Source organism: Pseudochaenichthys georgianus, chromosome 22, assembly GCF_902827115.2.
Source record: "Pseudochaenichthys georgianus chromosome 22, fPseGeo1.2, whole genome shotgun sequence".
Lineage (NCBI taxonomy): Eukaryota > Metazoa > Chordata > Actinopteri > Perciformes > Channichthyidae > Pseudochaenichthys > Pseudochaenichthys georgianus.
In genome coordinates, this window is record NC_047524.1 from 13,307,438 (window position 1) to 13,451,616 (window position 144,179).

The window sequence follows — 144,179 nt, forward strand, 5'->3', positions numbered from 1 at the left end:
AACACAGAGCTTTCTCCACGATCAAGGTGTACCTGGCTGCTATTGCTGCATGCCATGTGGGCTTTGAGGGTAAGACGGCTAGCCAACATCCTTTGGTCTGCCGTTTTATGAAGGGAGCTCGCAGGCTCCTCCCTGTCTCCAGGTCACTGGTGCCCTTATGGGACTTGGCAGTGGTTTTAAATGGGCTCAGAATGACCCCATTTGAACCCCTGGAAGGAGCTGACATGAAACATCTGTCACTCAAGACAGTGCTGTTACTGGCCCTGGCATCCGCCAAGCGGGTCAGTGATATTCATGCACTGTCTGGACATCCTTCATGCACTCAGTTTGCCCCAGGGCAAACGAGAGTGTTATTGAAGCCCAACCCTGCCTTTACACCAAAGGTGGTTGGTTCGTGTACCCCAATTGACATTGAGGCATTTCCTCCGCCGCTGGTTTCCTCCGGGGAGCAGCAGCAGGATCTGTTGTGTCCAGTCCGGGCTTCACACACATATATGGACAGATCAAAGGAGCTTCGTCTTAATGACCAACTCTTCGTGTCCTGGGCTAACCCTCACAAGGGCAAGCATGTTACTAAGCAACGGCTCTCCCACTGGATTGTGGAGGCAATTGCTTTGGCCTATACGAGTCAGAATTTGCAAGTACCTTCGGGTCTGCGGGCTCACTCGACTCGGGGCCTGGCTACATCCTGGGCTTTCTTCAAGGGTGTTTCCATCCAAGACATCTGTGGAGCAGCGAGCTGGTCCTCGCCGCTCACTTTTGTCCGCTTTTATAGGCTAGACGTCTCCGCTCCAAGCGTGGCCCGAGCAGTGCTGGGCACCTTGTTGAGTCGGGACTCTACCTGTTAAATTCTGGTTGATCGGTGATTTTCGAGATAAGCTCGTCTGGTAATACGGGAGCTACAATTTCCCATAGTGAGACATCGGACATGAGAACTATAGGTTACTTACGTAACCCCAGTTCTCAGAGTAACATTAAGTGAGATGTCTCACCAGACGGCCCTCCTTGCTATGGTGAAGCGAGAAGAGGTGCTTATTTTGAATGACGCATGCGTTGTGGCGAAAGCTACTTATTGGGGGTGAATTCCCTGACGCTGACGTCAAGATCACCAGCCAATCAGGATTGGCGTAATGAGATTGATGCTTCTGTTTGCTCCGCGATGAGGCGCATCCCATAGTGAGACATCTCACTTCATGTTACTCTGAGAAACTGGGGTTACGTAAGTAACCTATAGTTTTCCCTGGGCCTCTCCTTCACAGGCCCACACAATAAATCATGAGACTTCCAAATCCTAACAGACCAGTATCACTTTGTGTTGCAAGCCAAATCCATGAAGGGGTTCTACTTGGCCCAATTTAAATACCATAAAGAGAGTATTCACCCAGCTGTTTTGATTTCTTAAAAAAAAAAAAGTCCAGTCTAGTTTCCTTCGTGTTCAGTCTAAGCTACAAATTGTTTCTCATAAACCACACCCACCCACACACACACACACACACACACACACACACACACACACACACACACACACACACACACACACACACACACACACACACACACACACACACACACACACACACACACACACACACACACACACACACACACACACACACACACACACACACACACACACACACACACACACACACACACACACACACACACACACACACACACACACACACACACACACACACACACACACACACACACACACACACACACACACACACACACACACACACACCTTGGATGAGTATTCGCCTTATCCACTTTGTAAATTGTTGCCTTCTTTAGAGTTATTAGTAATTCAAGATAGAATAGCTAAAACGTTGACTTGATGATTTTGTTCACAACATTAGACCTGTCCTCTAATCTCTACTAGAATAAGATACGTGTGCATGTTTGGGTGTTTTAACACTCCTGTACTGTACCTAATCTTGTTATCCTTTTCATTACAGAGCTGGGGAAATGGTGTATTGCTTAGATTCTGATCCGTGCAAGTCCAATTTTAACTGATTTTAGTTCTAATGTTAATGTTAATTTGATTTCAACCCATAGGTAATTATTTAAATTAACTCATTTCACATGATGATGGATTAGTGTTCCACATTTTTCCCACTAATTTGTTTTACAATTAGGCCAATGGTAAAGAGAGACATTGATGATCTTGTGTCCTTTTTGTTAGTACGTGGTTCCATTTTGTCTATGGCCTTGGACGACTTCACTAAGAGTCACCCAGTTCTGCCCTGCTAATGTCCGGCTGTGTGCAGTCACAGAGATGCTATGGCTGCTCTACATGACATTAATGGTCTGGTCCGAGAATGGACACCATTTCCTGCTCCCAGAGAGAATGACGCTCCTCAAACTGAACATTACAGCCGTTGATACTGTCTCACGTGGGTCTGCTCCCCCCCACCGAGCCATGAACTGAAAGCTTGACATCTGCTTTGAACACCTGGAAGCCTCCCTGTCATACCAGCACCAACCCTTGGGTCAGTCAGATGAGACTAACAGCTTCACTTAGGGCATTTGGGTCAGAAATATGACTCTCGTTACCACTAGTGTTAATTTCGTCAGCTATTTTTTAATTTAGTTTTAGTCTTAGTCCTGTGTTAAATTTCCTTTTTAGTTTTTGTCATATTTAGTCACCTTCATCCTGTTTTTATTTAGTCAAGTTTTAGTCGACTAAAAGTCTGAGCATTTTAGTCTTATTTTAGTCGATTAAAACAGTAAACATTTTAGTCAAGATTTAGTCGACTAAAAGTCTGAGCATTTTAGTCTTATTTTAGTCAAAGAAAACTAATTATTTTAGTCTACTTTTTGTCAATGAAAACTGTTGAGTCTTTTTTAGTCATCAGATTATATAGAACATTTCAGTCAAACTAGTCTAGCCAAAACCAATAATTTGTCATTTTAGTATATAAATAAATAAGATTATCTTGTCCTTATTTGATGAAAAAAACAGGTTGAATGATTAAGAAAGCAGCTTTGCAGAGAGTATCTGTTCAGGTTTGTGGTGGTTTTACCAGCTGTGTTATGGCCACATTGCTTCCCTTCTGATAAAACAATGCATTCGCTTTTTTTCTCCGCCTCGTTGTAGCGAAAATGGGCCCAAATATCACATCGTTTCTTTCTCCCAAGCAGTGGTGGCTTTAGACTTTTTCGTTGTCAGTCATTTTGACGGACAGGATTGTAACATTTCCGTCATAATCCATTATTATCCGTCGAATGCACAATGTATCATTCACTCGCGCTGACGGGGGGGTATTCGGTTAACGCGACCACTGCTCCTAAGCCCGGTTGTTGCCATTTTATTTTCTGTTAAATAAGGTTAGTTAGACCATGAGTTAGACCCGAGTCTTCCTGACAGTTCATATTGTGCCGCTGCCCGGTGTAATTCAAATGTACCGCCGCGCGCAGCACAGAAACAGCTGCTGCTCTGCCGCAGCACCGGAAATGGAACTGCTGGGAGAAAAACTGACTATCAGAGATTTAACGTTATCTTTGATAATATTTCGTCTCCTTATTTTTCGTCAACGAAAGTAAAGAGAGATTTTGTCATAGTTTTTATTTAGTAAACTACATTTTCGTCTCGTCACTTTTCGTCAACGATATTGCATGATGATTTCGTTACAGTTATTGTTTACTGCCGTCGGTGCCGTCTCGTCATCGTCTCGTTTTCGTCATGGAAAAAAAGGTCGTTGACGAACATATTTCGTCATAGTTTTAGTCAACGAAATTAACACTAGTTACCACAGAGTGGGTTTTTTTTTTTTTTTTAAGGCTATTCATACTGCTATGCAAAGGATGCCTGTAAGTTGGCAAGCTGTTAAAAGCCCCTATTATTTTTAGTATAGGCATAATGTCAGGGGCCTCTTACTGTCTAATTCTGCATGTATTCACATTATATGGACAATGTTTCCACCTGGTAAAACTAGAGGCTGCACGAAACTCAGGCTACAATACAACCATTCTGTTCTGCTCTGACGATTCAATTTATAGATTCTACATCAAAACAGTTCGTTTTTATTGTTTCCAATGATAACGTCACCTTAAGTGGAGGAATGCAAACCTGTTTTCAAATGTAAGGTTTTGAATTTGTTTGACATTTCTCAGTAATGACACCCTCAGACGCCCACTATCATTCATGCTCTGCCTTCAGTGGTAACTCAGATGTTAAGGGGGTTAAAGCTTTTCCTCCTGCATCGGCTATGCTTTGTTTTTTCAACAAAGGTATGCATTTCCTGCATAATATATGTTTCTCACAATTGTTTTTTGTAAGCTGCGCACAGGTGATACTGAGTCTTCTCGGGTAATGGATTATGATCTATACCATGCTTACATGGACTTGTATGTTTTATTTCATATCTAACATAAGTGAGAGAAGAAAGATATGGGAAAGTGAGAAGAGAAAGAGATGGGGAAATGAGAGAAGAAAGAGATGGGAAAGTGAGAAGAGAAAGAGATGGGGAAGTGAGAGAAGAACGAGATGAAGACGTGAGAAGAGAAAGAGATGGGGAAGTGATAGAATAAAGAGATGGGGAAGTGAGGAAAGAGGGAGATGAGGATGAGAGAGAGATGAGGAAGAGAGAGGGATGAGGAAGAGAGAATAGAGAGAGATGTGGAAGAGAGAATAGAGAGAAGAGGGAAGAGAGGGATAGGAAAGAGAGAAGAGATATTTGCGAGTTGCATACTGATACTGAGTCTTCTCGATTAATAGCTTATAGACAGTACCATGTTTAAATAGACTCCTACGTTGTTATTACATATGTAACATATGTAAGAAAAGGGAGGGGAGAGTCAATTATATTGAGTAATTGATTTTATATTGGAACATTTATTTCTCAAACCTATGTTTTATGGAAGAGGAAATGTATTTCTGATAAACTAATCTTTTACAAATGGTAAATGGTGAATTAATATAACATTTAGAATTATTGAGAAGGGGTTATATCCACAGGGACGAGCTCACCTTTAACTTAAAATAACATTTATCTGCTTTGGACTGATGAGTATATGATTCTTGCATGTTAAATGACTAACACAAACCTTACATTTATGCATGTGCATGTGTCAGGAAGGCTCCCAAATAATTCTGAGGGGCCTATCCTATTTTTGTAATTGAATGATAATGTGCTAATCCATTACCTTGAGTTGTCTTCACTGAGGAAAACATCCCTATCAAGTGTTAACCCAATAACTAGGACAGCTCTGAAGGCCAAGGGTCAGAGAGAGAGGATCACACTCTCCGGCTGCAGAGAGCACCCCAGCCACGGGCAAGGAGGCACAAGGTTGTTCGAGATGAGAGGATTCTAATCTTCAACTTTCTGAGGAGATGGGATGCTTCTTCATCTTTCTGCTCGGTGGGCAACCCTGCAGGACGAGCAAGGGCTTCAGAGGCTTCTATAATACAAGGTTCCATGTTTCTTGGAGGAGCAGATGTCTTCCTAACCTCTCCCATCACGGGGGGGGGGGGGGGGCACCTGGATGGGCCACTTGGAATAGGCAGTTGCACTGCTGTCAAGCAGATAGCAGAAGGAATGCAGGCAGATGAGCCTCCGTTTCACTGGTGGGATCAACTACAGTGCTCACTGAATGAGCCACACAAAAGCAGAGCAATTGGGGGGGTTAAAATATGGCGCTCTGATGAAGAAGAGTTTTGAGCCAATCAGCACCTCAGTGCTAATCTACAGTATCAGGATGCCTTTACACACCACTAACTAACTCTGTGGCATAAAGAGAGGAGGAGAACGAGTCAGGAGGACATGTTCTTCCAGCTCTTGTACAAAGATAACATTTGAATTGAATGACCAGATGTTTACAGATGTACAATTAATGATTGTTTTTATATTTCCGATGAACAGACATGTGTTAAATAGTGGTGATACATATATTTTGTCAGATCAGATTACACTTTCACACTAAACAAAATAAATTAATTGATATTTTCAGATTATAAGGTATTGAATAATAAGATATTTCTAATATTATAACAGATAATGTTACTATCCTTAATTGTCCAGCAATCAGGCTTAACAACACTACTCTTCAACGTATTACCCATGCACAGACAGACCTAAAATGATGGTTCAAGTTTTAAACGTTTAAACCTTCCTTTCCAGGTTTTTACAAAAGTCTAGTTATTTGCCTAACTTTTCCTTTTCAGATTCTTAAACATTTTGAGAATTGTTTAATTTTCCTTTCAGATTTTGAACAATGTACTTGATTAAAATGAATGTATTGATTTCATTAAAACTGAGTGCCTTACTCTTGATTAAAGCGTAAACGTAAAGTAATCCTAAAATTGAGGACACTGTAACTTTGCAGATTACAAATTGATCAAATCACCACTGTGAATTTTATACCTCAGCTGGATCTGTTATGATCCTGATTTTATACCTCACCTGGATCTCTTATGATCCTATGTTTTAAATGCATTTGACTAGTGATTGCCTTAAAGTAAATCTTTAAACTGCAAGCTGGTTTTTATTTTATAGTTTGATAAGTGAGATCAATTAATGGTTACATGTTAAAACATATTATTTAAAAAAAGATGTTTTTGCTATTATGCATCTGTGTTTTATGTGTGTTCATTATTGTGCTTTGACAACAGATGATCCAAACATTGATGAGAAATGATTTTCTATTGTGATTGTCTGTATCAATCATTGTGGTTGAATGTTTCAATCTTATTCTACTCTGTGATGTAATTGATGTTGTGTAAGACCACACTCAAATCTGAAGACGCCTATTGATTTAAGTATTGACCAAATTATTATTAGACTAATGTTTTCAGGTTATCAAATATGATAAAAAGAGAGGAACTGTGAGGGAATAATTTTGTCTTTACTCCTAGATATTTAACCGTATTGCCTGTTGACGTTAATAACCAACCAATATTCTGTTATCTCCTTTAAGGAATGTGCTCCAGCACTTAAGTGTCAGTTTTATGGCCTGATGGGCAGGTTTACGACTGTGAGAATGCTGGCTTCTAAACACCACTGACAAGTGATTGAGTATTTCTAGTTGGGGGATATCTCCTCTAGCTCCACAGATGTTTACGCCTCCCCCAATATGCTGATTAACTCTCTGTAAACTAGTTAAAAGGTCTATCGATAGATAGGCTGGGGAGAATTGACATGAGAACCCACCCGTGCAGTCAGAACCTTTTGCTGCTGTGACTTGTGATATGAATTCTCCGGCCGTTGACTTGTAATAAACTACCAGTGTTTGACATCAAAGCTCCAACTCTCTTCGTGTCTCTCTGAGTCATGACTCTCCATTGTTGCAGAAGTTTCCCTTACAGGTAGTTAAACTTATAATAATATATTATAATGTTTCTTGATTTATAATTTGGAATTAAGAACCTAAATCTGCAAAGTGATAAACTCAATATGTCAAATGTAACATTTAGTGGAGTTAAAAGTACAACATTTGCCTACAAAATGTAGTGGAGTGAAAGCATAATACATAGTGTGAACATACTCATGTAAAGTACAGGTACCTACATTTTTTTACTTGAGTACAGCACTTGAATAAATGTACTCAGTTACATTACACCACTGCATGGATCTCATAGCAGAGGTGTGTTTTGCTGTGCCAGATTCTGCCAGCCAGAGACTCCTAGGCTCTGTCCCTAATGAAATAACCCCTTCTGACAGATGGCAAGTACCACTTTCCCTCTGTTGCATAATTTAAACTGACCTCTCTAATTGGACAATGATTCAAGTTATCAGCCAGTGGGAGAAGGTCAAGCTCGTCTGAGCTGGATTCTGCTTAAAACTGACAAGGATTTGTTTATCTTGGGAACAATATCAAAGTTTCTCATGAATATACAGTGAATTTAAGAATACATTATTTAACTACAAGACCAAGCTACAAGATTTGGCTGTTTTTGTGCATAAATCAAGCTAAAATGGAGCAATGATGTTGCATTAGTGCCAGCTTATTTTAGACCTAATAAAAACAATTAGGATAGAATGTCAAATGTCCTCACTCTGAACTTAAAATCTTTGATTTAGGCTTGACAGAGACCTGATCTGTAACCCTGACCCTAATCCTGAAGGATTTGGGTCAGGGTTACATACCTGAATGCTCAGCTTTGAATATACAAACCTGAGCATTCAGGTGTACAAACAGGGCTCAGCACAATCAACCGTGTTGCTAGATATATATATATATATATAGTTAACTCTAAATTGTCAGTTTAAACTACCTATGAAAGTGAAGTCAGCATGTAAAAAAGCGTTCCTCACAAATGTTGGTGTGGGTGTATTAGGGCTTCTTTCAGAATATACATGGACAATATGAATATAGTTTAGTTTTATAATCTTCTCAGCCACACTGTGACAATCAGTACCTGATACCACCTATTTATGTGTGCCTTTCTAGTCAAGCAGAGATAAAGGAAGTTCTTCTGATTACTTTGGAAATGTCAAGTTCTTTTCGTGCAAAGACAGATATTATCCTTTTAACTGAGATGAATGTCCAAATGAAATGTTTCATTTGCTTTAGCTGACAGCCATTTTTCTTTTAGAGTTTTTGACAACGAGTGGTGCTGTGCATGGACGTCATATTCTACGAACTTCAGAATAGAGTTATCTGACCTCTGACCAACCATCTGAGAAAGGTAAGCAACATGTGTCTCTCAGTAATCGAGCATCACAAATAAAGATATCGAATATGAGAAATATAACGATAGTCTTCAATTCAGTGTTGATCTCTGCTTTAGGATTTTAAAGCTACATTTAAACAGGTCAGCTGTAGTCTTTTTGCTGTAGTCGACAATACCAGGTTTTGCATGCTGTTCTGTGGTCACAACATGTTAATAACGTGTTTGTCGAGACAACTTCTGCCTTCTAGTGGTCAAACAACTGAATAATACTGCTTAGAAAATATGTCACTCCTAATGGCGTACAACAATCAGCTAAGATTACTGTATCAGAAAACAGCCTGGATGGATTAGTTTGCTGTTGAAGAGGCTTATTTACTACAGCAAATTGTTAACAACCAACAAGGGCAGCTAATCCTCCTCCCAGGAAGAGGCAAGGGTGGAGACTAACAATATGGAGCCTTTTCCCCCCTGACACATCATAACAGGAGAGGCCACACATGCCACCACTGTCTCTACCCGTCTCCATCACACAGCCATCAGCTGCAGCATCCCAACCTGCAAAGAGAACTAAGAAACAGAAGTCTTGGCTGAGAAGCTGCTTCTTTTTTTTCTTCTGTGAAGAAACATCAACCTATCGTGGATGGGCAAATATGGAATAATTGAGCATCAAAACAACATGGTTGCTCTATTTCAGAGGAAACAGCGCAGATAGCAGAAGAGGAGGATTCAACTTTTCGTCTTTAACAGCCAACAACAGGAGAAAGGAAGGGTGCATTTTGACACTGCTCTTAACAATGTGAAAACAGGCCTTCACTTGGCAGTGAATGAGGCACATTGTTTGACATGTATCTGGGTTAACAACACAAAAGCTGCCATCCTGACCTCTCTTGGCACCTGAAATTCCTGGCCTAAGAGGTGGATAAAAGCACACAAATGATCTGGGTGTCAGGTATCTACTGTTGGCAGTGGATATCTGTTCTGGGCTGGTTGGCAGATCCCCACGTTTGTTGATCTGACAGATGAGGGTCCAGAAGGTGGCTTACAGGATGAGGCCAGGCGCCCACGTGGCCCATCAGGGATTACAAGCCGCAAGAAGAAGGTAAAGGGATTAGACGCAAAACCCATCCTGCTTTTTTAACCTCGTCACTGTTGTGACACTGACAGAGAAACTCCCGAGCCATAATTCTATCCGTTCAACGTCTCCGTCCTGTCCTCCCTCCCCGGCGGCTCTGCTCATCCACCCATGCAGCCCCCTCGGTTCTCTAGAAACTCACTGCCGCTGAAAAACTGAACTGGAGCACAGATAGGAGTGGACTGGACAACCTCTTTTTGCTACGGGCTAATGAGCTGAATAACTTGTCAGCACAGATGAAGAGACTGATGGACATTATGCTAATGGCCTCAAGATAAAGACACCCTGGATTTTATTTTTGTCTGCAACAAGTCTCTTTACAAATGAAAACTTCGGGCTTGAGAACCACATAAATAAGCGCATCATGCTTTTGAAGTCAGGAATATTCCTCACTCTGTGTCTGTTTACCCTCCAAGCAAGTCGAATCAAAGGTAAGAATCCTATAGGGAGGATTGTTTTCCTGTTAACAATTCCCTTTAGTTATTGCCTTTTTGTTGTGTTTGGAGAAAGACATTTTGTTTATTTTCACACAGGTTTCAGTAGATGCAAGTTTCAACAATCTAACTCTCTAAGGCTCCACTTTTAGCCAGTTTAGAGCTAATTCATTCAACATCCTAGTTAGCCAATAATACATGTCTAAAGGCCTTTTACAAACCAGCTCTTAAGAAGGACCAAACTTTGAAATTGAGAAAAGTCACCATTCAAATTATTGTTTTCAATTAGTTAAAGTGAGATGCACTTCAAGGGCAACATGGTTTTGCAGTTAAAATTGTGCATGACATGATTTATCTTTTTTAAATGTCAAGCAGCCAGCGTGCCATTTTTATGGCCATGACTATTCACTATGAATTATCAAGAAGAGGCATATAATAGATGTTAACGGAGGAAGATAGCATAATTTCGTCAGTGATAACATTTGCCTCTGCACTGGTTGTCTCGTTCAGTGTGATGTGCCCGGGTGAGCTCATTATCCCGAGGGAAACAAAAGCCATTCTGTTCCCAGTGTCGCAGGACGCTAATCTTTTCTGGCTTGTAATTCTGCTTTGAGGCCTTTTTGCGGCTGCACCGAGCATTAAGGCCCGCTCCAACACTCCCTCCCCTCACTCGGGCTCTTGTGTCTCTGCATGTGCAAGTCAGATTTCAAGTTGACCAATTTTCCAAAAATACCCATTAAAATGTTGTCTTACTGCCGTGACTATTAAAGGAAACACACATGATTTGGAAAATGTCAGACCACCTGCTGAAATGTTTGGAAGTGAAGGATTTACCGGGTGAATGGGTCTGCCTGACACTGAACTGGGGGATCATTTTGCACACAAAGCTGCAGGCTGAACTGTCAATGCCCACACATTCTTTGCATGTTCTTGGTGTTCGGCCAAATTAAGATTTGTGGAAAACAATATTGTTCATTGTAGAGGTATTTTTTTTCGTGCAAAACAGTGATTCACCGCTTATTTGTTTTCCTTTCTTGCTCTACCAATTTTTCACAATTCTTATTTTAATGCTTATTACCAAATATTGACTAGTAGCACAGCAGTACACATCCAGACCTAAATGCCTACAATTTGACATGAGTCTTAGACCAAGTCCTTATGAGCAAACCTGTATAAGAGCAGACCTTTTGACAGATAGCTCTAACATGACTCAGATCGTTTATTTTGAATAATAATTTTCATACCCATATTCTTAGATTCATAATGACAGTGTTTTTATTTAGATAATAACGTCCAGGTTATTGTAAATTCACCATTGAAATCTTGCACGTTCAAATAAAGGAGACATTTAAAAAAAAAAAGAAATTGTAAAGAAAAATAACCAAAACTAATTTAACCTTAAGAAATGTGAGAGAAAAAGGTCTACACCCTACTCCAAGATTATAACTTTAAAAGACCAATTAGGCCAGATCATATGTCATTGAATTTGCTTCTGGTTATCACTTCGAATGAATGTGTTTATTCGTCCATGTGGGGAACCTCACACATCAGCCACCAACAGTAATGAAAGTGTGTAAACAGTTTTAGAACAAAATCACACCAGTGACCATGCAAGAACACACCTAACATTTAAGGTCAAGAATGTATGTATTGCCTCAGTGCATGCTGGGATTATTTACAACTCGCCTACCACATGTAACCACAACCACAACAATAGCACTTAGCTAAGAATATGAATGCTACATTTTGCATTTATGCCAAAATAGGATCGCGATTCAACAAACAAATGTATAAACAGTAGTTTACAAAGATGTACCTTAAAAATCTCCCCTCCCTAAACCAGCGTCTTTATCATCCTTTTACAGTTCACCGACTATCAACTAATCAAGCATTGATCAACTAAGCTCATTATTACTGTAATTGTATTATCACTATACATGCATGTTATCCAAATAAGAACTCCATTCTACTCTTATTTCATTATATATATTTTCTTTGCATTCACTCTGTTTCAAATCCAAGTTCACCATTATTTTCTTATCTAATACGATACACCTATTATTTTTATTTGTGTATTAAGGGTGGCAGGGCCCGTGTGTTTCTTTGCATTAGCTAGCTTATTCACTTGTCTAAAATATACACAACGTTGGAGCCTGCATGTACCCCTTATCTTTTTTATCTTCACAACAATGTTCCATCTCCAGCTAAAAGCTCTCTTTTCTCAGTTACCTTTATTATGTCCCCTTATTTAGAGTAAATAGTCAATTAATTAGGTCGATTGACCGCGAGTCTGCGAGATGGGGTGAATAAATGTAGGCTTATTGTCTTATAAAGTCATTCAAGGTCTGCCACCTGGCATCCCAATGAGTACCTTTCTTTCAAAATAGATTTTACCAAGGGGTGACTGTTAGTGATGGTTGAGTGACACACTGGCTTGTGTAATGGAGTGGAATGACCTTACTGTCAGGGCGGTCATGCTAGTTTTCTTTTTTACTAAGATAATCAGAAAATGAGGGCACTCCTCCTCATGTGTGCAGCATTTTAGTAATATAATCCGGCAGTGGCTCAGTCAGTAGGGGCTTGGACTGGGAGCCGTAGGCGTAGGGTCGCTGGTTCAAGTACCCAACCAGACCTAAATATGGAGTGTGGACTGCTACTTGGAGAGGTCTCAGTTCACCTCCTGGGCCGTGGCCGTGGTGCCCTTGAGCAAGGCACCGGACAACCCCCCACCCCCCCACTCCTATTGCTCCCCGGGTGTTGTACAATAGCTGCCCACTGCTCCTAATACTAGACTCCTGGTACTAGGATGGGTTAAATGCAGAGAACACATTTCACTGTGTGAGCTATGTTCTCTGCATGTGTGACCATTAAAGAGGGTTACATCCCTCCCAATATTATAATACATGGACATATTTCTGTCCCTGTCTGCATATGGCTTGAATATTTTGGTAAGATGTGATGTTTTTGTTGACTCCCAAAATCTGCGGGGTATCCACCTGTAACTAATTGTAATCTCTTTGAGATTCACTGTGCACACACGTCCTGCTTCAACTGTAATCCTCATGCATGAGTTTCTGCAAATTCACACCACGTGTGAGGTTTTTCAGCACAACCTCACACTGACACTGTGAGCCACTGAGCAGCTTCAGTAGTGCAACGTGGGTCAAATTGCTCAAGGGCATCTCAACCACTGAACCTGAGGGAGAAGAATGTTACTCATTCACTTTCTCTACACATCTCTGCACTTTCCAAGCATTCAAAATGACAACCTTCCAGTCACAAAGGCCCCAGACATTTTTACACTACAGTGCATTTGAAACCTCAAGTAACTCATTGCACCTTTTTTAGTTGTTACAAAATCCCACATGCAGAGGATTTGTCTTCACTCCATTGTATACAAAATAAACTCTAGGATCCTCTGTGTATAATATACCTTTCACTGCAAAGCCAGATGCTAATTATAGGCAGAGCAAGCAGCAGTTAACTTACAGTAAGAGGGCTGGACAGATGCTATTAAGTAACTTGTTGGATTAGGTGTCTGTCAAGTTTAATTCTACTCTGTGGTTGTTGGCGTTCAATGCCTGGTTCCTGGTTACACACTTAAAGCTAGATATTTAAAGGGAGCTTCAGTGATGTAACTTTACACTTCCATAACAATGTATGCAAAAGAGGCCCCATCAATTCTAAACTGAACCGGTGTAGCCATGGGTCACTGTATAAAATCACAGCATTTAAAAAAAAAATGATACTTGATGATGTGTTTCGTTTTACACCAATGTCTACATAACTAAGTGCACAGGATAAGCTTCCTGTCAATATTCAAAGTCCCAAGCCAATTATGAGATAACCCTTGATGACATCACTGTGACATAACCGTGTGTGTTGCTGTTTTCACATGATGCGTGTTACTCCCTGTGTGGTTGATCATACTTTTCCCCCCTGTTTGGGATATTACATGTTTAGCGTTGTGTTGCCGTGAATAATATTGAGTTTGCCTTTAGAAAAAGGCAACTTGTCTAAAGTGTATGGCTACTTCACATAAAGTGTATGGCTACTTCACAACAAATCTAATATACCCTTAAAGATAAAGGAAGTTGTACATATATATGTCGGACCAAAGCATGTGCTGATGTAAGATCATGGGGATGCATGTTTTCCAATGTCAAATAGACACGCATGCATGACACTGTTACTCACTCCTCCTTCCAATTGTTTGTCTTATCTGTATCTTATAGGTTTGTCATTGTACTGTCAGACAAACGTAACACATGTCATGGTTAATCTATAACAACTTAATGAATAAGATGAGCACCATTTTTTAAATGTACATTATTGACATATCAAGTAATTCAATTGTTATGTTTTGACATTTTCAACTGTAAAAGAAACAAATAAGTGCTTTGGTTAGGTGCTGCCCTCTGTCAGTTGTTAATTATAATAATTAACACAAAAACCAACAAGAAATGTCACACTAGCATGATCAAGGCAAGGCAAGTTTAATTATATAGCAAAGTGCTTTACAAAAATTAAAGACATTAAGAGCATTAAGAAACATATTATAAAATGGTATTTGAAAAACACTCATTTAAAAGCAAAGATAATAAAACATTAGGTACATGAATACAAATTACAGTTCAGTGTAGGGCTGTTCAATTAATCGTATTTTAATCGCAATTACGATTATGGCTTGCAACGATTACGAAAACAACGTAATCTAAATAAAACGATTATTTTTTTATTATTATTATTACTTTTTTTAATACATTTTTTTATTAATGCTTTTTTTGTATTGGTTTTTCAGTTGAATTATACTTAAAGTTCAGGGGAATCAACTGTTAAAAACATACTGTTCACATTTTTTTTCTCCAATAAATTGATGTTTTCAAAGTAAATGGATAATCGTTTTTAATAATCGTGATATCAATTATTGACCCAAATAATCGAGATTATGATTTTTGCCATAATCGAGCAGCCCTAGTCCAGTGTGAGATACACACATCTGAAATGTTTAGGTCTGAATCTCAATCATTGCTAACTTTTTAGTAGAAATTGTTTTCTTTGACCTCAACTTAATTCCAGCTACCTATGTTACTTACTGTACGTCATATGATAACTCAAGCTGAATACTGTAAAGTTATATTTATTTTCTAAACTTACACTTTCTCTTGTAGAAATACATGACCACGGTTTTTCGGGACTCAGGGATGTGAAGTACCGACACTTTCTAGAATCCTCCAGACCGATCAGACACACCACAAATGTCAGAGCGGAGCAGAATGGACATCGGAATAAGAGGTCGCCGCTCCTCACCACAGGGGTCAAAGTGTGTCCGCAGGAGACGATGAAAGCAGTCATCGGCAGCCATCGGGCCTATTACAAACTCAGAGGTAAACTCTTGTGTAAGCTTATACTAAGTTAGGGTTTAATAATGAAGTAAATGTAACTTGATGCATAATTAGGACATCCAATATGAATTCAATAAGCCTTTCATAAAACATTGACTATCAAATGAGAATAAAGCACTTAATCAAACAATTGGGTAAATAGTGTTCCCTTTTGATGTTTCGGTGGTGCAAAGGATGATAGAAAAACTGAATCTAATCCCCTCAAATATGTATGATTCTCTAAATCTTATCAATGGATGGATATGCACATAGTGTAGCACATGATATCATGACGTTATATGCAAATATGCTTTGTCCAAGTGAGATGAATTGTAGATGATTTAAGAGGCAGAGATTGCCACATTTCTTGTTACAATGGAAAAGTAATACGAACTGTTCCACAACAGCCGCTATGGCGTAGGATTTTAAAATGAGGCAGATTAATTTGCTGTATTGGATGTAATCGCTTCGTTCCAGAAATTAGTTTGTCAGAGAATACATTTCCCACAGGCATCACGATATTGGACAATGTGGAGCTTGTTTCAGAGGAAGATAAAACATAGTTTAGCTCCAGGAGGTCTCTGTGCTCATGATTGTAATATTAGTAAAAATGTCATGGACAGACGAAGAGTTAAATATACAGTTTGCCATTTACTGAAACAGGCAGTTTTGCCTTTTTGTTCCGTCCCATTTATATCATGTTAAATATATATTGTGATTTATCAAAAACATTCTGTCGAATGTGAAACTCAGTGAAATGTTTCTGAGGAAACAATAATCTATATATCAAAGCAAACTCTCCAAATACAGACATGCCATCAATTACAAATCCTATTTATCCGTAATCCTTAGATATCTCCATGCTGTAATTTCCATCCTTTCTGCCCTTGTTGCAAATACATGTTATGCCATCTCAAGTCATCACAATATCTTTTTGTCTAAGTTATTATATTGTGTCTCATATTTGCACTTATTCCAGTGTTTGCTCCAATCTTTTCTGAGAGGAGTCAAAAAATAAAAATCCATAAAATTACATGACATCTCTTTAGTTTGCCAGGAAGCAATTTGGGAAGCGTTTCGGATCTTCTTGGACCGATCCCCGAACTCAGAGGAGTACAGAGCTTGGCTCTACACCTGCCAGCATGAAAACCTCTGCATGGACGACCTGGCCCAGAACTTCAGCAGCTCTCAGGAGCATCTGGACCTGGTGGCCCGCGTGAGTACAGCACCAACACAGCTGAAATATCATCACTGACCAGCCTCCTCTCATGGAAATGTGTTCAAACTGTGAGGCAGTTTTAAATCAGCGTTCAGAGTGATTGTGAATAACCGGTAACTTTCTTATTTCTAGAGGGTAGCCGAGCAAGCTGAAGTTGAAGGGTATGTACATTTGTTGTGTACAAGTGTGACTGAACTCAATACAGTTTTAAATCAAAATAAGTACACAGTTGATGTGTTTAACATTGCAAAGTGGTACATTATTTCCAGTGTGATTTCAGGAGAGGCAATGAAAGTGTCAAACCAACTAAACCTTTTTGCTATCCTAGCTAGAAAAAATACATTTGGGATACTAGGCAACAAATACATATTGGTTTTAAGCTTGAGGATTCTTGAATAACTCTCACATTTGATACAGCAAGTATTCAAAGTGGTCTAACTGCATTTGTAACAAACGTTTTTATTTTCAGAGTTTTTGCTGGAACCACAGAGTCAGGAATTGATTGTGAGTTGAACCCTAACACACAATGTTTAATGAAAGCATTTCAATATGTTTATCATCTTAGAAGCTATCTCAACATTTTCACAACACCATTAAATAATTAGTTGTTTTTGGTCTCAGGCACCTGGACACCCCCAATGATTGTGCTACCAACTGAGGATAACGTGAGTGAACCCACAAATGTTTTAACGATCAAAACATTATCAAAATCAGTTGACACTGTCTAACCACAGTCGTTTTCTTTTTTTTGCCAGAACGAGGAAGACCCCAACATGATCAAAGAGAACTTTGAGGAGTATGTTATCCATTTCAGTGTCACCATCTCAGATCCGGCGTTCACCAAGCTGCTCAGTGACCCCCAGGCAGTGGAGTACGGTGAAATCAGACAAGAGCTCACAGAAAAGGTAAGAGCCAAGTGTTCAGACCCAAAGTAAATATTAACTGTCTCTTCCCCTTGCCTTATATACAAACACAGGAACCCACATCCTAGCAGAGCTGTGTTTAAGCAGCTTTTTAAGATGTTACTGAGGGTGAGGAAACTCTGCAGGAAAAGTGAGATATACTGAGGTTTAAACTGGACCTATCATGCTATATTTGAATAATATATTGTAGGGCCATACTTATATAAAACATGTCTGCGAATTTTTTTTTTCAAAATACCAAACAGATCATGTATTTTAGCCATGCCTCATTTCGCTCTATTTGCTATTTTTTAGCCCCGTTTTTGCAAGGGCTGAATCCGTGAGAAGTCTTCTTCGCTGCTTTTGAGGCAGGCTACAGCGCCACGTACAGGCCTGGCATATGTACTACAGCGTCTCCAGCGCTTTCGAACGGCAATGGCCGTGCCTGTCTCCTCCTGATAGGTGGAGAGTTGGCCATATAGGCGGAGCTCCCCGGGTCTGACCTTCAGAACAATTTCAAATCTGTATCAGTCTGTATCAGATCCGTTGCAGCCCCGTTTTTAGAGATTTGGGTATGGAGGAAAAGAGAGAGGGTTGTGTTTTCTGACACTTGGTGAGTTCCCTGACACACCGGGGACACATATTCATGTATAAAAGACGTACAAAAGTGCATTTTGCATGATAGGTCCCCTTTAAATTACAAACTTTCACACACAGGTTTCTCTTTGGTCACCTGTAACCTCTTAATAAAACAAAAAATTCATCTGAATGACTCTGTGACTATTCTTCCCTTCTTTCACTGCAGTGTTCATTATGCAACATTCCTCACAATGGACTCAATGTGATTGCCAGCTTCTCTGGCCTTGTATTGTTAAATGTCAAACTCACCATGATTGATTTAACAGCTTTAAGGTCGCAAACCAGAGGACTTTAGGTAAGACTTCTAAATGACCACAAGCCTGAAATAGTAAGATCTAATCATATAGATTATCTCTGACTAAGAAGGCATTGAAAGAGGCTCTAAACGCAGCTCTTCTACTGATGTTAAATGACCTGGAAGTTGGAATTACACAGTGCAACCACAGAAGAAAGGCAGTTTTGATGTGTTTTTAAAAAAAATATTACCAAAGAAATAAAACACATTTGGGTTCAGGTTCATTCTTAAAATTGTAATGTCAAGCCTGCAAACATGGTGGAAATGTATTATTTTATTATTTTAAATGTTATTGCTGGATAGATAAATCAAGATATCATGGCTGTCTACTAACATCAACATTACTTTCCCTTTTGACATGCCGCAAGCCGCTAATGCTTCCTGTCGTTTCCGAGCCTTTCCCCCCCTTCCTCCTCGGTGTCTTCAGTGTGTCCACCTTTATCTATCACCTGACCTCCACACCCAAATACACACCCGTTCCCAATCCCTCTAATCAGCTCCATTACACTTATACAGGTCACTTCACTTTCTGCTTGTTAGGACCTTAGTGTGTGTCTGCATACCTGTCCACTTTGGATTTTCTGTAAAAGAAAACATATATTAACAAGTCTTTTTTTTTGTTGCATTTTAGGCACAGTACATCTTTAAATATAACCGTCTCTGCCTCTCTACCATGCTTTTAGGTTCAATAATACTGAGAAGTGTGACACAACACATTAGTTATTTTCATTATCATGTTCATGCTATTCTTTTTTCTTTTAGATGCGTCGTGTGTTTGCAGATGTTCCAGGATTCAAAGAGATTCGTGTGCTGGGATATCGGTGGGTGTAGTTTTCGTGATGATTTGTTTTATTGAAGCATTAAAATACTAAAAATATCAGGATAAACTATTACATCACCAAAAATCTCCACTATTGGGTTGCCAGTCATCCATTTCCAGTTAGCTATATCTGTTATGAGAGTTTCTAACATGATTGTTGTGTTGCGCAGCTCAGAGGATGTGTCGGTGCATTACGCTGTGGTCTTCAATGGAGAAACTGAGCTCAACGACGAACCTGATGTTCTTGAGGAGCTTAACATGGACAAGGATACGAATGCTCTTAAACTGAAGCAAATCATCGTAAAGGCCTTGAAGCAAGAGACATCACTACCAGTGGACATAGACACACTCAGCTTTGAGAGTGGTAAGCATGATATCACATTTAACTGAATAAAACATGTATTATCTTGCTCAGAACAGGATTTTAAAACTAAGTCTTTTAACTCATCCTTTTCAGTAACCACAATCTACCCAGTTGCGGAGCTTGGCATGAACCCAGTTGAGGTCGACACCACAAAGCCACCTTCGGAGGACAAATCTCCCACCCGAAGTTTCTTTCCCACTGTGGCAGTGATAGATAACGCCTTGGAAGCTTTTACAGTCAAACCAGAAACACACACCTTCGTGCCTTTCATCCCAAACATCCTCCCAGAAAGCATTCCTGCCATCAATGATGATGAGACTCCCCTAATGTCCGCAGTAGAGGAGGAATCCACAGAAGAGTCTGCAGTGGAGGATCTGGAGGAGCAGCCGCCAACCGAGCACATTAACAGCGGTGAGGCTGAACCTGAGGATCAGGTGACAGACGGTAAGGCTTATTCTACGCTAAGTGTTGTTTTTGAAGTTTAAGTTCAATCAGGAGCAACACATTAAATAATTCAAAGCTTTATTGAGTAGCCAAACTTTAGATTGAGGTTTAGACTACAATTAGATCTATTGACAGAAAACAGGAAGTACCTCAGGATCGAACCACACTTTGCTGTCATGCTCTGGTTCCTTAGTCCTGATTCTGCTGATGGTGGGAAAGGGGAGGGAGGTTGCAGTATTGTCTAGAGACACAAGAGGCTGAAACAGCTGATCGAGCAAATCCCCATGCCAGTAAAAGTAAGAAGTAAAGGTACATTTCAATCTTATTTTAGTGGTGAGAATGATCTAAAAGTGATTGGATAAATAGAAAGGATCTGGAAAGTAACTGACTGGTGATGGGAAATTAAAGAGATAATAAAGTTATGAATAACTAAACTGGTCTAACTAAGGGAACTTAAACTATCCTCCTTAATGTTATTTTATCATTATTTAACAACGCTTTATTCGATTTTTCTAGTATTGATCCACACTTATTGGGTGATGAGAAGTATCTTTTCCTTTTTTATCCAAGTTCACACATTATGTAAGCTCTTATGTAGCTCCAACACTAACAGTTAATTTAACTGGGTATTACATGTTCAACTTAGTTTGAAATGATTACAAGTGTCACAAGAAATCCACATTTTCCACTTTCAAGTGACATATTAAAGTCACTTGATTCTGAATATCAGCACAGCACTGTCCAAATAAAGAGTGATCCATTTTGTTCCTTTCCCATCATATCTGCACAGAACACTCACCTCTCAAAGGAAATGGAACCGGCAGCACAATTAGACTTGATGGTTCAGTTTTGCACATGGAGATTCTCCCTGCTGAGGCAATACATCATATTAAAGCCTATTAACAAGCAGCCGCCTGCTTGTGCTTGAGTCATTACAAACTCATGCTGTGCGGACAAACTTTGTTCAAACCTGCAGAACTCCATTTTCTAGTAGCAAATCTAAAGAAACCATATGTATCAGGCGTGTCAAGCTGAGTTTAATGTATGAAATGATGCACTGGACATCTACTGCATTTCAAATTGATGGATTTGTGGCGCCATTAAAAAGCTTTGCATTAAAATATTGAAGAAAAAAAAGAAAGCGAAGCCTCACATGAAAAACCTGAATAAATATATTTACTGGCAGTTTTAGTTCAACCAATTGCGTAATGACCATGCTTCTGCTTCCAGTCTTAGCGCTACGCTATGTTAGTTGCAACCTGGATCTATTCTTAGTTCAGAAACATGAGTGGTATCAATCTTTTTATCTTACTTTTGGAAGCAAATCTAGCTCCTTAACCTGTAGTCAAATCATCAAAGCAGTGAGATGTAAGTTAGTTAGTGGTTACCAGTGGCGAACCGTGGCTATCAAAACTGGACCTTGTAGACACACCCCCCCCCTCCCTCCGCGGCATTATAATGTCCGTCTTTTCACTGAATTGTCGTCTTGAAAAGGGTACTCACAACAATTCTGCAACAACTTCATCTTCACCTGTTGCACTTGTCATTGCAACGTTAACAACAATAAAACGTCATGAATTGCTATGTCACATTCGTTCGAGATCCTCTGTCTCGAGCCAGTTAACTAGCGGGCCTTCTAGAATACCCTGGAACCGAGGGGAACTCTGAAAGAATACGCCCATTGGCTACAAATCAATATATGATTGGTTGATCAAACTGTCAGTCCAAACGTACGCTCTCATTCAGTGCAACGGCCAGGGCATTCGATCAAAGATGTAGAATACATTGGTTGAAGGATATTCTACCCAGAGACCCAGCACAAGATCTGATTGGTTGCTTTCTTTTCTAACACAAAACCACTGAAATGCGTAGTGCATGGTCCGAGAAGGACAAACAAATCAACGTAACACTGTAATATTACAGATCAACAACACGGATACGATTCTCATTTATTGATTTTATATACCGTACTTTTCGGACTATAAGCCGCGACTTTTTCCCCCATTTCTTTTGTACAGCTAACGGCCACTAGGGAACCTCCTAAATCTATGGATTTTACAGGTAAAATTAACCACCTTTAACGCTATGGGCTCTATGACCGGTCCGCGCCCGCCACCTTTAAGCGGCGGGCTCCAGCAGGAAAAGCTGGAGGCCCGAAAAGAGTGAGACAGGTAGCGCGCCAAAGTAAAAGTGGAACCGAGAGACAGAACGAGAGCAAGACAGACGGATAATTTAACTGCTGCGGCTTATATGCAGGTGCGCTTTATAGTCCGAAAAGTATGGTACATTTTTATTTATTTAATTAAATCGATTTTTTTGTTTGTTTTATCTGAGTGTTCCAGGGTATTCTCTGAATACCTTGAAGGCCCTGACGGTTCGCCACTGGTGGTTACCTATCTGCTGAAACAACTAACATGATGCATGAGTGTCAAGCTTAAATTACACTAACACCTTTGTATAACTACTACAACAATAGCTGGTCTATCTCTATGTTGCTTTTAAACAAAACAACTAATTCTTCAATTAAAACTTGTTTTCTGATGTCTTATTTTACAAGAATCTGAACCAGAAGTTACTGACGAACATCCCTTAGCACCTCCAGACTTCCAACCAGAAGAGACTATGGTCCCAGTGTCAACACCATCATCTCAGGAGGATGTTGTCCAAGGCATTGAACCAGAAACAGAAGAGGAATATTTGCCTTCCCCTTCAGAGAGTGGCGAGGACCGGGCTGAGTCTGGTGGAGACCTGCCTCCGGAGAACTCCAACATTCAAGACGATGTAGGGTCAAGTCAGAACGGGATGGAGGAGAACACGATCTACTCTCTGGAAGACGAGAGCGGCAGTGGATTGTCCTCAGAGTCCGACGAACACCCGTACGGATCCACGGCATCACCTGCCGTGAGGCAAGGCAGCACCCCTCTGATGGCCGCCGTGGACGCGGGCAAAGAGTTAGTGGTTTTCTTTAGCTTGAGGGTCACTAACATGATGTTTTCTGACGACCTGTTCAACAAGAGCTCCTCAGAGTATAAATCACTGGAGCATACCTTTCTTGAGCTGGTAGGTACACACGCTTTTGTGCTAGATATTATGGTTTTGCATGCTTTGTTTTCATATTTGCTTTCATAGCCCAAGCTGAAATGTGTGACAAAAGTATTTGTTTATGTTTAAGAGATAGAAATAGATATTTAACCGTAGCCCCAAATTGGTGCTTACTCTAAATCTGTTTGTCCTGCAAAGGTAAGGATGCACTTTGCAGTGAGCCTTATGCGCAATCTTTTTTTATCATTAAAGGGACAGGTAATTTTATGGTTTTATATTTTTTCTTCAACAAATAATTTTTTTGTATCAAACTGTTATGAGGATTTCTTTTCAGAGGAGCCATTGTGGCAACATTATAAAGAAATAATTCTGTTTCACTCAGACACAGCACTCTGGGTCCAGAAACTCACCAAACCCTGGAGCTCACAGTAAATCTGGGCCTCGGAGACAGAAGATTTTAGCCTCCATACCGGTATTTCTTCCATATTGGAACTACATTTCCAATGCCTCAGAGAGAGCATGACTTTTCTATTTCTTATCTAACCTTTTCAAAATGCAGTATCTAACAATCTGAGAGCACCTCACCTTTCTGAAAACAGTTAACTTTAGTTTTCAGTTTTTCTTTTGACCTTACATTAGACGTTTTACCTTTCTGCTGCAGCTACTCATGTCTGTTATCAAAGCTTGCTTTTGTGTGTTTGCCTTAATTTTGTCGTGCTAACGTTTTGTCTTTATCAGGGAATGTTTTGATTCTGTTTTATATATTTTAGCTTGTCTTTTTGTACGATTTGTGTCCGCAAAGGAAGTGTAAAAAGTTAAAGAGATAAATATACGTTAACAGTCTTAATGATTCATTATGTAGCTGGAGCCATCAGCCAGTTAGCTTAGCATTAACACTGGAAATAAAGCAAATAGCTAGCATGACTCTTTACAAAAGTAACACAATGGTCTCTGATACTGTTGACAGTGACACCCCTGTTGAATCACAAATTAAAATGTTACACAAGGTGGATTTTGTTACATTTGCACAGTCAGGCTAGCTGTTTCCCCTGTTTCAAGTTTTTATGCTAAGCTAACTAACGGTCTGCTGTCTGTAGGTTCATATTTAGTGGACACGGAGTGATGGTGAGAGTGGTATCAATCTTCTTGTCTAACTCTTGGCAACAAAGCAAATAACTTTGTTCCCACAAATGTTTAATTATTTCCTCATACAACATTGTAAGTAATACCACTGATGTCATTTGTTTGTACAGACAAGCTCTCTGCTGTGTGAAGCACACACTTGTTGTCATTATATATCAGCTGTTGGGCTTTATGTTTGTGTTCATGTGTAGAGTTTACATCTGATTGCTGTTTTTGTGTGTCTATCACATGGACCACTTTTTTTTGTTTGTGCATGTTTTGAAGCCTTAAAGATACATTTGTTAAGTGAATTAATTAATGTGGAGCTGAGCAATGTGATCATAGGTTTACTTAAGCTACAAAGAAAATCATGCAGTTTGATGCATTTAATGATGCAAAAATGTTGCTTTGTACATGGTAAAGGGCTAGCCAGGAGTAGTCTGAATCATGAGACTTCTGCCTTAGTCATGTGGGACTGTAGGACGTTTGTGACTTGTGGTAAGAAGCTTTGAGTAATTCTGGTCGGTTCCAGCAGCACACACATTGTGCTATTAATGGTTCCAATCGGCTTAGTGAGACATCAGTCAAGATACATCTGTACGCATGTTGGTCATTTGGTGTTATTGACATAGTATTTGTATGTAATACTATAGGCAACAAGACAATGCAATAAAATAGAACGGTTGAGGTCATTTTGTTTTGGAGCTTTTGTGTGAATGCACATATTGCGAATCAATACTGTAATCTTCCCGTTTGTTTTGGCAAATAGGCCACATTGCTATTTTTCTCTCTGAATAACAGTTTGCATTAGCAGCTGGTAAGTAGGTAGGGATCCTGAACCTTATTAGCGTGCATCAAAGAATGAAGCATCACTTGACATCGTTATTTAGTTTCAAGTCTTACCCCGAGGTTAAATAAGGGGACATATTTTTAGGCTTGTGCAGGGCGATCTGTTATATAAAGACCTTGGCCTCAGACTGAGGAAGTGCCTCGATATAAATTGGATTGTGTGTTTGCTGCGATGCCATGGGGCTGAGGAGATGTGTGCTACTACAGGTGGGCTTAGTTTTCTGATTTATTCTGGGTGGTATGATAGTTTTTTAGTTAAGGAAAATGGTTCATAATGGGTTTTATTTTTTAGAACATCTAAAGGATTTTCTACAGTATACAAGACGGAATGGTTTTATAGATTAATGTTATGAACCATTTTTGTTTTGTATTTGTATCCTAGAACAGAAAGCACTAGTTTCCTATTTGTTTTCATGTCTTGTATATAGGAAGAACAAAATAATGTCTGCACTGGATTAGAGAATACAATGGGTAGTACATATTTGTAGAGGCACATTACACAAAGAGGCAAACATCTGAATCAATAATGAAAACAACACTCCATCTCCAATCTTAATGGTTGCCCAAACTGTGGTTACTTGAGCTTTCCTCATTAATCAACTTGTTAAGCTTCCCGGCAAAACTAATGTGGTCAGACGTTTGAGCTGGTAAGTATTTGCCGTATACTGTCTATTGTCACTTCCCATTAGGAATAGTAAATATTACTTCCTTTTAAATGGGCTATTCACGTAGAGAAGAAACATGTTTGAGATGGTGTATACATCACTGAAAAGCTAGAAAGTGAAAGAAGAAATGTAAAATAATATATAAATATATTCTACAGCCCATTTAAATGGACATAATATAACCATTTATGACACTGTACATCCACTGTCTCATATATGTGTATACATATATATGGACTATTAGCCTGCAGTGGCTTGCAATTCCCAGTGTTTGCCTTGGCCTCCATTACTCCTGTACCTACTGGTTTGTGAAGCAACCAATACAATTGGACATGGAGATTGGAATGACTTTATTTGCCACAGTAAATCATTTTCATGGCAGCTTAATATTTGTTATGACTTTTCTTTTTTTTTCTCAACATGAGAGAAGGGAGGTATCATAGGTTTTTTAAAAACAAGAACCAGTAAATACAGTGGTGTAACGTCAGAGAAGCATGTGATGGTGTCAGAGAGCGAAATGATGGAAGTGTTGGTGTGACGCTGTCTGCGGTGTTGTTCCTCAGTCCACCATATACACTGCACTGAGGTTTGTTGTGTTTGCTTTGACCTTGTGATGAAGGCCACAGAGCTACAGATTGGTATCTAATTTACACTGGATGTGAAGTGGCTGACATTTTGCATTGAGACAAATGGATGGCTTTGCACTGCAGGCTGTTGTCCATTTGTCTGGGCTGTTGGCCCTTCGTGTGCTTTCTTGGAGACTATTAGCTGTAGGGAACTAGCCCCTGTCTGCCAGTGATAAGTGAAGTAACCTGATGAGAGCAGAGCTCCTTAAGACCTCTTATCTCCTGCTCCACAGCCAGGCCAGCTAAAGCAGCGTAATCTCCCGCTCTTACACTGCAGCTGTTTGATGTTGGCCTGGGCCGTAGTGAACGTGAAGTGGCTGGAAGGAGAGCAGCTCAGATCGATGAACATTGATGCGGGTCCATTACCTCAGTTGGTTGACTTCCTTCCCCTCCTAAATATCAGCACAGTCATCAGTCAGAGTCCATAGCCTTTAGAGCTTGTTTTCTCAGTTATCTGAGCTACGTCTTGAGACTTGGAATATCTTTGGTCTGTGTGGAAAACTTAAATGATTAGTGAGAATGTGGATGCATAAACTTGATTTAATCAGAACAGTTCTCATTCATAACACTCCGTTCGATGTCTCATTATGGGATGCGCCTCAACGCGTATGCAAACAGAAGCATCAATCTCATTACGCCAATCCTGATTGGCTGGTGATCTTGACGTCAACGTCAGGGAATCCACCCACCCTTTAAGTAGCTTGCGCTACGACGCAGCGTCATTCAAACACCTTTTCTCGCTTCAGAGCACATCTCGATTTATCAGTAACCGGGCTAGCTTAACGGTCCACAGACTGAACCCAGAGCTAACATTCGGTCAACGGGTGCTTGCCAGTTACTTTTTTGCTTTGCAAGAAGACTGAGCAATATTAACACACCAGTTAATATTGTAATCTGCCTCGCCGTTTCTTTCTGTCGAAATAACGGTAAGGTTTGATTTTTTCTTCAAGCTAGTAACATACCTGTTGCTAGTTTGTTCTTCCCTCCACACCGACACCACGGTAAAGAGGACGTTCTCTTTTCTCTCTCACACCAGAGGAGACAGAGATAAAAAAAAGGTATTAACACACCAGTTCATATTCTTTAAAGAATCAAATCTACACCGTCGCCTTTTTTCCTTTCGGACTAACGGCAAGGTTGGATTTTTTTCTCAGTAACGTACCTGTTACTAGCGTGTCCACTCCACGCCGACACCCCGGCGATCGAAGATGGACCCTTCTCTCCCTCACACCAGAGGAGTCAGGGACTCGGAGGCTCGGCTATGCGGCTGAGGGTTTAAGATTTCAGGCACAGACTCACACCAGGTCTGCTCGTCCTGCCTCAGGCTGGAACACTCCCGGGAGGCTATCGATAACCCCGGCTCGTGCGGGCATTGTACCCGCTTCACCATTAAGAGCCTCCGCTGACGGTTAGCACGCCAAGCTAGCTTGTCGGGACAGAACCCCCTCATGTCCGCAGATTCGCCGGCCGGCAATCAAGACATGGTGGCGTCCGCTGCAGAGATTGAGCCCCGCGCTGTGTCAGACTGGGGCTCAACAACAGCGACAGCCGCTGAACCGGAGCCCCACACCGTTTCAGGATGGGACCCGGTGGCGGCAAGAGCCGCGAGAGCGGAGCCCCGCGCTGTGTCAAGCTGGGGCTCCCAATTGGACCTCACCATGGTTCCACCTGCGGAGGATGTCCTGGAGTTGGACTACATGGAGGACGAAGAGTTCCTCTGAGTTCCTCCTGTATGACTCGGATGAGGATGACATCTTCGTTTCATCGGCTCAGGCTGCAAAGCCGGGAGCGATGTCCGCTCCCCCGGGCGAGAGCACACCAGCTTCGCCCGTCCTCTGCATGGACTTGCAGGCCGTGTGTCAACGCACTGCGTCCAGGCTGGACATCCCATGGCCTGAAGTGGCCAAGGAGACCTCCAGATCTCGCTACGAGGGGAAGAACGTGCCCCAAGCAGCGAGGACGAAGAGGCAGCTCCTTCCAGTCTTTCCGGAGATGCTGGACGAGGTGTTGGTCTCATGGAGAGACCGTCCCTTTAGTAACAAGGCCCCAATCCAGGGTGCCTCCTCCCTGGACTGTGACGGTATGGAGAGGCTCAACGTGCTCCGCATGCCGCCCATGGAACTGCTGGTGGCAGCCCACCTCCAACCGAGGCTGGCTTCGACACCGAGCAGGAACCCCGTGCTACCGGCAAAGGCAGACCGGTTCCAGTAAGCGATGACCGAACGGGCCTATAAAGCAGCAGCTTTGTCCGCCAGGGCACTCAACGTCTCCTTGCTGCTGACCACCTACCAGGCGGAGCTTTGCGAAGACATGTCGAGCAGACCTGAGCCTGCCGTGTGGGACGAGATCGCAGCGATCACGGACATTTGCCTCCGTGTGCAGCGCTGTGCAGTCTAAGCCACGGGCAAAGCACTGGGAATGATGGTGGTACAGGAGAGAGCCAGGTGGCTCAATCTGACCAACCTTCCAGAGCGGGAAAAAGAGGATGTTCTGGACATGCCTATTGTTCCCGAGGGCATATTTGGCTCCGCTCTAGCTTCAATGCAGCTGAGGTGCGAGTCAAAAAGGAAGGGAGACGAGGCTCTCCAGCTCTGTCTCCCCGGAAGGGTCCAGCTGCCACCTCCAATGGTCCCGCGGCAGGCCTTCATCCAAGCTGTCTCACGTCCTGCCCGGTTCAAAATACCGAAGCAGCAGAGACCGCAACCCGTCCCGGGTCACCAGCCCAGGCACGAGGCAAGAGGGAGCTGGCCAAGAAAATCTCCGGAAAATCTCCGCTCAGGCGCAGTCGACCCAGGTTTTCAGCCACCAGGCGAGGAAGAAGAAGCGGGCGGCCTGACAGCCTCCTCTCCTCTCCTCGATGAAGGAGCTGGAAGTTCCCAGTTCCCCAGCTCCAGACCACGTTCCAGTGTTGGATGCTCATGTGTTTTCGGGGTGCCACCATGCCCCCATCTTCCCGCCGCCTCGAGTGATGCCAGAACGTCATCCTCAAGTTCGCGCCATCAGGGAAATGGACTTAACATCAAAGACAGCAAGTTCCGCTGCCTGTTTAGGTCACACAAACACATGTCATCATTGTTGTTTCAAAATAAATCATTTTCCACTGTCGTTTCCAGGCTTGAAGCCAAGAGCGCAGTCAATAAAAATGAAAAGAAAAACAATAAAAACAATAAACAGTCTGTCGTCTGCCCCTCTTTTGAGAGCGGCTACGGCCTCTCTCAAAAGGCGGAAAATAGACGGGATTGTGAAGGCACTACCGCCACGCGCAGTGTCGGCCGGGGTTGTCAACCTGGGGTACCACCGTCTTCACTAGAGGGCCCCATAACACAACAAATAGAGACACTGAGGGCAGACGACAGAGCTGTGATATCTCCGCTCGCTTTGAGAAGCGAAAAGTGGAGGATGCTCACAGATTCTGCTTGGGTTTTCAAGACAGTAACACGGGGCTACAGGCTCCAATTCGCTGTCACCCCCCCTCACTTCTCGGGCATTCTGTATTCACAGGCCCGGGGAGAGTCGGCCCATATTCTAGAGCAAGAGATTTTCTCGCTACTAGAAAAGAAGGCTATATCGATTATACCCGCCGAACAGAGTCAGAGCGGCTTTTATTCCAAGTATTTCCTCGTTCCCAAACGGGGAGGGAACGGTATTCAGCCTATACTAGATTTGAGAGCTCTGAACAAATATCTCAAAAGATACAAATTCAGAATGCTCACTCACACATCTCTGTTGCGTCTCGTGCGCCAAAACGACTGGTTCACATCAGTCGACAGGAAATATCTGAGGTTCGCCTTTCAGGGTGTCTGTTACGAGTACAGAGTACTTCCCTTCGGTCTGTCTCTCAGCCCGCGAGTGTTTGTACGGTGTACGGAAGCCGCGATAGCCCCGTTAAGACAACAGGGTATTCGCCTGGCAAATTATCTGGACGAGTGGCTCCTTCTCGCACAGTCGGAGCAAGAGGCTATTACGCAGACGAATGTCCTCGTAAAACACCTGCTCGACCTGGGTTTTGTAATAAACACAGAAAAGAGCATGTTGTCCCCAGCCCAGACTGTACTCTTCCTGGGCCTACGCCTGAATGTGGTGTCCTTTACAGCCCGCTTGTCAGCGGAGAGAGTGAAAGCCTTCAGGGCTTGCCTCGCTCATTTCCAGCCACGCAAATATGTTCTCTTCAGATCATGTCTGCGGTTACTGGGGCTCATGGCGTCAGCCGTCCTGGTGGTACGACTGGGACGCTTACACATGAGGGAGTTTCAGCGCTGGGTAGCTTCCCTCAGACTGTACCCTGCGCGTCATGGCGCGTGGAGAGTGATGGTCACTATGAAATGCGTAATGGCTCTGCGCCACTGGCTACACCCGACTTTTCTAGTACGGGTGCGGGTATGGGTGCTGTCCTATCGCGGAAGGTGGTCACCACAGACGCATGTCTGACGTGCTGGGGGGGTATATACGAAGGTCGACCTGTGAGGGGTCTCTGGAGCAGAGACCTCCAACGGTCACACATAAATTATCTGGAGCTTTTAGCGGTGTTCCTCACCCTGAAATGCTTTCTGCCTTTTCTCAGAGGACATCATGTCCTCGTGAGGACAGACAACACGACCACAATATCGTATATAAACCGCCAAGGGGGTTTGCGTTCTCTCCAGTTACACATGCTGGCACGCAAACTGATCTTATGGAGCTGCGGACGTCTCCTCTCTCTGAGAGCGACGCACGTACCAGGAGTGATGAACCTCGGGGCAGATCTGCTGTCCAGAGGTGCACCACTCTATGCAGACTGGACTCTACATCCAATGATTGTGAGTCAGCTGTGGGTGCGTTACGGCCGAGCCGCGGTAGATCTGTTCGTATCAAAAGAAAATGCTCAATGTCAGCTGTTCTTTTCAATGCGCGATTTAAACGCACCGTTAGGCGTGGACGCGCTCGCGCACGTTTGGCCTCCGGTCCTTCTGTACGCGTTCCCACTCCTGGCTCTGATACCCCCAACTCTGGCCAGAGTGAGAGAACAACGCCACACACTTATCCTGATAGCTCCGCACTGGCCTGCAATGTACTGGCTGGCGGAGATATATCAGCTGCTGTGCGGGCAGCCGTGGCAGCTCCCACTACGCAGGGACATACTGTCTCAGGCGGGGGGCGATCTTTCACCCACACCCAGAGCGCTTGGCACTATGGGCCTGGAACGTGAATGGTACAATCTGAATACAGTGGGGCTCCCTCAGAAGGTGATAAACCCTATTCAGAGTGCAAGAGCTTCCTCCACCAGGTCTCTCTATGACTGTAAGTGGAGGGTGTTTGAGGAGTGGTGCCTTCAAAAAGGACACATCTCTTTTCAATGTCCTGTCGGGGTGATTTTATCATTTCTACAGGACTTGATCGATAAACACAGAGCTTTCTCTACGATCAAAGTGTACCTGGCTGCTATTGCTGCATGCCATGTGGGCTTTGAGGGAAAGACGGCTAGCCAACATCCTTTGGTCTGCGGTTTTATGAAAGGGGCTCGCAGGCTCCTCCCTGTTTCCAGGTCACTGGTGCCCTTATGGGACTTGGCAGTGGTTTTAGATTGGCTCACTCGACCTCCATTTGAACCCCTGGAAGGAGCTGACATGAAACACCTGTCACTGAAGACAGTGCTGTTACTGGCTCTGGTATCTGCCAAGCGAGTCAGTGACATTCATGCGCTCTCTGTACATCCTTCATGCACTCAGTTTGCCCCGGGGCAAACGAGGGTGTTGCTGAAGCCCAACCCTGCCTTTATACCTAAGGTGGTTGGCTCATGTACCCCCATTGACATTGTGGCATTTCCTCCGCCGCTGTGTTCCTCTGAGGAACAGCGGCCGAATTTGCTGTGTCCAGTTCGTGCTTTACGCATCTATATGGACATGTAAAAAGAGTTTCGTTGTAATGACCAACTCTTTGTATCCTGGGCTAACCCTCATAAGGGCAAGCCCGTTACCAGGCAAAGCGATTGCTCTGGCTTATACGAGTCAGGGTTTGCAGGCACCAACGGGCCTGCATGCTCATTCTACTCGTGGACTGGCTACATCCTGGGCTTTGTTCAAGGGTGTTTCCATCCAAGACATTTGTGCAGCAGCGAGCTGGTCCTCACCGCTCACTTTTGTCCGCTTTTACAGGCTAGATGTCTCTGCTCCAAGTGTGGCCCGCGCAGTGCTGGGTCCCGTGTTGAGATAGAGTTCTACCTGTTAAGTTCTGGTTGTTTTTGGTGATTTTCGAGATAAGCATGTCTAGCAATACGGGAGTTTCAATATCCCATAGTGAGACATCGAACGGAGTGTTATGAATGAGAACTATAGGTTACTTATGTAACCCCAGTACTAAGAGTAACATGAAGTGAGATGTCTCACCAGACGGCCCTCCTTGCTAAGGCGAAGCGAGAAGAGGTGCTTATTTTGAATGACGCTGCGTCGTAGCGCAAGCTACTTAAAGGGTGGGTGGATTCCCTGACGTTGACGTCAAGATCACTAGCCAATCTGGATTGACGTAATGAGATTGATGCTTCTGTTTGCATAGGCGTTGAGGCGCATCCCATAGTGAGACATCGAACGGAGTGTTACTCTGCGGCTGGGGTTACGTAAGTAACCAATCGTTTTATAAGTTGTAAAACTGTATTTCTTCGTCATTATGTCATTTGAAATCAATGGATGTTATTGCTATTCTGCAAAGCTAGGCTAACTTGGTATAACAGTTATTAAAATACTAAAAACTTTGTTGATTTATTGGAAACGGGCAAGCGAAAGTAAAGTGTTTCTAAATGAGCACCATCTACCCTGTGTCACTGCAGTTTTGTTTTTTCTGTTTTGCCCACAACCTTCCACATTTCTTTGGCATTTAAGATCAAGTCTTTGCTTCAGCTTTGTAAGTCAGTGTAGGTGGGATAATGCAGAGATACTTAACCTGACAATGTATTGTGCATGTGTTACTGTAAGTCACTTAAGATAAAAGCCTTCACTAAACATCATGTATTATAGATTTATTTGGAAATTGCGATGCATACAAGTCTTTTTAAGTGTCTCATCTTTTCATCATGTGTTCCCGGGCTCTTTCTCAACTAGAAATAGCACCTTCTATGTTTGTATTTTAATGCCTTTAAACCTAACCCTAATTATGTTCTAGATCTAATTACAAAGTCAGCGCAGTAATGGCAGGATTTCATGCTTGCATCAACATTTAATTATGAACTATTCATAGCATTCACACTGTAAAAATGTGACTTGAATAATTCAATATCAGCAGTGCTACGACAACCTCGGTCCTGTCGATGTCGGAGTTAAACCACAGGTAAATGTGGTCTCTGCTGAACGGGTTGATAACTTCTCTGGGGGGGAAACAGATCTTTACTGATATTAATCTGACATAATTTCATAACCTAAATATCCAAGAGGGACACTTTGTTCTCCTAATTTTAAGAGAATAATTCCCTTTTTACCCTGTAACATGAAATCTTGCTTGAGTGCTGCTTTCAAGGAATATTCCCACTGATAACTAACTACACAAAGACTATACTCTTTTTCAAATGAGGAATAGAGTACATCCTCTGCGAAAAGTAAAGGGAATAGTTCAATAAACAGATTCAATAAAATAAGATAATAATTTGCTTTCTTCTTTCTTACCCGCAGCTTCTGCCTTATCTGCAATCCAATTTGACTGGATTCAAGCAACTGGAAGTTCTAAACTTCAGGAACGGCAGCGTTGTGGTGAACAGCAAGATGAAGCTAGACAAACCGGTACCTTACAACGTCACAGAAGCTGTTCACTGCGTGCTCGAAGACTTCTGCAACGCCGCTTCCAAACGGCTCGACATCAAGATTGACAGTCGCTCCTTGGAAATAGAACCAGGTGAAACGTCGTTGCCTTTTCAGTAGAATCACTGTTGTGTCCTGTGTGATTACAGGATGTAGAACTCAGGCAGAGAAAAGAAAAGATCTGTCCGTCATGTTTATTCATGCTACAAGGTCAGAGCTCCTGTCCACATCACGCTTCCCTCACTCTGCAGTCTGTAGGTGATGCTCAGTAGAAATGGACAATTTCATGACTCTATGTAACCTTATTAAATGCATTATTGGGTTTGCAGACACTATCATTCACAGCCATCAAAATGCTCTTTAATTTCTCGGATTCATTGAGTTATAAACTGCGTTAATTTTAATGAGCCTCCACCTCTCTCTGCACTTTATTTCTTCTAAACCTCTCTCCCCTTCCCCACCTCTTCTCTGCTGGTTTCAGCCGACCAAGCAGAGCCCTGTAAGTTCCTGGCCTGCAACGATTTCTCCCACTGCACGGTGAACCGCTGGACCGGAGAGGCAGAGTGTGTGTGCGTCCCGGGATACTCCATCGTGGACGGCCTGCCGTGTCAGAGCGTCTGTTCTCTGCAGCCCGACTACTGCCTGAACAACGGCCTGTGTGAAATAATCCCAGGGCACGGAGCCACCTGCAGGTACACAGACGCTGACGAATGGAAGGAAACGCAGATCGCAAGACTTCAGTTTTACATTTTGAAGTACAATTTTCCAAAGTATATCATAAGTTTTAAAGGTCACCTATTCTGCAAAATCCACTTTCTCATGTCTTTTCTGCATCACCATGTGTCCCCTCTGTGTAAAGAGATTCTGAACGTTTCAGGAACAAATATTGGCTCACTTTTTGTCCTGATCCATTTCTATAAAAACCTGTCTGAAAATGAGCTGATCAGATGTTGCCCACTTTATGATGTCATAACGAGTTTTTGGCTTGTGTAACCATTAGCCAATCACCAACCAAGTTAACACCCCCCCCCTTATCACCTGAATCTCCTCCTAGAGCACCATTGTGTTCTTTTTAACTAAATATCTCTCAGAGGGGCGTGGGGAGGGGCTCCTTATTTTCATCTAAAGTCACAGACAGAGAATCAGCACTTTTGAAACAGGGCTGAAACAGAGGGCATTATGGGATGCTACAATGCACGATCTGTTTGGTATTTCGAGCCAAACACTTCAGAGACATGTTTTGTATATATCTGAGACCTTCTATATATTGATGAAAAACAGTATAATAGGGGACCTTTAAATTCCTTTGTATTACTTTGCATTCATTTAACTATTTCATTGCATTACTTTTTAAGTAAGAAAGTTTCAGTTCAAGCAGGGACTGTGTTATAAAAACCCTTCTTGATGGTGCATTCAAAGACGTTCAAGATTGGAGAGTTGACTGCTGAGAATTGAGAAACATTGCATTCTAACAAATTGCCTTTTCACCATGTTGAGTACATGTTAATGATGTAAAGAGGATCATGTGGATCCATTAGTTTTCCTCAATGATTATTTCTGTCAAGCAGCCAGCTTATAAATAGTGGATGTCTTAATTCACCAATAAGATCATGAAGAACAACTTGGCTTTAGATGTAAAAGCTGATGATCTAAAGATTTGATATATTCATGTTGAAAACAGGATGTTGTGGCAAATCAAGGCTCATTCAGTTTCATTTGAATTTAAAAGTATAGAATTATCACGAAAACATCTGTAATGTTTTAATTGGTTGTCAGTTTTATGAATGTAGGACTACATCATGATGAATTTATTAAAGTTGCACTACTTCCCAGACGGTAGGAGTGATACTGATGTGCATACTGTTGCGTTGTGCTTACAGGGCGCTTCTCTCTGATCTATGTGCGTTTCTCATCTCTTCCAGATGCCCTGTAGGTAAATACTGGCACTACCACGGAGAGCGCTGCGACGAGCTGGTGTCGGTGCCCCTCGACCCCCCGCTAATTATAACATGCCTCGTGGGAAGCCTCTGCTTTGTTTGTGCCATCATCGGCATTTTGCTATTCATTAACAAGAAATGTATAAGGCCCGTAAAGGCTATCACCTTGGTGTAAGTACGAGTCTTTTTATTCAACATCTTTAGTCTCAGCTTGTTACCTTTGCAGTGATTTTGTGATGTGTTGTATTCTCATTGGTGTCCCCCCATCTCCTTTACATTGTAGGCACAGCCTTGCTCCCTATGCCTTTGAGAATACTTTGAGGGTGAACCCAGTATTTGAGAATGATGATGGTGTCTTAACTCAAGTGTCCACATTGCCATACCCTTCAAGCTCTACCTCCTCCCAATCCCAGCAGTCTGAACAAGAACATTTTCCCTCAATTGAAAACATACATCTGAGTATTGAGGTATACTGTGCTTCCTGTGCACAAATAACTAAACTACTAACCTCAACTCCACTAATATAAACTAATACACTCTAACAAACTCTCTGCAACAAATTGGCTTGTTTTTTTCCTCTCATCCTCCTTACGTTTTATTTTTGTGCATTTAAAGCTTTATATTCACTGCCCTGAACTGCCACAGTCAATCACATTCTCTAACTTTTAGGTATCCCATCCTAAACTTTGAGGACTTTTGATGCAAGTCCAACAGTGGTGGATAGTTTTAACAGTGAGCTCTGGGTAGTTGCTGTAGCTCTAATCTCCAGTGGTAGATCTTTCTCTCCTGCAGATCCCACTACCAGTGATTTTGCAGGCCTTTGTTCACATTGCCTCTGGCTCTATCATATGAATGAAGCATACTGTCTCCTCTTGTTTCCACAGATACCCCGACAACTCTACACCACAAGATCAGAAAAGTTAGTCTCAGAAATAGTGGACTTCCATCACTGTATACCGCACAACGAGGTGAGGACAAGGGGGACATCTGATTGTTGATTTAAAGATACAACATCCTATTGGAAAAGTTAAATGGATAAATTGTGTGTTGTAATGAAACCCACTAAGAAGAAAGTATCTCAGAGCCCTTTTACTACAGACATGTGTTTCTTACAGTGTATATCCAATAACCTTTTTTATATCAAATATTTTACAGCTCTATGATTCGAACAAAGGTAAAACTCCTGTGCGTCATGCAGCCATCGCTGATTCTTCACCGATAAACCGAATCAATGTTGACTTTTTGATCATTTAAATACCGTTTAAAATTACCTTAAAATAAATTATGGGAAATAATCAAATATTAACCTTCAAATGATCTCCATGGTTTGAACTCTTGGTGCTCCTGCAAATGAAAAGAGCCCCTTTTTCGAGTTTAAGTGAATATTTGATTGATTTTATAAAAAGCAGATATCTTGTAGATGTACTTATAACTAAGAGTGTTCTGTAATTTATTATATCATTTAATTATCCTTCTTGTCTCCTCTAGACATGGCGACCCCCAAATGAATACAGGACGTGCTGTATGTTAAAGTCCTCGGATAGCGAATGCTTTGAAGAAACAGTGTGACGGCACCGTGTTCGTTTGAGGAGCGGCCGACACTGTGAGCAAAGACTGAAGCTACTGTTTAACTGTATTATGGGATGTAACTCTGTATAAGTATTGAAATCATCTATTGTTCATAGTGATCGAAACGTCTCGTTAGACAGAGAGCTATGGATGTCAAGGTGAAAGACTTAGGTTGTCTTAAAGTGGAACCTCGTATTTATTCTATATATTGAATGGTAGGAGCATTTCCTGTGTACCCTTTGCAGAGGCGGTTCTTTCCTCACAATGAGGTATTTATTATTTACAGACTGATACACATGGTGGTATCTTAAGGTTAGACTGTAACATGTTGTTTATTTTACTGTTAATGCTTTACTTTGGTTGTTTCCCCCAAAACAGAATGAATGTATAAGCTGTTGATTTGGTTATAACATGTGTTGTTTATAGAACTGTTGGCTGCTAACCTGTATTTATCAGTCTGTCCTTCTCAAAACAACTCTTCCAACTAATCACCTCTGTTTTGAGATCTGGATTTTTTTACACATTTTGCATTTAAAAGCAAACAAATAAAAATAAATTGTGTCTGTTTTTTGACATCTTAAAGATGTCTGAGCCTTATTGTGTCAAATTGAAAAGTTGTTATTGATGAGTTAAAGTATAAAGTCAACCATCTCTGTTTGAGGAAAGTACAACAAGTGTTTGTGTGCAAGTCAAGGACACGTCTACTTTACAATTGTTGCTTCAAATTCAAAGGTGTAGCTCCAACACCTATAATATTAAGAAATCTGCACTGAAGAGGCCCTTAAGTACAAAACATGTTGGCAGTCAAATCAAGGCCCACTTAAGGTTCATACATTTCTTTTTTTCTATATGTTTATAAGAGAAAAATATCAAGTAAATGTCGACAAAAGAGAACCTTAAATCTGTTTTAATCCACTTGATGACTTAATGTGAGTGACCTGAGCTCAGTGACGACATCAGCCTTTGTTGTTTAATTAATCTACACGCTAATCTCTTTAGCTGCTAGATGTTAGATCCATTTCCCTAACCACAGAATTAACTCCTTCTCACTTGTCAGGTATCTATAGTTACTAAGAAAGAAGAAGAAACCAGGAACATGGGGGGCACACATTTATTTTCTACAGTATTCCAGTGCAAAGGCCAACGTGTAACCAGCTCTTGTTTTGAGTTAATCAGTTTTATTAGGCTACTCTCTCTTTCAGTACATACGTGTAAGCCTAAAGGAAGGGTACTGCATGGTTTAACCAATGAGATGTTCCTGGTCTAACTAACAAAGGACTCAAGTAATCAGCTTGCAGAAATATGACATGAACACACATAACCCACACACACAAAATACATTATTGTCTGCAAAACAATCCACAAAACTGCAAACGTAAAGCTAACTTCTACATTTCCCTCTTGCATAACAAAAGAACAACAATACAAAAAAAGAGATTCCCTTTTTCAGGGATTTTAACTGAATTGTAGACGCAGCAGAAAAACAAAGACTAAGATGATATTTAACCACACAGTTCTTTAAACACATTCATCTATCTTTAACACTGCATTTGTTGAATATATGGAGTTAGTGGGCAGTTATTAAAGTTGATCACATGATTGTCCCGTTTCTTTGTCAAAATGTAAGTAGATGGACGATTGAAATATATGAAATACAGTATAAGATAACTATAGAAATATATATGTTGTATGTATATAATATAAATATAGACTATGAATTATGACTTGATAGACTTGTTCACACTTTTAAATTTTTTCTTTCTTCTTGCATCTAATTTATCGTCCCTTTTGCGGACCATTAAGGTTTTTGGGTTAATAGTTAGATAAGCTACACACATGTTAAGACTTCCTGGGTGTAGTGCAGTGATAATTCATTTTAAGGCCTCACAGTGTGATCGTACTAAGACTGACATTCTAATGCTAGACAAATAGGGTGTCACACAGCCAAATGAAGATATAAAAAGTGAACATAAAGAACAAGCAGGACTTTTGAGATGAGTACATACAGTAAGATTCTATAAGGAGCCTCTTTCTCTGTGCTTACTTCTATTTATCCCACAAACCACAGGCACTCTGCCCCTGAATGTGCATGTGTGTGAGTCTGTGTCAGTGTCAGGTTTCTGGACGCTCTCCTCTGCTGCCTCACTTGAGGAGACTCTGCAGCATGGCCGTGGCGTACGTGGGCCGGGCCTGCTTGTTCTCGATGGCTTTCTTGAGGTACTGAATCCCATCGCAGCGCTCCCAGATTTCTTCAAACTGCCGGGGCAGGATCTCCGCGCCCCTCTTCCTGGTCAGACCCGTCTCCTCCAGACTCAGCTCACACATCTCCATGTCGTCTTTCCCTGAGAGGTGGACCAATAAGGATAGGTTTACTGATGTGTGGTGCACAAGTATCATCATCCATTTGTTCACCTACTGTAACTCCTGTGTATAGATCAAGGCTAAAATAATGACTTAATTTACACAATTATTTCAGGGACTTTAAGCATTTTGATGCTTCCTTTGATTGATTAACATAGACATTTTGGACAGTTTCTAAGAGAACAAAAGTGATTGGAAGACATCATTTTCACGATTTTCTCTTATTAAAGTCCAAACCAGAAGTGTTTGACGTGTGGGACCGCTCAAATATAAAAAATAAATGTAAATAAAATACTTCTACTTGCTCTATGTAAACAGTTTGCATTGTTAAACAGTATTTCACGATTTAGGTCTTCAAAAATCTTTAAAACTTAACAATCTGGATCTGTATTTTCATGAAATTGCTTCTAACTCTTATCCAAACGAAGTCTATATGCTGAGATGAGGTCATGAGTAAGTGTTGTTTTATTTGAAAGGGTCTCAAGCCAAACAGGTCAAGAAACACTGGACTAAATAAATTACTGATAATAATTGTGCCCCCCCAAATATAAAGCAACACATACACATGATTTTCTAGAGAGTGATAGTGTTAGGAAAAGTGAAAGCTTCCGACTCACCTGCGACCAACACAATCGGTTGTTTATCAGGGTGCAGCTCCATCTGCCTGGCGATCCAGGGCCCGTCGAAGTGGGCGTACCACCAGCCCTTCTTTTTATTCTGCGGGTCTTTGTACTGGTCTGCGGGTCGGATGAAAGGAATGCGGAAATATCTCTGCTGGCGGTTCATGGCCACTTCCTGGTGCTGGGCCGCCATCGGAGGAGCTGGGTTCTGCTCAGCTGCAGACGCACCGTTAAAATATAAGGTTCAAGGTTCAAGGTCCAAGGTAAGATAAGACTTCTATTTAATGTGAAGAGTGTTGTGTATCTCCATAGAAGCATACACAACAAAGCATCTGTGATTGAACTTAAATAACCAGATAATACTCATTTGCTAACGGCACAGAACAAGGTGAGTGGGGCAGGAACAAAAATCTACAAAAGCTTTCAAAACAAAGATCAAAAAGGATCCAGGAAATGCTCAAGTAGGGGAGAAGGGGGTAAGTTGAGCAGTGGGTAAGATGAACCACCCCCTGTAACCAGGCAACGCCTTATAGTTGTAATCACGTGACCAGAAATTATGCAAGCTCCTCCCATTTCCCATTGCCTGTAAAAGAGAGATGCTCATTGTGGTCTGGTAAGTAAACATTTTTACAAAAAAACGTTTTTTGCTTGTCAAAGTAAATGTTCTAGATGTCAGCTAAATCGGCTGTCATGTCAAAAAAAATGTATCCAGGTTTAAATACATATATTGTATATGTTGATGTGTTGGCAGCGTATTAAACCATGTGAATCATTAAGCTAAAGATGACTCTGAATTTTAATGCTAGGCTATTTTTTCTAAAATGGTGGCTATGAGGAAAAGTGAGGGGTAAGTTGAGCCAGTTTTTCAATGGAGAAATGAATAAAAGTAGGCCAAGTTGATAATAAGAGCTCATTGTAGGCTACATTTAAAGTTGAATTTACCCTGTGTTTGATTGGTAAGATGTATGAAATTGTATCACCAAGTATGATCAAGTGTGATTACTTTTGTTAAAATCAATCAATTGAAATCTCTATAAAAAATATTTGAAAAACTAAACTTGTATTTGGTTTATTATTTATTGTTTAAAGTTACCTTTAAGTAGGTATGCCCAGGTTTGAACAGTGGTTCAATTTACCCCCTGACCTGGATCAACTTACCCCTAACCCGGGGCAAGTTGAGCCACAAGACCACTTTTTTTTAAGAAGTAATATTTTCACTGCCCTTGATCAAATATGAATTCCTATCATTGCCATTGATAGGAGACATCCTGAATTATAGGTGTGCGCTTTCATTTGACTATGTGTCATTTCTCCTTGCTTAGAGGACAGCATAACTAAAAAATTGCTCAACTTACCCCACTCTCCCCTAAATATCACATGGAAAAGCCCCACGAAAGCAGCTTTTAGCCTCTTATGAAATGCCCCTGATAAGACCCCCGCTGCATCAACAGGCCAAAACAGGATCCAATTATAAGACAAACACCGCACATACCGGCATATCAAAGAGAAAGGAGGGTAAATAGTGAAAGAAGAAGCACCAGAGAATCAAAAGTTACCATCAAATGTAATATTTGCTTTAAAGATGAAAAGGAAAGAAATGCAGAGGACCAGTAAGCTCTAAGCTGCTCGATAACATGTGTGTGTGTTTGTGGCACAGACCATGCATGGCTGAGTAGAGAAGGAAATGAGCAGAGCGAGCTGTCAGAGCAGCCTGACGAGGCATGGCTGGCAGTTACTTGCTAATTAGAACAAATATTTCTGACACAGCCAGACAGACGGCAGCTGCATTCCCAGGCCTTAGCGTCTCGTCGGCTAATTGAATGTTAGGAAACACGGGCGGCTTATTTGTGTGCAGGGCATCACTTCCTGTCAATGACAGAGGGGGGCGAAAGTGGAGAAAATCAACATTTGTCACCTGTAACTTCATGTGCCTGGGGCGAGGTGTGCTGTGTGTATATAGATTTCAGCACATATCCACAGGTGATGCGGTGATTAAAGGAGTTGAGCAACTGGATGATGCAGATATTAATGACTCCACAAACCGTAGTCAGTGATAGATTTAGGAGCCCTCTGCTCAGGTCCGTCATCAGTGCGTTTCTTGTTCTTGGACTTCCATGCGTGATAGACCTTCAGACGGCGGTGGAACTCCTCTCTGCAGGCCGCCAGCAGGTCGATGTCTGAACACACAACAACACAACTGTGAGTACTCACATAAATGCAACAAGGAAAGAGTTAAGGAAAGACATGGAGCGTACACATTTGACTTCCCAAGTATTCACTTCCAGCTATGTTGACTCTTCTCAAGACTCTTGTCATTATGGTCTTTAGTAGGGGTCCAGCTTTAAAAATCCTAGATACTATATTTCCCATAATGCTGGCTTGTATCTTAAATGTGGCCCTTTCAACTCTTTTGTTTCCTGACATTTTATTTTCAACCCAAGTGTGTGCTTGGAAAGCAAATACATATATTTCTTAAAATGTCTTAACAAGTTGGTTGCAATGCTGTACATTATGAATTTTCCACTTCTACTTCTAATATTGAATTTGTATGTATAAGGAGAAAATATTGTACTCACTAATTTGAAAGAATGCTTGTAATATTGTATAAGTATAATCGTGGTCTTAGTGATAGTGATTTTAAATCCACTTCATTCCAATCATTTCTAAAGAAACAGACTTGAATAACACATTGATGAAAGCAAAGCAGAGCAAAACAAAACAAATAAAGCTTCACATATTTGAGACGAGAAGTGCAACATTTGCTTTTCGATAATAAAAGAAAACATCCACAGAACACAGTGAACATAAGGCCATAATCAGTTGGATTACAAACACAGTTTCTGGTATCACCACCAAAGCAAATGGGTTCCACAAATGAGCCAGATGTCCTTGGAAACCCACAGGGGGATGTCAGACCCCTCACACTGATCAGTACTGTATACAGTGGCTTTTATAAAGGCAGTGAGGAGTGTGGAAGCAGAGAGGCATCTGCTGTTCATGCTGACTGAGGAGGGGGTTGGCTGGGAATGACTAGAAGGGCAGTAATGGTGATAATTTCCTCTCTCCAATAAAACACATGCTGATAAGTCCCGGCAGCTGTGGGAAACATCCTCAGATCGCTCTTTAGAGTTCTCAGGCTCGTGTCCACACTCTGTACAGCTGCAGCCTCAGCTTTTTACCGGCGTGAGAGGAGAGATACATGACACAGAGCAGTTTACCAAAAGTGCCAACAAGCGGCTGCTGAATGATTTAATGTTGGGGATGAAAACTATAAATGCATTAGGAATTAAGGAGGGAAAATAGATGCTCATCACTAAGAGCTCTACAGTCTTGATGTAACGGCAGGTTCAGAGCACACACACTTCTATAAAGGTTGCATCAGGCTGAATTTATTTAGGGATTTCTCACCACAGGAAGTGTTGATGACATCTCGCAGCTCGGCATACTTCCACTTGCTGAGGTCATACTTTTTCACTCCGGCAGCAGCTTTAGTTGCCTGCACTTGAGGACCCCTGTGAGCGAGGAGCAGATGAACGTGGGTGAGTGTGAGAAAGAGAGAGAGAGGACAGGTGAGAGTGTGACAAAGAGGGAGTAACACAGATTAAGGGTTTGATTTTCAACGCTGAATATATTTCAGGGGACGGGAGTGAGAGAGAAGAGCAGCTCCTCAGGAACACAGTGAGCTACATTTGATGTGTAATCAAACTGGACGGAATCATTGTCAAGGGTAGTGTGATGTTGAATTTCAATGGCGGACAAATACATGAATATTAAAAAGGGAAACAGGATTGATTAAGTTCACCGCCCTTGGTGAGAAATGAAAATGGATGCCTCACTTCTTTCAAGCCCCCCCCTCATTGTCTCAGCCGATTAAATTCACATTAGGGGCCGGTCAGCAGGGGAGCTGAGAGCACAGTTTGTCCATATCATGCAGCCTGCTGTTTCAACTCCACTTAAAATGATGCCAAGCCCCCGCCAGGCTCAGACCTACATTCTCTGGCTTGGTTTTTACCTCTCCTTTAAGTTTGTTTTATCAAGAATATGAGATTGACTGAAAAATAAATGTGAAATTAAACCGAACGAATCAAATTGGTGGAGTGCACTAGAAACAATGCTCCTCCAAAAACAAGTTGAAACAATTATGAAAAAAAGGTCTTTTCACTTGAGTTCACAAATCTGCCAATAGAACAAGTGAAAATGAGCTTGGTAAGAGTTCTTGAAATAAGAAGGGATATTTAGATACATTTCATAATTTTCATCGAGATACAACTCAAAATAAGATGTTTTGACTTAACAAGATGATGTCTAAAAACAAGACCCGATATCTCTCTGCATTGTTACTTCTGAAGTTATTATGTCTTATAGCAAGTGTAAAGACATATTCTGACTAGATATTAGACAAATATATATATATATATATATATTTCGAGTTTTTGTAGTGTGTCAGCTAGTGAAGTGACTGCTGCGGCCATCTGAGCTCATGTTAGCCGAGTTGCCAGCTTCCCTGCTGAGTTGAGGCTGCTAATTCAATAATGAGGAGGATTTACCTCCTCTATTTCCAGTCGGCAGAGCTGCTAATGTCTCAGAGAAGAGGATTACTGATCAACAAATCATCAGCCAGATTACCATGTATAATTCATACTGACTGGGAAGATGATTCGGGATCATCGTCGACCTGCCTGAGACGTGCAAGTGTATGATTGTGACCAAACTAGTATGGCTTTACTTTTGCTGCAGCCAGTGAAACACACAGAAGTAGCAAGGGCTTTGTTTTTGGCAGAAGGTGTACAGGAACATGGATGGTTGCACAGGGGGGAGACTACAAACTACACCAGCCAGAGCGTATACTTCCACTGCACGCAGATTTAATGTGGTTAAGCTCGGAGGTGTGCACATGTGATCCACGTGACCCTTGGATCTTCTTTCCTGCAACAGATCTGCTTTTGGTTTCCAGCGGTCAGCTGACTCACGCTAGGAGACGTGCACTATGACCCATTGATGCCATAGCCAACAGTGACAAGATTACAGGCTTTGGATCAGATATAATTTTGTGCTCGACGGGGCCTGCAGATAAGCCCCATGCTGACTTTAAGAGAACTTCTCCTGGCTTTGAACACAGTGTGGTTAAGGGAATTCACTCCCATTTCTATATTTTGGAGTTCAAATGATAATGAAAGGTCAGAATCACTAACGGGTGGCTACATTGCATTTGGATCGATGGCTGTGTTCGACCATCTTTTTTCAGTCCATATTGCACTTTGTATCCTCCTATGTGTTCTTGTATGGGCGATAGTGAATGAACACAGGGTTATTTAAAACACAGCTAGGTACATTAAACTGAAGGTTACCATGGGAACAGTACTTCGCAATATGTTCCTCAGCACAACTTATTATCGTTTGTAACCTTGCAAACAGTAGAGCACGTCAACACTATAGTGGAAAATATAGAACCATTTGGACGAATATATATAGTTCAAAGAATGTGTAATAGAATTTGAGTCAGGCTTTTCTTATTCACTATTGGTACATATACATAATAAAAAAAAATGCACTAAAAGTTATATATAATAAATAATACATTTTTAGGTAACTCATGTCGTTGTGAGCAGGGATGTGCAGGGTATCCTCAGAGGAATGAGTTAATGTAGTATAGAGAGCATGTCCAAAAGCTCTTTCACACAGGAGACCGTTGTCTGTGTCCCGTGTGAAATCGAAAGTCAACTTTGATTTATTTTAGCGTACATTTATCACGTTCGGGATTTTAAATTTGCTAACAGCTATCTTAATTAGTAGCTAAGACTATAAACACCTGGTAATTAAAATCTAATATCATTAGTGAGATCTAAGATAGATTTACAGAAGAGTTAGCAAATTAAGACTAAAAGACAAAACTTCTAACGTGATTTACAAACAGTAATAAAACCATTCTAAAACTATGAATGTATCCAGAAGACCTACATTTCTAGCATTTAACACATAGACGGTCATGACTGCAAGCACTGCTAGGCACAGAGATAAGCTTTATCCCTTGCAGACTCATGCAGAGCCAATTGAGATCAGAGAAACAAAAAGATCACATGTGGCTCATTCGGATCCGCCTCTCATTTTGATTTGGAGCTCCATCTTCATTTTTGAGAAAGCAGTTATCATACATGATTCATGCCTCGTCAAAATATATCATGCATCCAAACTGGACCGGTGATTTCTTGAATTAAAGGTTATTTTTCATTGGCTTTGCATTGATGGTATTATCCTACATAAGCATTTAAGACATGTATGACTACCACAGAGGATAGGACGGACGGACAGACAGACAGACAGGGAGTGATTATTGCTGGTGTTAGGTTCACTTGGACACGGACAGTTACAGGAACCTGTGCCGATATCTTACATGGATCTGGCTGAGGATGAAGAGATAGGGAGATCTGAAAAAGAACCGTCACTGGGAGAAAACAAAGCAACAGGAGAATTGCAGTTACACACGCATGCTGAGGTGAAAATGACATTTTGTTTAACCTGGGGCTTTTTGTTCATATATCAACATCAATACCTGCGCAGACTAGCATCCAACTGTGCCTCCTCAGTGATGAGCTCGGCCTCGCTCTGGGCGATTCGCATGGCTAACTCTCTGTCTCTGCGCTCCTGCTCCACTATGGTGCTGCGCTGGACCTGCTCCTCTCGCTCCTGAGCCAGCTGAACCTCCAACTCCGCCTGTAAACACACACAATAGCTTTTAACAGGGCCTTATGAAATCTACATGAACCTATTCCTTTCTCAAAACAGGTGCTGTGTGCAAGACCCTTCATAACAGGTAAAGCTCTGCTGCGTGCCTGATTAGACATATTTATCCGGGATGTAGTGCTGCTAATAAAGCGTTACTGGGTATTTGTCTAGACAGGGCAAACAACAGACAAACAATCAGTAGGGACATTTTTTATAACTTTGACACAGAGTCAAAACCCAGGTTTTTCTTCCCTTTTAGAGACAATAAATACCTTTTTTTTTTAATTACATCAAATGTATCCCTAAAGGCACCTAGAGGGCAAATATATAAAGAATAATAGGTACAGTGTATCGGTTTGTGCATATAAAATATATACATATCCTCCCATCTCCTTATATAAAAGCCACTAATGAAGTCTACAATGGATATTTTTTCTCTGAGGAGCTTTAAATATGAATGCCTCTTAAATATATTATTCATACATGGTCCAATCAGCAGCTGGGCTGCATGGCCACTTAAAATTGTGATAGCCTTAGTGTGAAAGTTGAGCTGTTTTATAGCTTGTGCAAGCAGATTTTAAATAAACCCTTGCATTATGCTCAAAATAATTCTGACTACTACTCACATTTTATGCAAAACCCCAATGTCACCGTTGGCTGTCTCCCAGTGAATTTGACAATGTTAAAAAAAAAAAGTTATGGTCACATCATGTGAACAAACTGATTAGTAAAGAGGATATGTTAAAATCACTATCTGGAACTGGTATATTAAGTGTATTTATTTCGGCATACAGAGCTGACAAAGGTCACAAGACTATTTCTAAGTTGTATAAGGGCCTCCAGGAGCTAAGTGGGGTGAACACGTCCTACATAAAGCAAAAGTGGGAACGTGAAGGAAACTTTGTCTTATCAATAGAAGAGTGGGACAACTTCATTGAAAGGCAATGGAAATCAACCAATTCACTAACATGGAGAGAGTTTAACTGGAAAAATCTGGTCAGATACTTTATAACACCAGTGCAGTCAAGGAGGGGGCAGATGGTGTGCTGGAGAGGCTGTGGATCTGTGAGGGCCAATCACCATCATGTGTTTTGGGAATGCCCTGGGATGGTTCACTATTGGGACTCAATAAGAGATGGAATGGAAAGAGTTTTAAAAATTGAGATTGATCTCTGCTTTCAAGTACTGTACCTGGGTAAGATGCCACAACAGCTTCTTGGCTTCTCGACAATGTACATGTTTAAAATAATGCTAGTCACCAGTAAAAAAGCCATAACGAAAAAATGGTTAAGCCAAGTACCACCTACTCTAGCAGACTGGTTTAATGTGATGCACGACATTTTTGTTATGGACAAATTAACATTTGCTCTAAGACTCAAGCCAGACACATTTGACAAGTGTTGGAAGGGATGGATTGAGTTTGTAATGTAACCCCCTGGTTCTCTGCTACACACAATTGTTTTTTTGTTTTTGCTTGTGTCTCTGTCTTTTCATGTTCGTTTGTCTGTATGCGTGATTCACATTATTTGCTTTGTATTATTTCCAAAAAAATGTAAGATGGTCTGTAACTGTTGATTTTTTTTGTGCAAAAAAAAAAAAAAAAAAGCTATGGTCATGATAAAGCGACTAAAGTGCATTAACTCCCTCCCATTTCACAAGAGGATCCTAAAAGAATACATATAGACAGATGTAGAAATGATTTATGTGCACAAATATTCAATTCACTATATTAAATGAAAGTGACATTGGAAGTCTTCAATTGAGTGAGGTCTCCTTTCAGAGAAAGGAAAACTGCAGAGTTGAAGACTGTGGATAAATCGCGTTAGCTTGAAAGACACCATGATACAAAGTCAGAGGGAGCAAGACAGTGCCAGACTAACCTTTGACACAGCACAAAATAGCAAAGAACACAGAGTAAAAAGTCACCACAGTCACAGCTGATACCTTAGGAAGTTTAATGCTGCAGCTTTGAGCCTTAGAGCAGTGGATAAACACACTTTACAGACAGCTCCCTGAGACATATGGCTTATGACAACCTGGTGTCAACTGTCTCACTACTAGAAAAAGGGGGAACAATTACAGCATGCAAATGTCCAACTGGCCTTGGGTGAAAAAAGAATGCTTCAGATGTACAGAAGGTGCGATGTGTGCGTAGCAGATGGATGAATGGATGGTAAAGGTGAGACATGATGGAAAAATTGAAGAGAAACAGTTGTGTGTGTGTAGTGATAAGACCAGAGCCGGAAAATTCACGAAACAAAGGAAAGGAGCAAAAAAGCAATTACACATAAAAAGTGACACATAAAATGTGAGTGAGTGAAACAGGCATGAGATAATAAAAGAAAGGATAGCTAAAACGTATACTTTGTTAGGAGAAAATCTGCAGGAAGTGAAGTCATCAATCAAGAGCCTGAGGGCAACCCACTGGGAATCTGACCAATGTCAGGATCCAGCTGTTGCCGTGGGTGACCAAATGAGTGTTTCCCTCAGTGGGGAGAGCAGGCAGAGTCTGCCCGGAGCCCTTTCTCATTTCTCTAATTTACCCTCCTCGACTCCTCGGTCCTCCGGTAGTGACCCGGAAATGGATTTCAGCACGCCATGTTGAAGGACATGTCATTTCTCTAAATGCACTTCGAGCATCGAGGAGGCTCTCTGGAGGAGCTATAATCGAGGATACACTGATGGGTCCTCCGCGGATGTATTTCCGGCAACAGTGATGTTTAAAAGAGTCGTGACCCACGGCCGGACTTATCTCAGCCAATGAAAGCTCTGCATGCATCCTCTGGATATTATTTTCTTAACTGCTTTCATCGCTGTGCGATGTTTCCAGTGAGAACAGCTGTGAGGTCCGTGCATACAAATTCAAATAATAATCAGCTCCGTTGCAGCCCCGTTTTTAGAGATTTGGGTATGGAGGAAAAGAAAGAGGGTTGTGTTTTCTGACCAGAGCCGGCCCGACCCATTAAGCGACATAAAAGGCCGCTTAGGGCCCCGCAGCCATTAAGGGGCCCCCTAGCAAAAAAATATATATATATATATTAAATACGTTTTGTTTTTTATCTCAGCACCGTCGCCATGATAAGTATGTTTAATTAATTGTGTTAATATGCCTAGATTGCCTACTCTCAAAGTCATGTATTATATTATTGAGTCAATAACCGTGCTTTACCTGAACCTCATTATGACACTAGAGACTTTTGGTCTACCTATGTTGCAAATGTATTATCTTTTCGATTTACACACGGCATCTATTGCACGTCTGTCCGTCCTGGGAGAGGGATCGCTCCTCTGTTGCTCTCCCTGAGGTTTCTCCCATTTTCCCCTTTAAACTGTGGGGTTTTCTCTGGAAGTTTTTCCTTGTACGATGTGAGGGTCAAAGGACAGAGGGTGTCGTATTGTCATACTGATATTCTGTACAAACTGTGAAGACCACTGAGACAAATGTAACATTTGTGATATTGGGCTATATCAATAAACATTGATTGATAGAGAGGACGGCAGGATTGTAATTTCCCGTGTTCAGTGAATGCAACAGAGGCAAGACACCAGACCAACCAGAGAGTTGAATAGAAATAAACATCTGTTTTATTGGCTGACAGGTACCTATCCTGTGAGCTGTGACAATGTTTAAAATAAACAGTCATTTGGACTCAGAGTTTTTGAAGATGGACATAAGAACATTTTTTCTTAAAAAAGACGAAAATTCTCAAGTGGTGGCTCACACAACAACCCCAGAGCCACCACTTCAGCCAGGTAAACAAGGTAAATGTCAGTAAACTTCCAAGTTATGCGAACATGTAAGCAAAGCATAAATTACAGCTACATTGACGTTACTTTGAATCGCGGGGTAAGCTAAACCGTTAGCAAGTAGCTATAGCCAGATATATTAAATAAACACTTTGTCATACAATCTAAATGTAATCTTTTTTAGCGTTACCTGGTGATTTCAAAGAAAGCTCTCTGGGAAATGTTGACTTACTGTTCGACTAAAAGCTACCTTACAGTACACAGTTGATCCGGAGTCCTGTCAGTTAAAGTGTTTCATAGTTAGCTTAGCTAAGCATCAACCTAGCACTGAAATACATGGATGTTATGTGACAGTATTTCTGAGAAAAAGTCAGCTGAAATGGTGGCATAGTTGTTACTGCTTTACGTGTCAACAGCATGTTTGAACGTATTTGCAGCAGTACATGTGGCTGTTTGGCCACTGACGTTGCCATAACACCTGAATTTAAATGTGCAACCTCTCTTTGTGACAGATTTTTGCAAGAAATTATAATTCTTCTGAATGATATTCCTATTGACAGCCAGTTTCTATGTGAACATTATGAGATGGACAGCCAGAGAGAATAAACGAAAAACAGTTATGAAATACTATATGACAAAACAAGAATACAGTTTAAAGGTACATGACCAATGAGGGCACGAGATAAGTTTGTGCACAGATGGAAAGCTGACAGGCAGGTAGGCCATCCAGTTATTTTAGCCGGACCGGACTGCTTTTTACAGTATTACGGCTTCCACAGATGACATTTATGGATTTTTTGTCAAAACACTTAAGATATTCATTGCTATCGGGATGTTAAGAGCATTCCATGGAATATAACAAAAAGTGTATCTCGAGCCGGTTTCTCAAACTTACCTACCCCACCTTTTAAGTGATTTGTAAAATATCCATAAAGAAAAATCTGTTTACAGTTCAGTTTCATATGGGTGTTGAGATATGTGTCCATAGATATCTTAATTTTGCTCTCAAAGTGCACCAGATTGATGCTTTTAACTTCAATATTTAAAAGAAAATCTTCCCGGGGGAGCATGCCCCCGGACCCCCTAGAGGAGGTTAGGTCCACGGTGTTTACATGCTTATTTATACAATATGTGTGCTTATGCTAACATCATAAGACAAAAGTTGGTTCCGTGTTTTGTGTAGTGAGAACGCGCTAGAGTGAGGGGGGCCCCCAAAAGTCTAGGACCGGCCCTGTTTCTGACACTTGATGAGTTCCCTGACACACCGGGGACACATATTCATGTATAAAAGACGTACAAAAGTGCATTTTGCATGATAGGTCCCCTTTAAATTAGTGGTACTGTGTGCTGTGACAAGAAAAGACTGTTTAGAATGGCCGGTGTGTCACACCTTCAAGTAGTAGTAGTAGTAGTCATATATTCAACATTATAGTACACTTATAAAAGTAATAGCGTCAAAATGTAAAGAAAACACAAAGGGTTAAAGTACCTAACCCTGTAAATGTTATTAGAGGCCTACAGGCCTACAGTGCACCACTGCCTATATTCCAGTTCTGTTTGTAACACAGCCGAACAACATTAGTAGAAATTAATTGAATACAATATTCAACACTTGGTTTCATCAAGGTTTTGCAGTGCAGTTACTAGGTTAACATGAGGTCTTGCAGTGTGGTTAAAAAAAATTAACATATATTTTACAGTGTAGTAGGCCTACCCTGAAATTGACAGGAGGTTTTTGCCGTGCATTTTTGCGAGTATGAAGTATGACGTTTTACCGGCTTGTTAGTATTTCATTTATAGAATTAACTTATTAGAAACAGTTGAAAGTTTAGCAGTGATACAGTAGGATAATTGTGAAACGTTTTACCTGAAGAACCCACGGGACATCCGGAAGTGCCTCTTCTCATGCTGGCTAAGCTAGCTTGTTTTGCTAGTGATGCGTTGCTATCACTTTTGTGTTACATGTCAACCCAGTCTCATAGCATTTCGTGTTCACCAACACGATTTTTAATCTATTGATTCGTGTTCACCAACACGATTTTTAATCTATTGATTCGTGTTCACCAACACGATTTGCCTCTTTTTTTCGTGTTGCACAGCACGATTTTAAAAGCAATGAATTTCTACTGGTAATGTGTTTCGTGCCTGCAGGCTGCAGCACGTCTTTTTCTCCGGTCGGGTCGTGGAAGACCGGAAGCTGTGTGGTTCATAAAAACATGTTCTTACTCAATATCAAGCCACAGTTATTGCTTTTATTTTAAATCGTATAATTTCTGACTTTTGTTGCCGTCTGTGAGGAAAATAAATGGGGCTCAGAGCCTCAGGATACTGAAATCTGTATTTTTAAATCTTTTTTTCCCTCTAATTTGTTATTCTTTTCAAAATAACACACTGTTATTTACTCACCAATAACACACAATTATCCTTGCTTTTATTTATTGGTTTAATTCCATAATCTCGGGCTTTTTTGGCGTCCGTCAGGAACTGAATTTCAAAATAAATATAACCGGAAACAGACGTAGGCATTTCGAGCGATTACCCAAGATCCTCAGCTATGGTTTTAAGCTCGCTGATTGGATGTGTTGGCCGCAATGCATGCTGGGATTTGGTGTTTATATTATATGAAATCCGGAAAACATTTTAAAAGAATAAAATAATACTTAATTCCGAGTGCTCTTGCTTTTGTCTTTGAAAGTCATCACATAACGGCATTGTAATACACGGTTCGGCTGCATTACATATTACAGATCTGCCGTAGTTTTTTATTTATAGAGCCCTGATGAGAAGACCTTTGGAAAAACTGGAAGAAATGCCGCCGAAACTGAATACTTGACGTGGATCATAAATATATCAACAATTAAACAACATCTTCAATTTCTCTTCACACAATACGTCTCCTTGCAGTATCAACACTAATTCGGCTGACTTTTACATTTGATCTAATTCATAGATAGGTTATATTTACACCATACCGGTGCACAGCTGATATAAAAAGGACTGTAGTTTTTAAAGATATTACTGATTTTCTTTGAATGTAAGAATGTAAATACTGAGTCTGAAATAGTATTTCAATATGCTGTAAAATTATGTGAAAGCATGCATAAAACTATACATCTTCAGATGTTGTACATACACACTAATAATACAAAGCTATGGCTGTGTGTACCTTGTGTGCACCTCCTAGTGGTTAAAGCACGTTATTGAATTATTGTTTTTATGTGTTATATTTGATTAAAAAAATATTAGGAGTACATACTTTCATAGGGGGAATGTATAAATATAGAAATATAGAATATAAAAAAATCAAGAAGATACTATAAGTGATCTCTACAATAAAACAGTTTAGTGCAGGATGTACAAAGATATTAATAGGAGGAGGTGCAAAACAGAAAAACGGATTAACCTTTATTTAAACATTAAATAACAGATTAAGGTCTTCTTTTAAATAAGAAAAACAACTTTGGGGGTATCTATCTACAGATAAATATTAAGCCTGACAAAGTACTTAACGTCTAATATATTGCTTTCCTGCAATGTTAACTATGTTGAAGCACTTATTTTAACTGATATTATACATATGAATTATACTCTTATGTATGTAGATAGAATAAGAAATGTGCAGAATATGACAGTTTAATGGTGGAGGTACACACATATTGATAGATGTCTTGTAATGCACTATTGAGGAACCTGTGACCCAAGTTTTTAATTCATTGCATAACTACACCGTAGTTGTGTATGATATGTCAATAAACCTTTGAAAATCTTGAAAGGGATGTGCAAAATAGCCATAATATACAGTCTTTAATTAACTATTAGTAGAGAATAACGAGTAATGAATATACTTTATTACTCGTTTCCATTCATGTCAATTGCAGATACATGTTTAGTCTTCTCAAGCACCAACTATCAAATATCTCTCCTGATTGTTGGCACTTGACAATCACCTTAACTGAATTGTACTCAGGTGTAACTAAAGTCTGATTTAAGGGTTGTTTATATTTCACATAATTAATCAGAATCTGCAAAGTAACTCAAATAAATGCAGTGGAGTAAAAATACCAGGTTAACCTCTGAATTGTCGTGGAGTAGAATTATGGACACAAGCGATTTTCACCCATTTATTAATTATATGTTTTACATTTGATAACACCAATGTGTTTAATACTGGCAACTTCTAATTGTGGGAAAAACGAAAATGTTCAGTAGAGACGTCCCATAGAACATTTTGCGAAACACAATAGCCAGCATGTGTAGTTCTGGGGGGGTGTTCGATTCAAGTTTTGGATAGTCTGGCGTGGTTTCGTTCCATTTCACACAGCTGTTTGACGCTCTGCGTAACCTTACGGGGACTGTAGTCCTAAACGATAGCTGGGGATCGCAATGATGCTCGAAATGTCCCTTATAGGCCTACGTCTGTTTCCGGTTATTTTTATTTTGAAATTCAGTTCCTGACGGACACCAAAAAAGCCCGAGATTATGGAATTAAACCAATAAATAAAAGCAAGGATAATTGTGTGTTATTGGTGAGTAAATAACAGTGTGTTATTTTGAAAAGAATAACAAATTAGAAGGAAAAAAATATTTAAAAATACAGATTTCAGTATCCTGAGGCTCTGAGCCCCATTTATTTTCCTCACAGACGGCAACAAAAGTCCGAAATTATACGATTTTAAATAAAAGCAATAATTGTTGCTTGATATTGAGTAAGAACATGTTTTTATGAACCACACAGCTTCCGGTCTTCCATGACCCGACCGGAGAAAAAGACGTGCTGCAGGCACGAAACACATTACCAGTAGAAATACATTGCTTTTAAAATCGTGCTGTGCAACACGAAAAAAAGGGGCAAATCGTGTTGGTGAACATGAATCAATAGATTAAAAATCGTGTTGGTGAACACGAAATGCCGTGAGACTGGGTTGTACATGTAGCAACACATTTATTTCCATGTAACCCCAATCAAGTGGTTATCAAGTGTCTAAATGGAAATGTCATGGTGCATAAAAAAAGGTTGAAAAAACCTCTAATAATGTCGAGTTCTAAAACACGTTTCATGATGTTGACATAGATTATTACAGTCAGTATAGCATAGCACATTTTTCAAGCAATATTTTTCATAACAAATAGTGCGCCTGGAAATGTAGTTTTTCTACTAAAAAAAGGTTGTGTTTACTGGTGAAATACTTTGTTTCTATAGGAAAATACCATCTTTCCTTTACTGAGAGAGTAAGGTGTATATGTTTAATGTGAATGTGTATACTATATGTGTTTACTGCTTAGCAGAAACCGTTTAACCTATTACTGTTTTAATGTCTGATAGTTGTTTTGTGTCAATGTATTAGACTAAGCCTGTTTGTGAATGCAGGTCAGGTGTATTATTGAGTGAGAAGATCCAGTGAAGGAGATCCAACGATTCCAGTAGTTGTCCAACCTGGACACTGTAACAGCCGAATTAACCTTCTGCTCAATGGTAAGAGTAAAGAGTGCACTCTAATGTATGTGACTGACAGATTAGACCCCATCTGATCTGAACTCAAACACAGTTAACCTTTTTCCTATATTGTTCTCAGACACACACTTCGTAGTATCTTTAAACTTGGCAGAAATTCCACAACAAATACACATCCTTATTTAAACTGATCACCAAACCAAGCTCCTTAAAACACATGTTCCTTATTTTTTGATGTCAGTGTGAATGTTGCATTTGTGTTGCTGTTCATTTGTAGGCAAACTAAAGTTGCATTTATCTGAATTCACTTTTCATGCAGTGTTTATTGCTTGACTCTAAAGAGAGGTGTAGTCCTGTACCCAGGAGTTGGTTTCATATTGAAGCTCCTAACGGCCCGTCCACACAGCGGCGTGTGTTGAAAGCTTCACCATTCACTTTGAATGGGGTGACGTCACTTTTCGCCGAACTGCATTGTGAGAAGCGAAGCGGAGCTTTGCTGGTGTGGCTCGCTGCAAAATGTGAGCAATGTTCAACTTTTGAAGCCTCGGCAGAAGCATCAGCCAATCGAATCATATGCCAGTACAAGCTCTAGCCAATCAAACCGCTGCTTGTGTGTCAGGGGCGGGAGATTCATGTGATTGGTTGTTGGTCGAGTTTCAGACACGCCTGCCAGCAAGCTTCAACGCACGCCGCTGTGTGGACAGGCCGTAAATGCCATTTCAAGCTGTTTGAGCTTCTTTTAGCACCATAAACATATCCATTACCATTGTTGTTTTCTATTATTGTCAATTGTTTGAAGAGTGCAAAGTGACATCTTCAAAAATAGCTTGTTTTGTTCGTTTTTGTAATACTTTCGTGACAGGATTTATTCTAACTCAAACAATACTGCACAATATACTGCAGAGACTAAGCCAATGATAGACCAGCTCAATCACAGATTAGGATTATGTCTAGGAAAATATCTTAAATGTGATTATAATAGCAGGGTGTGAGCATTCAGTCGCTGCAGGGGTGTAAGGATCAGTTACCTCATTTGAAGTAAACATTGAGCTTAGAAGAGTCTGCAGGGAACTAAGAGTTCATTCATGTATGCACAGGAACACAAATATACCCACAGCAGAAACGTTAAAAGACATACAGTATAACTTGTACACACTTGATATTGAATCAAATGTTGTTTTCATTTTCCACATAGTCCTCCTAAATGGATCCCGGGCTTCAAACATGTTGTGCTGATGAGTACAACATTAGACCATATTATAAATATATAGCATTTTAAGGTGGTCCAAACCTGTATTGCTCTCTCTTCGGCCTCTCTCTTTTTTCTATCCTCCTCCTCCTGCTTTCTCTTCAGCTCCATCTCTGATTTTCTAAAATGTTTGGGGAAAAGAAAACTTCACTAAAACAGACATACAACTTATAGTTCAAACCTTAACCATGGCATTTAAAAGAACCTGATAATCCTCCACCATCACTTACAGTCTTCTGTCGTCTTCCTCATGTTTGCGTCGTTGCTCGTCCTTCTCCCTTCTCTTCCTTTCTTTTTCCATCTCGTCCTCGATGTGTTTCAGCCTCTCGCTCTCTTCCTCTTCCTGCTTCTTCTTTTGCATTGAAGACAGCAGCTGCTCTGAGCGCTTCACCAGACCCTGGTATTCTGTGTCTATCTCATTCCGGGTCATCAGTGTGGCCTAGGGGTCAAGAGGAAGATCAGAATGTCAGGTCACAAAATGAACAACATACTTTATTTATTCATCCAAGTATCCAATAAATTCTCAACCATTCTCATCAGGTGGTTCAAATCCATGGTTTGCCTCGATTACTTTAATAACTAGTGACGACGAAATTCCCTTAGGAAAGCTATTATGCTGCTCTGAATTCGACAAACATGTTATTTACTGTCAATCAGGTGAGGTAACATCTTTAAAGACTAGTGCGACTTAGCTCACTTGTAGCCTGACTCTGCACGCACTCCTCAGTTACCATGGCACAAGCTTCCCATGTGGCAGGAAGGTAAGACACTGACTGACACTGAGACTGTCACTTCAATCTCAATCTTTATTTATTTATATAGCACATTTAAAACAACCTTCGGCTGACCAAAGTGCTGTACAGGGCAGGCAGTAACTACAATAGTGAATAACCCAATGGGAGTACGATAATAAAAACAATAATTAAAAACATAATAAAAAGCACAATAACTAGAAACATATAAAAAAATAAATAAAAAAAAAACACATACAAATATAAAAATGTAATGCTCAACTAGTATTAAAACTGCAAACTTGCGTGCTGCAGCCACAATGCTCAATTCCCCACTATACTTGTCAGACAATCAGTGGCGGCAGAAGAGGTCACCGCATTGTGAAGATTCATTCAAGTCAGTCTCTAACGGTGACACAGGGAGGGGAGATGACAAGGTCTTGTCCCCTACACATAGAGTTCTGAATGACAGCCATTGGCCTCTCATGCATAATTCATTCAGAGACGCTGTGCCAGGAGCAATTTCTAAGCAATCTGAACTCCATGAGTGCCTACTGTGGGGCTTTTAATACGCAAACAGACGAAGATAGGGTGAGTGAGAGAGGGTGATTGACCCTGAGGAACCTATTATCACTCCAATCATATCTGTAGATTGCTTACAGATAACAACAGAGTACAACATTTAAGAAAGAATAATGATTATTGGTAAGTTGGTGCCCTGATGGCATGAAATACGAATGCGATGATTTGCTATACCTAGAGGGTCTAATAAGACTAGTGCTTATTGCGCAGGGAGAGCTGGGATTTCACTAACTAAGTTTGATCATTTAGCAAAACAGTTACACAATTATATAAGTGGAGAGGAGAGGATTGGATTTCTTCTCCACCAAATGCTTCTTTTTATCCTGAGGTGATGGCAAATATTGATTCTTGGAGGAAGAATGAGAAAAGGGCACGGCACACTTACAGATGTAGCGCTTCATTTCAGATGCCTACCCGTGCGGGTCCGTGATTGGCACGGGGTGGGCCGCTGCTGAAAAGGAAAACCCCCCCGCAGGACTTGAAACGCCCCCTTGATAAATATATTTAATTATAATTAAACCAGCTGCAATGGATCATGGATCCACCAGGGGGAGCCGTGAAAAGCTGCCACACTGGAACTCATGTGAAATAAACAGCTGATCTACAGGTATCTGATATAGCGGATATTTGTTAAGATCCATAGGCCTATGTCACTAAATAAGAGACATGTAATAATTTACTAAACATCACCATGTTTTTATTTAACAAAATAATGTTTAATTCACATTGGCGTAAGTACAAAACCATCGCTATGTTTTTAGATCAGGAAATGCATCCAGGCTCAAACAAACGATTTTCAATCATCATCCTCACGATCATTTAATGTATCATATGTTCGCGAGTTGAAATGAATGTACTAAAATTTAATCCACGTGAGTTTACAACAACAAAAATAATCGCTTTGTTTTTATATCACATCCGACCGGAGGAAAATGCAGCACGGGTCTCACTACCGATCATCCTAATCCCAAGGGCAAACAATAATATGTACAGTGTTAATAGTTTACTGTATTATTAGTGTCTAATATTACTGGGGATTTCGGAATGGTACTGGATTTTGATTTATTGTATCGGCTTCATATCGCAATATATTCCCGAAGTCTGAAATGCAAAAATGTCCCACATTAGGGCAATTCACCCTACATTTAATCATTCAAACAAAATCATATTTCGTTTCTTTTTAACGAAATAAATGTGGTTTAATCCACATAATTTATTGTGTTAATTGTTTACTGTAGTATTGTGCACATTACTTTTCGCTGCTTGTTGCACCTGGTTAGAAGCTAAACTGCATTTCGTTGTCTCAGTAGGCCTACCTGCAATATGTGGAATAACAATAAAGTTGAATCTAATTTTGAGCTGGAACAAATGTATTTAGGCTACTTAGTACATATCTGACAAACGATTAAACACATTTGTGCATTCTTTAAACCGAGTCAAGCCGAGTCCGGAGGTGGCGGCACATTAAAGTGTGCACCTGATTGTTTAACTTGAAGGTGCCTGATGACATTTAATCATTCAAACAAAATCATATTTAGTTTATTTTTAACGAAATAAATGTGGTTTAATCCACATAATTTAGGCTTACTGTGTTAATTGTTTACTGTAGTATTGTTTAACTTGAAGGTGCCTGATGCAGAGTCCTGCACGGGTCTGATTTTCAAGACCCGCTCCCACCCCGCGACGTGCAATACCGAACCCACCCCGCTACCCGCACATATTGCCAATTAGTTCCGCGACCCGACCCGTCGGCACAAGATCCGCAACCCGACCCGAACCCGCATAGCCTAGCCTATATACGAGTAGTGAAAACGTGCAATTATTAACACATGCAGTTGCATATTTGTCTCAAAAAGCGTGGGATGTTGTTTATTTTCTCCATCTAGGATGACACCAAAAGCCTCCAAGACGTTGGATTTCGCTCTTGAGGAAGTGTTATTGAAAATGCTGTATTCTCCACTAGAGAGCTTCACCTTAGCCATTTCGAATGTGGCGCACACAGCAGCAGATTGATGCGCTGCAGAGGTTATGATTATGCACGGTCCCGCGGGGGAGAAGTCTGAGGATTTAAACATTAAACTAAATTATTATTATTTTAATATATTTATTATGCAATATCCGCGACCCGACCCGCATCATCGGGTCGGGGACTCTGGCCTGATGTGAACATTTCCAGAAGAACTCTAGCTTGAATGGCCTTTGTATGTATACAGTAGGCCTACAGTATAGCCCAACCATGTACACCTTCCTTTTTTCCCGTCCAAAGTTTGAATTGGATAAAGGTAATGGTTATCGATGGTGCTTTTATAGCCTATTGTATAATAACTGTGATTTATATTGCTTTTCAAATGCATATATGGCCACCCATTTACACGGCTCTTCCCGTCAAGAATATTAATATAACTTAGGTAGATCACTTTACATTTCTGCAAATTAATTTTTAATCACACACGTCTCCCCACGTCTCCCCATCCCGAAAATGATAAATAAAATAAAAAGAGGAAACAATTTTCAAGTTCAGTTTTCAACGTTTTATTTAAAATAACTGACATAACAGACACCATACTGTAGGCCTATCTGCTGCGGAAACCAGGACGAGCTATTTTGGGATCTGTTTTTCGGGGGCTCCTCAGTCTCTCATTTACCCGGCTCCTGATCTTATGCCACTGGTCAATGTTCAGATTTGGGAACCAATTGGAAACATAGGACTCAATATTTTTCAACCTCTTGATGGCAAAAAAGGAAGGTGTAAATGGTTGAATGATGAATAAACAGTGAGGAGGGGTACAGTATGAATACACTAGATATACACAGCAGCCCAGCCTGTGAGCAGTATGAACACCAATGAGCGCTCAGCTCGAGATACCAGCGAGTCGAGAGACAGAATGATATCTGCATTTTCTTTTTTGGTTTGATTAGGACACATCCTGGGGATTGTGTTTACAAACATTGACCAGACCGTTCACCAGCCCCCACCCCCCATATTGCCCATGCTGTCCTGTGTTGCGAACTCTTTGTTTAAAACAAATTGGCCATCGGAATGTGTGGAGGAATTCTCCCAAGGGTCACATTCCACAGCTCTTCCCCCCCCCCCCCACTCCTGTGATCTCCCATCCCCCAGTCTGTAGGTTTCTGTTTGCATATTTCTATGCCGTAATTCAGGCTGCGGCCCCACGAGGACGAAAACGGCTAAACGCATAGGATTAACGCAACCGCAATCGCAAACGGCTTCCGTCCACATGCAATAATTATCCGGATAGTGTCTGCCCACACGAGACCGCTCCGTTTAGCTCCAACCGCTGGAGAAGCTGCAGTACATATGCAGGAGCCTCTACGTGGCGCTGTAACTTCCTCCACAAAAGCAGCGAAGAAGCATGGTTGTCATGGTTGCCCTTCTGTTTATTCTCCGCGGTGGGGGCCGAGGGAACCGGGCAGAGTTTTTCGCCAGTCAGCGTGTATTAAAGTTGAAATCTTCCGGACACAATTATAAAAGTGCCGGTCAAAGGTCTTCTTTGTTATTTATTGAGCTTTAAAACAAATGAATAACGACTATATAATATAATGATAAAATACACGGAGCCTCTCTTTTTCCTCCCTCTCTTCAGACAGCGTCAGTGTCTGTCTCATGTAGCAGCTCATCCAGTAATCAGTGACCCGGCCGACTGTAAAAATAAACATATTTATAACTAGTTTAGGGAGTTTGAGAGGTAATTAAAATAGCTAAGGCTGATGATCTGACTTGAAGCGTGTGTTTTGCTGCAGCGGGAGGAGCTGCAGGTGAGCAGAGCTGCGTGTCTCCGTCCTGTCAGATTAGACTTCACTCGCGAGAGAAAGATAAATAATCTGAATTCAGGGTGCAGTTTACTTTGACGTGGGGGTGAGCAGCAGAGGTGGGGAGAGGCGGGGCTATTGCCTCATCATTATTGCTGTAGATGTTGCACAAACAACTGTAGCATGGTCAATAGCGTCCGGAGCACGATAGCAACTCTGCGATCCGCCATTGTTGTTGTTGTTGGTGGCGAAACACTTCAGCACTGGCGCGGGGTAAGCGGAGGTGAGCAGAAGAGGTGGGGAGAGGCGGGGCTATTGCGCAATCACTATCAGTGATCTGAAAATGTCCGTATAGGGCGCACACACGGAGCCGTTTGACCCCCCAGAGAGTGGCGTATGCATTTCTATCCACCTTGGGACCCGTTGTCGTTTCCTCAGTCGTTTAGTGCCGTATTCGGTCGTCCTCGTGTGGCCGAACGGTCTATATGACACTAAACAGTAACGCAAACGACCGAATTCGTCCTCGTGGGGCCGCAGCCTCATACTGGTCCTCTCACGCACATACATTCTCCTTACAGTATACATACATAGGCTATATGAGTCCGTGTATCTACGGACCATTTGTTTTTCTTTATTAAAAAAGTAAACGGAAGAGCGTCTGAGAGGCGTTTTTGCCCTTTTGCTTTTTACCTTACTAAATGGTCTAATGGTCAGTGGAGCGAGGGGGGGGGGCCCGTGAAACTTGCGGAAGTGATTTCAAAACAAAAAGCACTTGTTTGCTTGGAACAAAGAAAATGGCCAAGACACACATTGAGTCCAGAAAATGAATGTTATTAAGGGCTGTAAATATAATAAGCCTGTGTCTAAAATTGACAACAGGCTTATTATATTTACAGCCCTTAAGATACACTTTTGTGTTTAACAGCTGACCACCATGATATACTTTGTTTTAGAATATGAGAACAAAATGCATGAATGTGTGAGTGACAATATATGAATGTGTGCATTGAAATATGATAATATGAGAGCAAAATGTATGAATGTGTGAGTGTAAATATATAGGCTACGTGTGTGAGAGTGAAAATGTATGTATGTAAAAGGAGAATATATGTGTGTAAGAGTGAAAATGTATGTATGTAAAAGGAGAATATATGTGTGTGAGAGTGAAAATGTATGTATGTAAAAGGAGAATATGTGTGTAAGAAGAGTGAAAATATGCTGCATTTTGAATGTCCGATAGTCCACCATTTCCACCGGAAATATCACATAACATTTAATAAAAGTGAAACACAATGAACAAGACTTAACGTATTCATCATAATTAATTATATTTATTTCGTTTGGATGTAGGATTTTTGACTTTGTTTAGAGCAGTGATCTTCTACTATATGAACATTTTGGACCCAAAATCACAAAAAAAAAAAAGTAAAAACAGATTTTGAAAATGATATTATTTTTCATATAGGTAACACAAACATACACAACGAAACCATTTAAAAGCTGGAAATATATACATGGGATGTCACTATGATAATGTGAAAGTTTGATTGAGGTAGCATGGGATTTCATTCTGATAAGGCAAAAGTGTTATTATAAATATAATACAAATATATATATATACACATTATGTACAAAAATCTGTTTTTTCTGTCTTTATCTGTGCCACGCTTCAAAGCGGTTTCTGTCAACTACGACACAGAGGGCAACATCACAGGTTCCTCCTCCTCCATGTCAAAAAACAAGCTTAAAGCTTGACTCACGTTCAGAGTTCTCTTCATCATAGTTGAATCTTCAAAACTCTAAATCTATCTAACTATATCTAAATTCTCAATGTTTTTCCGTCACTTTACTTCAATCGCAGTCTCCCGCCGTCTCTCTTCGTCTCTCTTCGTCTCTCTTCGTCTCCCGCCGCCTGTCTTCGTATATCTTCGTCTCTCTCCATTTCCCGCCGTCTCTCTTCGGTTCCCGCCGTCCCTCTTCGTCTCTTTCCGTCTCGTTTCGTATCACTCCGTTTACCTGATTACCTCACCCCCTCCCTGGTAAATACATCCTGTTGAGCAGAATCTACAGTTTCCAGTATTTTCCGTTTCGTAAAATGATAAAATACGGCGAAGATATTAAAATATGTGCTTCCATTATTCATACTTCTGAAATATATCTGTATTAACTTTATATCATCGTATGTCCGTGTTTATTGGGTCTTTTTGCATGAAACAAAGACTGGCATATAGTTTCAAGCCAGTACTTTCGACAGAAATACACATATACATCCTGTTGAGCAGGATCTACAGTTTCCAGTATTTTCCGTTTCGTAAAATGATCAAATATGGCGAAGATATTCAAATATGTGCTTCCATTTTTCATACTTTTGAAATGTATTAACTTTATATCATCATATCTCCGTGTTTACTGGGTCTTTTTGCATGAAACAAAGACTGGGATATAGTTTCAAGCCAGTACTTTCGAAAGAAACACACGGCAATGTCGTTCGGACTGTTGTTTTTATGCGGCACCGGCTTGAACAGGTCATGTGATCTGATCACGCCGGCGTGACGGTCGACTCCAAAGGGTTAATATTAAATACATATAAGTATTTTTACAACTTGTATTTAGAAATACTCTGTTGTAATTATTGATGCATACATGTGTTCATCCATTCAATGCGGCATCTGCTATAATGGGGTTAATGTATGATATTACTTAATAATACAATACATTATAATATATGATATGATAATTACATTTTAGTTTTATTCATTTCTTATTTCATAGTTTCTCATTATTATTATTTTTATCGCTCATCTTATTTTTGATTTTATTAATCTGTGTGAATCTGTGCTGTCCTGTTTTTCACTCTCACCCTGTTGCTGTTTGAACTACTGAATTTCCCCACGGGATTAATAAAGGTCCATCTTATCTTATCTTAATGTATAAGTTGATTTACTTCAATCTACTGTACTGTGTAAAAACACCAACAATATTACAAGAAATATACTGCATAAAGCAAACTATATACTTTATTTGATCTAAAATATTGATGTTTTTTCATTATAGTAGCTTGTGAAAACCATACAGTAACAAATAAGTGATTAAATTCTACAGTATTCAGCAAACACAACTGCAGAGCTGCAAACATTGCAAACAGACTAAGTTCTACAACACCCAGTTGTCTTTGTGTATTTTGTGAATGAAGCGCCATCTCATGGTTAAATCCTGTAATTGAACAAATGGGGAAATTGGGCAACGCCCTCTAGCAATTTGGCAACACCCCCAGCCACTGGCATCCGCTGGGCTTTTGACTGGGACACACCCTTGTGAGTCTGATCTGTAGTGCTACATCTGTAGGAAAGGGCATAATGTAGAACAGTGGAGGACTTATTGTGCAAGGGAACTACAGGTGTGAATGTAGAGAACCATATGAATGCAAGCCAGTCATGCTCGAATCCATGTTTGAGGAGTGTTCCCCAGATAAACGCAGAAAGAAGAACAGCAACATGTTTTACTGCTCACACTGTATCATGCTCAAGGCACCTGGGAAAGCGGCTGACACTTTCAGCTTTAAAATCACCAGAGCATTAAACCTTGAGTTGTATGAAAGAGGTGAACAGTGACTCACCTTTATCTTTGCTAACAGAGCGTCGATGGAGGCAGCCAGATCCTGAGCCTGTTTGGCCATCTCCGGCTTGGCCTCCTTCAGCCCGCTCACCACCTCGTTGAAGCGCTCCATGTGTTTCTTCAGGTTTCGAACCTTTACCATGCCGTCGATGCTATGAGAGAAGAGAAAAATACAAACTTACACATGAATATGTCATGAATTAATGTACAGTGGGGCAAAAAAGTATTTAGTCAGCCACCAATTGTGCAAGTTCTCCCACTTAAAAAGATGAGGCCTGTAATTTTCATCCTAGGTACACTTCAACTATGAGAGACAGAATGGGGGGAAAAAAATCCAGGAAATCACATTGTAGGATCTTTAATGAATTAATTGGTAAATTCCTCGGTAAAATAAGTATGTGGTCACCTACAAACAAACAAGATTTCTGGCTCTCACAGACCTGTAACTTCTTCTTTAAGAGCCTCCTCTGTCCTCTACTTGTTAACTGTATTAATGGCACCTGTTTGAACTCGTTATCAGTATAAAAGACACCTGTCCACAACCTCAAACAGTCACACTCCAAACTCCACTATGGCCAAGACCAAAAAGCTGTCAAAGGACACCAGAAACAAAATTGTAGACCTGCACCAGGCTGGGAAGACTGAATCTGCAATAGGTAAGCAGCTTGGTGTGAAGAAATCAACTGTGGGAGCAATTATTAGAAAATGGAAGACATACAAGACCACTGATAATCTCCCTCGATCTGGGGCTCCACGCAAGATCTCACCCTGTGGGGTCAAAATGATCACAAGAACGGTGAGCAAAAATCCCAGAACCACACAGGGGGACCTAGTCAATGACCTGCAGAGAGCTGGGACCAAAGTAACAAAGGCTACCATCAGTAACACACTATGCCGCCAGGGACTCAAATCCTGCAGTGCCAGACGTGTCCCCCTGCTTAAGCCAGTACATGTCCAGGCCCGTCTGAAGTTTGCTAGAGAGCATTTAGATGATCCAGAAGAGGATTGGGAGAATGTCATATGGTCAGATGAAACCAAAATAGAACTTTTTGGTAAAAACTCAACTAGACGTGTTTGGAGGAGAAAGAAGGCTGAGTTGCATCCAAAGAACACCATACCTACTGTGAAACATGGGGGTGGAAACATCATGCTTTGGGGCTGTTTTTCTGCAAAGGGACCAGGACGACTGATCCGTGTAAAGGAAAGAATGAATGGGGCCATGTATCGAGAGATTTTGAGTGACAACCTCCTTCCATCAGCAAGGGCATTGAAGATGAAACGTGGCTGGGTCTTTCAGCATGACAATGATCCCAAACACACCGCCCGGGCAACAAAGGAGTGGCTTCGTAAGAAGCATTTCAAGGTCCTGGAGTGGCCTAGCCAGTCTCCAGATCTCAACTCCATAGAAAATCTTTGGAGGGAGTTGAAAGTCCGTGTTGCCCAGCGACAGCCCCAAAACATCACTGCTCTAGAGGAGATCTGCATGGAGGAATGGGCCAAAATAACAGCAACAGTGTGTGAAAACCTTGTGAAGACTTACAGAAAACATTTGACCTCTGTCATTGCCAACAAAGGGTATATAACAAAGTATTGAGATGAACTTTTGTTATTGACTACATTTGTATTTTCCACCATAATTTGCAAATAAATTCTTTAAAAAAATCAGACAATGTGATTTTCTGGATTTTTTTTTCTTCTCATTTTGTCTCTCATAGTAGAGGTATACCTAGGATGAAAATTACAGGCCTCTCTCATCTTTTTAAGTGGGAGAACTTGCACAATTGATGGCTGACTAAATACTTTTTTGCCCCACTGTAAGTATAGTATTCAATTCAATAGCTTTATTAGCATGACCATATTTACATACAGTATTGCCAAAGCTCTGTATAGTTGCAACATCTATACAAAAATACACACAAATAACAAATAAACAGTTCTAAACAAACTGCAATATACAGTTGCAGTATTCTATACGAATGACTACAATTTTGAATAGGTGAAGCCAGGAATCAAATTACGGTAGGGGGGATGAAACATTTATTTACCTGTAATCCAAATTAAATATTGCATCAAATGTTTCCTATACTTATGCCTGGAAGAGTCTTGATTTAGATCACAGCCCGGGGGCCAAATCAGGCCCTTGGTGGATTTAATTCCGGCCCGCAGGATAATTTCTATTAGATCTGGCCTGCCGGTATATTGCACGCACACCTTCACTCAATCCTGAGGATTTCCTCCGCTCAGAGCCTGAGCCCAAACATTGATGCACTTGCACCCAAGATGAGATGCCAAGTATCTGGCTTGAACTAGCATCACAGAGCAGCACACTGAGTTTCAATGGATATTTCCTTTTGCACTTTTTTTCTCACGACAACAGGGCATGTTTGGTTTTTTCTTTGAGGGAAATAGTTTTTTTGAAGCTGTTGTTGGCCTGTGGAAAAATGTAATCATCAGAAATGACTCCAGAAAAGCTGCAGATAGAGCCATAAGAAATGAATGCCACTGATTATTTAATGTTTAATGTTGTTTTTATAGGCAATCATTTAAGCTTTGTTAGTTCCAGGTTTAATATGTGCAATAAGTTCATTTCAATACGTTTTGCAATAAACATTGAACCAGTCCGGCCCTCGACTAGTACCCATTTGAAAATGTTGGCCCACTCTGTATTTGAGTTTGACACCCCTGATAGATGATGATTTGAGACATCTCTATAGCGGACCATCTCCTAACTTTAATCTTATTTGAATGTTTGCTTGCCTGACTCATCATCATTGCATTGACATTGGCTCACATGTTGCACCCTTTTGGCATATTGATGGTGTATTTAATGTGTGTGTTTGAGCAGAAATGATGGTGTGAAGTGGGTCTGACTTGCTTGCAGTCTTGCAATAGAATACTTTGTTGGTTACCGCGGACAAAAGTGTTGGTAAGTGCCCTTTGAGCCGGTGTAGTTTGACTTATCATCTACAGACTTACAGGAGATACTGTAAGATTGTGAGACTTCAGTTCTTACATTCCATATATATTCCTATAGATAAGGATTATATAATCAGGATATTCCTATCAAGTTATATGCAGTATAAATTAGGGCTGATCAATTAATTTAATTCAATTGCAATTACAATTTTGGCTTGCAACGATTATGAAAACATAATCGAAATAAAACGATTTTTTAAATTGGTTTTTCAGTTGAATTCTACTTAAAGTTCAGGGTAATCAACTGTTATAAACACTGTTCAAATGTTTTCATTTATTTTTCAATAAATGGATGTTTTCAAAGTAAATGGATAATCGTTTTTAATAATCGTGATATCAATTATTGACCCAAGTAATCGAGATTATGATTTTTGCCATAATCGAGCAGCCCTAGTATAAATCACACTTGACTGTTAGCTTGTGGGTCCTAGCCAACAGAGCAATTATTAAAAGTCATAGGAGTGTGTTTTGGATCACATTGGCAAAAAAACGTGTTCTAATTTAGACATTTTGCACCCTTCGTCCACTCCCTGAATATATTGTGTATGAGGGAGGTGTGGTTGGTTGTCAACAGTTCTTTACACTACTGTGTATTCGGCGAGCCATGTCCACTTCCAAGCGTTTCAAATCCCCCTGTTATTGCATCCTGACCACATATTCAGTATCACTCTGAAATACATTGTACTATTAGCCTTTAACACCCAGTTTCTTTACCTGCAAAGCTTTTGTGCTGCATTTGGATAACTTTAATTTACTTTTAGTGTGCATTGTGCAACTATATTATTTAGGAAAATGGACGTATCTGTACTTGGTATGGCAGAGGTTTGATATTAAATTACTCAGGAGCCAAAAACTTGATCCGGACTTCCCTATACAAAACATTTTCTTTTGCACTTGTACATATACCGCCAATCACAGGGAAAATCAGATTCTTGAAAAGCTATCACCTGCATGGGTGCTTGAACAAGAGCACCTTTTTCCAAATGCATCCCAATACAGCAAGACATACAATGTATCCCAAAGCAGGGCAGTGAGACATAATTTCTTCAGATGACTTTCTAGATTGATTTGAACTCCTAGATGCACAATATGGGAAAGCCATCAAAACCCACCAAGCGTGAATCAGTTTAAATAAAAAGCACAAGAGTACAGGATGACGGAGGGAAAAAAAGAGAGAAAAGCGCACCCACAGTAAAAAACATTGTGTGTGTGTTTGCAAAGAACAAGGAGAAAACTCACCGTGGCTTATGCTTTTTCTTACACAGCCACATGCGGATAGTCTTTTGAATCTTAATGCAGGCCAGAGCTCTGTACCTCATCTTGTTCCGAACTGTTGAGCATTGGGAGAAAAAGGAAGAGGATTTAGACAAAGATCTATAAAAATACTTAAAGTGTTGGCTTGTCCAAAAAAACGCGGGAAAAAAAAGCCTAGAAAATACCTAGATGACACATTTGCAAATTATGCATTATTGCATTTCTCAACTCTTAACATACTTGGTCAAATGCTATTCCATGGAAATAGTTCTGCAATGCCCTCCTTATACTCAAATATAATATAAAACATTATATTAAGAACTAAATATTCATAAAAGCACAAGTAATAATAAGTACCCAAAAAGTTCAAATTATGGTGTAGCTAATGTTACAGATATGTGCATTTACTGCTATAATGGGTAACATTGAGCAACATAAAGCAGGACTGAATATCGCATGTATAACACACACACACACACACACACACACACACACACACACACACACACACACACACACACACACACACACACACACACACACACACACACAAACACACACACACACACACACACACACCACACACACACACACACACACACACACACACACACACACACACACACACACACACACACACACACACACACACACACACACACACACACACACACACACACACACACACACACACACACACACACACACACACACACACACACACACACACACACACACACACACACACACACACACACACACACACACACACACACACACAGAAGAGGAGTGGACCAACATTCCACAGGCCACAATCAACAACCTGATCAACTCTATGCGAAGGAGATGTGTTGCACTGCGTGAGGCAAATGGTGGTCACACCAGATACTGACTGGTTTTCAGACCCCCCCAATAAAGCAAAACTGCACATTTCAGATTGGCCTTTTATTGTGGCCAGCCTAAGGCACACCTGTGCAATAATCATGCTGTCTAATCAGCATCTTGATATGCCACACCTGTGAGGTGGGATGGATTATCTCGGCAAAGGAGAAGTGCTCACTATCACAGATTCTTTCAGATTTGTGAACAATATTTGAGAGAAATGGTTATTTTGTGTATATAGAAAATGTTTTAGATCTTTGAGTTCATCTCATGAAAAATGGGAGCAAAAACAAAAGTGTTGCATTTATATGTTTGTTCAGTGTAGAAATAATAGAACAGAAAGACAATCTGAATGTTCTCTAAGCTTCACTGGTGTTACTCAATAGATTTCACCCACGTTTGATGACAGACAGGCTGCACCACTGGACCTTCTTCCAGAGGCTGCACAGCAACCACTGGTTGACTTTCTTCAGCAGCTCTGCGAGGTGGTCTGGATCCGACTTCATGATCTGGTCAAACTCAGCAAACTGATGCACGCACACAGACGAAAACACAGAAACAAAAACTAAATGATAACCCTTGTACTTAACTGTGTATTTGTAGTGTTTCTGCATAATGATCTTAAACATAAATGGATAACCAATACTGTTGACTTCTCTGTACCTTTCCAGGGCGGAAGAACACTCTCGTCAATCCAAACTTGAAGTCATTGTCATTTAGTCCCAGAGCTTTGAACAAAGCCTGCAGAGGCACAGAAACCCATTCAGTGATAAAGCAATATGTAGAAGGCTGTAGGCCGCTAAAGTGTTTATGTTTGTTAATCATTTCCCAGATGTCAGTTTGGCTAAAGGCTTTTTTGTTGCACAACTAATTAGACTTTATTTCAAACTGATTCAAAACAATATTATCTTAAACCAACAGCTCATTTTATTTCTCCAGTGATTGAGAACAAATATTCAATTTGATGCAACCCCACCTTGCAGAAGAGTCGTGGATTCAGGCGTACGAGCTTGGCCGGCATATATTGTTTATACATGTTGTAGAGCTCATGAAAGGGGGCTCTGGAGGGGAAACCCCCCTGCATCAGGTCCAACACCGACACCATTCCTAATGAAGAAAATCGTAATGTATAAAGGGCTAATGAAGAGAAAGAGTATCGCCTCTGGAATCACAATTTGCACTACTAACAATATCAAAGGAACATTATTGGCTTTGATGAAAGAAAGCTGTAGTGTGTTTGTTAACATACAGCACCGACTATTCTGTTTCATCTCTTACAAGTCGTTCATGAATGTTTAATTTGTGTGTGCATGTAAGTGAGAATATTTTCATACAGTATCTACAAGAGGAGGCACTCCAAGAAAGAATCTTACTGTAATGTAATCACAAAGGCTGTTGCAGGATTCACTTCTGCATCAGTTACAGTAGCAGTATGCATTTACAAACATATATTTACATTTTCTTATGTGAACATTTAACTAAAAACTATTGACACTGTAATAGTGTTAGTGAAAACCTAGTAACATTACGCTACTTTTCTGGAGAGAAATGTAAATGTACAAAAAAACCTGAGTCTTCTCTTTTTGAGGAAATCTCCAATATTTAGTTCAAATTCTTCAGGTTCTTTGGTATGTCTTATCCATATTTAAAAAAATATGTCATGAGATGCTTCACTATAATTGTCCATCCCTTGTTTTCAATGAATAAGATGTACATTGGGTGAAGATATCTGTTGATTATTAAGTCAACATTGTTGGTCCTACCTGAGCACTGCAGCTGTGAGAGAATCAGAGCTCCTTCAAACTTGTGGCTGACCATCTTCAGGTTGGGTTTGACGCAGCGGATGAAACTTGAGCCCTAAGCACACAAAGATGAATAAGTACTTATTGAGTCCAAGCAGAAAAGCAAAATAACATTTTCTAGAGAAAGTTCAATTAAAATGACATGACATTATACTCACAGTGCTGCGAAGCTTTTCTAACAGCGTGTTTAGCTGGGTCTGTGGGTGTGTGCAGAAAAAAAGATAGTGTTTAGTGATTTGATTTTTATTGTTTTATTGTAAGATAAGATAAGATGGACTTTTATTAATCCCTCGTGGGGAAATTGTTTCTCTGCATTTGACACATCCTAGTGTTAGGAGCAGTGTGCTGCCATTTTGAACGGCGCCCGGGGAGCAGTGTAGGGAACGGTGCCTTGCTCAGGAACACCTCGGTAGCACTTGGTCTTGCCTGGACTTGAACTGGTGACCTTCCAGTTGCCAAGCCAAGTCCCTATCGACTTCGCCACCACCGCCCAAAGTTAACATTACCAAAAGTTAACAGTCATGCAAGGACAAAGGCGAGGCAGGTTTATTTGTACAGCACATTTCAACAACAAGGACATTCAAAGTGCTTTCCATAAGACATAACGGCATTAAGACAAGATATAAAAGAACCACAGGCGATTTTAAAAGATAATACAAAAAGACAAATGCAAAGCATTCCAGGGGGATTGATGCAAAGTAAAACTGAAGATATCAGATAGAATAAAATGTAGACTAAGCAGTAAAATACAGTGGTGCTAGATATACATTAGAATAAACTTATTCTGTGCCCTAAACTACTTAGTGTTTTAATAAAGAAACCAAAATCAGAATTTAAGTCAATTCTTTGACAAACAGGACACAACTGTAAAGATCTGAAAAGTGGAGTGATGTGAGCCATTCTTCTATATTAGTTAATACAGTTGCAAGAAAAAGTATGTGAACCCTTTGGATTCTCCACACATAGCATTGTGTGTTCCTTCCAAACAACTCAACTTTGGTTTCATCCGTCCACAGAATATGTTGCCAGTAGTGCTGTGGAACATCCAGGTGCTCTTTTGCAAACTTCAATCGTGCAGCAATGTTTTTTCTGGACAGCAGTGGCTTCCTCCGTGGTGTCCTCCCATGAACTCCATTCTTGTTCAGTGTTTTGCGTATCGTAGATTCGTCAACAGAGATGTTAGCATGTGCCAGAGATTTCTTTAAGTCTCTAGCTGACACTCTAGGATTCTTCTTCACCTCATTGAGCATTCTGCACTCGCAGTCATCTTTACAGGACGGCCACTCCTAGGGAGAGTAGCAACAGTGCTGAACTTTCTCCATTTATAGACAACTTGTCTTACCGTGGACTGATGACCATCAAGGCTTTGAGATACTTGTGTAACCCTTTCCAGCTTTATGCAAGTCAACCATTCTTAATCGTAGGTCTTCTGAGAGCTCTTTTGTGCGAGCCATGGTTCACATCTGGCAATGCTTCTTAAGAATAGCAAATTCAAAACTGGTGTGTATTTTTTATAGGGCAGGGCAGCTTTAACCAACACCTCCAATCTCGTCTCATTGATTGGACTCCAGGTTGGCTGACTCCTGACTCCAATTAGTTCTTGAAGAAGTCTTTAGCCTAGGGGTTCACTTTTTCCACCCTGCACTGTGAATGTTTACATGGTGTGTTCAATAAAAACATATTATTGTTTGTGTGGTTTTAGTTTAAGCAGACTGTGTTTGTCTATTGTTGTGACTTAGATGAAGATCAGAACACATTTTATGACCAACTTATGCAGAAATCCAGGTAATTCTTGCAACTGTATAACTAACAGCATTTTACTGAATCAACTGCAGCTTCTCATTGACTTTTTCAGACATGCACATTGGTAATTCCTTCATTTCATGATATACTGTTGAGGCAATAGTAGACGGATTGTGTAATTGTTTTACTTTGGATGAAACAACTTGGGTCCAGACCACAACAAGATTTTTGCCCTGGTTTGCGGTCTTGAATGTTGGCAAATGAAACTTTTAATCATTCATCTTTGGCTCCAAAAACATTTCTTCAGCACACTTAACTATTTTTCTATTTGATAGTTACTCTGCTTGGTTTGGCCAATAGTCTTCTGCATCTAGAAATATGTTGTTGTTCTCCATGACCTGCGCTCATTAGTGGGAGCATGTTGATAATGAACAGAAGAGGCTTGAGAACAGAGCCTTGAGGGACTCCACATGTCACCGATCGGCACAAAATGGCCCCTTTCATTTAAAAAAGGTTTCAAACCAGTTAACAATGGTGTAAAGTATATTTACTCAAGTACTGTACTTAGGAGGGACTTGAACTTCATTTGATTATTTAAACAAACCAACACAAATCAGAGGTAAATAGTTTACTTTAACGTTCATTGCCATTTTCCCAACACTTCTAATTTTGACAGACTATTTCTATGTCAACGTGATCCTGTTTGAAACACACATCTTCTGGTGCATTAGTGATGGTGGCAAATATGCTCCATTAGTGATAAAGAAACCTCAAGTCTGAAGCTAGAGATAGATTTGTGGTTTCTGCTGAACAAAAAGACATGCAGCTACTGTATAAGTTGTGTATTTTTTGGGCTGCTTGCTCAACACACTTTTGTGAGAGCCTATGTGTGTCATTATATTTTCTCTTATTTTTTCACACCCACTGTTTCTTTACTCCTCTCTATTATACCTCAAGCTGAATTTACCCAGCGTTATCCACCAAGGAAGGTTTTCTCAAAGGAAAGAGGTAGGGATCTAAAAGAAGGGAACCTAAAGTAGGGAGGGAGCAGAGGGATAGGAAGAAGAGCAGAAAGGTGAGAAGTAACAGAACATTGCTAGAGATAAGAGTTAGAAAAGTCTGAAAAAAGGGACAAAGAGGAGAACTAAAATGTCACATTTCAATTGGCAAAAAAAGTCTGATAAGCAGAACATATGTGAAAAAGTCCATTTGTAAAATTGCGTCAACAAATGTAAAAATGTAAGTCTTTCTTCCAAAGCACTATTTTTCCATAGAGACCCATACGCGCACAGGCCCTGAAAGTCTTTGTGAGTATTCAATCCAGATAAATATACTTATATACTGTATCAGTAAAATTGTTTCTAATTGTCATATAGTTACCTATAATATTTTATATTATATAAGTTATTAATACCCAGAGCTTTGACATTTTACCCGCGGATAAACTTAGTAAAATACAGACTTTGGTTCCCAGTGACATTTTTCGCACGAAACAGAGATGTGGAGCGTTAATTTATAAATCACATGAGGTCTTCTTATTATACTATACCCAATAATGCTTACATGATTTACCAAATTGAATTAATCATTAGAATTAACATTGCATTTGCTTATAATTTGTGAAATAAAAATTAAGTATTGTCAACAACTAAAAATGAGCATGTTTTATTCTCTAGTATTCATGTTCAGGGACTTTATCTATCAATCAAAAAGGACAAACTTTGACAACAACACTGACCTTGAATTTGTTTCCGACGCTGATGAAGCCGAGTTTGCCCGCCTTCTGTTTGGTATCCCTGTTGGTGATTGAGTTCTCAAACAGCTCTCGAACAAATGTATCTTTCGATTCAGACACTAAGCTTTCCAGGGACATGTGGAGGGCGTCATTATTCTTCTCCACAAACCGAATCTGTGGACAAACACAATGCATACCTTTAGGTATTGGCAGACTTTAATACAAATTCAAAACATGGAAAATCGAATGAGGAATAAATCAATCCCTGCATCATACAAAACTCACTTTTCTGAAAGTGATATGTTGTGACATTTGTACCAGGTCATCAAATGTGCTAAAATAAAAATGTGTTTCTTAAAGAATTGTACTGGTAAGTGATTCAGTAAGCATATTTTTCTTATCACATTACATGCCACTTGTTAGATGCTTTTATCCAAAGCGACTGACATACTCAATACTCTGGGCAATCCCCACAGGAGCAATTTGGGGTGAAGTGTCTTGCCCAGGGACACAACGACATGCTGACTGCAGTGGGGTTTGAACCCTGATCCGAACACCAACGCACAACCCACTGCACCACACAGAGGCATATATCCTCAATTGCCATTATTTAGCCAAGCATAGCAATGACAAGAACATTTTCATTCAACCTACTTTATGCCACTCTATAAACAGAGGTGTTTATTGAAAAATATTCTATCACTTGGTTCTGTTAATACCATTGAACCCCAACATACTAAGATCTGATTACCGTCTCATAGCACACCGCTCCAGCAAAGTGCCTGATAATAAAGCCTTCGTCATCCCGAAGATTCCTGTGAATGGTCAACTTTGACTTTCTGGGAACCTAAATGGAAATAGTAGAAAGTAAATCATGTTTAATGACAGAGCTATCGTATATATACACATAGATTTTAATCTGATCCTATCCATCCCCATCTCAACAACAGAATCATGTTAAATATTGAATGAGGAGAATAAAACATTTGTATCCATAAATGGCAGTGAAATCCAGCCATAACTTGTATAATATAGATTCTTACAAACTTTTCCAGGGTTATTTGTAGTTATTTAACATGTTTAGTTTCAACAAAATACAGTAATAACCGCGCACACAGTCAAGATTTACATTTTTTGAAGTATTATAAAAGGACCCCAAAAGTCCATTACTAAAAACACTTCAGGATAAAAGAAATGTAGCACTAAGCCTTTTAAGATCCATTAGCTTCATCAGTGAGGGGAACCATAATGAAATATTATAAATTGTGAAGACTGCATAACAAAAATGTTAACTCACAGCATATTTGAGCGCTATAGATTAAGATGAATGTCTTTCACCCTATTAAATGTATCGCCATGTCTTGAGTTATAACTCTCCCTGCAGCAGACTGTGGCTGCAGCCAACACACTCTAATCTTAAGCTTAAATTGGTGTCAAGGCTACATTTCTAAAAAGGATTTCATGCTCGCAGAGATACAGGCGGTGGCGAACAATAGTGACAATGACAGAGACGGAGGGAGGGACTGGGACTGTGCGTCATATACAGAACTGCGGTTTCAAACAGCCATAAGTGATCACAATGACAAAACCAATGTGCTGTTACATCGCTGCCACGTCTCACAAAAGATCTGGGTGCACAAAGGAAAAGAATAATAGCAACATAATGGAGAAAAAAGCAAGAGCAGAAGGAGAGGGAGAATAAGAAAACATAATGGAAAAGGAAAGAGGGAGGGGGAATGGGAGAGGGGAAGAGAGCAGCTACGAGATCTCACAGTCAGTCTGAAGTGCTCTTTGTGCTTGCTGTGGACAGCCAGAGCAAAGTGTTGGTCGCTGGCCTGGGGGAGGCGGTTCTCTTCATCCAAAATGTCCAGGATCCCCACCAGCTTTGCTTCCACTAGGTCTGAAACAAACAATGATATGTGTATCTATAACATTAATGATTAATATTGAATCTATCCTCACGATAAATGGAAAAACACAAATGCAAAAAGTGAAACCTTAATGCCTAAAATGCCAGCTGACCAAACCTAGCATTATTTTTCAACTATCTAATATTTTCTGAAATGTTTAGGGACAACAATAAAACAAATAAATCCTTTCTATTCTATTATATAAGAAGAGGTTACGGTAGAAAACACAGTGGTCACACGATATAAAAGCACTCAACCTTTAGTTTATGAATGACATTTATCGGAAATCTCCACTGTTTACTGTTTCTGGACATGAATATTCAAAGTACAAAAACATGTTTATCAGGATGCTCATTTAGCCTTATATCTGAATTATTCATGCTCCATGCTGTTTGGAATACAATCTGTTAGCGAAGGACCTCCGATAGAAATGTACATGAACAAGCACCTGTGCATAAATCCTGAAGATTGATGAGTGAATTAATGGCCAGCCCAAACGGTCATTTGCAAGTCATGAATGTTATTCACGGCTATCAGTTAACCTCGCACCTGAATAATCACAGCCTTTGAAATACAAATGAAACGGCTTCACCTTGATACACTCACTACTTCGTCCTATTCATTTCAGGATACACATGAGGACAGACAGAACACAACGGAGTCGGGGGGGGGGAATGGGAGTTGCACAAAAGAGTCCGTGAAACCCACAAATACTCATTACTCCTTTCAGACATATGGATTTGCCTTCTCCTTTATAATGAGAAGTCGGTATTTTCGTCCCCCGACAGGTGTATTTCTCCCTGCTCTGATGTGTAGCTAAGAGCACAAGGAACAGCCCAAATGAACGCTGTGTGGGGGAGCTGCACTTGAAACAACCTCGGTACACTTGTGGTGTGTGGGCTCAACAGACAGCCACTTTTTATGTTTTGCAGCACAAGCCTTCAAAGACGACACTTCATCTTAATGATGTCCCCGAGAGATGCTCTATGGTCCTTTTATCACTTCACCCAGGGTGCAGAGACATGTCGATAGCAAAACACATACTCCTACACAGGTTTTTTTGATTGTGGTTATTTGAAACTAACTCAACCCTTAGCTTATCGTTCTTTTTTTTTTTTATAATGCAGAGATCTTTTTTTTTTTTACCTTCAACAGTGAGACAGGTAGATGGTAAACTTTGAGAAGTGACTGTGCACAGTAGGAAGCTTTGACATGTTATCGCTGCAGTCTTTGAGGATCAACAGTGTGCTCAGAGGAAAACCTCACAAAACATACCTATGCAGTCCTGGTTGTCAACATAATGCACCTCGTTCACTCCCAGGCCTTCCCTTTGATACAGCTCTTGCTCCTGCACACACAAGGCCAATTGTCAAGAACTAAAAACACATTCTGAAAATGTCCTGATAATAAATGACTTCTTTGAGTGGCTTCAGAACATAATCATAAACCTTAAAGAAGCAAACAAAAAACATTGAACTCACAATACACAATTGAGATAATGAGACAGAGAGAGAGATTAATTGGAGACCTTGGAAGAGAACAGCGTTAAGAGATCACAGGAGAGAAACACTCCCCATCATGTCCCTTGAGAAATTAGCATTCTAATGAGAGTGTAGGAGATACGGAGGGGGGAAAAAAGTGAGAAAATAGAGATGAGAATCCAGAAGCTTAGAGTGCCAACCACTCCGTCCTGGCTCGGGGAGTTTGGATTGTGAGTGACACGACATGGCAGGTTTCCCAGGATGAAGAAGTAAAGCACACCAAATCACCTAAATCCACTCGCTGCTCACTCACCTCTTTGAGAATACGCTCGTTGAAGAACTGCTGCAGTTTCTCATTGCAGTAATTGATACAGAACTGCTCAAAGCTGTTGTGTTCAAAATACTCTGAAAGAAGGGGGAGAAAAAAAAGAAGAAGCTGAAAAATCATACATCTCAATTAATTTTCCAATTTTTGCAAAGCATGTGTTTATTATGCAGTCGGGGGAAATCAATTCTCAAGCAAAGCCCTGGTAATGAAGTGTGTGTGTTTGCATTTGGGTGCTTATATTAAGAAGCACAGCCATGGCTTTCTTTAATGGAGTGCATTTTAAACGAACCAATGAGAAAATGCAGTCAATCTGAAACATATGTTCACAGTTTCTTTACTATGTTATCAGTTATTGTGGGCAAATTGTATTTAGTTACATTTAATTTCCACATGTTATCTAACAGTAACTGCATTCTATTACCAAACCCAGCGATGTCCAACACCCCGATGAAGTTGGAGGAAGTCTTGAAGGGGAAACACTGGTTCACTCGTTTCACCACATGATCAAAGAGGCGGCTGTACACGGCCTTTGCGAGGGCATCGCGGGCATTATTTGCTTGTTCCACCTTTAGAGGCACTCTGGAGGGACACACAAAGTGGGACATTGAGACACAGTCCGAAACTGGGACATGTTGGTCCTTTTAATAAACCTCCCTTTTTATTTTTTCTCCTAATAAACCCAATGTTCATGCAGCAGCAAAAGTTGAGCAGTGTTGATGTGACACTTTTCTGCCGCATTGTTCCCGTTTGATCTCTATAGTTAAGCTAGGCATTCATTTTTAAAGTGAGGGTTTCCGAGCCAAAGATGTGGTATTAAAATATGAACCCTGAACTCTACTAGGCTCTCTAATGGCGCTTTAACACCATTTATTTTTAAATTATTTAAAGGGGTGACCGTGTGAGGAAAGTGCAGATCCACAGCGACCCAGAGTTCAACTCACTTGTCCCAGGTGGGAGGAAACTGAATTTCAAATGGAAAGTTCTCACTTCTGCTATGATAGGATGTTAAACACTTCATATTCCACACACTCGGGTACCATTTCCAGCCAGACAATAGACCAGCGTTTCTCCATTTCACCTTGCCACGAGTCAAACATACTAAGATCCTTTTGTAAACGTCTTTTTTATCCATTGCAATGTTTCCTTTGCACACTAGTTAGAGACTTATCATCCTGTCACACCCACCACCCCCTCTGTCTGGGGCTTAATGACAAAGCCATGCCCCCTTTGCTCCACCTGCTCCCCAGACAGCAGGCCTTTACAGTACTGAAGCCATGCTCGCCTGCCTCCTCAGATACAGCCTGCATTATTTATGTGGAGAAAACACTTCCAGGCCAGCATCTGGCCCTGCTGAAATATTCATCTATCAAACCTGGCCCTATCACTCAAACACCACATCATCACCAAAGTGCACACGAGCAGTGCCAATAATACTGCAACACACTATCTTATTATTATTATCTTCTTTCATATATGCACAATATCCAGAACCCTCTACACGTGGGTTCATGTTTACTGTGAGGGGTTTGGACAGAGACACAGAGCACTTGCCTACAAGGAATAATAAAGCCTATCAAAAAAGTTTTTAGAATTATACAAAAAAATTAAAAAAAGCTTAATTAAGTGTCAGGATTTAATGTCATCATCGTACAGATTACCTTAATTCTTTAGAGGATAGTATCAAGAAGATTGTTTTCTCAACAACAAAAGAAGTTGTGAGGAGTCACCGAAGAGAGCTGTCCTCTCTTACTTGATAACTGTTCCTTTGGCGCCCCCTGCTGTAGTGAGCATGACTCGGGTTGTGAGGCTGACGCGCAGATCATCCTGGTCCAGACCCAGCAGATCGGCACAGTACTCCAGAGTCTGGCCCGACTGATTCTTCAGTACGCAACCACCTGAAACACACAGAATACAAACAAGCCTATAGTACAATATATGGTATTGTTAAAAAACTAAAATAATCAGAATTAGAGACGGGAGAATGAAGAGTGAAGTCTTAAGCTGTGAATATCAACAGCCTGACAAAGAGCTGGGTTCAAGGGGCAAAAAGAAAATGCGAATAAGAAGTCAGGAGAAACTTCTGAAAACTCATGAAAGGTTTCAAAGAGTGCTTTCTTTAATCCATAGAGACTTTGATTGCAGAGAAACAGGGAGAGAACCTGGTTACCTGGGTAACAGAGGCTCTCTTTATCACCATTCCACTTAGTTTAAACCCTGCGGTGTGTAGCATTGATTAATAGTTGCCTATCTGTCCCTTTTGAAATGAACATTAATGAACATAATACATTAATATGTCTGTGATAACATCCAAGGACATCGATTCTTCAACATTTTTTATTGATTCTACCATGTGGAATTCAATGTGCTCACATCTATTGAAACAAACTTTTCAAAATGGTTTTCGAAGGGCGGAATATTTAGTTCATAAAACATTTTCAATAAATACTTTAGCTGCCTAGAGGCCTCTTAGCTAAGAATCCTCTGGCATAAGTATATTTGTCTTACCTCTGGCAGCAGAAAAACTGAAAAAATTGCTGTTTTTTTAAGTACAGACATATGAACCCTATGCACATTGACACACACAAATGTTCAAGCAGGATCTAACTAAAATATTGACAATCCCACCGATGATTCTAAACATGTTGTAACCGTTTGTAATTCCAGCAGGTGTCTGACCTGAGGAGCTCCCTGTTTCTTCAAAGTCGATGTTGCCCAGATGCAGGACGCCAGCCACCACCCTGAACAGGTCCAGCTTCTCCGTGTCGTCCAGCCCGATCTTCTTCATGGCCCCACACATCCTGTTGAAGTCCCCCTGGTCGTCCAGAAGAGGGTCCTTCAAAGCACCCATCTTCAGATGCTACAAAACACACCAGTGAGTCAGTCAAAGTAAATATTTTACATGAATGTGTTGAAAGAGCCTCCACCAGCAACACACAGCAAACACTACCAACTAAGGCTGCTTTGCTACAGTAGCTTTGTATCCACATGTCTTGACTTGAAGTACTAAATGTATAAGGTATAGAATAGAGCCTATGTAGCAACTAGCAATATAAAAGAAGAGGCACAAAAAACAGGCATGCAGAGTGAAATGTAACTCGAACAGAAGGCTTCAAGATTGAAAACGTAGAATAATTATAGAATAACAACTGACAAGAGCTGCACAAATATTACTGGTTATACTGTAAGATAAGAGAGAGATATTACAGTTGTTTTATTGTTCATTTTTCATGTTTCATTTGTATGTTGGCTATTCTTAAACCCAAAACATCAATTGTTAAAGGTCCCATGTCATGCTTTTCCGGTTATTACCCGTCCCCTTGTATGTTATGGAGGTTTTTCTGCATGTAAACGGTCTGCAAAGTCACAAACCCTCAAAGTACACCCTGTAGCGAGTAAAACTCTAACACAGAAAATACCTGTCTATGCTGCCCCAGAACGCCTCGTTGGAGATTTCTCCTTTTCTTCCTGGGTACAGTGACGTGCCCATACCCAAATGGACCCATTGGTCCAAATGGACCAATCCGTGGAGCCGTTACGTCTGTGGAGCCGTTACGTTAAGTCCGTGGATTGGTCCAACTGGGCCAATCTGCGGACTTCCTCACACACACTCAATCTTTTCTCAGCTGCAGCTCCACCGATTTCTCCTCCCTGAGACGGCAAGACGCGGCGAGGCTGTGAGGCGGTGTGTGTTCGGGCTGTGTCTCGCTGTGGCCACTGGGCTAATAGGGGGGGGGGGGGCAGGAGCTCCAACAAGCCGTTTAGAACAGAGAGTGAATACACATACTACACAGAGATGCTGTATGAGGAACCAATGCGATTTTGGAAAATTGCACAATATAAATCTATTTTAGTAGACCTCAACACTGGAATTATGATCAGTAGAAATGGCCATGACATGGGAACTTTTACAATAATTGTGCAGCCCTATATTGTATGACTGAAAATAAGCTGAGTAAGCATCTATTGTATTGTATCCAAGCCACATGCAGGCAATGAGGAAGCATGCACCCTCATTTTCATTTTGCTCTCCAAACAGCAGCTTGTAAAACCTGAGAGTCTCAGTGTTTACTTTAGGAAAAACAGAGGATAGAGAGCAGAGAGCACAAAGGCCTGATGAGGAAGGAAACATCACCTTATTGTCCTTTATAACAGACATGAGGGAGGACACAGATGTACAATGACAAGATTAGCAACATATTAATAACACATAATATTCTGACAACGACACAGCCTAGTGCTTAAGTTACTCAGTTGTTAATCACTGTGATTGTTATACATCTTAAACACATAGTAAACATGTTAAAAAAGACCCTTTCCCATTTTATAGAGAATTGAAATATCTAATAAAAGCACTTTAATTTATTGTAATTGCAGTCCAAAATAATGTCTCAAACAAATGTAAAATGTTTATGGCACATATTTAAAAAAATACAAAAATAACATGTTTAAAAAAATAGAGCTTTAAATGTTAAGGTTATAATGGAACCAAAGCAAAGCTAATGTAACACCAGCAGCCTCTGGAAAGAAATTGAAGAAATGGACGTTATGATTAACCGCTGAGGTACACAGAAAGTGTATTTACCCATGACTATAAACATCAATAGAGAAGGGAAAGCACTTCCTTTTGTTTATCACCTGATTATCCCGAAACTTTGATTGGCATAAAATAAGATATTATTCTATCTTGGGAAACAAGAGTGAAATGCACCTGTTTAATTAGTCCCTGAGAGAGCAACATGTCATACTTCTTCTTCTAATTGTTTCATGATATTAATTACACATCTCCTGCAGGCTTTGCGGGCCCTGGTTCTTCTTCATGTCATACATAATTCATCAAACACGCAGACCTGAACTAATTCCTTGGCATGAAATATTCTTATTGACCAGTTCCTGCATATCATTTCACATTTGCAGCTGGTTTCCTTGAGTATGTGCCTGGGATTTGCTTTCAGTCTGTGCTTACTCATCACTATTGGGGAAAATAATAATGTACATTGCTCTAAAAGATTGATTGAAGAGCAAAGAACAAAAAAGCGAAGCATTACAAATCATTCCTCGCTTTTGCTTCTGGACATACAGTCGGGTAATTCAACACAAGTGTCCAAAATAATCATGTATTTGGTTATGTGATTAAACCAGAACAAGAAGTGACATTACCTCAGGACTCTTGCGGTTCTGCATGATTTGTTTATCAGCGTCCTTACTGGCAAAGTATCTGGTGCATCCCCGGTTCAGGTACTGCAACGGAAACAGATCAGCTTAAAAACATTCAAACATACAGTAATTAAGCTTTGATAAATGAAATCCTGACACCGTATAAATGCATTTCACTCGGTGTCGCAAACCTAGTGGGGATATTTGTATTGATTTTCATCGTCTAAAAACACTTGGTTGTCTCCTTCTAATATCGCTCCACAGCTGACTAGCTGTGAATCACATGAAGTAATTGCCTCTGTTGATGTGGGTGTCACCTCAGGGACCTGATGAAATGACACTATGATAAACATTTAAAAGGAACAGCTTGTGCTGCTTGTTGTTCCATTAAACTTCGTTTTGTCGAGCATGTGGAAGGAAATAAATGCTAGGGTAAACACCTTTATGCTCTCTGACTTCACACCTGATGAGTTGATAATTGCATTCACACGGACAACAATTCAATTGAGAATTATTTAGTCACTGAGGCAAGTTTAATTCCACTTGGGAGGACCTCTTGACTTGAAAATGAGCTACTGTGACATCTAGTGGTCGTCCTCAGAACTGCCATGTCTACTCCTTAAAAAGTTAATTGTATTACAAGTAAGCAGCTTTGTTTCTGAGAAACATTGACATGTCTGAGCCTACTGACCCTGAAGCTGTCTGGAGAGTCCAGGTGCAGTTTCTTCTTGATGTCCTCTGACGCTCCGGCACACAGCCTGTAGAAAATGTGGTAGTTCCTCTCGTCGTTACTCTGCATGCAAATCCTGGACTTCTCCAGCAAGTAATGGGAGACAAATCCACCCACGACCACATTCTGGAAACACGAGGGAAGGATTAAAGCTTTAAATCAGAATTCTAATTCAGAAACTAGACGCCGTAAGTCTTAGAGAAAGTCGTCATGTAGTACCTTCTCATTGAAGTGGATTTCCACAAACTTCCCAAAGCGACTGCTGTTATTATTTCGGACTGTCTTTGCATTTCCAAAGGCCTCGAGAAGGGGATTTGCTGAAATTTGAAAAAAACTCAGTATCACACTGCCCCCATGCAGTACATACAATACAGTATTGATACTTAATAATAGTTGATAGATTGTTATTGTATTACCTTCAACAATTCTCTCGTCAATATCTTGACCAGTTCCATATGTTGTAGTGAGATATCTACAGGGTGGGGATGAAATTAGAACAATGTAGATGTCTATAAAATGACCAGTAGATAAACATGGTAAGACACTCTGAAATCCATCCACCGTTTACACCGTCTCTTACACAGTAGCTACATGTGACCTCTTTGATGGTTTCCCATCTGCTTTCAGCCTGATTGAAGTTTACAATCAAGTTAGAGTGGGGAAAATATCTTCGTTTGGAAAGAGAGGGGACATTTTGATTTGTAACTTCATACAGAATCTCCTAAACACACAAGCACAAGATGGAGGTAAAGCTGAGTGAATGTGAGAAGAAGATGAGGATATTAGGATAGATGATTCACATGTACCTGAGAACAAACTTGGTGTTTTCAGTCTTTCCGGCACCAGATTCCCCGGACACTATGATGGACTGACTCATCTTGAGAACCTTCATATCCCTGTAGGCTTTGTCGGCTAAAAGAAGAAACACCTTGCATCACTTCGGCTTGTTGTTGAATATGTTACCAAACAGTGATTAGAAGGTGTGGGCTCTCACCTATAGCGAAGACGTGAGGTGGCAGAGTTCCCAGTGACTTCCCTTTGTAGGACTTAATGGCGTCAGGGTCGTAAAGTTTGGGGATGTCGTAGTAGGGATTCACAGCTATCAAGATATTAGCCACATACGTCTGTAAGAGATACGCAGGTATGATTAGGAGAAGGTTAATGAACAGCCAACAGAATATAAATGATTCAATAATAACAGACAACAGAGGCAGTGGAGACACACCTTGCTTCTCGCTTTTCCCATCCACCAGCTGTCCCTCATTTCTTAAGTGAGTGATTAGGATTGTTTGCCAGTCTGACTTTGTGACCCTTCTCTAGCTTCCCTTGCCTCTTTACCACCTGGTACTTTCCCCCCAGGGACCCAAGGACAGGGATCCTCTCTCCTGCTGAGCTCCAGCCTGTTACTGTATCTCCTTATGATGCAACTGGATAGCACTGAGGCCATTGCAGGAGCACATAAATAAAGTATTTCAACGTGTGCTAATGCAGACTAGCATAGAAAAAGAGGAATACGTACGTAGATGTGGTCTTTATTGTACCGCACTCTGACGTTGTTGAGAAGGGTTGCTTCATTCAAGTACATAAGGGTACCTAAAAACAAGGAATGAACAAAGATAATGACAATGTCTTCTGTGAAAATAGATATTTAACAATAAAAGGGAACTGTGTGTTGACTTACAGTTGTCCTCTACATGTTTGTTGACATCTTCCTCTGCTGGGAAGACTTGGCTCATCGGAGCAAGAAATGTCTGCAAACACAATCAGTTTTCATTTGACATGTTGTCACTTTCAGGATTGATAGACATGCTACATGTGGCACTGTCTCTCTTTATCCCCGTCAACTTTACGTACAAGATTATTCATTATCCTCCGACAAGCTTGTGACACAAAACAAATGTTTATTAGCACCGAAAAAGCAAGACTGCATAAACATGAATCATTCATCACAGTTAAAGATCACACTAATGATGTTTGGTGCGACATGTTCCCAGGCAAAATGAGTTACTGATATTCTCACTCTATTGTTTAAGAGTCTGAGTTAATGGAAATAAACTCAATGGAACAAGCCGGCTGTGAGGGGAACAAGGGGGAGACATGGCAGGACGATGAATAATTTGGTGGGAGGGCAATCGGATCTGAACACCTGTGTGTGTGTGTGTGTGTGTGTGTGTGTGTGTGTGTGTGTGTGTGTGTGTGTGTGTGTGTGTGTGTGTGTGTGTGTGTGTGTGTGTGTGTGTGTGTGTGTGTGTGTGTGTGTGTGTGTGTGTGTGTGTGTGTGTGTGTGTGTGTGTGTGTGTGTGTGTGTGTGTGTGTGTCCTAGCATTACTATACTTGTGGGGACCTAAATCTGTTTACACAGTCAAGTGTGGGGACTCGCCTCCCTTATGGGGACAAATGAAGGTCCCCATGAGGGGAATCATTAATTGTAGGGTGAAGACTTGGTAAGGGTTAGGGTTAGGCATGTGTTGGTTATGGTTAAGGTTAGGATAAGTCTCCAGGAAATGCATGTAAGTCAATGTAATGTCCCCTGAAGTGATGTATACGTGTGTGTGTGTGTGTGTGTGTGTGTGTGTGTGTGTGTGTGTGTGTGTGTGTGTGTGTGTGTGTGTGTGTGTGTGTGTGTGTGTGTGTGTGTGTGTGTGTGGCCTAGCATTACTATACTTGTGGGGACCTAAATCTGTTTACACAGTCAAGTGTGGGGACTCGCCTCCCTTATGGGGACAAAATGGAGGTCCCCATGAGGGGAATCATTAATTTTATGGTGAAGACTTGGTTAGGTTTAGGGTGCGTGATCTTGTAGGAACCAATTGAAAAACAACTACCCTCAACATTAGAACAGGTCTCCTGTGAACATACAACAAGCTAATTGGACAAAGTGCTTATTCCAGACAGTATATATATCACTAAAACACACTCTTGTGTACCCTTTACATGTTTATTACACTCCCTATATCAATACTACAGCTTGTTTGTGCAGTGATGCATTGTTTACTACCGCAAACAGGCTGTAGGCATAAACAGAATCTGCTCCGTGTGCGTGCTTCAGTAGTTTGGCTCAATCTTTACATACCCATCCAAAACAATAACCATGTGATAAATGACTAACCAATCAAATTGACAAAGAGGAAGAGGCACTAATGAGCTCCACATGCAGTAAAAAGAAAAGAACAAGCTCAATGGGCCTTTCATTCCCTCGCTGAACGGGACAGAGTTCATGCCGAGTGATACACTGATCATGATGATTCAAAGCTCACATGAGTTTCATACGGCATTCAGACTCACTCACATTCTCTCCAGCTCAGTGGAGTACAACTTTATGTATTCATGCGTTTGATCTCAACGTTATGCAGTTATATGTCAGTTGAGAAAGAGACTTGCTCACTTCTCGATTCAGGGGGTCTCTTGTAACGAGTGACATCTCTATATTCAAATGAAGTACGCCATCCATTTTTAAAACCTTGACAGACCGTAAGGCTGTAATGCAGTGCAAACACGTCTTTTCTGTCTACATTTTGAAACACTTTTATCGAAGTTAGACATTTCTGTAGTGCAGGGAATTCATACTTATGACTTCTTACCAGAGAAGCAAACAGCTCCTCTGAATAACACACCAAGAGAGATGTATACAAGTAAGTACTAAACTGCTCTTCTAGTGGACATTGTGACTCTTAATGTTAATCATGACTGCTGTATGAAGCTTTTCCAGTCCCTAGTGCTAGCATGCTGGCTCTCTGGCATACTCCAACAAGCTAAAAGGTCCGATGTGAGAAAGCTCTTTACATTTGCTCTGGTGAGCACACTTCAAAGGGAACAAATGCAGAGGCTGGAGCTCAGGTCTGTTGTGAACATGGCCGGCCTGCCTGCTGGGGACACGTGACGGCTCAGGTGCAACAGGTGGCCTCTACCTCCTAATGAGCAGCTCTCCCTCTAGGCAACACTATCAGCACCCCTGCTGCTGCACTCTTCAATTATTCATGCCTCTGTACATGCGGTCTCTCCTGTTTCTCACATATTACACATTGTTTTGCTAACGCCTCTCTACCTGAGATCGCACTTCAGACATACTGCGATGATATTAAAGAAACAACCTCGGCTTCATTTTGTTTTAAGATGCACGTATGATTGGTTCACTCTCCTGGAAGCAAGGCAAACTACCTCTAATGTATGGGAACCACTCAATGAATAAGCAACTCTCTTACCAATGGACACGCGTGAAAGGAGAACAAGAATCGGCCCCTCACCCATTTTCCCAGTTGGCCTTGCTTTGCCTGTAGATGGAAAGCCCAGGATGTGCCTGTGTGTTTGTGTGTGAGGACCCACCTTGCCCCTCTGGTTCAGCGGTTCTATGCTGAGCGTGTCGGCTCCTATGTCGACGATCATCCCAAACTGGAACCCGTCGGTGGGGTGGGGGGCCCACACTGGCTTCCCCTCGTCCTCCATGGCTTACCTCCAGTCCAGCACAACCTGACAGCAACTGGGCGAGAGATGGAGGGTGGAAGAGAAACCATATGAGTAAAAGAAAGCAAATGTGTCTCAAAGATCGAAATGCAAAGTACAGTTCACAGTGTTGCATTATTCCAAGGTGGTCCATTAGCATGCTACCCTAGGCTTGGATAGCACAATATGGATATCAGCTTTTCTTTACAGCTGACCAACACAAGTTGATGTCAGCAGTGCTGCAGTCATTTATCGAGTAAGAAAACATCATTACCCTGTGGGGGTCATTTCTTTGCGTCACTGTTTTGTTTCTTGTAATATTTTATTTAAAAACTATTGATATTGCAAATATGTTTTTTTGCCAACAGTCGCCTTTTTCAGTCTGATAAATTGTTTTTTTAGTTTTTCATGGGTAAAGTCAGCAGGAATGGAAGGACGGTGGAAGTTCAAAACAAAGATTGTATTAAACAGAAATTGCAATGTAATGCAGTACTCTGCATATTGCAAAAATGTTTAAAATGGCAACAACATTGTTGGGTGTTAAGAATATCATACCATGGGGCCTCTGGTGATTCTCCCCCCCCCCCACCTGATCCTGATTAGCATGGCAGTGTTTTCCTACATCTCTTCATAAACGTACATACCCCACAGTCCTTTTAGTACAGCAAAAGTAAGTAAATAATTGTTGCCAAATAATATGTGTGTCTGTATACATTAACTTAACGATGAATAATACAGTAGGTCAGTTACAGTATGAAAGAAATAACCTTAAGTGAAATATCCAAAAAAACATGGATTGGAATGAATTGATATGATTGGGACCTGACCCCGTCTACTTCACTTTCCATTTACCTGTTATTCCTCCTACAGAAGGGATCTTGTAAGAGAGGATTTTCCACTGGCACTCGACTGAAGGGACAACAACACTACCCCAGGTGACCTGACATCGAGGGCACAGCCAAACAATCCTGTTTGGATCATCTCACGTCTGTCGCTGTTTGCACTGTGCGGTGTCTAAGTAATCCCCAGGCAGTGGTACCAAACTATGACATTTCATATATTTTTTTATAGTACTTTTTTTATACTGAGTGTAAAGCAGCATATGCTAATTTAAGGCCGAAAGTTGTGTAGTTATTTTGAATAAGTAGTGTGGCAGTCATTTGGAAGTCAAATGATGACAAGAACAAGCTGACTCTTTTAAGCCATGTTACCATAGCAGCCAAACACACAGCTCTTTACACTCAGCTATTAACATGGTACAACTTTATTCTGTTATGTAGCAGGAGTCTGGCAGATGCAGGGTGCTACCAAGTTGATAATTTCTGTCCAAACCTTGTTCTGACTATATCAGAGTGTCTTTAATGTGATAGCTGTAGCTATTGTCGTTACCAGTTCTGTCCAGTTAATTCCACAACCACAGAGTCCTCCATTAGTGTTTGGGATTGTGCTCAAATGTCAGTGAGGATTGGTGCTGGCAGGTGCCCATGCAACCTTTAACAAGACTCAATATTCAACATGTATCACCTCATACTGGAGATGTTAACCTGCAGTGACCTCTCAATCGCTTTTATGTCTTTCTTTAGGACCTAGACGAGGCTGGACCTCAAACATCTCGCATTATTCAACATTTTCTGTTCGATATTTTTTGTGGGAATGTTTGTGATATTACCTCTACATATCAGTTGAGAAGAAACGGGGCAACTTTTTGAATATCTGATTAGTTTACTTTGCATAACATCTTTTCAAGATTAGTTAACCATTGATTTCTTGCTGAACAAAAGAGAGTTCATTGCATGTTAGTGATTACCGTAATAGGGTCATAGCACTCAGACTTTTACTGCTTTATCATCAAGCACACGTCATGTCACGTCTATACACCTACAGTACATCTGTTTGTTTTTTCAATATGCTACAGCAACTTCCAGTCACTCAATCCCTTTAAGGACTTTGTCACACAATGCTCCAATAAAGATGTTATAAAATACAGTTGTTGGAAAGATGTTGTCTCAGAGACACCACGTTCAATAACATTTCATTTGATATGTCAGGAGAGAAGAATAAAGGTATGCTACAAATGTTTAACAAAAACTTGGTGATGCCTCTACCAAAAAACATAATATATATAATATTGAACCTCTTATTTTACTACGCATCTAAAGCAGGGCTGAAAGCCAATACTGATTCCACTGAAAGTGAATGTAAGACACACGCTGTTATCTAAATGCAATGTTTTATGGGCCATGTTTAATTATAGCAACAATCTTTGTTTATAAATTATAATATATGTCTTGTGTAAGAAGATTATTTAACAAATCGAAAGGACTGACCCACTGTTAAACTTATTGATGCTAGAAGCTTTTTCGAACTGTGGTTGTAGAAAGCAGAGCCAATGTTAGTTTTGGTCACTTAATACACAGATCAGATTCTACACATTGACTCGAGATGGCTGCATACAGTGAAAAGGCTCCGTCTCCAACTCTCACAAACGTAGACTTCGTATACAGTATATGGATGCCGTATACACATTTGCAGTGTTGATCATTTGGTTTTAAAAACTAGATTCAAACATACGTGAGAGTATAAAAAATGCACCAAAAGGGGGGAGGATAGACTTTCTATGTCTGTTATCTTCAACCTTCAAGTGTGAGAACAAGGCTACGGGGAATCTCCAAGACCTTGTTTGTTAGACTACTGATAACCACAAAGCTTTCCCACAGTTCCCAACATCAGTGGAAGTTTAATTACAGTATGTCCATACAGGAGATGTTCTTATTTCAAAATAACCTGACCACTAAAAGCCTAAATGACTTCCCAATCTTGGTATTACAAGTATATTCCAGATACTGTACAATAAAGACAACATTCATGCTTACAATATTTGTGATAAACCAACAGCAGTCGACGTTGGTCTTCTGTAAACTCAGTCACATAAACCACACATCTGTCTTTGTAATTCACAGCACTGCTCAATGTACCAAGAGCTTTGGGATTATCGTGTTACTTTCAAAGCAAACCTTCAAACAATCTGTTATATCGGAGATAGACAGCCTAATGTCTACTTTGTTGAGTCGCTCCAACAAAACAAGAGTACTCATGAGTAACTTTGACTCTGCAGGGCTAAATCCTCTTAGTATCTGACCCTAATCCAGACAGCGAGGTGAGATCCAACCCTAACAAACAAAACTGTAATCAGCTGAGAGACAATGCAAATCAGAAGGTTGTGGCATGAGACCATAGGAGTACAGGGAGAAAGAAATATATGTGTATACACAAATGAATGAACACTGGTTCAGAGCAAAAGCAGCACACAAACACGCCTCTTGTTTCCTGCCTCTTGTTTCCTGTTCTCTACCAGGAAAAAAGAACATGGAAAATGCTTTTGATATAGACACCAGGTCAACTGTGAAAAAGAGACAGCTCACACTTTCAAAGGTGCATATTTAGAAAACATTGACAACATGAGTGTTGGTTTGAATTAGCTGAGGGGTGTCAAAATGGCTGACATTGTAGAATAAAGCACACAGAAGAGATAACTTCAGGACATCATTCAATTAAGTTAACCATCTTCTGTAGGCCTTCAAAAGACTAACGTTATTGAGTCCCTTATTAATAAACCATTGTGACTCCTACTGTAGGAGTTTGTGGCACTAACACTATGTAGGCCAGGCTTGTTTATAATTAAATTAGTTTAACGTTTGTTAGCATAGGCGAAATAATAGTGTACCAACCACTCCATCAACGTACCTGTCAATATAATACAAAGTAGGCTACCTCAGGCTGTATTTGACACTGACTATTCGCCGAAAAAAGTGTAAAAGTTAGAAGAACACTTACGTTCAAGGGCTCAAATGTACGATAAGGGCGACAGGAGTTTACAGTCCCTCATACGGGTGTGTAGTTGTAGCAGTATCCCAGCTTCGTCCGTCTCTCTCCACGGGGCAGACAGGAGCTGCGGGCTGTCGGGATGACTGGCTGAGCTCGGTGCTCCGGTGAGCGCTGGTGACGTCACTCAGTCTGTACACCGCTGAAGGTGCGTTTAAGTGCTGCTCGGAAGATTCAGTGTCGGGTGTTAATTGTACTACTTGTTTTTAAAGTCAGACTAAATGAACCCAGTCGTGCAACAGAGGAAAAGATAACGATAAGTATTGGAAAGTGTACTTGGGCAAATTATAATTTGATATCACCAATATCATTACAACCACGCACATTAAAGACACATAAAGTATTGTAACATGGTAAACCACTTTACAAATACGCATGTGAATCAGTTGTTACATTCAATTTTCAAAATCAAATCAAATGAACTCAAAATTAAATATATAATAACATATAAACAAAGTATCTGGGAACTGTGTAGGCAATGTTTGGCCATACATGCATAATATAGGATTTCTTAACAGTATGTCAATGTGAGGAAAAAAATCATTATACTATTTAATTGGATAATCCCAGGATTGTTCATAAAACTGCAGTTAGAGGAGGATTTGACCACACAACCATTTCACTGGCTGCGATGAAAAGACAGCAAGTGTTGCCTTGAGAGTCATGAATATTTGAGAGGCAGGTAATCCAAAACTTTTTGGGGGATTTTTTAAGGAGACATCTAATCCCCCTTTGAAAGCCACCACTGGGTTTGTAAATCGAATTAGGATACGTGATACTCTTGCTTTAGACCATATCTTATTACTGACATGAGATGACAGCATGTAAACATTAACATGACTTTTTTTTGTTCGCAAGTTAAAAGTTCAAGTTAGTATTTGCATGACATCCTAAATAATGCACGAGAAAGACTATCCCCTCTAACCATATCATGCTGTGACAATTCATTTGGGGGGGGGACGGACACTCCTCCAAACAGCAACTAATGTACAATTATGACAAACATTTCATTATGGTCAAAAAACTGAAAGCATGCAAACACAGGGAGTTAAAGTTGAATACATATTTTGTTATTTTATTCACTGTAATTTTGATTTGATGCAACAACAGAAAAGTGAATCATTGTTCATTTAAGATCTATGCCAGTTGTATTCCACTACAGTGCATGCATGGACAATGGCTCCCTCAGGTGGCAGCTAAGGGGACAGGCAGATCTGTATCTGAAGCCGAATCCCAAACCAATTAACTTGCTTGCAGCAGAGAGTAAAGAGAAGAGAGAGGATGCACTAGAGAGTTGTTGTCATCACAGGGAACCAGCCTCTCTGGGGAAATGATACAATCCAAGTACCTTATTAATATTAAATCCCAAATGCTTAATTTGTGTTGACTCTTAGATACAGAATTACACAGAACGTGCAGTCCAGCCTTCAAAATAATGTACATAATGGATTCAACTCCTGTGGGATATTAAAGAAACTTGTTGATTTGGAATTTAAAATAAATTCCCCGGCATGTCAGACATCGCAGGCACAGATATCTGATAGAGTTGGAAGTTGAGTGAGTGCACTTATCGGGCCCCTCCACCGTCAATCACTGGGCTGCTTTCCCAGCCAATTATCTGTGAGGCCCCAGCTGCTTTGGACTTTATCTGTGAACTGTTTACGAATGTCCTATCACACACATTCTGTAGAGGAACATGAAATGTTTCTGTAGGACCACCAGTGTTCAAAGCTCCTTCAAGTCTTTGCTAGCTGGCTGTACAGCTTCTCCACTCTTAACGTCTGGAAACACCTCTGCAGGTAGGCCAGTCAGATTGTAAAACGCATGATAATTGTTTTTCTCCTCAGGGGTAGCCAAGTTTATGAAAGCTGAATATATATTTGGTTTAAGCAACTGTGATTTTAGATGTTGTTTCTTTCAATAGCCATTTCTATCATTAATTCATTTATAAGTTGTGTATGGATTTGTTTAAAGCACTTACTTTCGTATCTTAGGCCTGTGTAGTGTTTTTATGTTTCTTTTTTACGGCTATTTCATTTTTTCAGGATGAAAGAAGCATACTTTTTTTAGTGCTCTTTTTTGTTTATTTTTGTCGTATATTAACATTATTCAAATGTGTGTATGTACTCTCAGGAAGCCTGCAAACGGGATGCTATGAATAATGACTTCTTGGATTTATGGAATTAACTTATATCATTACTGTTTAACTGCTCAAACTATTTTTTTCCTTCTGATTCCCCAGTTTTAGTTTTCGTCCTAATTACGGAATTGGTTTCAAAATATCTAAAGTCAATTTAAAGCTAATTTTTAAAAATACATTTTTTTCTTTATCCCTTTTGTTTCGACAGCATAACTCACCAACCAGCCCATGTAAGGATGATAGGAGAGAAGTTGTTATTGCCCATATTACTAATGTCTGTGCTGAGGTTACTGACACTACAGACATCATATGGACAGCAGTTTGCAGAGGATTCCTGCACTGTTCAAATCCTTGTCCCTGGACTCAAAGGCATTCCTTTTGACACACTCTCACACACGCCATATATTGAAAATCTGAAATCACAATATGTTCATACTTGGCTTAATATTATTTGTTCGGCAATAGGAGAACCAGGCGAGAAAGGACTAAAAGGAGCACCAGGGAGACCAGGAAGACTCGGTCCAGCTGGAGAGATTGGTATATTGTTGCTTCTGAATACAGGGGAAACCTAAACTATACACCCAAACTAACACAGTTCTTTTTTTTTCATCACTTCTGCTAAAAAGTGCTAGGGTAAAGATCACATTGCTTGGGCTGATAATGTGCTGTTACATCACTACCAGGACATCCAGAGATGGCCGAGTGTTTACATTTGGTTGAGAGGTTCGAGAAATGATCCACTGCTGTGGACGAGTGTTTACTGAAGACCTTAATGAGGATTAGAGGGTGCTCACATACTTTTTAAAGAGACTACACAGACTCAGCATTTTAACTTTTAGCAGAAGTAGAGGGATTCAAGTTTTATTATTCTTTCTTGTTGGTATTTTTTAAGATGCATTCAAAGAAAGTCATAATGCTTTTTAAATAGATTGTATAGTAACTAGATATTCCTGTCTCATTTACTCTTTCAGGTCATAATGGGATTAAAGGTCAGAAAGGCATAATGGGACGTTATGGAAAAGTGGGCCCAAGTGGTTGGAAAGGTAATCAGAAGATGTAGAAATGTACTTCACAACAAATTATTTTACGGATTCAATTAAGTTTTAATGGACAATTCCATTATATATCTCAGGGGTAAAGGGTGACATGGGGGATGCAGGTCCACAAGGCCCTAATGGAGATCCAGGTGAGATTTAATACTGTGTTATTCAGTTTGTGAAGCAGATTATTGCTGGATTAGACAGATACATTTGGTGAAATCTGAGAAATAATTAAGACAACCATGTGGTAACCCCCCACATTTTTGCCTTATCAGGTCTTCCATGTGAGTGCACACCAATGAGAAAGACGATTGGAGAGATGGACATTCTTGTGGCACAGCTCTCCTCTGAACTGAAATTCATAAAAAATGGTAGGATTCTTTTAAGCATTCTTTTTTTGTTTAAATACACAGTTCTTGTAACCACGCGTTTGCATTACTTAATCATAATATAACTCAAATGCTGAGCATGTCAATGTGAAGTGTATAGAAATACAAGTGCTCATTTTTCAGCACTGCCCTCCCCTGCAGCTGTTGCTGGCATAAAAGAGACGGACAGTAAGGTCTATCTGTTGGTGAAGGAGGAGAAACGCTACTCCGACGCTGAGGTCTACTGCCAGGCGAGGGGAGGGCACTTGGCCATGCCCAAAGACGAGGGAGCCAACGCGGCCATCGCAGGGTACATAACGGATGCCGGCCTCAACCGAGTCTACATTGGCATTCATGACACGCACCAGGAGGGTGTCTTCACCTATGTGGATCTCTCTGCCATGACCACTTTCAGAAAATGGAGGAAGGGAGAGCCCAACAACGCGTATGATGATGAAGACTGTGTTGAGATGGTAGCCTCTGGGGAGTGGACAGATGTGGCCTGCAACCCTACCATGTATTTTGTTTGTGAATTTGACAAGGACAGTGTCTGAGTTCAGTCTATGTAAAGAGAATGCTGAGAGAATGGAAGCATATAATGGAACAGAAGTTAGGAAGAGAAGTGTAAATAGGACGGCAAAATGACATGCAAGTTGTGAAATCTAGTATATTTTCCACTTTTCCTTATACGCCTATAAGCTATTTATTTTCTTAAACCACAAAACATCAAGAGTTATTGTTCTTCTGTGAGATTTGTTCTTATTCTTAATACACCCTTAATCTATACTCTGTGAATTATCAGTGTTTCAAACAGCAAGCCAGGCAATGTATTGAGTTTTTATCTAACGCAAACTATCCACCCAGCAATATTCGCAACAGGGCCATCAACAAACAAGACGAATAAGCAAATACAGAAGGCCGTAGTGTGCATTACAAATTCAAATTAAAGATTTTGTTTCCAGTTGCATGCTTTTAATCATAAAAATGGAATACAATATGCGTTCTTTATTCATATCATAATGTATGTGGCTGTTGCTAAACAATAAAGATTCACTGATAATTTAAGATGAAAGAGTGTGTGCATTATTTTCCGCCCCTGAGTTGACAACATTAATCCAGTGAGTTGAGCTAAATCCAGCAGTGTGAGACAGTCTCCACCCAGTGGAGGAAGATTGTACTGCATTGTAACCATTTCTAAAACTAGGATGAACTGTCAAATTGGTAAAATGATCATATATGATAGCTCAGTTCTATTCAACTGTCCCAGTAATCCATAACAGTGTGCCAGTATGCAGGAGTAGGATCTTGGAACTGAAGTAGAATAAAATCCAGCCATTTGTAATTGTATTAATAATTAATGTGGTTTTACTACTGTAGAATACATTTTGTAAAATATTTTTACTACTGTCTGTTATTTGTTGTGGGTTATTTATTTTTGGGAGATTTCTCTAGATTATTATTTATTTTGGAAAAATGTTGGACTCCATCTTAAGTGATGAATTATATCTGATGATCTCGACTAAACAGATGATACTGACTTAAATTAATACTATCAGTTTGGCATTATTATTTAAGAATAATGTATTCTATAAACACAAGAGAGTTTAAAATAATGGTAAATTAATTACACTTGGTAACATTGTGACAGCACAGTGTTTGGTGCATAAAGAAAACAGTGTGTGATTAATAGAAGTTGTTGTATAGCCCCGGCTGCTATTGTTTTTAAGGATGGGCATCCCAGCTGAGATTATATCCTATCGAGTCCCTCTAAGAAGAAGAATTTAAATATGCATAATGTAGTTCTCCTAATAAAGCACAGCACCAAGTCCCTTAAGAAATGCATAATTAATGCTTGGATGAATTATGCATTTAATTGACCAGGAGTTGTCTGGCTTAAACCAATTAGGTGCCATTGTTGGTGCAATCTCTGGTTACCATTGTGGTAAACAATTTGGACAGCTCTGTCTAACAGTGGACAGGCAGATAATCTGTTGTAAAAAAAATGCCTGCAAATGGCAGATATGGCTACAGTGAATGAAAACAAGAGAAAAACACATCCTGTATCTGAAGTTATATCCAGCTCTAAAGCCACCAATCGAAATATATTTGCATACTATAATGTTGATCGTTACTTTTGGCCTCATAACACATGAATTACCTTTAAACATGTATATGAGTAAATAGTACATTTTACGGGTCAATTAAATCAGGGAATAACCGACTGAAAAACTGTTTCTAGCCATACGAGAACTGAACACCGTCAAACACTGAACAAGCACACACAGAGTTACAACTTGCAACTGCACTACTTTTTAATAGTTTTATTAATTTATTAACTGATCGACATCAGAGATGCAACATTTCATCCCTGTGTTTTTTATATTGTAAACTGTATTTAGATGATGTGCGGGCATGTATGCATGTTGGTATGGATGTGTGAGCATATGTTTATGTGTGTGTATATGTTTAGATATATATTTATTCGTTTTATGTGGAAATGCACTGCGAGGATTGCTTTTTTAAATGTTGTTGTACCTGGTGCGATGACAATAAAGGAATTATATTCTTCTATTCTATAGTAAAACTGTACAATTTGATAAGGAGTGATAAAGGGGTGAAAGGTATACCAAATATTGTTGCTCAATATGCCTGTGTATTATTGGTCTTGTTAACATCCCCATCCACACAGTGGACGTCGTCCTGAACATATAGGCTCAGCACACATTTGATGAAAACAAAACAAAAAATGAAGTTTAAATTCTGATAAAATAATTGTAAAGACTTGTTCGATTAAACCCAACAATATTGGACTTCAACACAATGTCCCTGAACTATGCCAGATGAAGTGAACATTATTTAATATAACTTTAAGAGTTATAGTGTTATGTTGCAATGCAATATTCACTCCATAACGAAGCACATAATGCAAAAGCTAGACTGTAATATGCATATCATCAAAGAGGACTGATACTGAATGTGGTTTATTTGATGTAAATCAATTTCATGTAATCCAGAGTTTACAGAATGATGGACTGTGCCAAATTATATATAAGTATCTTAAATAGGCTGTAGCACTATTTACTATTTAGTACAAAAAAACAGAACTGAAATGAATAAGCATCTGAAAAAAGAATGCCTTTACCCCTTCTGGTTGCCTTAGAAACAGTTTTAGAATCAAACATTAAATTAACGGTACATGTATGCTAAAGGATGAAACTAGCAACCCAGGCGGTGGATTGGTTTCTTGATGCTACACTTCTCGTGTAGAAGAATTGGTTTCAGATGCTATCTCCAGTTACTCAGGAGCCTCAAAACGCCTGCCAGTGACACATTTACTTCTGACACCCAGCGTCGTTAGTTATTGTTTGTTTGTTTGTTTAAACAACTTCAACTATGCCGGATACAGCAGTTAGAAGTGATTTGCCACCGACCAAAACAATAATTGTCTACAAAAATGGAGACGCTTTCTTTCCCGGAAGAAAATTAGTAGTGAATCCGCGGCAGTTGTCAACTTTTGACAACTTTCTGACATTTTTGACCAGAGGGCTGGAGGCTTCTTTCGCCGTCAGAAATCTTTACACTCCAAGAGAGGGCCACAAGGTTCAGCATTTGGACAACTTGATGCATGGCAGTGTGTATGTTGCAGCCGGGCAAGAGCATTTCAAAAAGCTGGAGTAGGTACCGTGCTGTAAAGTGTGTGTCAGGGTGTGTGTGGGGTTCAGCGGGGATGTCAGGTCACTGTGACCGAGGGCGAGCTCCATTCTCGACCCCAAAATGGAGCGTTATTTTCGGCCTATAAACTAGCTAAAGTAGTGTTCTGAGTGGGTGTTTGTTTTTTTGTTAGGGGAGCGTTTGTCTGTTAACAGTTCAAACCATGTCTGTATTTCAATATCATTTTAATAGCTTAGTTACATTTACCGATAGCCTATGCATCTAAAATAAAGTGTGGATTTACTGTTGTGGTTTGATGTGCTTGTTAGCATGTTTTTTGATGGCAGTATTCCACCTTAAGCTGATGTCTTCCAGGCTATCTTTGAACACCATCTGTGTATGTTTTACATGTGGCACCTGAAGCCTGGGTCTGAGTAATTAACCCTTTTTTTGACTGCCTTTCAGCTATTCTGCAATTACAACCAAGAAGCCACATAATAAGAAAGAAGAACAGGTAAAACTACTTAGAATGTTTGGTCATTTGTACTTAAACTGCATAGATCATTAAACTGTTCTATATTATGTGTGACCATAGTATGATATGGAGCTTTTAGTGGAAGGGTTGAAGGTGTCTGAAGCCTAAACCATGACCCATTGCAGTGGTCTGGATGCAAATGGTCACCAAGCACTGATAACAAAATAAAAATTCCTGTAATCACACGTAATATCAGAGTTTGAGTTAAACGCTAAAAAAATGCCTCATTCCTTACTCACCATTGGGGCATATTCTGACCCCTAGTTTTGACATTTTCAGATCCGACCTGTTGTTCACAGCAGATTGGTAGTTTCTGCTCGCTGTAAGAAAGCTACTGATGAGTCTTGCACCATAAAGTGAGTATTGATTTTTAAGCTTGATGCATATGAAGTTACCCTAGGAAGCAGAATGTTTGTTGCTGTGTATGTAGTTATGCAAATCAATCATGTATTTTCATTTTGAGCAAGCAACTATTTTATTTGTGCCATCTTCGTTGTGCTTCGTAGTGTCTTCACCAACGGAGAGGTCTTGGTTGCTTCAGTTCGAATACGGATCCCAAAGTTTACTCTTAGAAGCTGGGAACATGTTTTAGCCATGGTGACAGAGAAAGTGGGACTTCGCACTGGTGCTGTTCAAAGGTGATGTCTGAAATCATTACAGTAATCTTTATAGTTGTATGTGCCAGTGAGGGAAAGCAGAGATACATCTTCCAGTTGTTTCTATATTAAATAATAGCACCCAACTGTAAAACATATTTTGATGTTTTTGTATTGTTTCTTTCAAATACATGAATCACAACACATCTATTCTTATCTACACAAATGATGTCCTTTGTCATGTTTCGCACTGGAATCAACCAACATTTCTTATCAGAAATGGTGCACTTCAATTTAAAGTTGCTAACAGTTAAAACTCTGTAGAATATCAGCTGCTGTAATATAGATTTGGGAAATCAATTGTGATTTGGACCATATCTGCTTGTCATGTGCTCACAGTAGTTACTCTAAAATCTGCTTTTAGGCTAAACCTGGTTTGATTAATGGAAACATTAAGTTTAACTACTTAAACACTATTTGAGATAACAACGTTTCTTTAATATCTAAACACTGACATTTATATAAATATATCAAAATATTACAAAACATTGTTCTAATGTGTTGTCTTTGTGTATTCGAGTTCTCAGGCTTTGCACATTAGATGGGCGTCCTGTCCGCGGTCCCACTGAACTGGAGAACAACCAGTACTATGTCGCAGTTGGTGCAGAAAAATTCAAAGCTCTCCAATATTATCACTGCAACCCCTGCAGGGATGTAATGAGGGAACACAACAGAATTGAAGGGTATAACACTGAGGATCTTTTGTCCATTAAATAAGTTTATATCTAAATATTTAAAATAAACACTTTATCCATATTCTTGAAAAGAAAAGAGAACATATGTTTATTCATTTTGGGCTTCCCCTTTTCCACCTGCAGCCAAGTCACCCTGCCTGCAGTTGGAAAGACAAGACCTCCAAAGGTTGCGGTGAGTACTTTTGCTCCAGAGTTGTTTGCAATTTGACATCTGGTTGTTCACTTTCTCCCGCCATGCTCAGTTTTCTCCCTAAATTCCCTCTAGTTTATTGCTGTAACACCTTGGTAGCATCACAGTTGAAAAGCGTGTCTTTGCACACACAGCATTTCAATTAACATTTCCCACATGTGAGACTTGTTGGTGGGGGTGCAATTCGTTATGAAACAGCGCTATCATCAATCACTGTCTGCAGGAGGCATTGCGTTACCTTTGCTTTTCACTTTGATGGGTAATCCCCACAGAGAAAGGCTGGCCCACTTGATCAAGCGCAGTGAGCCTTATAGACAGATCATATGCACCAGGGGGGACTCTACTGACTGAAAAAAAAAGAAAAGAAAGAAATCTCTTATTCAAACCAGAACCGGGACAATCTGTATTGTGATTAAGTAGACAGTGAAGTGCTTTGACTCCATATGAGGATTGCGATGCTGTGGGCCCGAGATGTACACCAAATCACACGGTGAACATGAGAACATGCCCACTCAGCAAGTTGAGGTGGAGATGGGTGGGGGCCTGTGAGAGATGTGTCTGATTCTTCTAACCATGAAAGATGACAACGCTGTGGCAGATGCCAATTTTTTTTCGGATTGGAGAAAAATGTCCCATGCCTTATCTCTTGCTGTGTCTATAGTCGTCTACCTTTTTATATTCAGAAATCTGATGCATATTTATCAGCAATATATTAGAATATGTTTGGGAATGGGAATTGGAAGATGTCTTCATCTTATTAAAAGTCAATCATAAAACAGTATATGGAAACCATACTGTTATGAATCTTTGCTTCACTGAGGTTCGTTGACTTTAAAATCTGATTCAACACCCTCTGCCATTTCACACAGCGCCATGAGGTGGAGACAGAGACAGAGACATGGCTATGTTTTCATCCACCAGCTCATTGTAGTATTATACATTCAATGAACATGAAGCTGCCCCATTACACCCCCTTTGCCTCCACGTCTGAACCCTCATGAATTTGTAAACATGATTTGACCAGTTAATAAGGACTTTTCAGAGGGGAACGACACATGTGAGGAAAGCTGCCCTCTGTCTTGACCTGTCGGCTGCCTTAGCCTACTGATTACACATCCATTTATAGGGTCATGTGCGTCATTCATTTCAGTTTGACCTCACAAAACAACAGCAGTCTGGTTTGAAATGCCAGTAAAAAGATCCTTTAAACATGCCTACTGAAGCTGTGTAAAATATAACCTTGCTTTTGCCACCTCGCACTACGGGAACGGTGTCTGCTGTCTGCAGAGCGTTTTCTGCACCGCTGAATGGGACATCTGGTCTGAAGCAACCACTGAAGTCTGAAGTGACGGCTCTGCAGAGTGTAATATTGAAACTCTCTAGCACACCATGTTCCCATTGGGATCGAGCATATATGCTGAGTTTGGTGTTCACAGACATGATGAGGTAGAGACTTTTGAGGTAGACGTCGCATAAAGACATGATTAATAGCAGGGAATAGCAAAGAGAATAATGATGTGAATCAAAGCAAAGTACTTTTCACATAAAAGTGATAATAATGAGCAGTGCGGTTGCGCTTCACATGTACTTCACACTTCCTGTGAAAACAGCCCAGAAAGGCTGACTAAACCTTTTAATAGCTGCACTGCCTGACATCAGCGATGACTTGCTGCTGCTGCTCTCCATTTCTCTGCTGTTTCTGGATGATGTCATTGGTGAGGGGAAGTAGCAATGCCCTATGGAAAAACTATACCCCCCCACTGCTGCCAGCATGTCTGCTCGCTGGGAGTGGCTCCTCCTGATACCACAGCCAGTATGAATGGAGGCTGCTCGGTCAAATTGGTTGGGACCCCCGTTTTCCCCTAGCTATCATATCACGGTGTCCTCTTGTTGACTCCTGTTCTCTGCCACTTGAGAGGGCCACAGATTATTTTCTGCTCGGTCCCCCTGAGTCCTGTTCACACTAACTTTAGCACTCTCTTCCTCTCTCTTGGCCTCTCTCTCCGGGGCCTCCTCATACACAGAGTTGTGTGCTCCCCCAGGACACACACTGTAGATATGTAATGCAGAACGAGAGGCGGGATGACCTCAGCTTTTCCACTGCTGCGTTTCCAGTCTCGCTGCTACTCGTGCTGTACTCGTGCTGTACTCGTGCTGTACTCTCCCGGCTCTGCGGCGGCCCTCGTCCTCTGCTTTTCCCTCCCCGAGTGAGACAGTCTTGATTTAACTTTGTTGATTTAAATAAGGTCTATTTACATCCCACCACCAGGCTGTAAACATGGGAAACAAGCTGTTACATTTTTGATTGCCCAGATGTATTTTGATTTTGAACTTTGCGCCGAAGTCGCTCCGCATCACTCGTAGACGAATCGAGGCTGGCGAAAAACTGAATTAACAGCTCACACATGCGACAGTGCCACTGCTATGTTGTCTTTGATCTCGTGTGGTTCTGTGGACACTGCGGCGCTGCAGGGTGAACTCTGTTTCAACTCTCCTCCGCTGAATATACAAACTTCACTCTGCTTTTGTTGTTTTCTTTTCCTCCCTCGGCCCACCAACGGCTGTAGAGATTCAAAAGAATACCAACAGACTTTGCCTGTGCATTAAAGAAAGCAAACAAGTGAAGAAACAACGCTGCTATTCCCCCAGGGCCATGTTAGTGAGCTTACAAACACCATTGCCAGAAGTGTATTCTGGTGGAAGCCTGAGATCACTACACTATCCCTGGAGCCAGCCCAGGGATCCAGCCAGGTAGCTGCAGTAAAGAGCACTGTTGCTGAAAAAGAAACATTAAGTCTGCTCCATCCCGTGCTCTGTGTCTGTGTCTCTGTAAGGGAGACATACCTCACCTTGCTACCTACAGAGGGGATGAGGAGCCTGTGAGGAGAAAATTGCCTTTTGTGGAAGCATTAATTCAGATGTGTACCCTGCTGTCTGAACATCACTCTGAACTCTCCCCACTGCTCTCTCTCCGTTTCACTCTCTACCACCATGCAACTAAGTCCCAGGCTTGTTTTTTTCCCCTCGCCTCTCCATCAATAACCTTCTGCTGTCTGCTGTTGAAGAATAAGTTATTCCCTACGACTCCCTCCCTTTCCCTTTAAGCTTGTTTGGATTTTCATTGTTTGATCTGGCTTGATAAATAAGACAAATGCAGTTAGAAATTCATGGCTGCCCCATTTCATCAATAAATGATTAGTTTGCCACGCTCCCCAGTGATTGATAGGTTGTGCATGGGATGTATTGGAACCAGATGAATTCAATACAGTAGGAGTCACGGGGGACCTACAAAGCATATCAGCTCATGAAAAATTGAGGTCAATGGAAAATGTAAAAAAGCGTTGAGAAGAAAGGATAAAACAAGTTTTGCCCCGATGTGTTTTGTCTTTTTTTCTTCTTCCTCTTTACAAAACAACAGCAAAAGTCGATGATGAATCACAGAGAAATCTGAGGAAATACGCCTTAATATGTGCCCCTGTTCTCTTCTCTCTTTTGTCTCTTCATGTAGTTTGCTCACACAGGCTTTAGAGAGGACCTTGAGCACACAGCCAGGGGCCAGATGAAGAAACAAGCCAAACCGGAGAGAACCAAACAACAGAGGCAGGTGTCCAGAAACCCAGTTCTCCCCTCCACAGGGGGTAAGCAGAGCAATTCTATAGAAAAACATGTCTCTCTCCAGCCCCGGGTCCTTCCAATGGTGTTCCCCCTCCAATAGCCACTTTACAGCTAAGGGCATATGAAGAATACTGTTGGTATTTTGAAGACAAATGTATATGCATGTGTTTGGGTACAGTATGTGTTCATGTCTAGAGGCACACATGTAGGCATTTGCTTCGTTTTACATGTGTGCAAGTTGTGAGTTTAAGGTGTTTTGGACACATATCAAAAATATATATATGGCAGGTGAAACAGATTATTTTAGATTCTCTGCCTGTTCTTTTAAGTCCAACAGAACCCAGCTCCCCGCTCTTTGAAGGAAACACAAGTCCTTTCTGTGAATATTAAACAGAACAAGACCTCATCTAAAAGGCTTGAATCATAGATGAATTCAATCAGGCCATTTTGTTGAATGTGCATCCAGAAAGCGTTGCTAACTATGTGGGCGAAAACAAAATGCTCTAATTTTCTCGAGATTAAAATGCGAATAAGTTATTAATCACAAAGAACGCTGATGAAAGACTGTTAAAGTGACAAAAGTTTAAACACTGCTTTATATGAATGGTTTGAACTTTTAAGCATTGGCGCTGTTTAAAATGGATATTGTGTTTATTATTTATACACAGTTATATTGTGTGCTTGTGATCCACATTATTCAGTTGTTGTTTTCATGGGTGTTTTGTCTCCATCTGTGCACAATAATACAATGACTCAACTTCAAGAGACTCATCTGTACTGCACCACATCTAACATGAAGATACAGTATATAGCATAGGTGGGCTAGTGCTCACAATTTCCCATTATTAAATAGAAGTTTGTATTTATTTGTATTTGTATTTATTTTTAGAAGGACCATGCATACAAAAACATTAATCTCAGCAAAGAGAAGGGATGCAATATGCCAGATTATAGCTAATTTCCATCTGTGGTCCTCAGGCAGGTTCATAACAATCAATAAACAAATAATAACTTTGCATGATCTATATCAGTCAAACAATTTTAAAACCTGATTTAAGTACAGCTCAAGAAAGTCACTATTGGATTGCAGTTCTCCAGTGACATTCAGGCCCTTTTTTTCATGCCTATAGGAACCGTTTTTTTCCCACAAAACACACAATTGAAAGAGTTATAAAATAGAATCTGCAAGTCATCTTTAAATAATCTCGTATGACCCTAAACAGTATATAGTGCAGAGTTTGAAATCAGCATTTGATACAGTATCTGAGCTTTTGGCACCAGATTTCTTCCATTCTTTTAAAACATTTTCTTTGAGTGACTTCAAAAAGAGATCAAAAAGTTTCGTCTCCTACTTCCACCTGACTGAAAAACATAATGACGCCTGCATATTTTGTCTGTATAATTGCTTCTTTGAGCTATTAACCACACACATTTTTCTATACAGTGTTCCTATCACTAATTCATCTACCGTGCTTTGTTATTTATTATTTAAATGAAATGACTTAAGACTAATGAAGTAGATTCTAGCTCAATAGCGTGTTTAATTATTCACATTCCGCCCCGTCCAGCAGCCGCAGACAAAAAAGGAGTTTGTTTACAAGGAAAAAACGATGTGACATTGCCGTATGAGCTATTCTCCACATGCATCAACCTGAGCGACCTGTCACTGTCAGGAACTAACCCTGGTCTGAGAGTTCACGCTGGCTGGCCATATTTGTGGCAGGGCAGCTGTGGCCCTTTGGTCTGTGGGACCACTCTAAATAAATAAATGGCTTGACAGCAGCATTGATCTCTGGTGAAGTTGAGCAGGAGAGGCAAAGGGAGAGGGCAGTGAGGGATGGAGGGGATATAGAGAGGGAGAGAATGAGTGTGCAGAAGAATGAGCCGGTGACGGCCAGCGGATGAGGTAATTGTGATTAATCCCTTTTTCTCAGAGGGCAGTGTGTTCAATGCACAAAACAAAAGAAGGGAGATGGCAGGAGCAGCCGAGGTGCAGGAAGACGACCAGTTAAAGGTGGACCTGCCTATTGATCAGGTAAAGCACGACCCCATACTGAACTGCCACCTCATGAGGTCTTTAGCATACACTCTTTCCACAGCTTGGTCCTATTTATCTGACAGGAAATGACAGGACAATAATTGATTCCAGTCTAAAAACACCATCATCAACATCACCATGAGCCACCTGGTCATCTGCTGAATGCAAAATATATCCAACTAATTATATTATTATAAATATACAGAGGTAGAAGAAGTACTCGGATCTTGTACTTGAAAATGTAGAAGTAGCAGAGTGAAGGAATACTCTGTAAAAAAAAAAGTCCTGTTCAATAGGTTGAAAAGGACAGAAGTATCAGCATCAAAATATACTTAAAGTACCAAAAGTAAAAGTACTAATTATGCAGATTGGTCCATTTCAGAATAATATATATTATATGTTTTGATTATAATTATTGATGCATTAAAGTGTTTTTACATCTGGTAAAGGTGTAGCTAGTTTGAATTACTTATATTGCAGGGTAGCTTGATAATACTCCAGGTGGAACTGAAGTCTTATTTGATATTGATTATATTTCACATCATTCATCCAAACCTGCAAAGTTACTACAAGTATTAAATAAATGTAATGGATTTGAAGTAGCATAACATGGAAATACTCAAATAAAGTACAAGTATCTCAACATTGTACTTAAGTGCAGTACTTGAGTAAATATACTTAGTTACTTTACACCACTGTAAATATATATTATAGCTTATAGTGGTCATACATCTAGAGATTGTTGTAATTGAAGACAAATACAAGTTGATCCTCCCAGCAAGCTTAGTTGGGTTTGATGGACCAGTGTTTGCTGCTATAGCATCTCTCCCCATCTTCCTCCAATAAACCTTTCTGTGTGCTGAGAAAACAGTTCTAGGGCAGCATAACATAATGTTCTGCTCAGAATAAGACACAGACACAAATGCTCAGTAGCAACAAATATATAAATATTTAGCAGAATCAATACAGCAGTAGAGTACAGTGTAAGCCAAGGGGGATCTTGTTTTCTCCCGCCCCGCAGGTTGAGGCCAAGATAGTTGACGAGGAGTCCGAAGATGGAAGTTTTTCTGTCTCCCTCCATGATTCAGACCGCTTCTGTCTGCAGAGTTCTTTGTCTGCAGCTTCCAGTAAGGATGTAAGCACCCTACAGAATTTATGAGTTTCACGTAGCTACTATTTCACATATAGTTCATTTTTACTATTTTATTATGTCCAGTTTTTTCAGGTCACATCAAATGGTCTAACCAGCAATTATAGTGATCACCATTTCTATAATTACAAGAGCAAAAGACCTGTTTCCAGCAGCTATACTGTTTTTCTGTCTTTGTGGTTCCCTCTGTGAATCTTGTGTTGTGTGTTTTTATCAGAGCAGAGTTTCTTCGAGGCGAGGAGGCACAGGGCGCAGTACTGAAGACACAGGATCAGAGACATCTGAGGTACAACTTGATGTATCATTATAGAGTTCATGCGGCTTAGCTGTAGCCACACACACTCAATGTATCACAGCTTCGAGCTTATAAAATGCATTCATGTGTGCATTTGTGATTAGAGTAGAGCCCCATAACAGTATGTGGTTGTATTTGATATCTGCCTTCCACTCTGGTGATTGTGTGTGCGCACCGTGATGAAGTAGGGCTGCGTCGTGTATACAGATGTTTTTGCATGGATCTGTGGTTCCTAGAAATTACAGTCATTTAAATACACTTATTTTGCTCTAATAATCCTCCAGGGACAGCGATATGAGGCAGTGTAACTGTGATGAATGCCCACAATAGTTGGGTGATATTACTATTCCAAGCAATTTCATTTGGCTTTGAAATGAGAAGATATTGAGTCTTATTTAAGTGATCAATAACCTTGAACATTTTGTTTTAATGAAAACTATAATTCAAAGCAGTGGCAATTACACCATAGGGGAATGTTTTGGTGCGGTGATGGTTTTTTGCTGCTGTATGCACTTTTGCAATAAAGATATTCGTATCTGGATAATTATTGACTTCTTGGAGCCAGTTATGACCCTGGCTAAAGACCTCATCAATATCTTAATTCATTACTTATCACTTATACCCACACAGGAATGTTGCTGATTCAGATTGGCTATGGATTGCAAGGGAAGACTATTAGATAATGGAAAATAATAATAATTGTTATTGGTATGGACTTATTTTTTGCAATAACTATCTCACCATGCACTTTTTTTGATTTGTCAGCTAATGAAGACTGGCAGAAGGAGAACGTAGGATTTTTTTATACTAGCTCTGAAGTTGAAAACCTCCTGCAGGAACACATCTTAAGCAACATATTCCTTGTACTTCAACACTAGAATTATCCATGTTCTATCAGTGCTGTATTTAAAGGTCCCCTATTGTACTGTTTTTCATCAACATATTATACTGTAGGTCTCAGATATATACAAAACATGTCTCTCTTTGAGTGTTTGGCTCGAAATACCAAACAGATCGTGCACAATGGTGCTCTAGGAGGAGGTTCAGGGGATAAGGTGGCGGGTGTTACCTTGGTTAGTTATTGGCTAATTGTTACACAAGCCAAAAAATCGTTATGACATCATAAAGTGGCCAAAATCTGATCAGCTCATTTTCAGACAGGTTTTTATAGAAATGGATCGGGACAAAAAGTGAGCGAATATTTTTTCCTGAAACTTTCAGAATGTCTTTACACAGAGGGGACACATGTTGATGCAGAAAAGACATGAAAAAGTGGATGTTGCGTGATAAGTGACCTTTAAGGACGTAATTTAACCTGAAAAATATGAAAAGTTGTGCTAGAAATTAAAAACACCTTTTTTTTTTACCAACCTCAATTTAGCATTTGTTGCCATTCTGTTCTATGCTCATTTATTTTTCCAGTATATCATAAAAGTTGTCCTCAGACCAGAAATAACAGTGCCGCAGGTGGGACTTACCACTCTAACCCTCATTGATGCTCACTCTCCTGTTTTTCTCTGTGAGTCCTAACCGACTCTCTCTGTCTCGTTGTCGGCAACATCATCGTTTAGAGGGTTGTGAATAATAATGAGGAATAACTGCACTGCTATGACTCATACTTTGAGCTGAGTTTGGACACATTTCCTCCCACTCCAGCGCTCATATGTCCTCGCGAAATGCCCCATGCACTCCGTATATATGTGCATGTGTATAGTAGATATTGATGACCACATTCAATTACATGATTACATTTTCAACCCAAGCTTTAAATGATTTATAGCATTGAATTTAAATAGTGAATACATTTGCAGACAGTACACCGGTGAGGCAGTTGTGTGCGTGGGATATTGACCTGTGTGGTTCGGGCCGAATAAAGAATAACGAGATTCAGCATCTCTGCCAAGTGGAGACGTCCGCTGGGAGTGAGGCTATCTCAGTGGAAGGGGAGCGAAGGATGGTCGGGATGGAGCCTGGTGCACATTTATCAAAGCTTTTCTTATAATCACTTGACTGACTTTTGTTGGGCTGTCTGAAGGTTGGGTTTTCCTTTTAGAGTGCACTCTGTTGAGGAGGTGATTGATTTAATAAGGGGGGACTCTGTCTATGTTGTAGATGTCATACACTTTGAGGAAATGTGGACAAGGGTAGATTTGTACTCACTGGTGCGGGTATTGTGTTTACAACTATCATTTGTTTTGATTTAACCATATTGGCTGATTTATCAACCAGTGAGCTAAGCATTTTTTCTTAATTAATATTGTTAGAAATGCCAATATGACTAGGGATGTTTGATCAATTGTCTTCCTCTTCTTAAGAATTTTGTGATAAAGAATCGAATCATTATTGAGCCCGCCATTGATCCATTCCTTTCCTTTTCCAACACAAGTCCACTTCATTTGTCTTTCAGCTGTTTTTACGTGCTCCTATTCCCTGAAGCTTAGGTTAGCCGTTTCAAAGGCCTCTTTCTCTCCATGCAAGGTCAACTATAATCAACTCTAGACAATGTCACCGCCTTGCATTTCCAGAGCCAGGCAGAGGAAGACGACTCCTCTGGGCTTTTAGGACCTACTGCATTATACCATTCAATTACTGTTCATTAGACAGTGTACAGCCATTAATCAGACTGAGATGTTCTGCTAGTCCTCAGCGGGGACAATGAACTAGGGGAAATGCATTCTGGTTTCCTGTCTGGACCACTGTTTAGTGGTAAGGAGAGAGCTGACACGTTGGGAGGCACTGAAGCTTTAAGCACAGCGCACATCCTAGACTGAGCCTCTACTCCACTTTCTGGGTCTGTTTTTAAGTGAAGTTCTCTGCTCCGTGCAGCCTCGTCTTTGAATTTTAAGAAACATAGGCTTTGTCAGAGATTTACTGCATATGTGGGAGAGTATTACGAATCTGATATATCACTAAAAGGTGAGAAAGCTGACAGATTTACCGATTAGAGCTGCATATGCATTGAATATGACTAGATGATGATATGAGAAACTGATTTATGTTTTCCAGGAGGCTAGAGAGTGGGAGGTGTGTTCCAGGCTGCGCAGAATACGGTCACGGGTGTCCCGGTTTTTCAAGGGTAGGTTCATCAAAGCATAAAGCCCGGTAGTAGCTCACTGGCAGGAGCAGTGGCGGCCCCCGCGTTCCCCTCCGCAGCACCTAATACACCCATAAAGAGACCACTAATACACTCTGCATTACCAGTTCCTCCCTCACATTGCATGTCACCGGATCCACAACCACCTCTCAACATCTGGGACAGCTTTGCGCCATGCTTTATGGAGACCATCTGGTTGAGTGGGTTTCTTGCCTCCCCAATCTCAGATGACTTATTCTAGTATTAAAGGCACCTGCACATCAAGGTGTGCCACGCTGAGAGCCGGGGATTATTCACTACTCTTTATATTTCCCATGTCGTTTGTAATTTGGAACCACTCGGACAGAATGAGAGGTATATGTACCTTGTTACTATGAAAATCCATTTTATTTACAATTGCATGGTTTGACTTTTATTTGATTGATCTAGAGAAGCACACATCCGACAAAAACACAAAATAAGTGCTATACACATTTGATTATGGGGGAAAAAAAGATAACATAGTTTTAAAACACAAACCAAGGCAATGATGTGAACTTGACATTCTCCTTTGTTGGGAGAATATGCCTTTCAGCTGGTTCAGGCAATTTCATTGTAATTGCCCGCAAAACATAGGCTTTGGTGGTGGAGCATCTTCAATTGTTCCTTGTGAGAATTCCAAAGGTGGCTAAATGGAACTGGATGTGAGTACCTGCACGTGGTTATCACTGTCTGCCCTTCAATCGGAGCTTCGCCCTGTCAGTGTGACACCGGGAGGATCACTGCATCCTGTGCTAACAGCAGGCTCCCTGCTTTGCTCACGTGTCATCCATTCTATCATAAGAGTACACAAATGCATGTACAGACACGTGGGCCGAGTTACCTAACAGACAGGCAAGGGGTTTGCCTCATACGTGCAAGATTTTTCCGTATGTACACATATCCTCTTTCAATTATCCTCCTACTGATGGCACTACAGGTTGAGATCTGTCCTTGTACACTCTTATACTGGCTGTGATTTCCCAGCTGAATATAACTGGACACTGCAGGGGGCATTTGAGATAAATCATTGCACGTTATTGCTTGCACACTCCAGACTCACATACTCGTTTTCTGTTCCCATCGCCTTATGTTGTTGCTGTTTATGAACGGCCCTGCATCATTCATGCCTCACACTCCCTAGCCGTCACCGTGGATCTGCAGATGACACAGATGCAAAGCTTAACAGCAGACTAAGAGCTGGAGAGGAGGGAAGTGGGATGTGAAAGGAAATACAAGTGCTGTAACAAAATCTGCCACCTGCTTTGCATCAACATTTCAATATCTGGGACAGTTTTTATCCTTAACGGCGGATATATTGTGTTGTTTTCAGGTTCATATCTGTATTTAGACTCTACTGTGACATGTTTACATGCTTTCATGTTCAAAAAGTGCTTTATTTTTCTCATGTGCTGCAGCACCTCTTTTCACCCTCTGTCTGAAACCAGAGCCCAGTCTGCTCTGATTGTTTAGCTGGCTAGCTCTGTTGTGATTGGTCAATTGGGCTTAGAGCTGTCCCTCCCCTTAGTCTATCACGTACAATGTGTTGGAGCGCTAGCCAATAGAGATGCGAGTGTTACATGGTGATGTCACTTTGTTAGAGAAGTAATCAAAGGAGGTGTTTCAGGCAGGGGGGGGGCAGTGTGTGGAAGAGAAACTCCCTCTGGAGGGAACTTTTAACCTTTGCAGACCATTCACACACATCAAAACTTATAGAACACACTACAGGAAAGGGGAAACCCATAATAGGACTCATTTTTAACGGAATATATCAGCGCAGTGAAAATAGGAAGACTATTCTAAAAGCAAATCTACCATCAAAGTACTTTCTCCGTCATATACTTTAGCAGGGATGTTCTGTCTTAACTTCCACATGTAAAAGTGAGAGATACTACGGGGTTCAGTTTGGCTGGAGATTCTCCTTCAAAAGTGTCTGGCACCACGTACAACGGCTTTGTAATTTACGAGAACTGTTAGGGCTTCTGACAGAAGTTGTAAAGCATCTTGACTGATTGGGTAGATATGAGATGTGTGCAGTCATGGCATATTGTCGCCTATACGTGCGCAAGACATGCAGGGAGTTGCATGGCTTGCTCTGTCACAGATAAATTACACCACACAGTCAAATTAAGTTGTTGTAAATCACCTCGCGGACCGGAGACTAGTCCTGAGTGACGACCTTTACGCCTATTTGACTTTAAGTCTTATTTATGTTAATCACATCTGTATTATACCGACAGTAAAATTGTGTCATATCGAAAAGGTCATTGTTTTGCAGTGCAGCTTATGACACTGACAGGGACAGAAAAACACACTGGTTTTGTTTGGTACTAAGTGTAAGAAGTTTTTAAGAGGAAGGTTTAACTATTGAGTGTTATCAATCTTTTTTCCATTTTGTGTTTTGCAGGAAAAATGACAAGTTAACATTCATTGCTTTGATCTGCATGACATTCATTCAAAAGGTATGTACTAAATAATATGATTTGATATCTCATTGAGTTAATTTAATATTTAAAACACAATGTAGAGTAGTAGAGCTTCGTTTATATTAAGCACAGCAGGGTTCATTAACCATGTGGGGATACAGCATGTCCCATATTAATATTACAACAACTTGTGAGCATTACATGCTCGCTGTGGATATTAAGTGCTTATGAAATCCCTCCACAAAGAGCTTCATGATATGTACGACACTAAAGCAATCACATCTTGTACGGTTGGTAGTCCACTACAATACATCTTATGATACAGAAAACATATTTATCCTCTGTCACTCATCCTTGTCGAGCGAATGGTATCCTTGGGGATGGCTCCGCTCAGGGAGAATGAGAGCCTTTGTTAACTACACTAAAGTTGAGGGGAAATGTATGCTTTTATTCTCATTCATCATACAGTATACATGTCATGAAAGGCCTTCAAATGATGGCAGCTCCCAAAAGAAATATGTTTCTTCAGAAAAAAGACATTTACATGGGGGAAAATAATAAGTTCCAAAGGCCGCGTGTTGAAAATCAGCCATTGTGATGTGAGAGAGGCGTCTGCGTGTGATCTCCGCTGCACTCGACACGACAGGCTCTGTGAAGTGCACCACTGCCCAGTTACACATTAGCTTTGATTGCCAGTTTGTTCTGTGCGTAGCCCGTAGCTTTGAACTGCATCTCGAGATGAAAGCCAACCTTATCCACACTGTGTCCACCGTGGACCGCTGCTGTTGCTTATTTGCTTCAGGCACCATCAAGGGCTTCGGGACAATTTTTTTCTATAGCTATTCACCACGCTGGGATGAGCATTATGTATAATTTATCCTACAATACAAGGCGAGACAGCACCCCGTCTCGACTCCATTTTAATTGAATGCCTCTTCTTTCTTCCTGCATGTTATGTGGACTGTGGTCAATGTGTGACACCACTGAGGTATATCTTTGTTCCGTCCAGCTGATAGACTTTGATATTAGTGGTTCCCATGGTGAGTGCATCTCTCTTCAGTGCTTATCCCTCTCTCTCTTTCTGTTTCCTCTACGAGCCACAGAATACAGTGTCAGACTGCTAAGGACCAGACATCCTCGTTCTCTTCTGTCTCCATAAGCCAGCTGCTCATGTATAAGATGAAACAGTGTTATAAACCAAATAAAAATGTCTTTCCTCTTGACAGCCCCACCGTGAATATATGGCCTCTTATTTCAGTGAATATATTGCATAATTATGTATGGTTATGAATATTACATGGAGGCTCACACTGAGTGCATGGTAAGATGCCTAATTGCAGAGTTTAATTATTAAGAAGCAAAGGTCCTGAGCGGGTTTTGTGAGAAGCACTTTTGATAAATTATTTTTCGCAGTTTTCTGATGAATTATTTTGGGGGCTTGTGTCTAATCAGCAGGCATAGTGAACGGCGTAACTGCTCTTGAGAGAGACTTATCTTCCCATGGAGAGGAATTACTATGCTGATTAAATCCACTGAAATCAACTAATAACTTAATGATATTGGAGTGGATCAAAAGAATGAATCATCGCCTCTCAAAGTGGTGGCTATGAAAAACACAAGGGCACAGTGATGGGAGAAATGAGGGCTGTTGCCATTGACCTCAGGGCACAGATTTAATATTTCTATGTAACATGAAGGAGAGAGAGAGTGTGCGATGGTATGTAGTAAAGCAAACCAAAGCACCTCCTATTAAACACAATGCGGCGGTGCTTCTTTTTATACTTCATGTGAAGAGCTTCAAGGAAAAAGTCCAGAGAGGCTGACTAAACAAGGAATAATAAACTACATCTACCTCAAGTACTGCCAAAGCCACTCGACACAGCTGCTTGTATGACTACATTTCTATTGCTACTCCCGCTTCTTCTTCTCTATCGCGTACCATAACTGAGGCGCCCACACAAAACATATCCCTCCCTAGTAGATATGTATTCAGTTCAGGTGCACTTAGCATGCAGAAAAAAGTTTAAGGCTTGACCCCGGTTTTGTGTCAAAACAAAAGACATTTGAAAATGAATGAAACAGGCCTATCTGCATGTTACTTCAACTATAGAACATGATGTATTCCTCCATAAAAAGCTAATGGCTGTATTGCACACAATAAGAATCGTTGACCCACTTAATCCCAGTTCTGTGACAGTGCGAAAGTTAGTTTACCACAACTATAGGATCAAACGCAGGGTAAAAGCTGGGCTCCCTCCTACAAAATGCATGTTGGTCTAGCACTTATGAAATGCAGTGGAGCTGCTTTTTGCAAGACCAGCACAAATATGTGAATAATTGATTGATATTGATGCGAGGATCACCTTGGTGTATCCAGTAATTGTTTGGTTTTTAATCCTCCTGTGGAGGGCAGGAGCCTGGCCATCTGTCAACAACACGTCAGGCGTCTCACCTGGCAGGCACTCTGACCAGCTCAAACGCTTCAGTAAGCAGCCCCACAATTGTTCTCAACGTGATGTCAAATCAACCATTCTGCTCTGAGAGGAGGATTGAAGCTAAAGTGTTTCAGCTCTGTTTCAGGCAGGGGAATCGATGGGCTCACAGTAATAATTCTGTTTTCTTGCTGTGATATGATTGCAGTAATTATAAATGATGGATTGTAGTGTTACTCTCTATATACCTCCAAATAAAAGTGTATGTACAGTATGGTATATACAGAACACTCTTTCTCTGTTACCTTTATTCAGGTAAATCAACCACAAATACTTCTTTACAGCTAATGTCCAAACCATCTCTGCTCTACCAAGGCAGAAGAACATTACTTTTAGAGTGGTTTTACTTTCCAGCTAAATTCATTTTTTGCATAAAATTGGAATTTGGGTAATTATTATTCTTATTTTTCTTTTAAATAAAGTTATTCATATATTGTACATACATATTTTGAGCTTTAACTTGACCTATGATCCTTTATTCAGAAGTTACGGTATTTGGCCTTAAAAAAAGCAAACCAGGACAGCTAACTTCCATTTGATCTCTTCATTAATGTGTGTGATAATAATTAGGTTAAACTGCAAGGCATAATGTTAGTTTGTTGAGAAAAATGCAACCTAAGCATTTTAATAACAACGCATAACAAAAGAAAGCCAGATAACCTTAAGGCAAGTTAAGGGATTTTTCCTTGGTTTCTCTATAACCTTTTGTAGTAAAGGCAAACCGCTCCCACTATTTTAACCAACAAATCCACACAAGAGACACTGGATATTTATTCACCCGATGGAGCAGGTCTTTATAGTTCCAAAAAGTAATTTTGACCCCGCTGAAAGTATTTTTCCTCTGTAGGGCTATTGGACAGCTTTTGTGCAGTAGAGCAATTTCAGGTTAGGTGCTTGTTATGGAACTTTTATAGGGCACTCACAGTCACAGCCTGAATAGGACAAAAGTGCCTATGAACTTTTGTATGTTGTGTGAGTGAAATGAAAATTGTTGAAGGTCATTTTATATAGCCCTCTCCACATGCTCTGAGACCTGTATCGAGCCTCCTCACAGGCAAGATGGACAGGTGGTGTTATAAAAAGACCTTTTCGCCACTGACATCATCCAGAGCCACCAGGAGGCCACTTTTCTCTCTGTCTCTCTATCTCTCTGTCTCCCTCCCTCTAGCACTCTGTTTCAGCCTGGTAGCTGCCCACTGACTGAAGCTAATGGCTGGACGAACGGCTAAAAGCTCTCAGTATGATAAGGTAATGTAAAGTCAGGAGGAGAGAGGGAGAGATAGTGAGAGGGGAGAGAGTGATATATCAGTGAGACCATACATAATGATTATACAGTGATGAGGAAATTGTCTAAATATAAAAACAAATGGAGAATGCTACATGATATCACTGCACCCAGATTGCTGACGGCAGTGTTTGCAGTCATATCCAGATGGTTGTGAACAGGGATGAACGGTGGGAGCCGGGACTTACTGCTGTCCTCTCGACTGACCTTCCCGATGTCACGCATGATAACACAAAAGAGAGTAGCAAGCTGTTTTTGAAAACGCATAATCAACTGTGAACATTTGTGAACATTAAATAGGAACAATTACTCTTCTTAGGTTCGTAGTTTGCTCATATATTCAGTAATTCCTTACCTTTTTTACTAGCTATTGGTGTAAGATATTATATTCACTTTTGTATTATGATTACAGCATCCACAAAAGAAACGTTTATATTGAGCTTATGTAATTTGTTCAGCCTTCACTGTCTGCAAATGGTGCCACCCGTCTACATTACTGTTACACCACCCGCTCCCTTCTGTCGCTCTCACCTTGTCTTTACTCATTTGCCTCTCTGCGGCTCCTGTCCACCAACATTATTGTGCACGCACATATGTGTATACATTTATTTATTTTTCTGTTTCTTCCCCGCTGCTTCCTTTCCTGTCCCCCTCTAACTTCCTCTCCTTCTCCTTCCACCCCCCTGTTTTCCTTTATCTGCTCCCAGACTGGCTTGTCCTCAGTAAGATGGATGTGTGCATTCCCAGGGCAGATGGCCCTGTTGTTACTCTGTGTACCCGGCTCACACTTTAACACCCAGCCTGCTTGTCTGGCCATTGCCTGGGGAAAGGAATCTACTTCTTCACTGTGCAGCAAACATGTGTGTTGCGTGGCTAACCGCATGGGTGCTCACACCTTTTTGTAAGGGAGTAAACTCCAGCAGACTGTGTGCCAAGTACACAGATGGGTTCTTTCTTTGAGGATCACACTTTTTGTTGTAGGAACACTTCAATATTCGTACATTGATTTACATTTATTTTGTTGTAAGGAGCAGCTTTTTAAATCTTCCTACAAGGAAAGATGAACTTCAGCCAATGCAATCGTTTCTTAATGTGAATATCAAGTTCAGGGTCTTGATCGTCAAATAACCAGTTTTGGACAGTTTTTGAGATTTGTCCCAAAATGGGCAACAAATTAAACTCTAAGAGTTTCTGGCAACTGTTTAATGTTATCAGTCAGGGCCATCCTCAAAAGCTCCTTAAGTAAACACATAATGTGAAGGTTTTACTCCGGTTTTCACTTTCCTATTATCTTCAATCAGTTCCTAAGATATCAGTTTTATAATTGTACCTACTGAAGCTTCTAAATGTTTATTTTTCTTTAGTAAATATTGATTAATTCAAGAGTTAAGCTTTCTTTATATATCATATGGTAAAATAGCCTAATATTCTCAACTCTCAGTTCTAACTGACTTTTTTTACCCCTTTCACACGAACGCGGTTCCAGGGCCGGTTCGGAGCTTGAAAAGTACCGTTTTTTCCTGTTCACACCGCAGCAGAGCCTCCTCTAAGCTCCAGAATCCGGTTCGTTTCAAGCACCAAAAAGTTGTCCGTCTATAAAGCAAGCACCGCATACGTCACGCTTACGTCGGATCTGGGCTGTGTCCAAATAACACGCAACATCCTCCTTTCCGTCCAGCTTCAACATGATCTGTGAAAATAACATTGAGAATCAGTTTTAATGTTATACCATAGTAATTAATGCTGCAAAGCTGGGTATTTTGAGCTTGGCGCATGGAGAGGCTAACAACAGCTAGCTCTAACGCCATCGAATAGGACGTATATTTATCTTCTTTCTCCTACGGAATCGTCGTTGAAGTTGATGATGATTGTAAAGAACTTTTGAATGTAGCATGTAACGACTGTAAAGTTGGTAGTAAAGTCGTCCCATTTGTTCCATTTCGTTTCGACAGAGCAAAACCAAAACGAGTAGCGCTTCAATACAATCTGCCATTGTTGTCGTCGATGTGAGGGGTTTCCGCACGGTTTGGCTTTATGAAGCAGGCACGCAAACGGTTACGTCGTGACGCAAACGATGACGCAATGATGCAGCACCAGTCGGGCTCTGAGCGGTGTGAACAGAGCGGGAGCTGAACCGAAGAACCGGTTCTGAACCAGAAAAGCTCTAGCACGGAGCTAGAACAGGAAAAGCCTTGCTGTGAAAGGGGCATTTTTGTGTTTACTCTGAAACCTTAAGGGCAAAATAAGTAGCATTTGACCTTTGTGGTTTATAAGATAAGATCAAATGGACCTTTATTAATCCCCGTGGGGAAGATAACACATTATAAACAACATTCAAAATAAGCCCCTCCCCCCTGGCTTATTTGACCAGCCAGATTAAGTTTGTTTTGTTGCATGCATGTGTTCACGCTTTATTCCCTAACAAATCACTACCTTTGATTGGGCACCGTTTTGCATGACAGCAACCTGTGCCTTTTTGATGGATTTGTTCCATTTCATTGCCATGATAAACTTTTATAACTGCTATCATTTACTGGCAGCATGCACAGACCTCTTTAGGAGATCTGTGCTTGATTTCTACGCAGTGATATAAGGATGATAAATCACTGGGACACATACATTATATCAGTGAAATCACATGTGGTACGGGCCTTTTGTGTGGACATATGTAAATCCAGCCAAGGGATGTTCGGCTGTGCGAAATTGCAGTCTTTGTCTACCCTCTAACCATACACTTTCTTTCATTTCAATCTCAGCACGCAATTGGAATATTGTCCCTTAGCTGCTCCTATCATATGTAATGAATGTGCTGCCCCAAAGGTGAGAGCCATAATTGATTAAAAACCATAATGTTTTTCCATGCCTCGGTGTAGTCAGTGATAAGGATATCTGTGATAGTGTGAGTGTAGCGTCCTGCGTGTGTGTTTTGTGTGTGCATCTGTATGTGTGTGTGGACAGGACGGGACATCAAAGTCGTGTGTGTCTGTTTCATCCTGGCTAATGAAGACGCTGTGAGTGTGCTTCTGGGTCACGGTGGGAACATGCACAGTTAGGTCACTTCAAAGGCGGGATAATGACGGATTAAGTCTAAATCATGGCAGCGCTTTAGACGCTGTTTCACATCTAGCCTGTCGCTTTGCATTTTATTAACAAATCATCGCAATATGATCTGGTAAAAATGTGCCGCCGTTAATTTCCCTTGTCCGTCTTACTCAAATCCTCTACGTCCACATTAGTGGATCGTGGTGGGCAGAGTGGTGGGCCTTTTTATCAACCCTTGATGGCAATGAAATATTCTTTCATTAGTGTCCATATTTCTCCCGATGTATTCATGTTTTAATGCACTGCCCTCTCCGCAGTTCCTTATTGCTTTGTGTTGCGTCGGTGACAGTGATACAGCTTTTCACTTATGGTAGCCCTACAGCTTGAAAGCAAGATATTCTGTCCTTGACTAGTTCTGTTCTGCATTTAAAATTAACCTCCACACCCACAGGCTCTCAGTCGATGAACAGGTAAAACTTCTGTATCATAAAGCAAAGAGTCGCAATGCTCCAACCCTGCGAACCGTACGTGAAGTAGAAATGGTTTAAAAAGGGGGGGGACTCTCAAAGATTATAGAGCTCTAAGCACTCTTATGTGTAAGAGAATGTCACATAAATACACTGTTTCACTACCATTCATCTTGTTCAGTGCATAACCTCCCGATCTTTCACCTCAGGCCTGCTGTGCTTGTGAAGTTACAGGTATGTAGGAAGCACTCGGGGATGTCTAATTGCGCTTGGAGTGATTTATTCTCCCGTAGACTCTCCAAGAGCACTTGAGCGCTCAGATACTCTCGTCAACAACACTTCACAGCAGTTGAAATCAAGAGAAGAGACTGCAGGCCAGTGACCCAAATGCTTGTTTGTGATGAAGAGGTGCAATGTCATGACATATTTGATAAGCTTCATCAGAGGTTCAGGTTAAATGGATCACGTGTTATTGAAAGTGGCAATCCTTGAGATTTCAGTCCTGGTTGATTAAGAAAACAACCTACAAGTATTACTGGTGGTAACAGGAAATGCTGTTTTAATAGTATACTACTGTACATGTCCCAGAAGACAAAGGGCAGCGAAACAAACTATTGTCTTTTCACTAAAAAAGTCTGGCAATAATTGGCCTTTTTTCTGTGATTTTGTGAGGAACCGTGAACAGATTTTATGCTATATTATACTGGGACACAGTAAATAAATGCACAATGGTTTACTTGTCTTGTTGCCACCTTTTTCATGAACAATGGCATTCTTTATCAAGCTCACTGACAAACACACTGCATTTCCTGTGACTAATTCATAATAAAAGTCATCTCACCAGTTTGCTGATTTCAAGCTGCAGGAGGAAGTGTTCATTTTGCATTTGTCGTAGCTTAAACAGCATTTTATCTGTCAAAGTTGCCAAATATACTTAATGTACAGAACTATGATATTAATTTACCAAGTCTGCATTTCCTCAATTCAATTCCAGTTTTTGGGCATTATAGCCCAAAACACAGTTGCGTAAGCATTACAACTGAAATAATAGTAGTTTTTTAATATAAATCAGTACTTCTATAAATACAACATCGAAATTGATCAATACTAATTACTAGTAATGAATAACTTCATCCCTCACCTTTTTTACATACTCAAAAACTGAATAACTTTTATTTATTTCAGGACAAAACCATGGGAAAATGCAGTGGGTATTTTTTTCACAATTTCCTGACATTTATTTATAGAGTTATGTTATGGTCAATTACTCGCACAAATATTCAACACATTAATGCATAATGAAAATCTGCCCTAATCCTGGCTACCCTGGATGTTTAGCAAATTCCTTCTAAATGAAACCACCCGATACAGACACTGAGCCAGTATACTGTACATACATTGATAAGATACTAAGTGCTGGAGTGAATACTTATTAAAGGATTATCGTAGGGTTGTCCAGTGTCTGTCCAGAGAGGAAACCAGCAGGGCCTCGTTTGTCTGAGGCTCTGTTGCAGATCCTATTTCGCCTGAGATCTCCCGTGTTAAATTGGCCTCATGTGATTAACTTAGCAAATGTACCCCTTACCCTCAAGGCACAGCTTTGAACGCTGGCAGACCACAAGCCCTCCTAAAGTCACTCCATCACTGAAACCACAATGTCAGCGTTTTGGCTGCCCATCGCATTCCACCGGGAAGTCTTCATTTCCCTGCAGACTGTTTGCCTATGAACCTCAGCACCTTTGACTCAAACACCGCTTTTAAAAAGGCAGTAATTCATTCTAGGATGATTAGCAATACATCATTGTTTCCTTAGAAATGCTCTGTATGCATATTATGTTGCTTATTACACTTTATATGCTTAGCATGATTCCTGCAAGCTCTGTAAATTGTTGTATTATGCATGGCCTGTGTTGATGTCTGCATTCAGACCTTAGCCCCATGCTTTCAAAAAGTGCAAGGTTTTATATATGAAACATAAATCTATTTTATTTCAGGGTATAAAGAGTGCATGTTGTAATGCAGCAGTCTGTTCATGTGAATTAGGTGGATGTAGGTGTTGCCTTTGCCTCTCAGATCAAGCACCACCATGGAAACGAGTCGAAGGAAAGTCCAACACACACAATCTAATGTTTTGAAAGCTTCAGTTGTTTGTTTGTGGGTTTATAGATATTGGTTTCATTTTGTTGATGTCCTTGGAGAGTAGTATGGAAAATGAAAGGAAGATAAAAAACAAAGTCTGTGATGTTAATCTATTCTGTCATCACTGAAATCTCACAGGTCCTCTGTGGCTCTCTGACAGTCGGACCAAATGGCCAGTAAAGTGCCAATTTTACCACCCCACTTGTTATTTGTCAGCAAAGTCATAGGTTCTCTTCCTTGTTTAATATCCAGTGGAGGAGAAGGTGATGAAGGGGGGGGGGGATGCTTGTCTCAGTGTGGGTGTGGGGGGGAGGGGCAGCAGGGTATAGGAGAAGTTTACAAATGGGATCCATCATTTTTCATGCACCGGGGTGACATCCCTCCGTCAGCCAATTTCGCTCCGATAGCCCAGTCCCCTGGTTCATTGATATCTGCATTAGGGACCTTTGTTAAAGGTCTCATCTAAATGCATTGAAAAATGCCTTTCTCCCTCTGTGTACCTCCTTCCTTTAAAACTGTGTGCGTGCATGCATGTTGCTTGTGCAAAGACTTGCCGACTTGGCTTTGTCTACATTACGGTTAGTCTTTGTGGCAAAGCAATGTGGTGTCACTGAACCTGAATAGGGGGAAACAAGCCAGTGAGAAAACCAACAACAAAAGCCAGCTGCTCAGAGCAAAAGAGTGTTTTTGGCACTCTGTTTACCCAAGTTTGTAATTTAATCGATTTAATACATATATCCCAATTAACAGCAAAGAATAACATCTGACCCATGATCTTGTTTGAAGATTAGGCCAGAAGGCATTGTGAAGGAGCTTGTTTCAGATTGATATAAACATGGCCGTGCTTTCTGTATGAAGTTGCTTGGAGTATACCCATTAACCACAACAACTCAGAGCCACTTGAATTTATTCCACTAAAAACACCACCCTTCATGTTCTGCACTTGTACAATCCTGCAGGTTCAGACAGACCTGACTGTACATCCATTGCTACTATTAAGAAGATTTAATTTGCTATTCCTGTCCATCTTTTTTACCGAGCCATAGTGTGATGCAGCAGAGGTGCTGAGGGGCTAATGTCGCTGTCAACGCACCATCCCCTCAGCTACAATCCCATGGCTTAATTCCCTCACAGATCCGAGTACCCTTGAGCTTGGAGAGGTCTTATTCACATACTTGAATCAAGATTGCCCCCAAACTCTCTTGTCCAGTCATTTCACAACACTTCGGTATAACCAATGTTGCACTTTGAGTTTTAGCAGGTGCGCCTTCAGTTTGGTTCATGAACTTTGAAGTAAAAAGGCGAGCTTCACACGAGGCTAATCTAGTATTTCATTAATATATGTAATTTAAATGTATGTCGAACATATCAATTGCAGCTTTTAGGTAGTTAGGCTATATCTCCTGGCACTCTAATACGATATATTAAGAATAGTAATTAATAAACTTCATAATCTGAAATTGACTAATAATTTGGTGCTTGAGGACATCCCTGCAGTATGGTCCCATAGGGAACCCATTAAAAGTCCTCCTGACTATAATCTATAGTTGTGCAGATGTGCTATATGATTCAGCCACGTTGACCTTGCAACAATATTGCAATCCACTTTCAAATGACTTTGGAATTAATAATGTATATTAAAGTTATATAGACCTTGTACATCACAATAACTGCTACGATGTGAATGGTAATATGTCCAGGATGACAATTGTACCGGGAGCATCTGTCACCGCCTGTCACTAGTTTGAAGAGAAAATGTGAGTGTTTGACACATGCTATTATTTTTGTCGTCCCATTTTCAGATACGGTCCAGAATAGGACAGGTCGGTGTTAGAGTTCTTTAGTCAAAGATGTCTGGTTTCCTTTTAATGAATTAAAGAGCGATTAACAGCAGAGCCTGACCCTCAATTCTGTGAATCAAAGAGAGCAGTACACATTCCTGATGCTATTGGTAATGCTCTAGCTTTTGAATAAACGTATTGCCACCATACTCTTTTATCATGTGAGACGGAAATGTCAGCGCCAACTCAAACAGGCCCAGCTAAACCCTCCCAACATGGTGAGATTGGATGTGATATCAGTGCAAGGGTCACTGACAAATGAAATTGGGTTTTATGCAGAGCGTGCCTCAATACACAACTCTCCCAAACCAAAGGTAAAAGCAAAGCCCTTACCCGCTATTCTCGACCCATCATTATTTCTCATAAATCCCAAACTAGCCAAGACCAGTGCCTTTGACAGCATGACTGATGAGTTTGCCGCTGCGAATGTCAAGAGAAATGGTCTCCTGCACCTTATCTTCCCCTATTTCTCATTGTGAGTGAGACTTGGGGTTTTTATGGAGAAAAGCCACGGCCGTTGTGATGAGCATTACTCGGTGATAATGAAGGGCACGCCGCTGTACTGTCAGCCTCTACAGACAGACAGGCAGGCAGGTAGGGACCTGCCGGCTGCTGAGAGGCGTTATCCCTTCCTGCCTTTATGTGCTCTTATGTCTTTATCTGGAGACCAGGATAAATGGGCATATTTATTTATTTACACTATGTCAGCGCAGTGATTGCCTTATCTGCTACTGCCTTCATTCATTGGGGAAAATGTCAAGAGGTAATCAAGTCAAATGCCTTTTGTCAACGCTATTCATGGTTCTCAAATTGTATATTGAAAATATTTGGGTGATGGGTTTGAAAAATGCTCCGTTCTGACATATTTGATTTGAATGGAGATGTTTCCATACTGTTTGATTATTCATATGACCCATCTTTAAGCCACATATACAGTAATGGGAAAAATAGAAGCTACACATACTTAATGTTTGGGTTTTCACTCTGAACGTCTTACTGCTCATTGAACAATTATGGTTTGTTTAAGTGCTTTTGAAATGTAACCAAACCTCCCTCAAGTCAAGCTTCTTTTCATCGCTGCTTATGTTTTTGAAAAAGTAAAAGAGAAAGTCTTGATTTGATGAGCCTGCCCTTTGGTCCCAGGAGCGAGCCACACATCCCACTGAGGCTAAGGGGCTTTTAGTGATCCTTCCTGTGACTTGGCATGCACACCTGCCAGTACAGAAGAGGGATAATGAGCTCGGACTCGGGTCTGAGCAGTGACTGTAAGGCAGGAAGCTGCATATTTATGATGGCTTTGAGAAGCATTTATTGCCTAGTTTCCATCAGAACATAGTCTGCAGACATCTGACAGCTTTCCTTGGAGATTAGTCTCAGAAACCCCCTGTTCGGTCTGGCCAGATCCCTGCTCCCTCAGTTTTGATCAGTTTTTTCTTCTCACTCCATTCCCCCTATTCCTCTAATTCCTTTCTCTTTCTATGTATTTCTCCTCCCTTTCTTTGCCTCTTCCTTGCACCCATCTCTTAGAAGTTGTCCACACTTTGTGTCACTGCATGTCCTCTGGTAACCCTGATACAAATCAGGCTTAAAACATTTGTTTACTGCGAGGCAGGGAGAGAGAGAGAAACAGTGCTGTGCTAAATGTCAGGGATGATGAGGTGGGTCAGGCTTGCAGCGCTGTTGCGATTACAGCTGTCTTCGCACAGCATCATCACAAACCCTGACAACCGCGCATCGACTGCACAATATATGCTCGGGAGGTCTAAGTCTTCCAGTTCCGCAGTTTCACCAAGAAATTAAATTCACATGTTATCTTTGAGAATATCCTTTCTCTTTTCCCTCCAATAACAGTGTCAGGAGTAAAGGCATGTGCGGTGTCAAACTGTGCGGCTCAAACCAAAGAATAGTGGATTCTGGCATAAGGAATCATTTCTGTCTTACTGGGCAAAAGCCACATCCACGAAAGCACATACGTCTGCCTGCTGTCAATGTCTGCCTCCTTCAATAGTTACCCAGATATATAGGTACTAATAGGCTTTTTAAAAAACATGAGAAAAGTTTCATATCATTTCTTTATGACTTTTGACCGCAGAAGAACCGAGCAGGTTGTCAACTATTTGGCTCGGGATATGACAAGCCTCGTATGTGCTCCCGCCTACACTGCACGCCTGTATGTTTGCAGAACGCCTTGTGTATGAACTATATGATTCTTTCATGAGCTGTGTGATGGCTGGCCTTTCATAGGCGTGCTCTCATTGAGCACTTAATCAATACCTGTCATCTTGAACTCATCCTCTAAAGTAGGCCGCTGTTCTTTGTATGCCCTGTAATCTCCATGCAGCTATTTGAATTTGTATTACACACTAAGAGGACCTTCTTCACTATCAAAAGACTTAACAGATTGTTTAAGGGCCCTCAGTAGGTATTTTCATAAGCACAAGACCTGGTTTATAAAAATCTATACAGAGGCCTGAGGACCCGGGGCACTGTGGTAGGCAGGGTAAGCCAGAAACGTGTAGAGAATTCAAGATTTGGAGGAAGGCAATTTCAGTGTCTTGGTTATTCTGATTGTTTTGTTAAAGCTGGTTTTATTGCTGTTGCTCAGCTCTTCTGTCTGTCTATTTGCTTTGGGTTTAAGGAGTCGCCAAAGGTAATTTATAGTATTTCCCCCCCAAGGAGAGTATTTGATAAGGCACTTCTAAAGCTGCTCGGAAACAGGAGAGAAACGCTTTAGATTCCGCATGAGCAGGGTTTCTAAATCACAAGCAGCTACTTGTGATTGTACTTTTGTGAGTCTATCTGTGGTGAGGACTGATAGTACTCTGGTCGCAACGCTAGAGCCATTGTAGTTTGTGACTTTATCCAAAGTAAACATTGATAGTATTGGAAGACACTATGCATTTAAGTGTTTCTTTTCTCTTTTAGTCTACTTCTATGTTCCAGTCCTGCAGCTCAGCCCTTTCAGAAACAAAAGTGCAGTGATCCATGCTCTTAACACAGTTAAGAAAATAGTTTTGAAATTGGACCTTGAAGAATTCAGAGTGGGTGAGTAATTGGAGGTCAATAGAAAGCAATGCTCCACGACAGAGCTGAACCCGCAGAGGGAGAGTGAGTGAGGTAGGGAGACAGAGAGAGAAATAGAGAGAGAGAGAGGAGCCAGCAGAGTGTCAATCAGTCTGCGTCTTGCCCGCATTGCCCCTTAATTTAATCACTGTTTAATTACTGCTGTCCCCTGAGGGGCGCTCTGTTAGGTTCAGTTACAGAGCCTTTTCCCCTTCCTCTGCCTGCGTCTCTGGGTGCGTATTTAGCCCTTGGACACTCTTTCTAAAGCAGGCCACTCTCTCAGAAGCCTCAGCAGTATTTCAACCTTACCTCGGGGCTTCTAGCACAAATCTGCTGATGATAATGTCAAGGGCAAGCACATATGCATATGTGTGATGACTGCCTGCAGGAGGAGAGACACCGCACATACACAACTTTATCTGCAAGAGCAAGGGCAGGAAAAGCTGGGAACATGTTGAAGACCCTATACTCTCCACACGCTGCCCCCCCCCCCTCCCTCCAGGACACCCCTTTAAGTCTCTGCACGCATGTAATATGAATTCCAAGAGTAACCCATCACTTAAAAATGACTGCTGGAAGGGGTGGTCAGCTTTACATAAATGCTCCCTGGCACTGTATACTGTTTGCTACCATATCTATGGCCAAACACAGTGCACATGTTGTGGTTTCTATGGATTACCGGCAGCCCACCACCACAGATTCTACACAGGGGCCGCGTTGGGGGAATAACTCACATTTAGCTCTTAAGCTACAGCAATCAATATAAATTTAGCATGGTAATGATCAGGTGCACGGGGTGTAAGTCTCCCGTGTGTGTCTCTCTCTCTTTTCCCGGTATGCCACGGCGCTGCTGCTCCCAGAGGCCTGTGGGTAACGGAGCTAAGGCTTCGCACTACACGTCAAGCCTCGGTTGAGGATTACAGCGGGGAAACAAACAAACAAGGCTGTCTCAGAGTCTTAGCAACAGGCACAGGCAATAGTCGGCGCTAGTAATGAAGCCACTGATGGCACACACTTATGCTCACACGCACCTCAACGGCCCTCAACACTCCACAGTTCCCTTCCTGGAGCAGCAGAGGTATTTTAGACTGTGTTAAGGATATAATGGGACAAATAGAGATGATGTGATGAGGGGGTTGTGTGTGTGTGTGTGTGTGACTGATAGATGAGATGCTGTCTCTCAGGAGAGTGTCCGCTATGATGACTATCGCCAGGGGAGGAGAGTTGAGGCAGTTGTTGCTTCTGGGTATTCAGATTGGAGTGTTGACAGGTTTATTATTGAAGTTTGTTTCTTTCCTCCATTCTTTCTATCACTGGATGGGTGGTGTCAGGGTGTTATCGTCACTGTCTTCTTCTGTAGTTTCCTTCTTGACTGACAACAAATGTACCGTTTCCTCACCAGCTGGGCTGTTGCCACGGTGGCAGCCATCTCAAGAGGAGACAACGGTAGCGTAGATTAATTAAACGGCATCACACGTAATTCTTCGCTGTCGTTTTTATACTCAAAGTTGTAAAAAAATGTACACCCTGAGATGCAGTATTGATGCCAAAAGCAAATCGAAATTGGCTGTAGGATTGTGCCAAGTGTAATCCCTCGAAACTGGCTCGCTGGCCTCGTTTATGTCAAGCAGGATGCCCAGCCAGGGTATCAAGGCCCGTAATGCAATTGACGACACGTTGCCTCTGACATTAATAAAGATGGAACATGTACAGGAAATTAAACTCTCACTTTCCTATTGTAATGAGATCTTATCCATCATGATACTGTTTACCTCACAATCAGATAAAATGATCAAATTGAAGCCCAATCAGGCACTCACGCAATGCCATCGCTGTAACCTGCTGGCATTACTCTTCTAAATGGATGGAAAAGTGAATGGGATTTAAATAAAGACTCTATATGTTAATGGCCAGGGTTTAGCTCCCATGGTGATTCACTTTCTTCGAAGACGGGGGGAGAAGTGGTGGTTAGGGGGATGGGGGGGTTGGACTTGTAGAAGGCACTGACGATGAATGTCAGTAGTTGTTGTGTTATACACATTTCTAATCTTCTTTTTCTTGCTTTTTAAAAATGCAAGACGAAGGAAAGTGAACATGTTGACCTCAGTAAGTGTCTCTGTGTCCCGGTTGGCCACAAGAGGGAAGTAGCTAGCTACAGAGACAGAACACAGGCCACAGGTTCATATTCACACTGGAGAGATGTGAGATGTATTAACTAAAAGGTATTATCATCTGCTTTACGTTTACAGCTTTTTTCCCATTACATGAGTCTATGATCTTTGCTACAAAAGAGGGGAAAGTATTATGGACAAGGAGATGTCAGAATTTAATGTATTGGCTTTTATATGTAATAAGGGGGCACTGATCAAAGGTTCACAATACTCAAAAGCAGCTAGGTTGCACTCAGGAGAAGGACCAAGTGCTCTCCAGCCAGGCGGAGTAAATTGCCAGATCAGCTAATCAGAATTCAACTGGAAGATGTAAGTTAGTGGAGGCTAATTGAAGACATATTTAAGGGGCATCCATCTGGATATGGCAAACCTCTCCTGCTCTCTTAGTAATTTCTAGTGAATATTAATAATGTTTTTTATATACTAGTGTATGTGAGTGGCGAGGTGGGGTGTGTTCCTCCAAATGAAGCAACTTAAAAGCCTGAAACATACATGGTGAAATTACTCAGAGGGGATCTCAAGCGGACCATCCATTTACTTGCCCTCTTCGCCTCTCTTGGGTGTGGGGAGGGCGATGTTGGAGGAGCCACGCACTTATGAAAAACAGCACATGTGGGATGTTATAAGCACCTGCTCAACATGGGTATATGAGCCAATTAAAGAAGTATGGGTTTATGTTGTCCTCCCCTACATGATTAGAATCTGGATCTCCGGCTGTGTGGCCCTTCTTGACCTGACTCACGTGAAGATTGAATATTCCCTGGAAAAAGGTTCAGTTAATGAAGAGTATTGAGCCGCAGCCTGATCAAGAAGTAGGCCAGAATGGATGCAACCGCAGATTAATGAAGTCTTGGAGATGAGAGCGTTTTTTATTTGCATAAGACACTCTATAATAATTAATAGCATTATGTATGTAATATAGGAATTGTACATGCTGCAGAGTAAATGGAGGTCTAACCTATAGTCTGTACACTGAGATGCACTACTACAACCACTAAAGGCCCTGTCACACTGTCCCGAAATTGACACCCGATGGACACACGATAAAGGAAATGTTCAAATTCGGCTGTGATCGTAGCAACCATTCGTGAGGGCATCTAAGCCATCGTATGACCGCCGGTGGAGTTTCTCAGGCTCCGGCAGCAACTTCGTGAGCGGCAACTTCGTAAGGCACTCGTGAGGGCATCTCGTCAAATCGTGTCATCTTCGTGTTATCATCGGTGCATTCACATTCACTCTGATCGGGGCGAATGCCCGATGGCACCGAGGATAACAAGATGCCCTCACGATGGCCTTACGAAGGGCAAAATTGACACACGAATTCAACACGAAAATGAACCTTCGCAAGGTCCTTCGGCAATTTTTTGGCATGCCAAAGATTTTGCCTCCGCTCACGAAGTTGCTGCCGGAGCCTGAGAAACTCCGCCGGCGGTCATACGAAGGCTTAAGATGCCCTCACGAATGGCCCGATGTTGCTACGATCACAGCCGAATTTCAACATTTCCTTTATCGTGTGTCCATCGGGTTGTTTTATTGCACAACAAAATCATGTAAATATATTATGTAAATAACCCAATTTGTGTTCTGTGAAACTAAAAAGGATATAATATATTATTTTGAAGGACAGTTGACAGGAAATTGTTGTTGTTATGGAAACAACATTACGGAGAAAACGTAATATTTTCGACATATAAAGTAAAGAACAAAGTCTGAAGATATCAGTACAGTATCATAGTACTGCAACATAATTGTTTTTGGTACTTTCATTGCAGTTGTATGTCTTAAATGTAATGTAAATGTTGCCTTCGTGTGTGGTTCGGGGCCATCTTCGTGCGAAATTCACAATTCCATATTCGTGTGTCCATCGGGTGTCAATTTCGGGACAGTGTGACATGGCCTTTATGGAAGAAGTTATGTAAACTTAAAAATACCTTGGTGTATAAATTCTACATAGCAAGTTAAAAATGCCATCTTCCAAATGTTACCCAAGAAAAGGTACGTCAAAGTCGAGCCAATATTACATATTTTGTATAATACTGGTATTATACTGCATGATATCATATGTTTCATGTAAACTAGTAAACATTAGTTTAATAAAAGTAGAATATTGCCATCTGAAATCTAGTGAATTCGATTTTATGGTGGAGCACAGGCGTGTGAAACATATGGCTTGTGGACAAAAACCGGCCCGCCAGAGGGTCCAATTTGGCCCGTGGAAACTTAAAGGAAAATAATGATTAGACCTTAACTGCAGTTTTCACAACTTTTATGTATATTAGTATGTATACATGTTGTACATTAAAGACATTAATAGCTCCCACATTAATTTGTATGGTGTTGTGTGTCAGTTTAGGTGGTCAGGATTACACAGAAATGAATGTTAAATAATTCAATTTGACTGTGGCTCCTGAACTACACCCCTGGTTCAGCATTACATTGAAATACTCAAGGTAAGTGTAGTATGCAGTACCTGAGTAAATGTTGCATATTGCCCTTAACTCGCTGCACCCGCACTGCGAGGGGGACCCAAGTTCCCATCAGCAAAAACACGTGGGTTTGCTATCCTGGCTCCAAAATGGTGGAATGAGCTCCCCATTGACATCAGGACAGCAGATAGCTTGTACATCTTATGGCGCAGACTGAAAACTCATCTCTTTCGACTCCACTTCGAGCGATAGAATTACTAACAAAGCACTTATATACTAATAAAGGACTGGTTTATCTAAAGCTAGTTGAGTAGCACTTGAAATGTTTTTTCTCTATGATGTACTTATATTATTCTGTTTTCTTCAAGTTTGTATCTTGTTGGTCGAACGCACTTATTGTAAGTCGCTTTGGATAAAAGCGTCAGCTAAATGCAATGTCATGTAATGTAACTGCATCCCTGATTGCATGCCTGCATGAGCAGAAAATACATTGAACACTTATTTTTACTTAGTTTAAAGTAGTCAAATTAAAGTCCCAGTGAAACAGTGTCAAATTAAATTGTGGTGTGCACCCTGTGGGGTTTAGTTTCCAGAGGGAGTTAAATGAATTCCTTGAAATTTGATTGGATTGTGGAAGAAGAAGCAAGAGAGAAATTGAGATATTGACTGTTCACCACCTCCCACATCTCCATCACTTGTGTTGTTAGATCAGAGGGAGGAGGATGAGGGTTAAGAGAATAAATTAGACCTCAACCACATCCTCTGGTGATGTAAACAGCTTAATAATATCGGTGTGACAACTAAACAAGCGGTCGAGTGCTGTTCAAGATGAGTCATCAAAAATATGTATACATTTACAGGAAGAAGATATAAAAAAAGATGAATCTTGTGAAAGAAATGAATTAATAATAGAACACAGGGACACAGATTTAGGACTTGTACAATGTATTTTTCAGTTCACTGTATCCGTAGCATTCATGCTGTTTAAGCCACCAAGCTGTTTTTCTTCATGTGATCCATGTGTTCAGTTCCCATAGTTCAATTCTGTGACCCTTCGACATCATTTTGTCCTTCTGCTTTACAGTGCATTCAGATCTCACAGTGAAAACTGCAGGGCAGAGAACATCGTCAATATGGCATTCGCAACTGCTGTTATTTCCCCAGGACATGGAATCACACATTTGAAACAATCCTCCGGGGAGATATTCAGACAGCATACCCATCCCAACTGCTGGTTTCAAACCTCGCTGTCACACCGCTGCCATTAACAGACTTTAAAAAGGGGAAAAGAGAGAAATAGGTCAATAGATGTATTGAACCTATCAGCTGCCACAGTTTGTCATTTTATTTGGATGTTTGCTCGCATAAAATAACTTAGAAGAAATGATAAAAAATGTAGGCACAATACAATGATGTGTGTCTACCCCAAGGCCTTTCGGTCATTATAAGTCAGAAGCCTTTTGTTGTGTATTTAAGAGATTCATGTAGTGTTTCACTATTCAACAGATCCTCTGTACCTGAAAGAAAACAGAGTAATATAGAGGTATTAAGAGAAAATGACGAATCCTAAAAAGCAGTCATCGTCGCAGTGATTCCATTTCGTTTATGATTACTTACCCAGATGTCAGTGATGATGGAGGCATCAAATGGGGGTGTTATATCAGTCCCCAATGTCTATAATATGCTTTCAATTTTACAACCTAACTTCCTCTTTCTCAACAAGGAGACATTTTCACTATGCTGCTTTGAGGTGCCCGGCCGCTGAGAAGCTGTTGTTAGAAAAAAACTCCCACCGCGCCGACAGGTGTCTGATTGCTATTCCCACGGCAATCGCACACCACAACTAGATGCAGATTGCCTTATTTTGTGCAAAAATAATAGTGCATCTGGAAAAACTGGCCCAGACTGTCTTCAATCCTTTAGATGAGATGTCTTTGTGAGAATAAATGATACAACAGTGAAGGAGTGATTGTCGTAATGATAGATCCGTAACCAGACATTTTTCATAAATGGAAACTTGGGTTTGGGTCTGAAAAGAATCAAGAATGGGTTTGTCAAAGGTTGGGACGATTTAGAGAGATGTTGTTGTGCTAAATTGCTGCATCCTGGATGCTTTAGGTAATAGAGTTCACGTCTAGGTAGAATCCGACAATTTAAAAAAGTTTGATTTCACGGTTGTTGACAGACAACCGAAGTTTGAGGAAGTTTTTCATCTGGCTTTTCTTACATTATTATTATTATTATTATTCTTTGATGATTACATTTGACATAATGTACCACTGAGGCATGAATAGATGGAAGCCTTTCAACATATATTTTACACTGAGGGTATATCAAGGCTCTCTTTCAATGCCATTTTCTTCTGCTATGCAAAATGGAAGGTTCTAACCTGAGGGTATGACAATATGATTAGAATGGGAAGTCATTCCCCCTCCATCCTCACGGCCACTGTGATAAAAAATATAAGAAACTGATTAGGGAGGTAGAAAAAGCTTTAGTTCATTTATATTTAATACCATTTGAAAAAGTAATCTGACCTATAGACGTATACTCCGGCATATACTGGATATGGAAGTAAGCCGACTGCTTAATTTCAATGGTATTACTGCATTATTTACATCATTAAAAATCAAGTATAACTCATATTCAGGGGACAAATGCACTAATACAAGGTTGGAGATGAAAATAATATGACAGCGTGAGGGCACTTTGCAAAGAGCTATCTTTAATAAGCCTGATCAGTGAAGCATAATGTGATCGAGTACATCATTCAGACTGTATATGGAATCTGTCAGGGAATATAGCATGCAGTTAATGTGCGATCACATCACATATAGTTAGAGAGTCTGACATTAGAGAGACACTGGTTGATCTCCATACATTATTAGTGTTGAGATGTGTCCGTTTCAATTTTCACTACATTGCCATTGCGGTTAATAATTAGATGTTTTGGAAACACTTTTTCTTTCAATCAATTATGAGAGAGTCAGAGGATTCGCCCAACAACTGTCATCTCATAAAAGATTCCACAGTATCATTTTTCTGTGTTAACCCTTCATTAACTGATATCGTGCTGCACCTTGAGGCGGTAAACACTAACTGAAGGAATATCATATTTTTCCTCACAGTTTCTGGCCCTTCGCTAATGCTCCACTAAGTTTACCAGGTAGTCACTAGTTTTGTCTCTCTCATTTGTTGCCGAGTAATGAAGGGCATTTTGCGGTTTTAAAAATGTTTTGTAAAGAAAAAACAACGAAAAAACAGTTGCCTGCTGTGGCTAAAATTGCCGCTGATGACAGCTGTGACAGTGACACAAAGAGTAAAGTTGTGAATTGGAAAACAATGAGCTAAAGAGGCTAAAACGGGCCACAGATCAGAAAAAACTGAACACTTAATTATCTTGTGTTCCTATGTTTACACCTTAGCTTAATTATATATTTGTTTTGCAGAATGTGTAGGTTGTAACTGCAAACTAATGTAGCTGTAACACACAGTCTGGTGCTGTTTTTATTCAAAGTGCTATTACAGTGTTCACTATTCAGTTTAGTGTTGCCTCCCCCATACACATTCTGCTCTGCATCACCAAACCAAGGTGAAGCGGGATACTGACATGCATTAACTTTGACCCTGCCCAAACATTTACATACACAAAACACAAACCATGTCGGTTGATGCCCCCATAAACATGACACATATGTGATGTGCCTGTCACACACAGGCCATGTCACTGTGACCGTGTGACATTGTGACAGAGCTCGTATGCCTATGAGCTTCTTCTCTGTTCATGTGTGTGGTGGGATCATGGGGGGGGGGCGGGGGGTTGCATTTTCGGGTTTTTGATGAGTGTGATTGCGTAGGCGCATTTATGCTGCCTCACTTTGACAGTGCTGGTCCGGCTCCATGCTGCAGGTCAGCTGGGGTTTAATTGTCAACCTTAAATATTCATGGGCACATTGAGTAGATAAATGAAGGTATAAGCACACTGTAACATTTTCAATAGGTCAGGTGTCACTGACTTCACCGGATACAATTTACTGTATGATCCGATATTCGCTGCAATGCCAATTAATATGTTAAGAGTATGAAAAGAAACCCTAATGGCGTTTTCCATGTATGCATTATGAAGTAACCCACAATGAGATGGATACCGTCCAGACTAAAGGTGCAGCGCAATAAAAAGGAGTGCTTTATGAGGGTGTTTTAAATAGGTATGAATCTATATAATTCTAACATGGACTCAAACCTTTGATTCTTTCAGTCATTACTTTTTACCTGAGCATGTGTCCCTCTTGATAACCCCAGCACAGTGGTCAAATGATTTCACAGTTTATCATCTTACTCTTGGACAAAAGGGATTAAAGCATCTGGACTCCAGCTCTTTGTAAGTTTTAAATTAGCTCAGTTAGTTTTATCACTTAGGCGTACACAGTAATCTGTTCCTACTTAATATTTATCCAGCAGCTGCCAGTTGTAACCATTATGTATCTAACTTAACTAACTACCTCATGAATGAGTTAATAATTAAACATAATGTAAACATGTGAATTTTAAATGTTATTGTTCTGTCTCGTTAAGATGGTACAATATATATTGCCAATTATTTTTTCTTTCACAATGGGCAGTCTTTCCAGACATTTTATTTTTAAACATGACAAAGTTGAAATAAGTAACTTAGCAACAAAATGGAATCCAACCCAACCTAACTCAGCCCCCAGCTGTCCCCCTCCTGCCAAGGTTAGCCTCCCCTCTTCCTCTGTGCTTCCATCTTTCTCCTTAATGGCTTATCTGACGATAATTAACCCTGAATCCTACAGAGACGGGCCAGCGAGAGATTGATGGCCTCGTCTGCCTGCTACACCTGTTCTGCCACAAGGCTCCCAGTAACCAAACCATGGCTAAATATGACTGCCCTGGAGCCACGTGTGCTGAAGTCAAAGACACACACAGGTCCTCCCCAGTGGCCTGGGTGTTCTGTATAGGGCAACATTGTGACCACAACCTCTGATTGCACTCATTATTCCACTGCTCTAAGGGGCCATCCTGCAGTCCCTTTTGTCCCAATTATCTACATTGTCCCTTAAAATGTCTATTCAACTGCAGCTACGTCTTCTTGCATACAGATGTGCTGACTTACTTATCAAAGCATATTTTATCAGGTCAATCCTTTGGTCAGTGAATCCATTTAGGCAAGGTAACAAGTGCACATTTGGGAATTTGGCAGCTTGTGCAGGGTTTATCATTCACAGTTTAAGGGCAGTTATTTTATTTTAACAGTTATGGCTGTGACACATTACCCCCCCCCCTCCCCCCCATTATATATTAAGTCAATATAAATATTTGTTTGCTCTTTTGCCATCTTGCCTTAAAACATGCATGTGCAACCACAGTTCAGAGAAATATACCAACAGTTGTAGCAGACTTGATTTTGTTGTCATGTTGTCAGTGTTTATCAAACAGTTTTTGCTGTAGATTACTGCTGTAAAAGCAGATCGTCATGCCGACGCCGAATGGCATTTCCAGGCTTCACACATGTGCTTATTATTACCATGAACAGATGTTAATTATTTTTTCCCCCCATTCACTTTACTTGAGATGTTCCTCACTCCCTAAGGTGGAGGCGCTGGTCTTCTTCTCAGCATGGTGGGATGAAGCATGGGCCTCTGCCATGTTTGCTGCAGAGGGGCTTCTGGGACTGGGGGAATAATCAAATGCAGAAAACTGTTTAATTTTTCATAAACAGAGGAACCACCAAATGCACACAACTAACAATGTACCCCAAAGCAGATGTAGAGCGTTTTTAATTTATGGAGAACTGAGCGAAATGGGCAGATGGAGCAAGAGGAGGTGGAGGCATGCTGAGGGACTCCACTTTTCCTCTCTTCTCACCTCACAAACAAGAGAAGCCTGTGAGCGTGTGCCACAACACACACAAACACACTCCCACACACCGCTCAAAGACACGGGCACATGCACAATCGCAGACATGTACCACCCCCACCATTTCTATGCACACTTCCCACCAGCTTCCATCACAACCACCACACACACACACACACACACAACACACACACACACACACACACACACACACACACACACACACACACACACACACACACACACACACACACACACACACACACACACACACACACACACCACACACACACACACACACACACACACACACACACACACACACACACACACACACACACACACACACACACACACACACACACACACACACACTTATGGCCCCTTTTTCAACACAATCCCACTCTACACTGTAACCCACAACCAAACATACATGGATAAGTCCGTCACCCACACACACAGACACGCAAATACAACCAAAATGGACTCTTCACCATCCACGCCTCACAGACACAAATAATCAAATCCTTAGGGTTTGACCGGAGCCGATAGAGAACACTCGGTAATGAATCTACACAGTCTGCAGGAAGTAGACAGGCTTCATTCTGGCGGGCCATATGTAGGTATGAATATGCATGGGAATCTGTCATACAGGCAACAGGCACTACATATATATGATGCCAAAGGTCGCCGGTGCGAGGAGGGAAATTAGCTCTCAGTTGGGCATTTGGAGACATGTAAGATTGTGTTTGGAAGCCGTGGGCGGACTGTGAATCATGCTAATGTGTGAATTTAGTCCTTGGCTCTCATTTAGAGGACATCATTGATTGAGAAGTTTAGCCACTTAGTATTATATGTTTTATTAGAGGTAGAAGAAAAATGTTGAATTTGGTGCATGTTGCAAATACACCAAAGTGGCGCTAAAGATATGGTGGTTCACATTTTATCTTCCTGGCATAATCATTGGAGCAGCCATTGCATTTTTAAAAGACAAGGTGATGCTGTATGTAGAATATTTATGTTGAATTTAATCAGGAGCTTAACAGAAAAAGTATCCAGTATTGAATGCACACACAATTGCACACAGGCTTTCTATATTCTTAGGGTACCACAATTACCAAGTTCCCAGAAGGATTTGTATTAGAATATAACATGATGGTCATCCTAATACAGCATGCAGTAGCCTGCCAATATTTAAAATGTGAAGGATGATAGTCGGATATATTTATGTTACTTATTAGTTCATATTTAAAAAACAACATCAACTATACTGCATTTTCAATAAGGGTTTAAAGGTAACATATTTCTTTACGGTCGCAGTTTCAAACACCATGTTGGCATTGTAAATTAAAAAGAAAACTGGCTTCAAAAGAGTAATTCTGTTTATTGAAGTTGTCAAAAACACATATGTAATCTGGGATTTAGGAAAGTGTTGTTGCATTAGAATGTAATTTTCAGGAGAGCAGCCACTGTGACTTTATTTGATGCTATATGAAAACAGTGATTAAAGTTGCATGGTCAGTTATTAGATAGTTGATCAATTTAAATGTGCAGTATTTTTTTTTACAGCTTTCCTTCCTTTAAGTTAATGGTTACAAACTGGTTACAATATCTGCACTGTATCGACCTCGCAGGCTCTTGTACTTGTTTTTTTCAGGTAAGATTTTCTCCCAACTGACTTGTCACTGCATTTCAAAACCCAAATTCTTCTAGTAAAATAAATAAATAAAATACATATTTTTTGTGAGGCTGCTGTTCCAACAAGCAAAACTATCTCCAGCTTGTTAACTATTTATTTGAAGTGACGTTAGCTCAGCATTATGCTTCACCAACACACATGTGTCCCCAGGCATGGCCCAGACGGCCTCACTGTCCCGCAGTCTTTCTGCTGTAAATTCCCCACTTAAAATTTCATGATCTCCGCTCGGCAGGATACCACTTCCATCATGAAAGAGTTCTCAAACCTAATAACCGTTACTACTCTGGCGGAGCCATCAAAAACCTATTTGTTTCAACAAAAGCCCTCTCCACCATGCAATGCTGCCGGGTAATAATGCCAGATAGGTTTTAAGGGCAATGAATTGTGGAATTACCATTTTCTCCTCTCTCTGTCTCTGTCTCTCTCTTTCCTTCCTTTCTCTATCTCTCTCACTCTCTTGAGATCATTATATTAAACACTTAATTATTCATTGGTAATGCCTGTCATGGTGAAATATTGTCCTCTGCCAATCTGAATGCATCATAGTGCCTGGGCCTGCCTCTCTCCTCGAGGTTAATGGCACAGCCCTCACTTGCATTAGCTTGGCTAAATGCAGTGCACCTCATAAGTCAAAGTTCTCTAAGTGAGTTGGGAAGTCATCACCTCGAGCTCTCTCTTTTTATTTCTCCTTCAGCACGTGGATCAGTGAGATCATCCTCACACAGGAACTAGCTCTAAACACGCACACACAACACACGTGTCCATATTGGCGCTT

General features: G+C 40.7%; 4 protein-coding genes across 15 annotated transcripts; 3 read left to right on the top strand and 1 right to left on the bottom strand.

The window, feature by feature from the left end:
- The first annotated feature begins 9,826 nt into the window (after window positions 1–9,826).
- Window positions 9,827–38,329, top strand: impg1b (interphotoreceptor matrix proteoglycan 1b). 2 transcript variants are annotated; one of them, XM_034111048.2, is made up of 18 exons: window positions 9,827–10,183; window positions 15,358–15,573; window positions 16,620–16,786; window positions 16,922–16,950; window positions 17,259–17,293; window positions 17,411–17,454; window positions 17,545–17,694; window positions 19,388–19,446; window positions 19,616–19,809; window positions 19,903–20,253; window positions 22,811–23,313; window positions 23,678–23,767; window positions 34,192–34,411; window positions 34,799–35,009; window positions 36,240–36,425; window positions 36,538–36,721; window positions 37,139–37,222; window positions 37,743–38,329. In XM_034111048.2, exons 1-18 carry the CDS (start codon window positions 10,117–10,119, stop codon window positions 37,821–37,823), a joined length of 2,871 nt encoding a protein of 956 aa, XP_033966939.1. In that variant the 5' UTR covers window positions 9,827–10,116; the 3' UTR covers window positions 37,824–38,329. The 2 variants fall into 2 exon arrangements, with proteins under 2 accessions (XP_033966939.1, XP_033966940.1); XM_034111049.2 differs by lacking the exon at window positions 36,538–36,721 and having other exon boundaries at window positions 37,743–37,832.
- Window positions 38,330–38,858: 529 nt separating this feature from the next.
- Window positions 38,859–95,108, bottom strand: myo6b (myosin VIb). Of its 3 annotated transcripts, none has more exons than XM_034112061.2 (33): window positions 94,944–95,108; window positions 90,993–91,146; window positions 88,351–88,420; window positions 88,189–88,262; window positions 87,664–87,793; window positions 87,476–87,581; window positions 87,086–87,141; window positions 86,889–86,986; window positions 86,631–86,795; window positions 85,943–86,023; window positions 83,462–83,642; window positions 82,536–82,680; window positions 81,207–81,364; window positions 80,771–80,862; window positions 80,252–80,324; window positions 78,839–78,966; window positions 77,818–77,913; window positions 77,070–77,240; window positions 73,747–73,785; window positions 73,550–73,643; window positions 72,763–72,893; window positions 72,450–72,527; window positions 72,184–72,313; window positions 70,890–70,980; window positions 66,676–66,826; window positions 58,206–58,414; window positions 58,018–58,096; window positions 47,355–47,515; window positions 47,196–47,246; window positions 44,213–44,316; window positions 42,847–42,981; window positions 40,802–41,020; window positions 38,859–40,165 (listed from the first exon to the last, which is right to left on the bottom strand). In XM_034112061.2, the coding sequence occupies exons 2-33, from the start codon at window positions 91,110–91,112 to the stop codon at window positions 39,966–39,968; spliced, it is 3,816 nt and encodes a 1,271-aa protein (XP_033967952.1). In that variant the 5' UTR covers window positions 91,113–91,146; window positions 94,944–95,108; the 3' UTR covers window positions 38,859–39,965. The 3 variants fall into 3 exon arrangements, with proteins under 3 accessions (XP_033967952.1, XP_071063345.1, XP_033967954.1); XM_071207244.1 differs by lacking the exon at window positions 94,944–95,108 and adding an exon at window positions 91,962–92,165; XM_034112063.2 differs by lacking the exon at window positions 47,196–47,246.
- Window positions 95,109–96,688: 1,580 nt separating this feature from the next.
- colec11 (collectin sub-family member 11) lies at window positions 96,689–99,566 on the top strand. Of its 2 annotated transcripts, none has more exons than XM_034111992.1 (7): window positions 96,689–96,790; window positions 97,340–97,500; window positions 97,597–97,668; window positions 98,103–98,174; window positions 98,264–98,317; window positions 98,447–98,542; window positions 98,684–99,566. In XM_034111992.1, exons 2-7 carry the CDS (start codon window positions 97,368–97,370, stop codon window positions 99,091–99,093), a joined length of 837 nt encoding a protein of 278 aa, XP_033967883.1. In that variant the 5' UTR covers window positions 96,689–96,790; window positions 97,340–97,367; the 3' UTR covers window positions 99,094–99,566. The 2 variants fall into 2 exon arrangements, with proteins under 2 accessions (XP_033967883.1, XP_033967884.1); XM_034111993.1 differs by having other exon boundaries at window positions 98,702–99,566.
- Window positions 99,567–101,725: 2,159 nt separating this feature from the next.
- On the top strand, window positions 101,726–118,133 carry LOC117468053 (doublecortin domain-containing protein 2). 8 transcript variants are annotated; one of them, XM_034112010.1, is made up of 13 exons: window positions 101,726–102,213; window positions 102,656–102,704; window positions 103,005–103,081; window positions 103,232–103,363; window positions 103,909–104,064; window positions 104,200–104,248; window positions 107,775–107,904; window positions 109,816–109,916; window positions 110,941–111,054; window positions 111,287–111,355; window positions 114,371–114,440; window positions 116,884–116,938; window positions 118,000–118,133. In XM_034112010.1, exons 1-12 carry the CDS (start codon window positions 101,933–101,935, stop codon window positions 116,898–116,900), a joined length of 1,245 nt encoding a protein of 414 aa, XP_033967901.1. In that variant the 5' UTR covers window positions 101,726–101,932; the 3' UTR covers window positions 116,901–116,938; window positions 118,000–118,133. The 8 variants fall into 8 exon arrangements, 6 of the variants coding, with proteins under 6 accessions (XP_033967901.1, XP_033967900.1, XP_033967903.1 ...); XM_034112009.1 differs by having other exon boundaries at window positions 118,006–118,133; XR_011645254.1 differs by lacking the exon at window positions 114,371–114,440 and having other exon boundaries at window positions 111,292–111,355.
- The last annotated feature ends 26,046 nt before the right edge of the window (window positions 118,134–144,179 follow it).

Excerpts from the sequence above, each read along its gene's own strand:
- impg1b (XM_034111048.2), top strand. The coding sequence starts at position 10,117 with ATGCTTTTGAAGTCAGGAATATTCCTCACTCTGTGTCTGTTTACCCTC. Across the intron at positions 20,254-22,810 it reads TGAGGATCAGGTGACAGACG|AATCTGAACCAGAAGTTACT; the intron begins GTAAGGCTTATT and ends TTATTTTACAAG. Across the intron at positions 37,223-37,742 it reads ACTGTATACCGCACAACGAG|ACATGGCGACCCCCAAATGA; the intron begins GTGAGGACAAGG and ends TGTCTCCTCTAG.
- myo6b (XM_034112061.2), bottom strand. The coding sequence starts at position 91,112 with ATGGAGGACGAGGGGAAGCCAGTGTGGGCCCCCCACCCCACCGACGGG. Across the intron at positions 87,582-87,663 it reads ACCTCACGTCTTCGCTATAG|CCGACAAAGCCTACAGGGAT; the intron begins GTGAGAGCCCAC and ends TTCTTCTTTTAG. Across the intron at positions 58,097-58,205 it reads GAGGAAGACGACAGAAGACT|AAAATCAGAGATGGAGCTGA; the intron begins GTAAGTGATGGT and ends CAAACATTTTAG.
- colec11 (XM_034111992.1), top strand. The coding sequence starts at position 97,368 with ATGATAGGAGAGAAGTTGTTATTGCCCATATTACTAATGTCTGTGCTG. Across the intron at positions 98,175-98,263 it reads GGGCCCAAGTGGTTGGAAAG|GGGTAAAGGGTGACATGGGG; the intron begins GTAATCAGAAGA and ends TATATATCTCAG. Across the intron at positions 98,543-98,683 it reads ACTGAAATTCATAAAAAATG|CACTGCCCTCCCCTGCAGCT; the intron begins GTAGGATTCTTT and ends CTCATTTTTCAG.
- LOC117468053 (XM_034112010.1), top strand. The coding sequence starts at position 101,933 with ATGCCGGATACAGCAGTTAGAAGTGATTTGCCACCGACCAAAACAATA. Across the intron at positions 103,082-103,231 it reads GATGAGTCTTGCACCATAAA|TGTCTTCACCAACGGAGAGG; the intron begins GTGAGTATTGAT and ends TGTGCTTCGTAG. Across the intron at positions 111,356-114,370 it reads CAGGATCAGAGACATCTGAG|GAGGCTAGAGAGTGGGAGGT; the intron begins GTACAACTTGAT and ends TATGTTTTCCAG.